This window comes from Myripristis murdjan, chromosome 24 (genome assembly GCF_902150065.1).
Source record: "Myripristis murdjan chromosome 24, fMyrMur1.1, whole genome shotgun sequence".
Classification (NCBI taxonomy): Eukaryota; Metazoa; Chordata; class Actinopteri; order Holocentriformes; family Holocentridae; genus Myripristis; species Myripristis murdjan.
Window position 1 is genome coordinate 22,558,852 of NC_044003.1, and position 143,135 is coordinate 22,701,986.

General features: G+C 42.2%; 5 protein-coding genes across 8 annotated transcripts; 2 read left to right on the forward strand and 3 right to left on the reverse strand.

The window, feature by feature from the left end:
- Positions 1-51,416: 51,416 nt before the first annotated feature.
- On the reverse strand, positions 51,417-65,763 carry LOC115355938 (poly(A) polymerase type 3). Of its 2 annotated transcripts, XM_030046871.1 has the most exons (22): positions 65,589-65,763; positions 64,704-64,874; positions 62,420-62,486; positions 62,221-62,302; positions 62,002-62,111; positions 61,855-61,908; positions 61,642-61,753; positions 61,363-61,452; positions 60,424-60,562; positions 60,153-60,225; positions 59,192-59,312; positions 58,485-58,569; positions 56,809-56,862; positions 56,460-56,579; positions 56,120-56,229; positions 55,860-55,972; positions 55,524-55,675; positions 54,995-55,199; positions 54,686-54,817; positions 54,372-54,527; positions 53,929-53,958; positions 51,417-53,573 (listed from the first exon to the last, which is right to left on the reverse strand). In XM_030046871.1, the coding sequence occupies exons 1-22, from the start codon at positions 65,594-65,596 to the stop codon at positions 53,478-53,480; spliced, it is 2,280 nt and encodes a 759-aa protein (XP_029902731.1). In that variant the 5' UTR covers positions 65,597-65,763; the 3' UTR covers positions 51,417-53,477. The 2 variants fall into 2 exon arrangements, with proteins under 2 accessions (XP_029902731.1, XP_029902732.1); XM_030046872.1 differs by lacking the exons at positions 51,417-53,573; positions 53,929-53,958; positions 54,372-54,527; ... (8 more) ...; positions 59,192-59,312; positions 60,153-60,225 and having other exon boundaries at positions 60,420-60,562; positions 65,589-65,761.
- Positions 65,764-65,877: 114 nt separating this feature from the next.
- agbl5 (AGBL carboxypeptidase 5) lies at positions 65,878-82,358 on the forward strand. Of its 3 annotated transcripts, none has more exons than XM_030046625.1 (17): positions 65,878-66,259; positions 68,315-68,605; positions 68,788-68,959; positions 69,205-69,371; positions 69,525-69,702; positions 69,932-70,110; positions 70,720-71,239; positions 71,619-71,788; positions 71,902-72,037; positions 72,238-72,455; positions 73,292-73,491; positions 74,746-74,922; positions 78,825-78,967; positions 79,112-79,164; positions 79,941-80,134; positions 80,990-81,120; positions 81,238-82,358. In XM_030046625.1, the coding sequence occupies exons 2-17, from the start codon at positions 68,391-68,393 to the stop codon at positions 81,283-81,285; spliced, it is 2,901 nt and encodes a 966-aa protein (XP_029902485.1). In that variant the 5' UTR covers positions 65,878-66,259; positions 68,315-68,390; the 3' UTR covers positions 81,286-82,358. The 3 variants fall into 3 exon arrangements, with proteins under 3 accessions (XP_029902485.1, XP_029902487.1, XP_029902486.1); XM_030046626.1 differs by lacking the exon at positions 65,878-66,259 and adding an exon at positions 66,870-66,890; XM_030046627.1 differs by lacking the exon at positions 74,746-74,922.
- An 87-nt stretch (positions 82,359-82,445) lies between these two features.
- On the reverse strand, positions 82,446-83,822 carry ost4 (oligosaccharyltransferase complex subunit 4 (non-catalytic)). The gene is made up of 3 exons (XM_030046629.1): positions 83,741-83,822; positions 83,071-83,220; positions 82,446-82,581 (listed from the first exon to the last, which is right to left on the reverse strand). The coding sequence occupies exons 1-2, from the start codon at positions 83,767-83,769 to the stop codon at positions 83,106-83,108; spliced, it is 144 nt and encodes a 47-aa protein (XP_029902489.1). The 5' UTR covers positions 83,770-83,822; the 3' UTR covers positions 82,446-82,581; positions 83,071-83,105.
- A 363-nt stretch (positions 83,823-84,185) lies between these two features.
- Positions 84,186-99,969, forward strand: selenoi (selenoprotein I). The gene is made up of 10 exons (XM_030046628.1): positions 84,186-84,371; positions 87,825-87,893; positions 89,412-89,520; positions 90,005-90,079; positions 92,237-92,499; positions 93,957-94,065; positions 94,235-94,283; positions 94,386-94,566; positions 95,924-96,103; positions 96,325-99,969. The coding sequence occupies exons 1-10, from the start codon at positions 84,315-84,317 to the stop codon at positions 96,430-96,432; spliced, it is 1,200 nt and encodes a 399-aa protein (XP_029902488.1). The 5' UTR covers positions 84,186-84,314; the 3' UTR covers positions 96,433-99,969.
- An 8,619-nt stretch (positions 99,970-108,588) lies between these two features.
- On the reverse strand, positions 108,589-119,329 carry LOC115356665 (hormonally up-regulated neu tumor-associated kinase). The gene is made up of 11 exons (XM_030047892.1): positions 119,069-119,329; positions 117,354-117,476; positions 116,311-116,480; positions 114,594-114,649; positions 113,984-114,122; positions 113,598-113,725; positions 111,526-111,661; positions 110,805-110,982; positions 110,552-110,635; positions 109,603-109,903; positions 108,589-109,385 (listed from the first exon to the last, which is right to left on the reverse strand). The coding sequence occupies exons 1-11, from the start codon at positions 119,327-119,329 to the stop codon at positions 108,589-108,591; spliced, it is 2,373 nt and encodes a 790-aa protein (XP_029903752.1).
- Between the last annotated feature and the right edge of the window lie 23,806 nt (positions 119,330-143,135).

Here is a 143,135-nt window from a genome sequence, read left to right on the forward strand (position 1 = left end):
ACATAAAAATTGGAGAAAGATTTTTGTATTAGAATTCTTTATTTATTGTTAATATACATACATTATGTTACTGTATGGAAATTAAGTTTTTTATGTCAATGTGACTTCAAATGTCTGGCACATTCTGAGGCCTATTTCATCCTGTTAAACTCCTCTGTATGCTACGAGTTCAGAAGCAACTAAATGTTTCGAATATTGAAATATTTTGAGACATTCCTAATGTGGTTTCTGTCAATAATTTCGTTCGGGCCAGTGGGATGTCTCAGACCTCACTAATAGCGTTCACTAAGCAGCGCGTCCCAACATTTCATTCCCTCTGTCTCTGTCTCGCTCCACTTTGACAAGTCTGCACAGCATCTGACATGTGTTTGAATTCAAAAGGCCAAGTGGAGAGTCCTCTTTTTCCATGCTCATCTATCCATTAAGTTTTTTTTTTCTTTTTCTTTATGCATCTCATTCCTGATTAGAAGTGTCGTTTGGCCATCATCACTCTGCAGCTCTGTTCTGCCCCACCGACTCTCTCACACACTACGCTACAGTAGCCGCTTAGTGGAATACATGACTGGGAATTAATCCGTAAAGTGGATGTGTGTCAGGGCAGTAAACTTTGAGTCATACAGGGCGCCGAGACAAAGAGTAAGATTGGTGCGAAATGTAAAACAGCAAAAGGGAGGTGTATGCCTATCGGTGGTCACTTCGAGAAAAACAAGGACGAAGAAGAAGAAGAAGAAGAAGAGCAGGAGAGAGAGAGAGAGAGAGAGAGAGAGAGAGAGAGAGAGAGAGAGAGAGAAAGACAGGGAGAGGAGAGAAGGACGTCACCATGCAATCTGCTCCCTCAGCACAGCTTCTCAGATGTGGTCTGGCACCTAGTTCACAAAGCCAACCAGATCCACACATTGCATTCATATATCTCTGGAAAAGGAGGGAAGGGGGTGGGGGCTGGTGGTGGTGCGGGTGTGATGTAGAATGAGGGGGAGAAGGAGAGGGAGAGAGAGAGAGAGAGAGAGAGAGAGAGAGAGAGAGAGAGAGAGAGAGAGCGGGTGACAGGGGAGGAGAAAGAAGAAAGGGAAGAGCAAGTCTTTTGTGTTTACTCACACCGAGTCCCTGCCAGAAACTTTAGACCACATAAGCGATTCACTTTTGTCATCTTTGCTGACCCAGTCTCATGTAAAAGATTGATGAGGGAGATGATGAACTAAAATAAACCAATCTCCCAGTCACTCACACAGACAGGCAGCCAGGGAAGCAAGCGAGCAGACAGGCCCTCTTCTGTGAGTAAACCCCCGGCCCAGATTCTCCCTTTATGTCGCTCCGGCCAGCTCGCCTCTTTTCTCACAGGGAAAAAGGCCCGGCTGGTCAATCAATAGCAGCTTGCTGCCCTCTTTTGTTAATGTCATAGCTGCACTAAACAGCTGGTGTTTTAATTCAAACAATGTCAGACTTATTCTTTAAAAAAAAACAAACAAAAAAAAAACATCTTTTTAGTCTGCAGAGAGTAAATGAAATCATAGAATTACAACTGAAAGAAACTGACCTCCCAAATGCTGATCGGAGCAACAGTCACTATCAAATTTTCATGTATTCTGATTGTGCAGATTACCTTAACAAAGGAAATAAAAATGATCAGTAGTACTGGTAAAAATGTGATTTTGAAAATATATAAAAGAACTCAAACTTTGGCACCTCCTTCCACTGGGGACAAAAAAAAACAAAAAACAAACAAAAAAAAACATCTTAACAAGTTATGTAGAGTCATTCAGTGTTGAGATCTCAAAAGGAAAGAAAGCAAAATAAGGCAGATCAGCCCACTAGTATCAAGAAAATGACATTTGATTCAAGAAAATTCTGGAGCCAAGCTGATTAGCACTGCAAACAGGAAAATCCACCAGTGGGATTACCTCATCCTGCATGTTGTGAGAAAAAAAAACAAAATTTGAAGACTGAATATGAGACTAAATGTCTTAAAAAGACAGTGGTATTTTGCAGAGAAGCACAATAATAAAATAATATGCATGTGTCAGGATTAACTATTTTAGTATAACTGTGTTTTTTTTCTCATTTGTATGTTCGCTGCATTGCTCGAACCGTATACAGAGCTACAGCTTTTATGAATCCATAAAATGATATCTTGTTTTAACGAGAAAAGAAATTCATTGCCGCCGTAATTGGTAAGTGCCCAAATCATTAAGCCCTAATGCGGGGCATTTCCTTTGGAGGTAGTTTCCATTTAAGAGACAAGTGTCTAATTGGTGAGTTGTTGAAAAGCACCACTACCTCCCCAGAGATCATTTCTGAAATCATATAGAGGATAATTCCCTTTCAATTAAATGCTACAGTATTCCAAGTTTGATTTAATTGAATGCGTTTATTCAAATCGTCGGGGTGAGGGTGGGGGAGGCAGCGCCATGATTCCATTAAGGGTGGTGTAATATTACGAGACCAGTGCGAAAATATCACTCTGTCTCAGGGAAATAGAGCAATATCAAAAATAGATTGCGTGAAAAACAGAACACTCCAAAGTAGACGGCAGCCAGCATGGGTGCAGATTGAATAAACAATGTTCTGTGCAGAAAGCATAATGCTGAATAAAGATGACCTGCTGATGCTGCTGTATTTGAATATTATTGGAATTAATTTGTCAGCCAATACTGAACGTTGACTATTTTGTCTGGAACCTGAATAGATCTCGTGCGGTTTTCTAGCAACACATCCATGGAACAGGACGGGGCGAAAATCACTTATTGTGGGTGAAGCCGCAGCTGGGATGGAGTCAGGGTCAGGACAATATGGGTGTCACTATTCCTGCAATGTTTTTTTTTTTTTTTTTTCCTTTTCTTTTTTGGAATCGGGGTGTTCCAAAAAGAAATTCAATTTTGTGCAATGAAATACAGGAATATAAGCTACAAGACAGACTAAGAGCTAGAGAGGCTCCATGCATTGTCAAAACATGAGTGCAGTTTCTAACAAGTGAATGGTAAAGATTTATGTCAGTCTCTTCATCTCACATTGTTTGTTCTGCACTCCTTCAGACAAAACCTCTCTCTCTCTCTCTCTCTCTCTCTCTCTCTCTCTCTCTCTCTCTCTCTCTCTGTCTCTCTCTCCCCCCCACCCCTCTCCCTGGCAGGTGTCACACCCACACTGTGGCCTCTGGGCTGCAGGAGCAGTGCAGCACGGTGAGAGATAAGGGCTGTATGGAGACAAGCGCACATCCTGCATGAGGTTAGGGCCCCACCAGCACTCCGCTGCACTGTCTGTGTGTGCATGTATGTGTGTGTGACCGCATCTCCTTCCCGTCTCCACGCCAACGAGGACAGAGCCTGCGGTCGGCAAGCGCAGGTGTGTCTGCAAGTGTGTGTGTGTTTGTGTGTGTGTGTGTGTGTGGGTGACGAAAGAGACCTGAGAAACTCCGTCGCACTCTGGTCTCATGGTCGTTTTGATAAGTCGAGGAGCAAACAAGGTCAGAGAGGGTAAGGCGGCCTGCCGTTATGACGGCGGTCTACAGATGTCATGATCTCACTGTATTCAACTGCTTTCAACTCCACTCGCTGAGGCATGTCTGCGGTTTGAGATGTCATCATTCAATACAAAGCTTTTCGTCTCTATTTTATTGTCAAATATCCTCACAGATCTTCTCGCCGTGCTGTTTGGCACTTAGCAGGGAGGTCTGTGAAACTTGTTGGTGGCCCCGGATTGAAATTCAAATCGGAGTCACAAACCCATTTGTCAAAGGCAGTGTGTCTTAACAGTTGAACTTTGACAGTTAAAATCCAAGTTTATCCACACTTTCTTCACACATCTAGGACTGCAATGCCCTCTCATGGCTGCACAAGTATACACCCACAGTGTGGTTTAAGGAGAAAGTGAAAGGAAGCCCGCCACAGACAGTGCAGGCAAGATATGGTGAAGGGTAGACGTGCTGAAGGGGAATATCACATGTTGTCAATTGTGTTTCCGGCTCTGTACTGTAAATTGCTCTCCCTTCATCCAAGCCTCACTGCGAGAAAGGGTTTCTCATGTGAGCATCATCAGTGGTGGTGCATGTGCATAAAAAAAAAAAAAAAAAGCCCATGTTTACCAGCTTTGTGTGAACTTATGAATTTATGCATGTGCACATGTGATAACAAATTTTCCAATATTCTTAAAGCTGTGATATTGCTCAAAAAAACTACTGAAGTTTATATGCACCCACGCATGCTAACACACGTGCAAACACAAGGACTCAGAGGTATACACACACACACACACACACACACACACACACAGTGGATGTCATCAACAGGCCGTCTCACAGGCCATCCCATCAAAGGAGCGACTATTTCTCCCCACTCCCAGGCTTTTTCTCTCTCTAAATCTGACACCGCTCTTATAATAAGCAGCCTTGCATATCAGCTCCTTGGAAAGAGATGCAACTGCTCAACTGAAGGGAAGAAGGAAGGGAGGGAGGGAGGGAGGGAGCAGGGAAGGAAGAGAGAGTGAGGGGAGGGGGGAAGAGAGAGGGAAGGAAGGGAGGTGGTGGTGTGGGGGGGGGGTAGAAATCGCGAAGACTTCTGTCACTTCATGAAAAATAGCTTCCCCTTTGGACGGAACTTCACAGGCCACAATCAAGCGGTGCCAAGACGCTGCAATCGTGGCAAATCAAGTCAGCATCTATTAATAATATTTCTGGGGCTGCTGCGGTGAGTGCGCGGCGTGTCCTCCCGCTGTCACAGCCCCGTGATGGAGCGCTGCCTTTATCTCAGCCCTGGCACGCTTCTGTCACCGTGATAAACAATTCACACACAAATATGAATAAGGATCCTCCCAGTAGGCCCCTGCACACCCTGCCTTTTCCCCTCATTTTCTAGATGGGGGGAATATAATCTACCGGCTTGGTCTCTCTTTCTCTGTTTCTACCTCTTTCTCTCTCTCTCTCTCTCTCTCCCCCCTCTCTCACTCTCTTTCCCTCCCTCTTTTTCTCCATCTATCTCTATCTCTCCTTTTCCTCTTTTTCTCACCCCCTCTTCCTCTTTCCTTCCCTCTCTTCTTTTTCTTTTCAATCTGTCTTTCAAAGATATGTAAATGACCCCGAGATGGGACCCCAGTGCGTAGGTGGTGTAGCGTGAATGTCAAAGCCCGGGCCTGTGAACCCTTGCGTGCACACACACACACACACACACACACACACACACACACACACACACACACTGTATAGATGCATGCATGCTCATTCACAGTCCTGATATCTTCTTGAGGACAGAGGCTCATGTGTGTATGCCAGGCAAAAGCATACACACTGCCTCTCATACACACACGCGCACGCGCACCCAGAGAGATTGACAGAGAGATACACGCGCACACTCTCCAGACACGTCTCACACACACGTGAAGGACACAGGTTTTCTGACTGTCAGGAAGCACAAGGACCTTGTCATACACCGTCACCTTACTGTCACATCTCAGCTTTATCACAACTACAGTAAAAAATGCTATCAGTTTTATTTTCTTGATCCGAGCTGTGGCACAGCACATGGAAAGTGATAATTAATGAATGAAGGTGTGTGTTTCATTTCACTGCCAACCAGCTGTGCTGACTTCAACGTTCTGCACTACTCCCCAATGTTATAATTATTACAGGATTATGTCTTTTGTTTTCATATACCTTATCGCACGTGGTATTTATTTAGCCTGCGGGGAAAGAACGTAGGCACTTAATTCAAGTACTACGCAATATCGTAAAAAAAAAAAAAAAAAAAAAAAAAAAAGCGTGAAACAAAACATTGCTGATTTCAGGAGATTTGGCAAAAAATAATGAAACATGTTACGGTTTCCCCCCATGAGCAGCAGCAGCTGAATTTGCGCAGAGAATAGCAACGAACCAAATCGCAGAGCAGTTTTACTTACTGCCTTGGCTACCTCTCAAGGTGAAAAAATGAAGTAAACAAACATTCATATAAAAAAATACACAAACATCAACAGATAGCTAGACAGACAAATCAGCATATCAGTAAATAACGAATACACCGACAGAGAGATAGATAAATAGATAAATAGATAGATAGATAGATGGCTCAAGGGTTTCTTCTTCGCTGGTGCGCAGTTCATTTCACACCTGGTCTGTTTGGTGTCTAATTGTCAGTGGCTGCTCCCTGCCAGCTCCGGGTTCTGCTGTGTCCGTGATGTAATTGCGTATTTCCGTAGTGAAACATCCAAAGAGGTCTAAATGAGATTTCACTCAGCAGGACCGAGTCGTGGTGGGCTGCTGATGATGAATGTATTGTAAGATTGATTAGCGCTATGAGGATGTGCGGCAGACATGGCCACCAGAGGTGTGTGTGTGTGTGTGTGTGTGTGTGTGTGTGTGTGTGTGTGTGTATGCGGTGTCGCTGGGCTATGTGTCACACGGTATGTGTTTCAAGTGTGTCTGTATTTTAACTTGCATGTGCAGGTGTGGGTGAGTCAACGTATATGTGGTTGAATGTATGTGTGATGTGTTCTCAGTGTGTGTGTAATGTACCTTGTCAGTGTGTGCTTAGGTGTGTGAGTGCACGTTTGTGGATCTGCGTGCGTGTGTGAGTGCGTTGGTAACTGAATGACGCAGAGAGTGTCATTTAAGTGAGAAATGAGACCTGGAAAAATCTGAGAGGTACATCAACAACAAACAGGAAAAATCAAAGATGTGTTATTATTTGATTTAAGGATGACTTGATATCGTCATTATTACTATTTTTGAGAGATTGGGAGCAAGAGCAATAACAAACATGAATATAATGTACACTGCAGTAAGTACATTTAATTTAGTATCCAGTTTTACTGGTTTGAAATTTGATGACTTTCCATTTACATACACAAACACGATATGCCACTTGTTCCCACTAATGCAGACTGCAGAGAGAAGACAGTGTGCACAGAAAAAGTGACGTGAAATCGTCATAATGTAAAAGGAATAATGGAACTATTTTTCAGCACAAAACATGTTCATCAGTAGCCAACTTCTGATCAGTCAGCTGATCAGTCAGTCAGACAGAGCCCCCTCGCTTCATATCACGATGCTGACTTACCTGCTGTTCGATATAGCTTTGCAACTGCATTGGAAAATACATATGTGGCAAAAAAATAAATAAAAAAAAATCAGCCTGTGAATATTTTAGTAACAATTAGACTGAGCTCGCAAAGTTTTTCTGTTTGTCCACTGTCAAAGAAGCTGTTCTCACGCTTGAGCAGTGCTCACTCACCCAGTGTTTGCATCACTAGGTGTGCTTGTAACTGCAGTGCCTAATGCAGGCTGATAAGAACATATTTTTACCAGCAGATATTTTAGTTGTAATTAGATTGTGCCTCCAAAGCACTAACATTTGGTATTTATTAAAGTTTGGGCAAAGCTAACCAATCATTTTGGCCAACAAGCTACTATTGTGATGAAAGACAGCTAACTTACTGGAGCGTAGCTGTATAATAGGATGGATTTGTTCTTTTCAACAAAACAGTAAATTTTGTTGATATCCCAAAAGACCTGGTAGACCTCCACAGCATAGTTTGTCTATGAGTAATCAGAATGGGATTTCACATTATCATCTCTGTGCAAGTCTCGGTTTGTCACAGGCTTTTCAGACATTATGTTTATACCTACATATATCATTTTATATTACTGCTGGGTTATTCAGTATCTCTGTTTTTAAGCTTTTCCAAGTCAAAGCAGTTGGTTGCTAACAGGTTGCTAAGGGCAAGCTAGCTGAACACCAACTACTAACGGGACTCTAATAATGCAGGCTCTTAATACTTTTCAGATCATTAAATGTTGATCAATCAGCCAACTAAACTGACATTATGACAGCAGTGGCGGATTTCCGTACAGGCGACATGGCCAACTGCCTTGGGTGGCAAATGGTTGGGGGCGCACCACATGCACTTGCCGCAGAACTACCGCTCTCTCTCTTGCTCTCCTCTTTCGCTCGTCGCCTTGTGTTCAGCAGTGGCAGTAGCACCTCCGCCCCTTCCTTCAAGAAGCGCAAAGTGGGGGTGGGAGGTGTTGTGGGGTGTAGGGGATCCACTTGATGAAGACCGAGATGGGGGGTGGACGGTACAGTTATATGGAAATAATGGACACATAGTGACTCCTATATAGCTGCAAAACCTGAGGTTATATTGGTTTATTTACTAATAAAATAAAAGTGACCATGTTTTGAGTCAGTTTAGTCTTTACTTTTGATTGACATGGGCTACTGGGGCCCTAGGGGGTTGGGCAAACACAAAAAGTTGCTTGGACAAGACAAAGGTCATTGTGTTTATACACAATTTCAAAATGAAGAGGACGAAGCCATCGGGTGCATTTTTCCATTGCACAAAAGAAAAGAGGATAAGCACAAGATTCAGGTATGTTATGTAGTTTATAGTACGCAGTGTATGGATTATAGACCTAGAATAAAGCTTGACCCTGCATCGAAAAGGGGACTGGCCATTGGTCCGAAGGCCCATTATTCTGAATCCGCAATAATCTGAAAAATGTCCTCTCTCTAAATTTTGTTAAGTTTAGGGCAGGGGTTTCCTCGGGTTAAGACAGCTTTAGATGTAAATTAATCTGCAGTTATTATTGTCTTTCAGTGCAACTTTTGTCATTCAGTCATGCCTGGACACAGTAACTTTCAAGTCTATGTGCCCAAAGATCAGAACTTGCTCACATTTTGATCCGATCAGCCAGATCACGATGCTGAGGCGGCCAGGCTCATGCTGCGTCTGGATCTCTGTGAGGCGTGGACAGCATGTGGGCACAAGCCGGACAATTTATCGATACATATAGTGGAATATGGCCACACGGGAATATATCCAATCACGTGTGGGAATATATCCGATCAGGCAGGTTGCACTGAAGTGTCAAGTCAGGACGCACATGTGTGGACACAGCTGAGTTCCAATCTGGCACATCCAGTCTCAAAAGCTGCATTGAAAAGACAAGTGTAACCACGACCTATATTATTAGACCGCCTTTTTCTGTGAGATGGGATGGCTTCTTATTATTCTTAAATTACTAATTGAAACAATCATTTTGCCTACTCCTCTTACTTGATTTTAGTTAGACAGGCAGCAGATACTCTTCAAAGCCAAACACTATGGTCTGTTTTCTGGTTTTGACTAAGACCGAGCTGAAAGTGGTGTTCCCGTGGCCTCAGGCGTGTTAGTGGCTTCCATAGAAAAATACCAGAAAAACATATTCACGATTATAGCAGCGCATCTTTTTCAATTGTGCCCCATGGAGGAACAGGCTTTTTGGCCCCCATGGCATCCGGTGACTTACAATACCACACTTGACCCTGGGTTCAAATAGGCATGCAGCCCAGAGCTGATCCGGAGGGCTTGATTACTGTGGATTGTCATGCCTCCAGTGATAGTAGCTGTATCTGAGAGGAGTTTTTTTTTTCCAAAATGAAGTAAATCAAAACATACCTGAGGTCCAGCATAATACATGTACCGACTGGGCAGATTTCATATGACAAAGTCAGCGATGACTTTGCATCAAGAAGGACAAGGAAGGCCATGTTGTAGAAAGGGGTGTGAAGAGGACTGGCACTGCCAAAAGTATACAACTGTATCTGCACCTGTCAGTAGTCTTCTGTTTGTTTACATTTGAATCTTTCATTGTTCTCTCATTATCTCTCAATTATTACTATTACTATTAGTAGCATTAGTATTATCATTGCAATTTATTATGTAATTCTGTTCTTTGCCATGTATATTGTAATAAACAGGGTTCCTGCTCCCCAGTGTTCAAACGTAAACTAACATTGTGTCTTATCTACTAACAACAAGCAAACCCAAGTGAGGTCCCTCTCTGTTTCGAATGAGACTGAGCCTCTCCACATGCAGTAAACACATAGAAAGCAACCAATTTGCACTGCAAGGGTTTCATTCCCCTGCAGTCATCATATTATGGTTCCAAAATTAATTTTATATCAATTTAAATGCTCTTCATGTGGGGCCTTTTAAGAGTATGTTTGCACCCAGTTTGAGCTCTGAAAGAAAGAAGCAACAAGAAACGGATACAAAGCGTGAGGGAAAGGTGGGATTTGGAGTTTGATGGTGTTGGTACTAAGAACAATAGGGTTTAGTGTCTCAAATATATTTTGACACTGCATATTCAGTGTTAAAACCTTGATGAAAAATGAACATTGAATAGATCCGCCATTAGGATGAGATGCTGTAAACCGATCCAACTGAATGCAGTTTGCATTTGGCCGATCAGCCCGCTGGTATAAAGAAAATGACACTTGGTTCAAGAGAGTCCTAGAAACAAGTTGATGGACGTTGGAAACAATGCCCATCAAGCTGTACACTTGTAAATGAGAATATCCTTCCCAAGGAAGTCTCAACATGGTGCATTAACTGTCATGTCATATTTCATCTAGAGGGAGGATGCTGATTTAATTTTGAGAGATGTAGCAGAAAAAAATAGTGATACACAAGTGCAATCACCTTGAAACAGGGAAGCACAACTACAACATGAAACAAGTCAGTTGTATTTTTTAAGTTAATGTCCCTTTTATTAACATCATAGCACAGACAGGTAGCTTTTTCAATTCATTTTGTTCAAGTGGCTATGGAATATGGTGTAAATTATCCATGAAATAACAATTTTATTTTAAAACTATCCATTGTAATATAGGAGAGAGATACATTATAAGATATTTAACTGAATAAATTTAGGATTCAAATTAACAACACTATAATTATCACATTACCTGCCAAATTATCACAGTGTTTACCATATGACCCATTTACCAAAAATAATGTTTAAAATGCCATCAGAAATTGGATTGTTCACATGGTGACAACATGACTGACATTGCTGTATAATGTAATTAAGTCATACAACATGTGAGTTTATATGCCAAAACAGTTTTGGTGTCTGGTACTCTTTTAAGTTCTACCAATTCTGAAGTAACTTCTTTTTTTCCTTTAGCAAACTTTTCCAAGAATTTTGAATTTCAGTGAGGTGTATTTTCCTTGCGAGCTCACTTTCCTTATTCTGCCTTGTTTCGAGATGTGGACCATTTCTAGAAAAATCCTGAGAAGAATAGCAGGAAAATCCCAAGACTCAAGTAAAAATGTGTTGTTTTAGGAAACTAAAAATGTACTTATGCACATATGTACTACATATGTGCTCTCTGAGGGCCTTATGTCCACAGGGTCCTGTGTTTCCCAGTTCTATATAGCATGTCATCTGAATCCGATGAAGCCTGAATTAATCTGTATTCGGGTTGTTAGGTAAAGGCTTAGGCTTAATGTGTGTTTACAGAAAATTGAACTGGAGAACACACGACCCTGGAAACCCAGGACCCTGGGAGCCTAGATATGCTCCTCATACAGACCAACATACAAAGTAACCAGCAATGGTCCAAAATAACTATTTACTAAAAGTGATTAATTTATACTTTTGCACTCCTCACTTCAAAAACATGCCTAAGCAAAATCACTTGGCCTGCCAAGTGTGTTTCCTGTAAAATGCAAAACAAGACATTTGCTTTGTTTGTAAAATAGTAAGTCAATCTCATTTATGTCAAGCACACTTGTGTTTCAATTAGTGGCCTGTTGTTTACATGAGATTAAACAATTAAAATAACTCCATGAAAGAAGTAAGCCAATGTCCCACTGTCGGGAAGATTACTTTTGAAATGTAGTCACTTTCAGATTACTTGTACTGTTTTACAAACAATAAGTAATACAACAATTTTAATAACAATTTTAATTACTTCATCAAAAGACTGTGAGTTACTACTTTTGATTATTTCTCACTACATGTATACCAAATGTTAATAAATATAATTTATCTATATACCGTATCAAGGAATGGGTATTTTATTTTATGTTAATTATTGTAAATTTTCTAATGGTGATACATTTTGCTCACAAGGTGAAGCTGCATGTTCCATGTACCGTAAACTCACTTGGACATGTTTTCTCAGCTTTGACTTTCAGTGCTGACAGTGAGCCTTTTTCTGATTTAAAAATGAAAGTATTGTTGAGCTTCCAGAAATAAAAGATGGTCTTGTCTGAGGACATTGTTGGTTGCTACACCCCCTGACATAGCCTGGCTAACACTCCAATGGCTTGCAGGTTCAGGGGCACTGCCCATTCATTTGATTGGTCCATTGATGCCCGCAGCTCCTCCCCTAACTCCCCAGTGCTATTGCAAATAGTCAGTAACAGTTTTTTAACAGTGGTTATGTTATATTTGAATATTACTGGGGACATTATGGCGTGTGTGTGTGAGTGTGTGTGTGTGTGTGTGTGGTGTGTGTGTGTGTGTGTGTGTGTGTGTGTGTGTGTGGTTGTGTGTGTGTGTGTGTGTGTGTGTGTGTGTGTGTGTGTGTGTGTGTGTGTGTGTGTGTATGTGTGTATACACATATGTTCAGATTTAACCTCTTCGTAATCACCAACATTTGGATTTGTAATTGTAATTTAATTGCAACATTTTTCTTAGTAACTGTAACTCATTACAATCACATCTATTTTGTACTTTAATTGCAAATCACTGCTACATGCCGCCAGCTGCGCCCCGACACCAAAATATCCCAAAACCTAAAAGTAACTATCGACCTGAGTAATCTGAGTAATCCATTACCCGCAACATTAGTAGAAGTAGGAGTAGCAGTAGCAGTAGAAGCCATAGCAGTGATAGAATTTTGATAGAAATGTGTCAGTATCATTGATACAATACAATACACAGTAATTAGGCATCTGTAGGTTTTGGGAGTCTGTGCTGAAATGGTCAGTTAGGTAAAACCCACGCCCACTCGGATAACCAATATGTGTACGTTTGAATGAACTGCTTGTATCTTTCAATGCAGGGAAACTGTCTTTGATGTGTCTTTGATTATATCACACCTGGATCTCATGCATCACAGCCAAACATGCAAAGGCAAACATTTCACTGCCAGACAAGGGTGCCATCAGTTAATCAAGTATGGTATAGTTTTGCATGTTAGACAGTAAATTCACATATTAAAATAGTTCTTTTTTAAGACTATTACATGGCACTTCCAATCTATCACATCACTGTGGACCATGCTTTTTCAAACCCACAATGCTTTGAGGACACGGTATGCACCATTATCTGCGAAGCACCAGCGTCACTTGCAGTATATTATATTACTGTTCTGATTTCAGATGAACAGTGTGCCAGTTATGGCTAGTCCTAAATTAAATCTGTCGATATTTCTGTCATATTCCCTGGTATTGTTTGAAAAAATTGTGGAAAATTTATGTATTCTTGCAGGGCATGTCTTTTGTTTTGCCACCACAAACTTGGTTGAGTGTTTATAAAAGCAAAGGAGTCGTCAGATTCCATTTAGGCCTGTCTGCAGAATGGTAAGACACAGGCCTGTGGGCTTTGGCATAGGATCACCCTACCTCCTTCATAAGAGGGAAATGTCTGTGCAACCCTTCCACTGGAACCAAGCCACCATGCAGAGAGCCAAAAACGCCACACGGACAATTCCCCTCACTCTGTTTTTAATGGCAGCACACAGAGGCAATAATCATAAAAAGCCAGGGTCTTTTTTTTTTTTTTTTTTTTTTTTTTTTTGAATGGTTTCTGACATTCGTCTCCTACAGTAACCACAGCCCCAGCGCTGGGCAATTTCCCCTCAACATGCAAAACTGTGGGGACAAAATGTGGGACCTGCCATTCTCCATGCATATTAAAGACACTTGTCATCAAGACGTCACCCAGGAGCTATGAGAACAAGAGGCACAGTTCCTCCGAGACAGACTCACTCACCATCAAAACCATGAAATTAGACCCGGGAAAATATCCTTGTGATGGGAAAAATGCTACACTTTAGTGCATTTTGCATATAAAAAAAAAAACTGAAACGGATGCATGTAAATTGTCCGTGCCACAAAGACAAATTGGTAATTCAGGTTTGGAATGAAAATGACACTAAAGTGCAAAAAGGAAATGGTGCAGCGTGAAAGGAATAAGGGTTGTTAAAATGTCACATTTGAGATTCTGTGCCTTTAGGAATCGAGATGTATTGTTAGAGGAAATGTGATAAACATGAGCCAAATGTACCGGTAGCAAATAGAGCTCCATGTATACCACGTTGTCTTAGTCAACGTGTTCAGAGCTACGCCCACAGAAAAGACACAAACTGATGAATGCACAATTTGTGGTTATATACTTCCTCACACTTTCCTCTTAATAACACTGAGTCATTTTTGCTGTAACAACAAAAAGGGAACGTGTACCCACACAGCGACATTTTCACGATTCAAAGTAAATGAAAACCAAATGTTGATTTATTCAATGTGTTGACAGCTCTTACTAACACTTATGCATATGTACTCACATCATTAGAGAGACACACAGCAATTTCCAAATGGGCCAAATCCACAGTGTTTCTCATTCCAAACCAAAATATTGTCACCTCATTTCATAGAGAGTACCTTGGACAAGCATTCAAAATCCACATCCAGCACTACTGATTTAACTAATGTGTCAACCATCTCTCAAAACGCCATGCATACTGACGAACACTTCACAACAGCAAAACAATGGGCTTGATTTGTTTATTTGTGGGCTGTATTAAGTGTGCAGGAGGAAGGCCAGGATGAATCGCTCCCCCCCTACTTGGACGCTGGTGCCCCCCTCGGTTTGTCCCTGGGCTCCTCAGGCCCAAGACCAGTGCCCTCCAGTATGACAAATGGCCTTAATGAAATTGGACAACTCAGCATACATGCATAAGAGGATGTTAAATATTGATAGTGAAGATCAACGTAGCGGTGCATATTCCACTCTTTAATATTTTAAGTGTCAGACAGGCCTATTGTCTATCTATTGGGGGGGTAAATCACTTTCTGTGTCCCTGGTTCTCTTTGAGACACACATGATGGCCGGGCAGCATTCACTCAGCTATGGATGAAAGCACTCAAGTCTGCGCTTTGCATATATGCTCCACAAAAGCGTGTTATGGCAGGACACCTTTTCATAAATTTTCATTCTGGCCAAGTGAGTTTACAACTGAGAATCGACTCGTTTGCGGGCTAATGAAAGCTATATATTTATTTGCAACGTAGGCACAGGCAATCAAAGGCCCATCCTGACAGAGCTCCATTTGAGCAAGGACAAAAGAATCACTTGAATCTGGCTTCACTGATTATAAAAATGATCATTTTGATCTCCAGTTGAAAGGATATTTCTTAAGATTTTGTATTAATTCATGCCCTTGTGATCTCTTTTTGTATCCCCCTAACCTCTAATGTATTAAACATTTTACATTCTCTCAAGTTATGCAAGACCGTGTAATATCAAACACTGTGGGCATGCCAACACTATCATATACACTGTACTTATCACAGCGGCAGCGCTTCTCCTTGAGGGCGTGTCGTCGCACCGCACTGTAGCAAAGGCAAAAGATCACATGAATAACCATTATTCAAATCGATTCAAATTAGGGGGGCACTCAAAGTAATCGGCTAATATCCTACAAAAAATCAATTCCACTCCCATTTGGACACAATTGAATGCGTCTGAAGAGGGCAATTATTAAACACACAGATCAGATCCATAATTGGTGGTGGTGGTGGTGGGGGGGGGGGTTACATTGTCATGAGGGCTAATGCACCTCCAGTGAGCCAAGAGCCATGGCAGACACTTAGCACTAGCTAGGTTGCATAGGGGGACTAGATAGAGCTGGCAGGGGATAGGCTGAGGAGCTGCCAGGAGGGTGGGACGGTGGCAGGGGAGTAGGGGTGGGGGAGTGGGCTGCTACCTGGGGACTTTGCCTAGCGGGGCCCATTCCCCTGCAACCTCCCCCTGAGCTCACCCCCCCATCCACCCCCCCACCCCCCACCCCGTCTTCTACATCCCCTGGAGGCTTGCTTCACTACGGGTCCCTGACACACCGGAGGGATGACCCTGGGAATCTCATTATGCATACAACCAAAGTGTGCCCCCCACCACCACCGCAACCACCACTACCGCCACCCTCAACCCCTACCTCCACCCCACCCCACCCCACCGCATTTGCATACAGAAGACAGACCAAATAAGGTAATAAATCAGCGGCCTATATTCAAATGGTTTGCAGGGAGATTGAAACCCCCTGCATACACTACCAAGAGTAAATTCACCCACATGCTGCGGAGCCAGATACCCATTCTCATCAGCGGCCACAGGCACTGTGTCCACCGGACACCTCGATATAAATATATATCCCCCTTCATTGCATCGCCCAGGGACGAACCACCTCAATATATCAATATACATATGCTTATATCTCATATGCCTTGGGCAAACTAACTGCCTTGGTTATCAGGCTGGGCTTTCATGGCACCCGAAGGTCACAGCTCATACTGAGAGAGAGGGACAATTTGAATATTGCACTTAATGTAGGTCTTTGGACACCACCTCCACCAATTCACTTTGTCTCATCAATAATGAAATTGCCATGAACATGGAAATCAAAGTAATTTCCTTAAGGTGGGATTAGAAAAGGGTTTAAATTTTCTTATTCCCAGCTCACTGGTAAGCAAAGATTTTTTTTTTCTTTTCGTTTCTTTTCTTTTTTTGGTGCTGGCCACAAAGCGATACTTTACTTTAAACTGAAGTGATTCATAGTAGATATGAAGGAAGTCTGTAACAGCATTGCACATGCTTGATACGGCTGATCATAAAAGCCTGGGAATGAATAAAGAGGAATGTCTGGCTGTTGTGCATGCTTGAATAGGACACAGTGAGATGGAATAATGAAATCAGATTCTAAACAAAATAAGATGTATTTGTGTGTGTGTGTGTGTGTGTGTGTGTGTGTGTGTGTGTGTGTGTGTGAGTGTGTGTGTGTGTTTAGGTGCATGTGTGTGCATGCATGCGTGCGTGTGTGCTGACTGGCACAATAAAAGCAGGCCTACTATGATTGCGTTATGATCTGGTGGAAAATGAATTCTGTTTAACAAGCCCCAGACACCCCACCCCCAGCCCCACCTACACACACTTACTTCCATTCCATTATTTTCAATAAAAAATTGGGAGAGAAAAGATGCATTTTAAGATACATGCAAATAGCTATCCATCAATCAATTTGTTGATCCCAAAACTACCATCAAAGGGGCAGAGGCTGTGAAGTATGCAATTCCCCATCAACAAATGGAGGATTGAAACTGAATCCTTCAAGCTTAATTAATGGGAAGTCTGCCACTATTACTTGGTTTGTTTAACGCGCCTCACACAGAGGGCAAGTTGTCCTTTTTTGAATCACTGCACCGAATTCCACTTGTTCAACATCACTGAACTGCTTTTCATGCAAAAAAAACAATCAATCTCATTTTTAATCCTTTCCTTTCATGGGTCGACATGTCATTATTTTGATCGCCCTGTACAATGGCTTCACACATTCATACTGCATCACGCAGGGTGTGTGGCGGTAATTATCACGAGGCACATAGCCCTATTTGTCGAATAACCACCTACAGTTATCTAAAACAAATACGGCAGTGACTGAGTGATTGCCTGAGTTCAGATGTGTCCACTGTGGTATGATACATACATGCTGATTAATTTCTAAAACTCTGATTTGATTGTGTACCCAACCAGAATGGTATATTGAAGGGGTAATTTCTGTTCCATCCAAAAGTTCAGTGTCGCACCAAATACCTCTGAAATCTAGATAGCCAATTACATCTTGGTAAACAGTGACTGAAAATCCTATTTTTACAGGAGCATCATTGCAAATGTGTAATAATAGCTAATAAGAAAAAGCACAGAAGTTTGTTGAAAAAATATCAAGCTCAAACTTTTTGTCGAGAACCAAAATGGAAATAAGTCAATGTAAATAATGGTTTAATAAAATCCCCTCCAGTGTAAATCCAATGTGAAATTCACCAAAATATGGGAAACTTTTCACCCTCTTGAGCTAATAACTGGTGACAGGAAGAGGGCTTAAACAAAAGATCAGTCAAGCGTTCATTTGAATATTCAAATCCTTTTTAATAAAACTCGGCTTGATTCATTTCTCAAAGATTTGCCAAAAACACTCGTTTTGCATTCGAGAGAACATCATTTGAATTTTATAAAAAGGGAGAGACAGAGAAAGAGAAAGAGACTATTGCATTCAGAGTGCACCGGCCCACACAGTTTGGTTTGAGGTCATTGTCCCAAACTCTGAGCGCTACCACAGATGTTCATACGTGGGTTCATGTATTGTAGAGCAAATGAAACTTGTCATCAGACCCGGTTTGTGCACACAAGTGTGGGACCAAGTGGGATCAAGACAACATGCAGGCACGCACGCAAATAAAAGAACACATCAAAACATTCGTGTGGGAGTTGTTGTCTTTGTGCTCTCGGTTTGTCCCCCAGATGTTTTAAACTATTTTTCTCAGCAGAATGTAAAGGGCAATATTGTCCATGTCCATCCTTGTTCTACTACTTTGGAGCCATACATGTATGTAGGGTTATTGCATTATAATCAAAGCATGCATAGATGGCTGTTCCCATGCTTAAATATGATCAGTTTCATTGGTAGTGAGATTGCAGAGGTTTATTGCCTTTTTTTTGGTTTTGTTTTGTCTCATTCTTGCTCTAATGTTCTGTTTTGTTTAACTTTAAAGGACACTGCATTGTATTTGATTTTACAAAAATATGCTAAATAAGTAATGTTGGTTTGGTTTTGGTCCATTTGGTCCGAAGCAATATAAAATTCAGAGAGTCAGGTCCACACCATGTGAGCGCCATTAAATGCTGAGCAACTTCACTAAAGAGAATACATAACCGTACCTTAACAAAACACAAGAGGGACGTTTAATGGGAAAAGATCAAGTGATAGCCATGACTGATTGATTGTTACAATGAATATCAAACTTTACACTTGAACAGCACAGTAGCAACGCTCCAGGCTGGGATGTTGTTGTTGTTGTTGTTTTTTTTTCCTCCCATTTTGCATGGTGTGAAAAGCGCTCCCTTTTGACTCCCCGTGTTCCCAAGGCCTCGGCGCTCATAAACAAAGTGATTTATTCAAACTTTCCATATCAGAATTCTGCTATCTAATTACTTCAGGGGGGACAGCATATTCCACTCGCCTATGAGTTATGGAGAACCTTCTTTATGAGTGAAGTTGATGGAGGATCAGGCGAAGAGCTCATCATAAATCCTCAATAATGCAAACGTTTGAGGAATATCTCAAAATAAAAATGCAAATGTGATTAAGAATGGGTTAGCCTGTGCTGATATGGCAGCTTGTATCATCTAAAGAGATGCAGAGCTCGAAAAAGAAAAAAAAAAAACAACCACCAACCAAGAAAAAAAGAAAAAAAAAAAGAAGTGCCACGCACTTAGGCACACAAATAAATAAATAACATTCACTAGCATGCATGCTACATGGTGGTATCTCCTTTACAGCGCACACCGCAAAAGCACACACGTACTCACATGCACAAACAACCACACACACATACACACACACACACACACACACACACACACACACTGACACAGCCTGTGCGCTTATGAAAATGAAAGTGTGCCCAACATTTTAATCTCACACCTACGTGGCCCCTAACGAGAAGGCATAAACTTTTAGTGGGGAGGATGAAGTGGAGGCTTGCAGATGCAAATGGAGCACGTGGAAAATGGCGGTGGTACAATGCAGAAGCTTGTTAGTGACTGAGAGGCGAACAGTGAGGACGATCGCGACACCTCGTCACTCGCCTTTTATCTCTCGTCACCGGCAGATGAAAAATCACTGTGAATCTGCCACATCCGTCTGCATTAACATAACAAAGCCTCCGAGGAGAGAGGAAGAGAGAGGTAGAGAAAGAGGAAGAGAGAGTGAGAGACAGAGAGGGAGAGAGAGAGAGAGAGAGGCCATATCAACTGGCCCTCTCAAATCTGCCCAAAGTCCAAGCAATGTGCCGAATTGACAAATTCTGCACGCTTTTTACCTATTATTTATTCCTTTTTGTTCTGTCTCCCTTTCGTACACACATGTGCATGCACACACACTCATACATAGAAACCCATTTTTACCTATTATGTATTCTCTTTCTTTCCCTCTCTTTCTCTTTCTCTCTCCCTCTCTCTCTCTCTCATGCACACACACACACACACACACACACACACACAGGCTACAGACACTGAGAACAGATGTTGAGCAGGCACCTAAAGAAGATCCTCCCCAATCTTAGCATCATCTCGCCACTCAGCCAGTCTTGTCAGCACAATAGATAGGACAGAATTACCGACGGGTCTCTCTTTCTTTAAAAGCTGTGAAAAAAAAAGAGAGGCAAAAAGAGGGACTCATCACCTCTCCATCTCGTTCTCTCTCTGTCTCTCTGTCTCCATTCCTCTTCTCTCCCACCTGCCCCCCCCCCCCCCCCCCCCCACCCCTCCATACAAAGCTCATCGGGTGGAAAGAGAAGGGAAAAGGGGGTGGTGGTGCTGGTGGTGGGGTGGCAGTGAAAGACATTATGCATATGAAAATGTCCTGAAAGAGGTGTGATTTATGTATGCATTAGATGCAGATTCCATTACGGGCCAGTGGGCTCAAGTGAGATCTTTCCAGGAACACCGAGGCGACCTGATCAAACTCACTCTCATTACTGGCCATACGGGCAGCAGGGAAAACTAGTGAAGGAGGAGAGAGAGAGAGAGAGAGAGAGAGAGAGAGAGAGGGAGAGAGAAAAGAGAGATAGAGGAGGCATATTTACAACCTGGACACACACACCTCACCCACAGGGAGAGAGTAAATTGCAATCTGCCCTCCAAGACCGCGGCGGATCACAGAAAGGCATTCACCTGAAAGACGAGCGGGGGAAAAAGAGAGGAGCAGGAGAAATAGATGGGGAAAAAAGTGTGAATATCTGTCTGTCTGCCTGGCTGTGTCTGTGGATAACTGTGGTCAACTGTGAACATGAGTTGAGTTGTGTCACAGTGTGTGTGTGTGTGTGCGTGTGTGTAGATGCAGGCATCCGTGTATGCCTCTGCGCTTGTCTAGCATCACCCAAAATGTATACAGCAGGTTTGCGTGCCTGTTTTGGCATCTAAAACAACTGCGCATTGTATACCATGTGCCCTGATCCGTATGCATTCTTTACAAAAAAATATATGCAAGTGCACGCCTGTAGGAGGGGTGAGGTGGTGGCGGCGGGGAGCGTTGTTTGGCTTGATAATCACGTGCCTGGTTGAGATAAGGAAAAAGTGTTTTGTGAAAAGAAAACATGGGCGGCAGTCCTCCATCCTGGGTGACCCCGACGCTGCAGCCCCTGTGATTGGGGTCAGCGTGGAGATTCCTCTCTGGCCAGCTAATGTGATTGCATCGGAGCAATCCCCTTAAACGCCATCAGCTCTGATCTGCATAGTAATTGGCTCGACTCTCCTTGGACGTGACCTTGGGGAGGGGCGCTGTCACTCTTGCCGCTCTCTCCTGTACCGGCAATCACATACACACACACGCACACACAAATGCGCGCATACACACACTCGTGTCCATGAAGCAGGCCCCATATGAGCAAGGTGAAGAACAGACACCCTACATGGCTCGCTGGATAGTGGCGGAAAATCAGGTGACAGGTGTTAATAAACTACCAGAGAATGGGTTGAATCGATGGTGAAAAAAGTACAAGATAATGAAAAACTTAGGCGCAGATGGCTGTTTGTTTGTTTAAAAAAAAAAAAAAAAAACATGATATCATGGCATTTTAGGAGAAATATGCTGAGTCGGCAGTTGACATGAGTTGTAAAAAGGTTACGGGCAAATGTCGCCACATCCATCCCATTGCAACGCTGAGGAAAGGCCCGTTAAAAATGGTAAAAAAAAAAAAAAAATAGCCTTATATGGCTTCTTTAAGAATGAATTAATCCTGTTTCATGATCAATAGTAATTCATATCTTCATCCAAGCATCTGAGATAAGGGTTAAGTCGCACAGCTGCAATTCCATTTTTCAAACACCCTGTAACCTTCTCTCTTTTTGTCCTTCTTGCATCAGCACTATTTGTCGAAGATCTTAAGGAAAGACAAAGAAGCAAATGTATATTTTATGAATGTGTGCCTCTGGTTTATCTTCCTTTGTGGGGCTTGTGTATACAATCGAAACCAGCTCTCGAAGAGAAAGCGCATTTCTTCTCCTGTCCCCCGATGTCAATGACAAGGTAAGTTGTGGCTTTGGCTGGCTTTTTGATATGCATTTCAAACAGAGAAACTTCACAACCATAGAGGCTAATTTGCAATGGAGATTTTTTTTATTATTATTATCATTCTCTCTGCTTCGGAAGCAAAACAGAGTGTCAAGCGAGTGACAAGTTTGTTTTCCTGTAATGATTTCCACAAACTTGAGGTCTGTTCTGTTTTGTTCCTTAGACAGTTTGACCTAGTTGGAGTGCGAGCACGTCCCCTCTCTCTTTCCCTCTCTCATGCATTGTTAAAGCCGTGGGCCCGTATTAGGCACTCCCAAGTCATCGCAAGTCAGAAAGAGCTAATACAAACTGCGCGTGGCTAATAGAAATGTGAGAATTTTTTAAGTCATTGCGGCATTAAAAGAAAAAAAAAAAAAAAAATGACACGTTCTCTGACTGAGTTTGAGCCAAACCCAATGAGAAGCTAATCAAGAGCGGGGGAAATTTTTTATCTAATTACCTGCGAGCACTGAAACAGGCTGGAATTCACCACAGGGGACGCGGTGACACTCCCTCAACTATAATGTCTGTGCAAGGCTGACATTAAACCGCCATCTATCCTGACTCCCAAGTAACCCTCTACATGGCCGCAGCAGCGTTGGATTATTCATTTGAAACATCAGCACTGAAACGGGCCCAGTGTCTGCGAGAAAAAGTTTCTGAGGCATCCTCAAATGGCTGAGGGGGAAGAGTGAGGCCCAGAGGATTTGACTGGAGCGCACCCAGCAATATTCAAGGAAAAAAAAAAATATATACGAAGAAGTGCTTTGTTAAAAGAGCGAGAGGCATCCCTTGGGCTGTCTCTTTGAATAAGCCGGGAGTAAAGCATCCACCGCCGCCGCCGCCGCCACCACCACCTCCCCACACCCTTCCCTTCCCTCCCTCCCTCCCTCCCTCCCTGCCTCCACTCCTCCACTCACTCACTCACTCTCTGTCTCTATACCCACCATCTCACCTCCTCCCCTTCTCCCTTCAGAGCGACAGAGGTATAATTGTGCCACAGGGTTTTAGGTGGTGTGACATATCTGTCACCTGGAGACGTGCTATACCGTGCTCTCTGGAGGAGCCGTGCCTTCCTGTTGGGTGTCGGAAAGAGAGAGAGAGAGGGAGAGAGAGAGAGAGAGGCTGTTTGCTGACTTTTTGTCACTGCGCTAATGCTTTGTAAACTTTCCCCCCCGCCAAAAGTTTTGCTACCCCGCACCCCGGACGAGAGGTGGAGGGGAGGCCACATGTGCGCTCCATGCCTGGGCTCCATTTGGAGGTCATTAAATTTAATATACAGTCAGAGTGAGTGGCAGATATGTTTAATTTATTTTCATCAAGGATCCACGGTCAAAGGACATTACAGTCTTTCAATACACGCTTGACAATGTGGCCACGGTTGTTGTCCGTCCTGACAAAACAATATGGCTGGAAGTGAAAGTCCCATTTTTTACATAAATTATGAAATGTGGTCCTGGGCCGTCTCTCGCTCAAATAAGTCCTTCGCTCTCTTTCTCCTCACCCTCTCACTTTACAACCAAATCAAGAATTCCGTTGGCATTGAAATATATTGAATTTGACAACTCCAAGAAAGACTTACTGGAGGATAGCGTTTTATTTTGGGTGACCTAATTGTACGCTCCCCATGGCTGCTCCTTGTGCGGTATCTCACTCACTCCTGAAACAGCTTCATTTCTACATTCAAATTATTCATCATCGTCTGGATTTATTTCTTCCTTTCTTCACTTTTCATACCTTTGGTGTTCTCTGCGGGGATTTGAGACGAGGAAAAAAAAAGTGCTTCTTTGTTTTTTTTTCACAAGCTATTGTTGAAACACCTTAAGTCTCTGGTGTACGGGAGAAACTGAAGTGATAGACAGGGCTGCCCTATTTACAGCCAGATTAAAAAGAATCACACAGGAAGACAGTGTTAAATGATGATTGTCTATGACATTTAACAATTGATTAAAGAAAGATAAGTTTTAATAGGTGTTGGTGGTGGTGTGTGTGTGTGTGTGTGTGTGTGTGTGTGTGTATGTGTGTGTATGTGTGTGCGTGTGTATGTATGCGGAAGTGGAAATATAATTATTTGTGCCAAATTCTGACGCTTGCAAGGATGAAATGATGAATTTAACATACAACATCTAAACCTTATGCATGATCAAAAGAGTCAAGGTATTGAAGCAAATGATGATTTTTAACTTGTACAAACACAGAGCTACACACACACACACACACACACACACACACACACACACACAAACATAGCATTATATTTATTGTATGGGTATTAAAGTGTAACAGTTTCGGTAATAAGTGGAAAGCACTTCAAGTCAGATTTTTGGGATTTTTTTTGTTTTGTTTGTTTGAGTACCTTCAGAAGTTGAGGGTTTTGAAGCATGTAATTTTGAGTTTCTTCTCACACATTAAGAGGTGTGAATACAAAGATGTGTCATTTAAAATACACCACATTCATGTTTTCATTCATTCACATAAACACAACGACACACTTGAGTGCATTTTCAGTGAAGTACTCTGCTGCTTGATTAATTTTCTATAGCGTGCCTTAGTCAAACTTGTAAAAAACAAAAAAACAAAAAAAGAACTCGCTGAACTAACAGCACCTCTGCTTGAGTGAGAATATTTTTTTTTTTACATGTTTCCGTAGCAGAGCTATGGATTCCATCTTCAAGAATACCACATAATGTAGCAAAAATATATGTATTAGTGATGTCAGTCAACATTGTCAAAGGTCATGTCAGTCAAGCCCTCAGAATGCTAATTACATGCCTGAAATGTGAATGTTAGAATGGAGAGTGGAGGCATGAATACTTGACAAGACTCTAGATAGAAACATTTGGTAGGCAGGTAGACACTTTGGCTGACAGGGAGACAGACAGGCGGAGAGACAGACAGACAGACACACAGAGAGAGAGAGAGAGAGAGAGAGAGAGAGAGAGAGAGAAAGACAGTCATTGGCAGAGTTAGTCATCTCGCTCTAACTCCACAACTTGCAGAACAGGAGGACAAAAGTGACAGACAGTGTCACAGAGGATGTTTATGGTTTCAGAAATAGAGCAATGACAAAGAGACGATCAGTTGGAGGGCTGTTATTGTCTAGGCCAGCACTTTTCAAAGTGTGAGTCAGGATTCCAAGGTAAATCTTAAGGAAAAAAAAAAAAAAAAAAAGAGGTGGGCGCCTAAATTATTTTGCAGACATGTTTGTCAAAAATTTACCGGGTGTGGTGCTGACAAAATGTTTGCAGTGTACTTGGTAGCCTGAATGATGTGTCCTCAGCTAGTGAGTGTTAGTGTAATAACATGGTCCGTTTTTTGTAAAGGAGCATATACGGCTCAATCGTTTTCGCTTTTCTGCACAATTAGACTAAAACAAAGACAGACCATGTACATGTGACCGATAAATTTGATCCTGGTTGATATTTTTACTGTTTGCCAGCTAATAAATGCATGAAAAAAAAAAAAAAAGGCGAAATTGAGCATGCATCAAAACATTCCCGACCAAAACTTTCATAACAAACCGAGGGAAGCACAAATCCCACACTGCCATCAAAGAAACAAAACAAGTTTTCCAGTGCAAGGCAACAATCGACAAATACAACTTCATCTGAGACTTTAATGACTTGAATTGTATTGTGCTGTAAATAGTCCCTCTCCACAGGGCACTGCATTGGCCTGCGGACGGTTCCCGGCATGTCTGTGAAGTGTGGCGGTGCCCTGTGGGGACGGGAACGCGTGCACACCAGCCCCACCAGCATCCCCCTCGCAACAGCTGCCATGCTGCAGGAGGCAGCCGTACCCCTCGCTGATCAAATCTTGTCCGTCACATTTCCCCTAATTAACGGGCATCTGCTTCCCCCATTTTCCTTACATGGCTACACACTCTCCCTCTCTAGTTGCAATCATCTGATCGTTATGACCTTTAACCCCTCCAGCTCATCTGCTTCAGCGCCCGCCCGGCTGCACCGCCTGCCCTCCTTCCTGCTTACCTGCCTGCCACACAGCCAGCCACGGGAGACGCAAAGGGCCACACAAAAGGAAACAAACAAATAAGGTTGTGTGCTCTTCTGGGACACAGACGGCACATTGTACTGCTTTACAGTGGTAATTATTTCAGCCCACCTCCTTGTAGAATTCTATTTTTACTTACTTCTGCAGGATTTTCTACATAATTCATTCATGGGGTTGAATATGTGTGCAAGCAGCCATGTAAAAAGTGAAACTGGTGATGCTACCTGTGTAGATCTGTGACTCCATGTGACCGCATTTCTTTGAAAAACCTTCCTGTGTAACAGCAGACTGAGGCTAATGAATGATATCCCCACATAACTCACACTCATTTCTGAGAAACAGAAACGAAACGCAAAACCAGAAACGGTTTGGGCAAACCCAGAGCTGTATGGCACATGTAGCATCCTGTTATGAAAGAAGGCTTCATTATCTGTTTGCACCTCAGAATTCAAATTTAGCATGCTTCTGATCCAATAAAAACATACTAACAACTATATCTATGATATATTTTTGGGTCCTGAACTCTAGTTTAAGGAAGACTTAGCTTAATGACATTCATGTCACTGAGCGGAATAACATAATTAAACTATATGGTATAAGCCAGGATTAACATAAGTCACTTAAACCTCACAGCCAACCACCACAGTTTCCCTGTGAGTAAGTGTCTTTTTGTGCTCTAAGATGGAGACAGGAGGATTTGTGTGGTATGGAAGGGACAGGGTAAGGGGATGGTGGGATGATGTGTGTGTATGCGCGTGTATGTGTGCGTGTGTGTGTGTGTGCGTGTGTGTGTATGTGTGAGTGCATTCCGTCATTCACAACATAAGAGCACCTGAACAGGCACCAGCTGGCAATGTGAGACATGCACTCTAATTTAAAATGCATCTCATTAAAAGCAGTCCATAGCCTGTCACTACAGTATTTCTCTGTGTAAAGACACAATCTGGAATTAATGCTTCTCTCCAAATCTCAAGAAAGAGCATATATATATATATATATATATATATATATATGTGTGTGTGTGTGTGTGTGTGTGTGTGTGTGTGTGTGTATATATATATATATGTGTGTGTGTGTGTGTGTGTGTGTGTGTGTGTGTGTGTATATGTGTGTGTGTGTGTGTGTGTATATATATATATATGTATATATATGTGTGTGTGTGTGTGTGTGTGTGTACATATATATACACACACACATATATACACACATACATATATATGTATATATGTACATATTAATATGTGCATATATACATACATATATATGTACATACATGATATATGTGTATATATGTGTGTGTGTGTGTGTGTTTGTGCATGTTCAGTAGGTTTATGTCGGTTTCGCTGCTGAAGTTTGACCTTCAATTATGTGCATTTCTATGGCGCAGAGATTGAAGGCTTTTGTTTGTTTGTTGCTATTGTTTAAAACCCATTTCCCATTTGTAAGGAGAAATATACTTAAGAGAAGTGTTTATTCATTTGTAGAGATGGCTCCACTGCCAAGGAGAGGAGACTTGATGGAAGCTCAGATTCATTAAAACTTAATTAATATGCATCATTATGTAAATGAGGGTGCAGTTAATGAGTTTTTAAAAGAAGCATTCCTTAATTAGTTCACTTTTAATGGCATCATCATTTATCTTTTTCTTCTTTGAAGCAGAATGATGCACTAGATGCAGGCAGTTCTAAAATGCTAATCTACGTTTTATCATCTTATTTTTCTGATTTCCATGTGATAGCAGCGATATCTCGAATCTTGTCGCTAATGAGGGACGTTTACACGTTTTAATATCAGTTATTTCAATTCAAGACACAGTAAAATTTTGGAGAAGGGAGGATTCACAACAACACACAGAACGCTTATCACATATCCTTAAAAAAATGATAATTAAAAATGTATTGACTATGAGAAGTAAAATCCATCCCCTTAGGCCACTTACGAATGCAGTCTTTTTTTCCCCCCCATCCCGTTTGGGAAAAAATATTTCAACAGTTCCATTTCCCAGAGAACAACACAAGGAGGGTGTCAGAAGACTTGACAAAACCAGGACACTTCTGACAGTGTCACACTTCTGGATAATTGGTGCCTGGCACTTCCTGTAAAAAGCTAGCAAACTTCCTCCTTTAGAGAGGTCCCAAAAAGTTTCTTCACAGTGTTGCACCTTACCTAACACCATACCATCTTACTCATTGTTATGCATCTCACACGTCTGTTTTAACCGTAACATAAACTGTAAAGGACGTGTTTTTGTCAGATATCATTTGGCATCAAATCCCTAAATGCACATGTGAAAATCTGCAAGTCGGTAAGGTATTAAAGTTTTGTCTTAAACAGCTCACCTCAGGAAAAATCTCATCCTGAGCATTTGCCTGTGTGACATTAATCTTTTTTACAGTGCCGGACAGACTCAAGTAAACTTTTTAAATAAATAAATAAAAACTAGGAGGACTTGATTTGTCTATCAATGCGAGTGAGGTGCACTTTTCAAGCTTCTCAAGTGACATAATGCAGCAAGCAGATGCCAACAAAGTGTTTCTTCTCTGTGTGTAAACCCACATCTGTCTTCTTATCTAAAGACACACGATGTGATCTGTAGGACCCTGGTCTGGCTCAGTGATCGGCCCCACCCTCCCCGTTCCCCTCCCGCCCTATCATCTTCTCCTCTGATGAACATTTTGATTGTTCCGCCTCAGAAAGAATCAGTTGCATCATTTCAGATGGCATCAGCACTGGGCGGTACAAGCCTTTCGCATTAACAATAAATATATCATGCATGAATATGGCCCTCTCCTGTGAATTGATAAGTGGATATGAATAGGAAAATGGACTATATTGGAGAGATAAAATGGCATGGTGTGCCTCCAAGTCCAAACATGACCACCAGAGTCTTGTCTTGTCGAAAATTTACATAAAATGCTCCGACAATTCTCAACACTCACCTTATATGTTGTCATATCGGTCTACATGAAATGCATGACAATAATCTGACTGCTTTACTACATGAAGTTAGTTTAACTTACATGTGATTTTTAGTGACGGAGTCCACTCAAACTGTCACTCACTATGCATTATTATTTTTATTATTACTATTATTATTATTATTATTTAAAATGCCTTTGTTTGGCTATTATTATCTCTCTGCTTCGTCTCATAGATGAAATGCAGCGGTTTCTCTCATTATTTAGATGTGCATTCCTGTGGAATCAATTCTCATAGACACATATAAATTATTGTTTAACGAGAAGCTGTATCCTATAAATTATTCAAAGCACCTGGGATTACAATACGAGATCAAATGATAGGAAAGAAAGAGCACTCTGCTGGAGGCAGCCCGCACACGAGCCATCACATCCCCAGTTTGATGTTCCACACAATCTGCTTATGCAGGAATAATTGGGGAGTAACAGACACCATGTGTACAGATACTCCGGCCCTGCCTTTGTACGCCATATTTGGAAAGAGGTAATTGGGCCGCTGGACATGGTCACCAATGTCACCTCAACTCGCATACGTGTTTGTCCTTTGCTCAAGGAAAGTTGCCAATTGTGCTCTTGAATAATGAGAAAAAAATACCGGCTTATTTATTTTTCCTGCTGGAATCTTTTCAAAAATTTGTGATGAAAAGATTGAAAGTTAGAGTGGTGCTACTTGTTTACCGCCATCACGCCGCTGACATATGGAGGAGCAAACTGTAATAATTTTTTTCATGGCCACTTTTCCCATCCTGCTGAATTTAAACCGTAGGTTTCAGGTAAGAATACCGATACAGTAGAATTTATAGCTGTGTTACTGTGCCCTGATGTGTTGTAAAAAAGGACACTCCAGTAGATAAGGAGAAAGCCGTTGTGTGGCGTGTGACTGATGGAGAAAGGGGATTTAAATTGAGTCCTCAGTCATAAAATAAATAATGTGTATGCCACCAAAGTGAGGGACAGATAGAACGATAGAGAGAGAGGAGGGGGCATGGTGAGACGACAGAGATGACGACAATAACCCGCTCTCATAGGAACCAGGGGGGTTGTAGGCCATCAGAGGGAGGGCATTGTGGGACTGTTACAAACATGAGGGATGCAGGTGTGTTGAGGGGTGAGTGTGGTTTTGCTGAGTGTGTGTGGGTGCACTGGGATGAGGGCTACTGAGAGGGGGGCACATAATTGCCCCCACAGATGGGTGAAGGCGTGTAAAGAGACAAGAAGCGGGTGTGAGGAGAGGAGGGGCTGCATGTGTGCCCTGTGTACTATGTAGATCTATTTTGCACCGCAGAAACTTCCAACCAAGTGAGCTAACGCCGAGCAGCGATGAACACATCCAATGTGAAAGTGAAACCATAAACACTGTCATGGTGAAATATTCAAACTTCAGCCAGTAACAGAGAAGAAGTTGAGGAGATACAGCTAAGAAATGTGCGCATGTGTCCAAAACAAGCACAAGGTGCAAGTATAAGTGCAAGATGTAAATGATGTTTCTCCAAGTGCGGTAAGTTTAACAGGTGCTGCAATACCCACAACAGGACTACTTTTTCTTTCCTCATGAATCCAAAACTCACCTCTCAAAAAAAATAAAATAAAAATACTGAAAAAAAAAAGAAAAAGAAACAGACAAAGAGACTAGAAAACCCAAGGAGGAAGAGGGATTAAGATGAAGGAAGGACGGGCCGTGGGGAAGGAGAGAGAGAAAGAGACAAAGATAGAGGGAAACAGATAGAGGGAGTGAGAGAGTGAAGATAGAGTGGGAGGGAAACAGGAAGAGGGAGATCATAGAGAGGGAAAAGGCAGAGACAGAAAGAGAGAGAAAGATCATAAGAGATAGAGATGCATTTGCACACGAGAGAGAGAGAGAGAGAGTCAGAGAGGGAAAGGGAGAGGGAGTGAGAGACCGTAGGGGACTGTCCCCATTCCTCCACCCCACGCTGAGAGCTCCTCTCCGCGACCGTGCCACTTCCGATCAGCCACACAGACGAGCCTCAGCCCCCCTGACAGAGCTACTGAAACTGGTGGTGCCAGCTAAAGGCTGGATCCCCACAGAATACACTGACAAGAGAGAGAGACAGACAGAAAGAGAGAGGGAGAGAGAGAGAGAGAGAGAGAGAGAGAGAGAGAGAGAGAGAGAGAGAGAGAAGTTTGGGCTCTCAGTAGGCGTGTTACTCTCTCTCTTATTCATTTCAATTACAAGGGGCTTGTATTCCTGCAGGGCAAGGCCGTGTCGTGTGATCCACTGTAATGCAGCAAGGACGACATGAAGAATACACGCTGATGCTCCATTATCTGCATATTATATAGAGCCGGTTACATTAGTGGCTACAGCAGGAGAGGAGCAGGGCCGAAAGAGTCTGCTGAGAGGTGAATGAAGGTAGTTCAAAATGACAACGATGAGAGTATAGAAATCTGCGTGGGCATCATTACATAAATAGAACCGTATTAGATCAGTGCATCTTGATTGCCTGAAAATGTTGCATTGGATGTGATGTGCATACTTTTGATTTCAAGTATGGTAAAAAAAAAAAAAAAGAACCATGTAGTCGTAGATTGCCTAGTTCACGTTCTATAAATATTTGAATCCACAATAGAATCCTATTTCATATCACAAAACATTTGATTCATATATGGTTAGGAGTTAACTGAAATCACATGGTCGCAAACACTTTAGGTGCACTTGTTTTGCGAAACATGTTTGTTGTTACACGCATCATGGACTACTACTGCTGGGAAACACACACACACACACACACGCACACACTGAAGTGCGCACACACAACATGCACACATGCATACACACACTGTCATCAAATTGTCATCTTTCTATTCCACAAGTGCAACAATAATTTATATATTTATTAAATTAATCATTTATATATTATATATATTTCTATAAAGTCTATAAATAAATAAATAAATAAACATATGGTATAAATACATACTATAGATAGATAGATAGATAGATAGATACACATATATCTGTGTGTGTGTGTGTATGTGTGTGTATACATATGTATTGAGAGAGAGAGAGAGAGAGAGAGAGAGGGAGAGAGAATCTTCTACCTGGCTTCTTTTACTTTCCCTAATCTTTAGTTCAATTTCAGAGAAATATGAATGTTTTGTAGTGCTACTTACTTTTCAGTGAAGGCTCTCTTTGTGCAGGCAGAGAATGTGTTTTATTTGTATTTATGCATATGAATAGCATACGCTGAATGCCAATGATTAGATGGCTTAAGTTCCCCTTCAGAGTTCATATCCTCCATAAAACTGTCCAATTATCTGTTCATGAGCTCAGAGGAGGATGTGGGTGCATGTGCGTCTGAAAGCATGCCCAACAGTGCCACCTAGCCTTTGAATCCAGGGGAGAAGCTGTGTCTAATATCTATCTCTGTTTCTCCATTAACATTCCCTAATCTGTATGAGTCATTAGCAAATCCTTATTTAGTAACTTATCCCACTGTATTGCATTTAATTTAAAGTTTTGTCCAGTTTTTATATCTTGCACCTGACAGGTGTTTTGTAACTTTCCTGTATGCAAGTCATAATCATTACTTTTTTTTTTTTTTTTTTTTTTGGAATAGTTGAAGTGATATAGACAATTTCCCTTCCACACAAAACAAGAAAGCAAGCAGACACTCTATTGTGAAAATTGTCGTGAAATTCCAACACGGCATATAATATGCATACCTTGTCAGTGGTGCAATATAATACCTCACCGCAAGCGAGTGAGTAATTTTTCGCTGTGTGAGTCTCAGTCTGAGCAGGGGAGTTATTCTCTGCCTGATAACTGCCAAAATAACAGCAGATAATTAGGCCCTTTAGAGCACTGGGTGTCTCTTAACAAAGGCACCTGCGTTTCCTGTGGTGTTTGCCGTGCACCCCGAGTGATTGTCATTTTTAATCTAGCACTCCCGCTGAGACTTCTTCGGCAGCAGCCCAGTCTGTAGGGTGCCAAAGGTACCTTCGTTGGGAGGCATGTGAGTGTGTTTGTGTGTGCGCATGTGTGTCCATGCATGCATATATGTTAACATGTTGGGTGTGACTATATGCAGCCAGGTCTGCTTTGATGCATGTGTGCATATGAAAGCTCACATGTATGATAAAACTGCTCCTACATATGTGTACACATGTGTGTGTGTGTGTGTGTGTGTGGAGGGGGGTGACATATGTTTATGGATATGTATGAAGCTCAAATATTATTGGTTGTTTAGGTCTGAAGTTCCCCTCATAACAATGCCATAATTGCCACAAGTTAAACTGGTTGACAATAAAGTGACATCATGCTAGAGGTTAAAATTATCAATCAAAAGTGACTCCTCCAACAGTCACACTTTGTTTTGTATTGACCAACATGACTTACAGACTCATCGGCGCCCCTAAACTTCAGCAGCAAATGTTTGCAAATGTAAAGGAATGATTTTCAATTCGTCTGAATGAAGCAATTTGTTTTCTGCATCCTCCCTCATCTGTGCCGCCTCTGACTGCACTGACAAGAGACAGATACCCCCCAACCCCCTTCTCCTTCTCCTCCCCCTCCTTCCTCTCTCTCTTACTCCACTCTCTTTCTCCCTTGTTCTCCCTCTCTCTCCCTCTCTCTTCTCCTTCTCTTTCTCCCTCTCTCTTCCCCAATAAAGAAACAAACAGAGAGCCAAATAAACCCGTTGCAATTCTTCTCCAGTGCAGCCATCCACATCCTGGACTGTGCCAGGTTAGGGAAATCATTGAAATGGTTTACCCCCACCCCCCACCCCCCACCACCCCGACTCCCATCCCACCCCCACCACACACACACACACACACACTCTCTCTCTCTCTCTCTCTCTCTCTCTCTCTCTTCTTCTTCTCCTCCCTCTCCTCCTACTCTCCCTACTCTCCCCCCTTCTCTTCTCCTCTACAAAATGAGATGCCCGTGTCTGATCGCCTGAGCCAATTTGCAGACCCATGTGGCACCCTTCCCTTCAGACCTGGGCATTGTGCCTCTCGCTCCCTGGCAAAGAGGCGAGGAATTATTTTTATCCCCCAAACGCTCGGATATGCACCAATGATTTCAAATGCCTGCCTCGCACATTGTCAGGGATGATTTTGGCCAGGTGCCAAACCTATTATATTGATCTCTCTTTCTCTGTATTTCAATAGCCACAGACAATGCAGATTTACTGCAGAACATATTAGGGAAATAAAAATCAGTCTCAGGCACTAAACTCGCTGAAACTGACGGCATGCTTGTGAATGTGTTTGTGTGTGTGACTGTATCTGTGCATGCACGTGCTAAAGGCTGTTTTCTAAATTTTTGTCAAAGACAATCATGGCCTCATACACAGGCCTGTCTCTATGGTAGCCATGTATCCATTAGTTTACCTAATATGCAGTCCCTTCTGCAAAGATCTAACCAAATGTCTAATTACATACTGACATATTCTCATCATGTCATTGAGTATCATAACAGTTGAGCCATGATTTTTTTTTTTTTTCCCCGCTTATTGCTTTGGCATCAAGATCTTGTTCCTTGGAGTGCTTTGCTGGCATGTCGGCTCTGGCTTTAGTTGGAAATGATCAGACCTCCGATGTTTGCCGAGGCACACACGGGAATATTCAAATGTTGAAACTGGCAGGGAACGGGCTGTCAGCTAATGAGCGTGTCTATGAGAAAATGATTTGGTTGTTTCCTGAGAGGGAAATCACAGAGAATGGCTAAATGGGAGCTCTCCGAAGAGACGCGGCAGAGGCTCAGGGTACCGCGATGAGACTGTGTTGGGAGGCCGGTGGATTGGATGAGCAGTGTCTGTCTGCCTCGGTGCCAATGTCATTAGTGCTGAGGACTGAGAACGACCACCATGTCCCTTTTGATTGCCATTAGAGCCTGGAGCCAAACAAAGAATCAAACAAAAGGCCCCGAATACACTTGGAGTGGAGGTCATGCCAACCACAGGGAGATTTCAATAGCAAAGCTTTTGGTGTCCTTTAGACCAGTGATTCTCAACCTGTTTGGGACTATGGCACACGTTCACAGGACAAAACAAATTGAATCAATGATGCACAGCAAATTTATTGATCACACGCAGTTCAGAATGTTATGTCAAGTATGATGACCATGTAAAGAGGGATTTGAGGGACCAAACAAAGCTCAATTAGATGACAAAGCAATCCTAATTTAATTTCAGTGAAATTTCTTTTGTCATATTTTTGCTTGCCATAGATTATCTCCACATTTGAGCAAAATGTCAAGGGAGCATCTTAACTCAAGATGCGGGGGCTCAGCAGTTCAAAATATAACATGTTTAACGCAAGCAGTTTGTAGCCGCCACAGTCTAAACAATATTCTGTACATGAGAAATGCAGGTTCTTAAGCACAACAGCAGCCTCAGCATCTGAATCAAATGTTTATTATGTAAGGAGTCTGATGTGATTATCTCTCATGCCGACCTGGCAATATGTGGTCAGTCACAGGAAAACAAACCTCTGCATTATTGTCTTTGGGTTTTTTTTTTTTTTTTTAGTTAGATTTATCGTATAAATTGACTGCTGCTGCGAAATGAATTGTCAAAACTTTGCACAAGCACTTCACAACTCGAAAGACCAAGCCAGTCAGCTCACTTTCAGCTCTCATATCTGTATTTTAATTGAGCTCATCATGACAGAGATGAATGCACAGGACACCGTATTCATGTTACATAGCCTGTTAACCAGAGTCTACCAGGTCATTTAGCTGCAAATATTTGATGAAAAATTATTAAATGTGTACCTCTTAGGTGATATAAAGATACTGGGTATACCACATCTTCCACAAAAACATATGATACCTATATGTCTAGTTTTCATATAAAAATATATTTAAATAGATAGATAGATAGATAGATAGATAGATAGATAGATAGATAGAAGAAGACGTGACACAAGGACAATTTGACTGCCGATTTGCTTAACAGGTGCATGTTACTCGTGCACAGTTAAATGGAAATGCAGGTTTTTCCACGTGTTTTTGCCCAAGGTGATCATGGCTTCCATTTTGCACCGCAGTGTGTGTTTGCTCTGAGCACCTAGATAATTTAACATCTTCTTGTGTAAGGGACGCCAGCCACAGACAGAGTAGAGAGGTCATCTTAATCTTACAATGGCAGCCATTTAAATTACTTAAGGGTAGGCAAAGTAAAAGAAAACTTGATGAGGGTTTTCATAGATCTCTAAAAACTGTTGACAAGGTTAGGAATCACAAAGCAGCAACGTCATACTTTGGCCTTGAAGTGCTTCTCTTTTGTTTAGACAGACATGCTGTGGTAATTGAGGTCAAAATGTTTTGAAACTTGCAGGAACCATACAATGTGTTGGCTTTAAGAAGAAGATGAAGAAAAAGAAAATACCGGGTTAAGATAGATATTAGCTTTCATCTAACCTAGAGCTGCCAAATTCTCCACGCTGAGCCACATTATATTTGTGAATGTATACGGAGATTACAAAGTATATATGATGTCGATTTTGTAGTCCTTAACCATGTTTCAGTGTCTTTTGATGCGGTCCCTTGTATCTTTTCCTCTGCAGGATTTCTGTGCCGATCCCAGAAGGCTCCTCTGGCTGGTGTCCCATCAGAACTCGTCTCTTGAATGAGAGAAAGCTCGATGGTGCTCAGATGGAGAGAGTATTGTCAGAGGAGCTGCATGTGACTAATCAGGTCTGGGCTCGGATCCCTGACTCCCAAACCATATTCTGCTGATTCAAAAGGCCACTGAGACTCCACTGTAATGGAAAAGCATGATGGGGCCTTCAGAGAAAGTCAAGAAATATTATGCCTGATATTGCTTTGGTTGATGTCCAACACAATATGTGGTTATATATCAACAGAGCTGTTGAAAGTCATCATGGGATTCATTATATAATGCAGATGTACAATTGACTGATCCACACTGATACCAATAATCAGCAACAAATCATGTTGTGGATCAAACAAATGGATGAAACACACACAGCCTTATCTAACCAATGGTCTCTGTTGCTGTTGTTTGTGCCTCCTGCCATATGCTACCCATCTCCCTCTCCCTCTCTCCCTCTCTGGTCATCTTCTGCCTTGCTCCGTGCCTCCACACACATAAAATGGAGGGCAGCGGTGAGGTTCCAATTCAGAACTCATTTGTGGTGCTGCCGGCCCCCTACCCGCTCAGCAGTTGCCGAGGGGACCCAGGGGAGCCCTATCACAGCTCTATATGCAAATGTCCTTGCACCTGGGCAACAGCGCGGGCATGCTGGGACTGGGAGCTTATTTATGCAAATCTCAGAGAGACAGTCACAGCACAACACAGAGCCGGCCACAGACACTGGTGGCCATATCTCCCCGCCAGCTCAACAACAAGTTGGGGAAACGTGCTCTGGTAAACATGAAAGCTGTGGCCAGAGACGGAGAGATGAGAAAGAGAGAGAGAGGCAGAGTCGGGTAGAGTTGGAAAAATGTCGAAGGAGTTAGCGTAAACAAAATGGATGATTCTTGCAGGTGAATATATGTAGGGATTCAGCGGACCTGACAGGACATGAAGTATGATGTGCATGGGTATGAGGAGCGCTAATTAAAGGGAGGCTGTACAGGCATGTGCATGGTACATACAGTACCTCTACAATGTAATTGGGAGAAGCAATTATTGTACACAAGCTTGATTTTTAAAACATTTAGTTTTTGATGAGGTCAACTACCAGCCTTTACGTACACATGTATAGCCCACTTGTGCACGGGCGAACACACGCGTACACGCGCACGCACGCCACAAAGGTGTTTGTCTACTATCACAACACTGCCGACAACAGGCAATAACGCTGAATGTGTTAAAGCGCTCTGTGGTGAAGGAGAACAAAACCAATCTTTGTGTCTCAGCTGGCCCTGCCTCCCAACTGGGCCATACCACTGTGTGAGACATCACACAGGAAAACACTCCCTCGCTGCATACAACAGGCTGCATTAATGTGCAAATGTATGCAAGAAATTTTCAGAAAAGCAGAAATTACTGAGCCAAATGAGGTAGCTGCACTCGGATTGTTGGGATTATGAATAATTACCACACATTTTACTGGAACTTTTCTCAATATCCCGTGAAACAATGCCTTCAGTGGTATGAAGGAATAAAAATCAAATGTGCTATGAACTTGTTTTGCTCTGGCTGGAGGTGCAGGCAGTGGAGAACTAGTGGACAAGAGAAGCAACCATATCCCTTAGTCTGCCCTAAACTTTATGGATGATGTGTGATCTTTCAACCATATTCCACCTCCTCTAAATTATCTCACACCAAAAAAATCACACCTGGTCTCATGTGCAGCAGCTGCACTGGTATGTGCAGCTGATTCAAGCATGTAACCAGGGGGCATTAATGACTTTCAACATTTTGAGTGCCATTTGAGATGCATAAAAACTCTGCTACTCCTGTCTCAGTGTTTTCAATGAAGCATTATAGTGCAACAGTTATGGGCATTTGTTAGAAATAGAAATAGAAACACAAAAAATACTGACATATTCCAGCACAAACTCCAGGCTATCCTCCCCAAATTATATAGTAATATGTCTGTGCAGGTGAATAACTAAGATGAACCCACACAGACAAAAAGAAATGGTTAGAAATAGACATTTCTCAAAAAAAAAAAAAAAAAAAAAAAAAAAATCATCAACGTGGAAAGAACTCAATTAAAAAAAATCATTCATTCATTTTATTTCATTCAATATAAATTAAACCATTTTATCATTATGAAATGATATGATGTGATATGATATATTTTTCATGCAGAGAAAGTTTTAGTGCTGCACTAGTGGCTCACAAGTAATTAAATACCACCAGCATCTATATGGAGTCCCAGTTCATGGCAAATCAGATAGGCCTCCAAAAAACGTGAGTTACCCTTTTAATCGGAGTACTAGTTGTTGCAGTCCAGGGTGTTTTCACAGTAATTAGACCAGTGGCTGACATGCTGTGCCATAAACAGCAGTGGCCGTGGAGGAAGGGGGTCTCACAGCGCTGTAATTCACCCCCCAGAATGATGCACCAGCCTGGGGGCTGACTGGCAGCTTTGATGCTCTGATCACCAGGATGCTGCCTCTCACCTTCTGCTTCAAAACCAAGAAGATAGAGAAGAGGGAAGAGACAGAAAAAAAAAAAAAAAAACGAGTGTACGACTTGTGATTTGATTAAGAGCAGTAACGGACGTGGATATGACGTAAGTTGTTAGAGAAGGGGGAAAAAAATCTAGATGAGTCCATCATAAAAAGCAGATGAAAGGCGTCTTTGGTGATGTGGACCAAGAAAGGAGAAATGTCAGAGAAGAAAATTACTTAAAGAAAGAGAGAGAGAGAGAAAGGGGAGGGGAGCAAGGGAGGCCCAGGATGGCTGTTGTTATTGTGTTTGATGTAGTGCTTGACAAGAGAGAGGGAGAGAGTTTAGAAATCCTTGTGTAGTGTGAGGCAGAGGAGGAGAGGGTTCATTTAAATGCATGCTCACTCAGGGCCCATACGGAGTGGGTGTCTGCTGAGAATTCATCATGGCCTCGCTGATAAAGCCCCGGCCTCTTAGTGAGGGGAAAGGAGAGACGGATCACTCTCTTGAGGTGAGATTGCCTCGTGGATGGACACTTGTTATGTAGAAATACACAACACTGACGGATATTACCATGGCACTTTCAGACCGGATAGACATCATTCCGTCCTCCATCCATCCATTCCGCGATTTTCCCTAGGTTGAATATCAGGCACTCTGGAGACCATAAATTGTAGGCTGCATCAGTGATTAAAGCTTCAGCACAATTAGAGGGAAGTTTGGAGACAATTTTATGCATTTCTTATTTCCTTGCAAAGCATACACTCTATTTAAATGGTCCTGGAATATATATATAATAATATGAAAATGTGTTGAAAACTTACAAGTGTTAAAGATGAGTGGCTAGTTATAGACCCTAACCCTATCATGTCATTTTTAGTTATTGTGTGCTATGTAGGATTTTAACATCAATAAATCATCGCCACATCAATTGTAATACATTTATATTGCAATCATAAACCAACAAGATCATCAGCAAGAAGACTGGCCTCATCTACCTACCAGCATAGGAAATCTTAACAGGAAATCTGCCTCACAGCATAAAGGGAGACAAAACAATAAAATAACTGGAAGAAACAGGAAGTGGGCTGCTGTTCTTCTAGCTCAAAAAAATCTCACAATAAAAGCCTCAGCAGTTTTATTCTCTGCAGTAAAAAGAAAACAAACATGTGGAAGTGACACCAAGGAGGAAGCGACAGGGTTTATGGGAAATGTGGTCTTAATTTTAAGAAACAGCAGTGCTGTCAATACCGCTGATGTGAGTCTACTAGTTGTCTTGAACGTAGTCTCATTTGTTTTCAGTATTTATAGATATCTATATTTGGCAAATACAGAGGCACTGCCTGCGTATCCCCCCCTTCTTGGGTTCTCAGTGAAAACCAGCTTAGGGGTTACCACTCAGTTAGGGCATAAACAGGTTTTGAATCAAACACATGATGCCTTCTAGGCTGCCACCTGGCAGAGCTGCTGACTTATTCAAAGGCATAAAGAGGCATAATGCAATGTTTCTTCTCTTGTCAGTGAGCAAATAAAATTAGTAGCATCAGCCCACTCTAAATGTACAGCGCAGTGTCTTTCACCGGACTGTGCCTTTTGTGCACAGGCATATTCAGACACAGCGATTTATCTGTTCTCACAGATTTAGATTTAACTCAGGAAACATTCATATAAACCACCTTAATTTCACAACACGTCATTCACCTTTGAGGGGCAATTAACACAGATCTGCAAACACAAACAGACAGGAGAACAATGGGTGCTGAGTGTGTGTGTGTGTGGTACGTGTGTGTCTGTTAGCATTGTAGGCTGTATTTTTTATTTGCTTCTTTAAAGAGGACGACTGTAATTACAAACCTTGACTTTAAATTCCAATTTATTTGATGCACAGGTTTTTCATAATGGCATCCCTTCAACATGTCTAACAAGATAAAAGATAGCGACATAATTTATATTTAAATTTAGGTTACTGTGTCAGACAGGGAGCTTATTCCACAACTTTAACAGCTGATTTATCTGCCTGAATTACATCTGTGTTTAATGTAGCCATACACACTGGATTTATTGTTTATTGTGGGTATTATCTTGGTGCATTGGTTGACTTTACTTCATCAGTTCTTGACAGCAGATTCTTTGCAAATGTGCAAAGTAGAAGCAAAGGTAGAACTTGGTTCTTATAGCTGCAGTTTGTGTCTACAGAGAGGAGGAAAGTACATTATGCCTGCACCATGGTGGTTATATAATGCCACTGCAGGTGACGTTGTCTTTGAGCTGAATCAGCATGCACACCATGCTCTTTTTTTTTACTTGCTTGCTTGTTCTGACAATTAGCTTTCCACCTCCATCATCTCCTTGGACAGACCTGCATGCATCTGCCCCTCTGCAGAAGGCTCCTGCTGCTCATGACAGCATATTAAGAACCAAAACAACTCAATTCCTTCGTTCTCTGATTCTCTCTCCTCCTCTGCCTCTCCTCTCTCTCTCTCTCTCTCCCTCTCTCTCTCTCTGTCACACACACACACCCTGTTAAATAAATCAAAACTAATCAAAACATGATCTTCCATCTGCTTCCACTCCAATCGCTTTAAAAGTTTGAATGTTTTTCTTTTTCCTTTTTTTCTTTCTTTCTTTTTTTTTTTTTATCTCTGATGTGATAGACAGGGAAAGTTTTTTGGAGTGCAGGGGGGTGTGGGCTGGCGTGGCGGTGGCGGCGGCAGTGGTGGTGAAATAGGCAGCAATTAGCGTGCTGCTAATGAACTCCCTCTCATTATCAGTGAATCAACAGGCCTGTGCTAATTACGGTTAGCAGGACAGACTCCTCTCTCCCACTGCGACGGGCTTCAAGGTCCCTCCGGAGCTGCAACACACCGGATGGTCTGCCAGCAGCCACAGGTGCGAAGCACTCACTGCCAATGTTAAAAACAGAACATAACACATGCACACACACACACACACACACACACATACACACATATGCAGGCACACTTATGCTCTCCTGGTGAGATACACACTGGACGTGCAAAAAACACAATAAAATACATTCACACACAAACACACATGCACTGACAAACCCACCCACACACACACATACACACACACCAGTGCTCTCTCTGTCATCTTGTGGTCACCTCGTCCCAGATGGCCCCCTCACACAGCCTTTTTTTACACACTTGCTTGAAATTAAAGCGGTATTAGCCCAATATTTGAGAGAGGTGATGGTGCAACCACATTATTGGCGCTTTACGGGTGGAGGAACTCACCTGGACTTTGCCGGTTGCAAGCTTTTTTTTTTTTTTTTTTTTTAATAAGCATCTTGTTGCTCTTTTTGGTGTGCCACTGATATTCTCAGTCGGAATGAAGCCCACTTTTGAGTTGTGTAACTTTTTGGAAATGACATAATACTGCAAAACCTGTCATCTATCTTGCAACCACTTCCTAATAATATACCCCCACCCAGCTCCACAAACAAGTGCTTTACAATAGGCACAGCAAGATCCATTAATCACATGCCACTTGTAAGCCCGCAGTGGACCGTGCCTATCAAACACAGCAAATACTTATTGAAAAGTATAGCTTCTAACTGCACTGATAAAGGGGCTGGAACTAAAGGCTTTTTACAAAGTCAGTGAGGCGAGCAAACACCAAAAAAAAAAAAAAAAAAAAAAGATTCTCAGTGTCAGCCCACAGCATGAGCCATAAGATGGGACCTGGGTGTGTGGAATTACAACCCCCCCCCCCTCCTCCCCACCGCCCCCCAACATAGCCACCACCACCGCCGCCCCACCACCATCCATAACTTAAGCAGAGATCAGTGGCTAACACTCTTAATCCCAAGGGGGTGCTTTCTGAGCTGTAATTTAAAAATAGCGTTTTAATAACACACCACTGCTACAGTACATTAATCTCAGAATTAATTATCTACCCCACCCCCAGCCTATTTGCTTGAAAAAGGCTCTTTGCTGCATTTCTTCTGTTTTAGTTCTATTTATTCCATGAGTGAGCGGATAAAGAGATGCATGTGGAGTGTCTTGTATGGAGCGCAGTAATTATGCAGTTGCTAGTATATTACCACTGTGTATATGAAAACCAGTGAATGAATTAGAGCTGTAGGTTGTCATCAGCATAAACGGTCAGTAAGGTGAGAGATTCTTAAACGGCTCGCGGTACGGCTCATACTGTGCAACTTAAGCGAGTAACAATTCAATTAAGCCATACATTAAATAAAAAAAAAAATTAAAAAAACGGGAGCGTAATCTAAATATATTGAAGCAAACAGCTGCGATATTGAAGAATAACGGCACGTTCGTTTACATTTTATGCAAGAAAATGTTTTTAATCAAACGTCACTCCCAGCGATAGAAATTCAATTCCGAAGAGAAATTAAAGAGCATAATGTGACTGCAAACCAGGCCTAAAGGCACCACAAATATTCAAAAACAATATTAAACTGTGATAAATAAAATATGAACCTTCTTTGGCAATATAGCATTCAAGCGTCAGGGGGGACGTGGGCACTTTAAATGCAAGTTAATGAAACACAAGAATCATGTTTAAAGGCATAGCAATCATTGAGCATTTTCTCAAAAGGTGATGATAGTGGTGGTGAGCCCCTCTGGCAGAAGTTGCAGCCTGACAAGAGATCAAGTTGAACATTGACAGTGATTATTAGTACATGAGCTGGGGAGCTTTATGAAAAAAAAGAAAAGAAAAAAAACCCTCCTCTTATTCTGTTTTCCTCTTCCTGATTGACTGACTGACCTCTATTGTCATAGCTCCTGAGCTGACAGTGATCTCCATACATACATACATCACTTTGTATGCTCTCGGATGCATGGCAGTGACGCGCATGAACTCTGCATGAGCCGGGTGCCCCCGGGTCTGTGTATCACAGATAACCTTTACAAGGAAGTGTAGTTCACAACGCTCCCCGCCCCCCCAACCCTCCCACCCCGCTATCACATGAAAGGATCTGGATGTGGTTAAATTCAGAAACAGGAGAGACGGGCTACGCTTGGCATGCATGATTGATGTTGAGTTTTAACATTAGGCTTCATAAGGTGTAATAGAGGAGAGAGCATGAAGTGAGCGATTGTATGTGAGTAGAGGAGGGATAGAAACTATTTGACACCTCTGTTTTTTTTTTTTTTGTGGTTACCTACTGGCCTCTTTTTTTTCCGTAATGAATATCTGAGCATGGCTGGAAGAAACAAAGATGCGCCATTCATTTGTATTATGCAATGGTGTGGTAACTCCGTCCATCTCTATCCCTGTCTGACTGCCTGTCTGCCCCACTGTCTGTTTATTTGGATGTCTCTGTCTGCCTTACTTTTTCTCCGCCTGTCTCTGTTTTTTGGCTCTCTGTCTTCATGGCTCTCAAAGAAATCACACACGCACACACACACATAGACGATTCCTTGCAGACTTTCTGTTTCAATTAACGTTTGATTGAGTTATGAAATATACAAGTCTTGGAACCAAACCATGACAAAATGACATACATTTTCCTTGTTTGTGACATGACTCTACTCAGATTTCTGTGTCTCCTACATGACATCCTATTAATTTTGTTTATATCGAGGCAGGTGGTTGTCAGTAAAAGTCATTTTGTCAATCAATTTTTTTCGGACTGACTATTTTTCAAATGAAAAAATAAGTTGCTAATTTTGTCAGTGCTCTTTCTAGACACTGCAGGTTTAATTGCTAATTGTTAACTGGGAATGAATGCATTTGCATATTAATTAGTTAGCCCATTTGCATTTTTAATTTGCTGCCTTCAAAGGGGGTGAGATAAAAGGTCGCACAATTCTGAATAATTTAAATAATTTATGCTCCATTGGTGAAAAGAAGCTGAACAGAAGTGTTCTGCGGATATTAACCCCTGAGAGCTTTTACCGAATAAAGCACTCCAAAAATTGTTTTAACAAATCTAATTAAACGGAAAAAGGTCTGAACACACAACCACCCAGAGCACTAGGAGCTAGAGTGTGTCCTCGGGAACTAAAAAAAAAACGCTCAGGAGAGAGTGATAGAGGGAGTATGGATATGGAGGACGAGACTTCCAGCCCTCCATCCGGATATGAAGGCCTCTCTTAGTCTTTTCATCATTCAGATTGATCAAATACCCCTACAGGAATGCTGATGGAGTCGGTACTTGCTTGTAATAGTAATTCTCTCTGAAGTTAAGCTGCTCTTCGCAATGTGTCGTACTCCATAAGCAATCAAAGAGATGCATGTTCTGTGGTGGATCCTTGAAAGTTACCCGTGACTTGCTGAATTTCAACTAGACATTCAATTCTTCATGGTAAATAATCATCATCATGATCACGAGTAAATCCATCAGATCATCAGAGGGATAGACAGGGACACCCAAATAACAGAGAAAGGAACAAAAAATGCATTGTATTTGTAGCTGCGTGTCCCCCGCTCTAACTTATTTTCCTCTATACCAACTGCTGAAGTGTCCATTTAAAAAAAAAAAAAAAAAAAAAAAAAAAAGAATAGAAAAAAAAAACTTCTTTTCCATTTTTGGGTGCAAGGAGCTGATATTTTCTCTCCCACATCTTCAACCAGGTCCCGACTGCATTGTGAGACTGTCTCCTCGCCTTTGTCCCAGTGATCTTAATTACAGGCCCTGGGCCCTGAGCAGAGAGGCCCATTTAAATCAGAACACATCCAGCTTCCATTATGGGCTTGGCATTTGGTCTTTGTGCCCATGCTCTTAAATTACATGCTGCCAATCCTAGTGGGCACGGGCAAGATGAGGAGCGGAGGATGGGTGAGAGATGAGGTGAAAGGGGGATGAGAGAAAGGAGAGGGTGGGGGGGGGGCTGAGAGAAACAGAGGAGGGGGCCACTGTCTACTCTATGTGCTTGTCGACAGATCGACCCCCCACCCCACCACTACTCCCCTCTTTATCACCAGATAACTTATGTAAAGTAGCAGATGAAACCCATTCCTATTCACGTCGGCCTGATTGTCAGAATAAGCTTGCATTCCTTTGAAAAGTGATTGACCGCCTGAAAGGGTACAAATTAGGGGCCTGTTCGTCTTTTCTTCTCCGGTCGCGGGGCTTATTTGCGGCAGATTCACCCAGGCCCAAAATTAAGTGAACTCAGGCAGGGATGAATGGGAGAGCTCTGATTGAATAATTGATTTCCTTTGTGCGGCCTGTGTTTAAGAGGGATAACTAGACATCCTTTGGAGTGTAATGATTGTAATTACTACGATGACTGGTCATGTCAAATATGACACAGGAAAGGACTGTTATTAACCTTTATTATCCACATCGAAAAAAGGAAAAAAAAAAAAAAAAACACAACTAACCCAATATCCTCTTCTCTCTCCCGTCTGCGCATGGGTTTCACCTCTGGTAGAGGCATGGCTGGCGTAGGTTGAATGCATGGATGAACTCATTCCCTGTCTTCTACTCCTGGCCCATGAAAGGTAGATGGGTAATTGACTGTGCAATCGGAGTCACTGATGTGTCAATGACTCACACTGCTAGTGAGCCTTGGGGTAACTCTCAAAGTACAATACATTATAGCTCCAGAATTTAAGTGCAGTAGATAGGAGTTATAGCCTCATTCATGATATCTGTCAGATTCCCATATGCCTTGACCTCTCAAGCAGTGGGGCCTGAATTGCACTTTAATGCACTTGACTCATTTGAGGGCCTCAGTGAAACAGACACTCATCACATAGTGATCAGACACAGTCTGCTGAAGTTGCTAGACGTGTGATCCATATGAATCACAGATACCACCAATGTAAGCATTGGGATACTGAACCAAGTTCCTGTGCAAACAGCATGGGAAGTCCCGGCTTCAACTACAAATGCAGAGACGACTGGCTGTGGCAGCTCTGAGCAAGCCCAAGTCCTTGGCTCTGCACATTTCTAAGTTGAAATGTTATTTTCAAACCTTAATTTTGCCCAGGGTAGTTTGATTGAGCATTTATTCAGTGCCTTGTTTCATAAATGTGCACAAGTTCACATCCAGGGGTTGCCCACAGGACCACAGACTTCTAAGATTTGTATCATTGGCCGCTGAGTGGTGTCACTGGCAGAGTCAAGGGTTAAGTGCAGAGACTGGAAATGGCAACCCTCTTACAGCTATCTCCTCCCCACTACCAGCCCAAGCTTCAGTCTCCAAACACTTATCCATTTCCCTATTTCCATTTCTTTATCCTCATTTCTATCCCTATTCAAAGCCACAATCCCATGCCTTACACAAGTCTCAGCCCAGTCCCAAACCCAGCCAGCTCCAGGCAAAACTGCTTCACTATCCCAACATTAGTACTGTTCCTCCCTTACCTCTCAACAAACACCCCAGGTCTTGGTGCCCTTCGGGTGAACCTCAAGAGTCAGAGCTGCCAGCCATGCCAGCTGTGGAGACAACTGCGGACTTCATTTGCATGTGAAGGCCTTAATTAGCTACCACAAGCATTTGTACAGGGGGAGTGTGACCAGTGAGCGTGAGGTGGTAAGAGCCCAGAGAAGTGGGATGGGATTGCAGTCTAGGTGCCACAGCCTGGAGCAGAAGGTTGTGGCACAAGGCACTGAGGGGAAGGAAACTGGGCAAACCCAAATGAGGTGTGTCAAACCCAATGCTAGACCAAATTGTTTACACCAATGAGTTGAAAGCATATTTTTTTTTATAAATATATTTGACATCATACCCGTGCTCACAAATCATTTCTTCTCACAAAAAAAAAACACCAAAACAAGCACAGAAATGTTTGGGGGTAAACGTAGCCTAAATGGCCTCAAGATGTTGCTGTCCTTTATTTGCATTTACTTACATCTTCAGTCCGAATGTGAACCACTCAAAGCCTTGGAAATCTTGACCACATACCGTGCAGCAAAAAGCAGCTGGCCCAAGATGGGTTTTGATGCAACGGCCCCCTCCTTATACACACAACAGCTCTGCTCTTTGCTTTCATGTAGCTGCCTCTTGCACGCACAAACCACATTTCAAAATAAGTGATATATGAATCTAACAAAACCAAACAAGCACAATAAATAGCACTTAAGGATACAGTATTGTGACTTTGTATATTAGGATTCTCACATATAATCCACATACCACTCGAATCTTTGTCTCTACATGTGGCTTGAGACACATAGAAACTGGTGCATGTGCAGCAGCATAAAAGCTGGACTTTGGCATGAGGCATGAGAAGTTAGTTTTAAGAATAAACATGAAATTTTGCATGCCTGTTTTTTAATACATATATCAGTATGTTATGAACTCAAGGAGCAAGGATTTGAATGGGTCACATTCAAGTTCAAGTTGATTTGGAGCCCTTAATCACAGTTACATTCTCGAAGGGCTTTACAGGTCCACAGTTTACAAAAAAGAAAAACGACACCCCCTCACTGACACAGCAAACTCATGATGCAAGTAAATGCGAATGACTGGCAGCAACATGTGGCAGGTGTGTGTTCTATGGTAACCTGTGTGACATGGGTAAGCTCTCACTGGCCATTTGGCCCTGAAGAGGATCTATTGTTTTCGGGTGGAGGATAATGTGGCCGGGCGAGGATCAACACCAATACATTTGGAGATGATTCCCTCTGGTCTTTTTGAGACAGAACCAAAACCTTCAGCATGCTGTAAATGACAGACAAGAGCATGCTTTTTAATCTTATTTAATTAAGAACATGAGTCACATAGGCTATCAAAACACCTATTTAAACAACAGCACCTACTACTAATAAAAAAAAAATATATTATCCTCAATCCAGTGTGGCACAAAAACAAAACTGATGAAAAAGAAAATTCTGAATTTCCTAAATTAAGACACAAATCATAGTCTGGAGTTGGTTGCGACTCTGCCATCTTGCTATTTGTGTTCCTTAATGACTTTCTAATTCCTCATCAGTGGGTAGCTAGCCTCCGCGCCAGGAAGACAGAGAGGGCAGTGGCAGGGTGCCATCGTGGAACAGGTGCTCATCCATGTAGTGCTTATGGTGTCCGTAGGCCTCAATTACACCCTTTAGGTTGTCTTTTAATTGGGTGCATTTTAGTGCTTGCAAAGTCCCTTACATTTTGCTGCGGGAGAAGGAAGAACACACGTTATGGGGAAGGTCAAAAATCATACGCATTTATTGACAGCAGCGCTTCTGCCATTAACTTAACCACTAGCTAGCCCTGTTGCCCTGTTTTAATTAATTTCTCTATGTGTAACACACTTTGTAAACAGCTCTGTGAAAAGTGTTGCAAAAGTAATGTTTATTATTATTATCATTGTTGCTAGTATTATTATATACCCTATATATGCATATTTTTGCCTGGTATCGGCCTGATGCTTAGTACCTGTATTGTACTAATTAAACTATTCCCACAAATGAAAAATAGCCTCTGGCTCCGAAATTTGACCATAACTGATCTTTTTCGTAGCCAAAATGTCTTGACAGTTGACAGCCTTTTCCCACTGCATTATACCCAATCCTTGCAAAACAGAACTGACACACAAGCATCCCAGTCGGACTGTCTGTCCGCCATGACACTTCTTCCCCGACACACCGGTCAGATCACTCAGAGCAACAGAACGGCAGACATCTATCGACCCCCCCTCTCCTCTCGCCCAGGAAGGAGACAACACTTTCATATCAATGCCCTGTTATCTCACAATGTGGCATCTTCCCCTTTGAAGGTACAGTAGCATTGTTGCAGTTACTCAGTCTACCTTTTATCACTTTTTGGGCAAGGCAGAGAAGAGGGGGAGATGAAGGAGGAGGTTTCTTTTCAACTTTTTAACCCACCAAAGTGGAGAGAGGCAGGATGTTGACAGGTGTGGAAAAAGGGGGACGGCTGGGTCAAACTAGGGAACTTCTAAGCCTTCAGTTGAAAAGGTACTGAAAGTCTCTGAGAACAGAATCGTCCTTGTTACCGCGGTTTCTTCTTAGGCTCACTGGCAGCAGAATTATCAACACTCTTGTACCTATCAAATTGTTGAAAGCTACTTTCCGTGGGTATCTGTCCATCTGATGTGACTCTATGTCTGCACATGAGGTTGCCATATGCTCTGAGCAACGTGCTTTGACCGAGGGTTACTGTTAGTTCACACAAAGCTACATAAGGCTTGCTTATTTGCACTGGTACCGCTCCTCTACCAAAAGGTCTTGAGACAGAAGCCAGATAGATTTCCTTCTTGTCCTAAATTACCAACCAGCTGTAAACTACAAGTCCCATTCCACAGCAGGAGGATCACTCCTCCCATTAGCCTTGGCGTGCTGCCGACTACGACTGTGAGGTTGGTGGTAGTCAAGGGCCCCAGTTGGGACGAGACCCTCTGTCACTCATGGCGACACATGTCATAAACTCATTGTCTTGCCATCAATCGGGGGACCTAAGCACCTCCATAGCAGATGGAAACCCAGCAGGAAGGTGGGGGGCCATGCCCTGAGCCTCTGCCCCACACAGAGTGCACTTGGTATGGGTAAGAGGGGCCAGAACTCTGGGGGAGCCCCATACCCTAGACTGGACCTCCCATGGATGCACCTCTGGATGAACTGCTAATGTTGTCCATGATTAATGAGCAGGGAATGTCAGTGCGCCATCACTGCTATTGAAGAAGATAGGCTTGAGTTTGTTTTGGACATCTAGCATTGCGCAAAATAAAAACATACAAAAAATAAAAAGTTATGTTTCCTATTGCAAGTTGTACATCTGTTTTCCCTATGCAGTCTCTCTCCTATTTTGACAATCACTTTGAAGCTATGGTGCCATAACTACATTTTCTCAGTAAATATATATGGGTCCAAAGTCAAAGTTAGCATAGATATGAAGATAAACATCCTTCTACCCATATTTAAGAGTGAAAACAGCAATAAACATGGTCTGGAAGGGATAAAGGTGTCTTGCCTTCCCCGAATATAGATATGTAATGATATTCATAAAGAGACCACCTACTGGGGGCACAGGAAAGGCTGTTCCTTAGCAACAACATACACGCTCTTACAAGCTACGTCTTGGGAAATTTTGACCGGATTGGGATGCAAACAACAGAAAACCTTTAACTAGGCCATGTTATCAGTCTGCTCCCTGGGCTGAATATCTGGGTGTCTCGTCTGACAGAAATCCCCCCAGCTGATGATACATATTTCAGAGATTTCATCTGGCTTTTATTTCAAATGACTCTGAACAATTCTGCTGCTCTGTTGTATGGAAATATGCAACTTTAATACATGGTGAAATGTCCTTATTTGAAGAATGAAGATTCTAGTACATTTCTTTGCAATATCGTAGACCTTTTATTTGTGAAAATGTACAATACCTCATCCTTACAAATAAGCCTAAGAAAAGTTGAACTGAAAAGGAGCATTGTAAGAACAAGAGAATACTTCATTGAAAAAGTGATCTATACAGTTAGATTTATGCACCATAAGATGAGTGGTCTTAGTTCAGCTTCACTTTAACACATTCTACGTTTTTAGCACAAACAATTCAAAGTCAAAAATGTTGAGATACATCAACAAAATATTTAGAAGTGAAAACTCCGTACACCTTTAGACTTTCAATACAATGAATAAAAGTAAGCTTGTGACTAAACCAAGCTATAGTCTCAACCTCTTATATAGTCCTTCAGTTCCAAATGTTATGTGACCAAGCAACCAAATGAAAAAAAAAAAAAAAAGTTTTTGTTCACAAAACTTATATATCACATTTTTTTTTCTGTAATACAAATCACATCATTAATGCCACATTCAAAAATCCACCAAAGCTAAAGCTCAAGTCTGATATTCCACACAAAAGTATTCTTTTTAAATTCTCTTTTTCATAATGTACAAGACAGGACACAAAGTTACTGTACAATGGATGTGTACTTGAAAGGTCATGGACCGGTCAACACTACTAATTCCTTCTTCTGCCAGCACTCAGCAACCATTTGAAATAATCAGAGTATTGATGAGACTATGATTACAGGGTCTTCCTGTTGATGGGGAACCTGTAACAGGCCAGAAGCATCAAAGATGTCTGTTGCCTGGTTGATGTCATTAATCTGTGATGACCTGCCGCTAGTGTGCATGGTGGAATTATTTTACTCGTTTGTTAGAGAACAGAGTCAAAGAAGTACTTGATGAAGAAAACAAAAAACAAACAAAAACATCAACAAACTAAATGATGAAGGTGACAATCTACTCAAACCACAAGAAAATGTGAAACTAGCTGGAACATGCTTAGCATAACATGTAAAACAAACTATCTTGCTAAACACTCATCTACCTTCCTTTTATGATGCTTTTCAAAACACCGTGGTACAGGTCTGTAGGACAGCAAGACGTAAAACTAGACAGCAGATACTAAAAAGCACGAGGTCCATCTTACTGTCTGGTCCTGGAGTCTGTGCTATTTTGTCTCCACAGATGTGAGCACCATTTTGGTCAGTTGTTTACTCGAACCTGAGCTAGTTCCATTAATAGTGTTAGACATGGTGAGATTTTTGGTGCACTCAAACCTTGAGTTTACTCGCTACCTTCCCCTTCATCCAAAAAGATACACAAATGAACAAACATAAAAAGTTTAAAAAAAAAAAAAAAAATTATACTGAACACTTACCAATGTTTGTTTTTATCCTGTCATGAATTATATTTTATGGATTACAGTAAATTACCTAAAAGCATTATTGTGCAGAGTTCACAGAGGTCAGTTGACAAAATAGTATCCGGTTTTAGTGCTTTATAGTGCTTTCAGGAAAGTTACCTCATAACAGCAACATGTATGTCTCAGAATCATCGAAGATCAATCAGTCATTATCAGATCATCCTCACAAAGAAATCACAACATCGTTAAGCAGAACATTGTCGCCATTATCTGGTCTCCAAATCAATACAATGAGAAGGGAGAACTGAGCAATCAAAAACACAAACTCACACTGGGGTGCACTCCTACCACATGACATCAACACAGGGGCACCATCATTCTTCCTTTCCTCGAAGAGCCAGCCATTTGTGAAGGAAGGGATTACTAAAAATAACAATGCTTCTTTAACGCTCATCTGGCGCCAGATTTGGATTTTCATCAAGTGAATTGGTCTTTGAACAGTGTATTTGCTTAACTTCTACCCCGCTGCGGTTGAGGCAGAGACCAGCAGAAAGTCTTCATTGCCCTCTTGTGGTGACTGCTGTGTTTCATACAGAGAGGGCATTCATCCAGCCCTCGCTTCCTGTGACAGTCAGTCTGCCTTACAAAGGGGCCATCCGTGAATACCACCGTGTATATGTGAGGACGTCTATTAAAGAAGGGGGAGAGACTAAGAGGGGTGACACGATTAATTAACGTGGCTCTCTCCTTCTACCTGCTCAGGCGAAGCTTGATGGAGTTCTTCACCAAGGCAATGGGGCTTTTGGGGACAACAGGCACATCAGACAGGTCGGCAGTGGACACCCCCTGAGAAGGCAGGCACATGCAAACAGTGAGATTAGAAACAAAACACAAGTAACTTTAAATCAGTAATTACCTGAACTATGGATAAGTTGCCACATGGGCCTCAGACTTATTTCTATTGAGCTGTAACTTCATGACACTGCAAGATGTTTTAGCAGGGATTTAGTCGCACAGCAACGCTTTATTTAACAGCTTAAGAATGCCTGCTTAATGCTGGTTACTTATTGTGTCAAGTGAGTAAAGGGTAAAATTATACCCCTTTTAAAAGAAACAAATCAAAAGATTTCACTTAAGCACTACCTAATATGTGGTAGAACGTAATACAAAAGCAGTGTAGCCCATAACGTGCTATTAGTACCTTAAGTTGTTCCCCATTGTTCTCAGTCAACTGAAAAAAAAAAAAAAAAAAAAAATGAAAAAAATGTAATTAAATCCACAGTAAAATTCGGTAACAATCACATTCATGGAAAAAAATGTGAGACAGAACATGACTGAGTCCTAACTGGATCCAAACTCAGTATGGACATTAATTTTCCATTGTAAGAATAATTTCATCAAGTGTTGCCGGAGCTCAGATTCTGTGAGGAGAGCAGACTTTTGATTTGCAGAGGCTAAATGTAGCAGAACCATCACGTACTATGTAGGACAAATCAAGCTCAGCTTACATTTTCATGTATTGCAAGTTACTGCTATTTAGCTATTACTTAAGTATTTGTCTGTGGGGTTGACTGATTCTTAGGCTGACACAGGAGACTTGGTGACTCAGCATCACACAACTTCTTCCAGCCTAGTTTACTGTACCTGATCGCCTTTTAACTTGTTGGCTGGTGCATCCGACTGAGGAGAGTCCGGTCTCTTCGTGGCTGGAGGACTCACGGAGTGAGGCGGGCTGTTACTGGTGGGGGAACCCGTAATGGACCCCTCATTGCATGTGATGTTAGCATCTCCGGACGAGTCCTGTGGTTAACCAAGAAATAGATTTTAGAGATACAGTCCTCAGTTTTTAAACAGGCTTTCACTGACATCTTATGGCGGGTACAACTTCTGCTATCTACAGAGGAAACAATCTATTTGTCTTGGCATCACAGAACTATTTCAAGCCTAGTTTACTGGACCTGATCAGCTCTGAACTTCTTGGCTGGCTCATCCAACAGGGGAGAGCATGGTCTCTTGGTGGATGACTGTCCCACGGTGTGAGGCGGTGTCTTGCTATCAACACATGTGCTGTTTTCCTCTGGGCTCAAGTCCTGCAGTCAACAATAAAACAGCTTTAATAGATGATAAAGTTTCTAAAGAGCCCTCAATTTGTATCAGCTTCTGACTTGACATCTAATGGCAGGAACTGCTTCTGTAAGACAGCGCTGACATCAGATGCATCCAAATAAAATATAAAACACTGGGTTAGCAAAACAGAATTACCAAACCTTGTCAGATCTTGACTTCTTGGTTGGTGTCTCTGAGGTGGGAGAGCCTTGTCTCTTCGTGGCAGGGGGGCCCATGGTGGGAGGGGGCGTCTGGCTAGGCGGCACTGTGGCAGTGATAGAGCGTTGGCGGGTCACTGTAGGCTTGGCTCCTTCCGCCTCTCCTGTGGCCTCTATGTGGGAGACAGTGGCAGGTCCAGGACTGGCCCTGGTTGTGATTTGAGAAGACAGGGGATAAATGAATTTAGGCATTTAGTTTAAAGTTAAAAAAAAAAAAAAAAAAAAGTGAATAACACTGGTTATATAAATGGCAAATAGTGTGAGTCCAAAACCCATCTGTATCATTGACGTATCCTTTAAACAGCCACAGAAACTTACATACAGCATCTAACATATTTTATCTTGTCAAACAGAGGAAGTCTCTTGGGAAGTTTCCACATTTTGCTCTTATCTGCAGGACATCTGAAGAACTCCTGACAAGGTATAACAACAATGCAGCAGCAATAAAGACTACGTTTGTAGGTACACTTACCCAACAGGGCTATGAGGATGACCCAGTGTGCAACCCTTATTTGGGGTGGAAGAGGGCACGGCCGTAGGAGAGGGAACAGACATGCTGTTGTCGCTGTCAATAGACAGGTCAAGATTGCTGTCATTCATCTGGCGAAGCCCGTCAGTGGAATGCTGCAGAACACAAGGGGCGGGGACAGAACAGGTCATTCAAAAAACTGTTTAAACAAGGCTTATTTAATCATATTTGACACATCATATGTCACAAAGTAGATGGGACATATAAAAGCTAAGTGATATCAGTACAAGCAGCATCTCTGACATATTTAAGATGATGATGATGCAAGACACTACAAACCTTTCTGCGTTTGAGATTAGGCAGCAGCTGGTGAAGCTGTTTCTTCTTCACGTGCATGGCGGAGAGTTTCATCTCCTGCTCAAACATCTTGCTGCTAATTGCCTGTCTGTAGACTGCAGCCATATAAAATTCAAAGGGGAGGGAGAGATAGAGGAAGACAGATGTGCGATTTACAATCTATTAAAACAACACCATTACTCCACTTTATGCCAGTGTGTCAATATAATTCTAAGAAATAAAGAAATGAAGTCCCTACTCACCAGTGTCAGTGAAAGACTGGATGTCGAAGGTAAGGTCTATGTTCCGGGTTTCAGACCCCTCTATCTTCTTAAAGACAATACCAATCACCCACATTGTGCTGTGCTCCTCTCTATGACAGACAGAAAGGGAGTTCATTGACTTGTCAGTGTAAAATGTACCGTTTCTTTGTTACTGCAACCTAATAATCCCTATGTACTAATTCAACAAGAGTGAATATGAAGCATGATGAGAACAACAAAAAAGTAAAAATGGGCAAATAGAAAATGTAAATCTCTGTTATAAATGAATACAAGTTACAAGAGCCCACACTCAAGATAAACCCCCGTCCCATGTCCTCACTTGTCGTTGGCTTCCTTTGGGCCTGGGAAGGACTGTGGATTGACATGGGCCAGAGTAATGAACTCATTTTTCTCTAGATTTCCCACCAGGATCCTGATCTTCGACTCTACTAGGCCAACCCTGACGGAACAGACAAAACATCATTTTCACCCGGAGAAATCCACTGATAAATAGTCGGATATAAAATATTAAATTGTTCTCACACTACGACAGCGGCGCCGCCACAAAGAAGCAGACTCACCCAAAGATATGAGATTATCTACAAAGGCGTCTCCATTCGTTCCAGTTTCACTCACACTTGGCTACTGCTGCTAACTTGTTTTCTTTTTTCTTTGTTCTGGGTACTCACCATTCGAGGTGCTGCTTCTCTGTTGGAGCGCCTGCTAGCAACACAATGTAATGCCTTGGAACATAAGAGACAGAACAATGGGAACAGGGGTCACAGCACTGTACTTCACTACACAAGTTAACTGGAGCCTCACTTTATCCACTATCCACTACTATCAATGTGCCAAATCTGCCTTTATCTATGGACTTCAGTGTGAATTCATTTTTGACCAACAGTCAAAGCAGGCCAAGCTACAGAACAATAATCACTGTGCATAAGGAGATGGGAATCTGAGTTATGTTTTTGACCTACAGTCTAATTTTTCTTTCTGATGTCCATTACAAAGTTAAAACACTATGACTCTAACAATGCCAAAAGACAAGAGCTACAATGGTTGTTTCAAAATGTCACTACTTCCTCTACAGACCCACTACATTTGTGTACTGAATGCCAAGACAAGGACAAGTAATTAACATCACAAGCTCTACACAGCTGCTCAGTCTCTAATGTGCTTTCGCCTAAGCTTTTAACCAGATCTTTTGCCAAATCAAGGATGCTGCTTGTGCTGACCTTCCCGTCACTAAGGAATTATGTCAATCAAAAAGAAAAAAAAAAAAAAAAAAAAAAAAAGAACAAAAAAAGATGTGGATATTCAGGCCACATTGGGGAAAAAAGAAAAAATACTGAGCCCGGAACACACAACAGATTTATTCAAATAACACAATACAATGAATCAAATGCAAAACGACATAAGCTCCAGGCTGGTCTAAAAAGACAGTTAAACGAAGGCTGTTCAGGAGGAAGAATTTGAAGCGAGGTATATTAAGGGCTCCAAACTTTAAGTCCAACTCCCGAACAAAGCTGGTAGAGACTATCCACTTGATCTTTGGTTCAATGAAGAGGCTTCAGTCTATATTCTGAATCACTAGCAATGAAATGTAAAAGCAGCTCCGCAGATTCATTGGACAACTGGCATTCTCAAGTAACCTTTATCAAGGAACATATACTGTAGATATTACATTCTGAAATTCAAAATAGTTAAGATTCCACTGCTTTAAGCTTACAAAGTACAAAGGGCCTCATTGAAGTAGTTTCCTTTGATTGTGAATTACCAAATAAACCCAGTGCTGATTTATTGGCCTGTAACAGACAATCTATAAATACAGATATGACAAAACAAATGAAATGAAGTCTATAAAATCAGACTAAGAAGAAATACATGGTGCAAAGTGTGAACTAAATCACTTTATTTGTAATTGGATACAGGATAAGGTACAGGGGAAATCAGGGAACTTTAATATTTAATAGTAATTGTTACAACCAAGTACCTACCTATTGTTTATCAAGAAAATACAAAACAAAAGATAAATAAAGTTGTGCTTACATCTGAGGCACAATTAAAGTGTTAGAATGATAATGGGTTTCAGGCTCCGCTTGAAGTTAACATTACGTAAGCATTAACGATCCTTTGAGAATCAAAGAAGCGACTTTGGCAAGAAAGCTTTGGAATTTTTATCAGGAGACTGAGATATATACTCAAAACATCATATTCAACAAATAGAAACATAAAATGGAAGAAAAATTGACATATATTAGGAAACAGGGTGCATGTGTGTGTATTCTGGAGATGGGAATCTTTATTGAAATATCTGAATCTCACCATGTGTGTCCAATAGAATAGGCAGCTTAATACATACTTGTATTTCTGAAAGAAGTTTGGTGCTTCAAATAGTTTGGACCACTCTGCTTTATTCTGCAATATTTCATCAGTGATGGCAAGGCCTGTGAAGGAGGAAGGGAAAACTTGTTTAACTGAGTTGAACAAAATCCCAACTTCATTTACAGACTAGCACAAATATCCTCATTGTTATGAGCTACTCATGGTTTCCGCCACATCACGGTCAGTTAATCTTAACGACACCGCAGTAAATGAACTTGGAATACCTGCTACAAATTTAATCAACAGTGACTACAGGATTTTGCATTACAGCAAACAGGAATGTGCTGAAGTAGGTTTACAACCACTACATTATTGTAAAGTAAACTGGCCATAAAGTTACCGTTAGCCGTTAGGAGAGGAACTATTTTTTTCAGGCACTATGCATAATTTTATCAAGATATAATTGATGTGAATTGGTGTCTATTAGGTTACAGGTCATACGTATTATTTCAGGCAAGGACTTGGAAAATAAAGGCAGTGAACTTTTCCCCAGCAACCAGAGGGAACTGTGATGCTAAATGCAGGTAACTGGGCGAACTTAAGTCTGTGACCGGGGGTACATTTGTAGCTGCAATTACATGAGGGTAAGGCTACTGAAAACTACGTAATACCAAAGAGAAATATCTATTTAACCATGAGGCGGGTCATGAGCCCTTGGTGCTTATCAGCTGAGTGACAACAGACCCTGTTTGAACTCATCCACCATGATGGCTCGTGTGGAGGCAGACACGTTGTAGGTGGAGTTCTGCTGGGGGTACGCCGGGGTGATGATGGGCATTAGATGGTAACGGTCACTTGGAGTAACCTGGAATCACAATAGAATAACACCTCGTCAGCTTGCAGGGTCATCAGGAAATATGACGATTAATATCAAAGACGAACTCAACAGCTCAAGACACCGAGTATATAACCTAAAACGTGTTATCTTACATTGTTTTTTCCAAGTAGTTGGTGTAATTATGATGTTGTGCAACTGCCGTCTTATTTGTAAAATTAACCACTGCTTTTTAGAACATAAGATAAAGATTTCATATATACCGCAGAATAAATCTTTTTACTTGCTACACCGGCAGTGCACGTACAGCGTAAGGTTGTGTGATAAGTCAGAGGTAAAACAATATGGTGAGAACTCATTTTGGGATTGGGTGGGATTGTGTCTTCAGTTTCTGGACCAAACACAGTGCTGTGAAATCTAAACTTTTTCACCAAGTCTGTGTGATATGTTAACATCTGCAGACTACAGTAAGTTATGTAAGGGATAAAGTTACTAAGCAACTGCCAGCTGGTACTGGCAATATAAATACAGACTGGGTGATCAAAAGAAATGCTGACACGGTCATCAAAGCTAGAATAATTTCCTGTAAAATGATTGTAAAAAATCAACACTTCGACATTTCTATGTAAAAGAGCCACACACCCCATGCATAAAAAATATAAATAGATTAGTCTATTTTTATCTTTGTAGAGTGGATCTCCGCTATGCATATGCACCACTTACATGCTGCTCTCACGCCTGGTGGAGCCAGTTTCATTGATTATAGAGGAAGCGTGGTGTTGCAGCATCTGCTTCATATGTATTATGTGTTCAGTGTAGCCAAGGCATTTCACTAGCCTCATAATAATGATAAGTTCTGCTTCTCCTTACCCTGGGGTCCCAGACTGGTAGGTTGAGATTACAGTCCTCTGGCTGCTTTAGCAGAACTGGGTTTGGCCATTCCCTGTCACAAGAAAAAAAAAGACAGGTCAAAAATGGCACTTTACTCAACATTTATCTTTATCTTCATTTTTACAAAAGAATCACCAGCAATTACATGTTAGAGAGTGGAATTAGATTCAAGTCGCTTGGAGGAAAAAATGCCCATCTGCTTTTAATGAGCTCTATTCTTTTGATTTAACATTGAGATGGGACCACTCACCACTTAGAGAAGACCAGGAAAAATTTGTGCACAAGGGTGGACGCTACAGCATTGGGGTAGAGCTGGCATGTCCTTGCTACCAACATGGCCCAGGAAACACCACCAAGGAAGCCCAGGATGTTAGAGTAAATGTTATGGCCTGGGGGAGGGTAGGTACACAAAAGAGTGGAAAAAAACAGGTTACTGTTTAATGCACAATCTGATCCAACTTTGAAAAACACCTGCTATAATATGCTCATAAAAATTCAATGCTCATTCATGTTCTATAAATATGCTACAGCTCAGTGTAGAATTAGTTAGTATTTTGAAAACCTCAGTGTTGACTACTGGACACATGGATTTGTAAATCCTATTACTGCTGTTTCAAAGACAATCTTCTGCTTGCAAAAGGCATAAAACTGGGGAAAGTATATATAAAAGTGTGGTTTAACAACATAAAACAATTAAAGCAAGTACAGCTACACAGTCAAGTAAACCTGTGACTTTTGTTTGTTTTGTTTGTAACACATATTAGACTGTGGTTGCCTGGAAGCTAATGAAGGCAAGCCAAACAAAGTCACCACGGCAACAAGAGGCCCTGAAAAAACACGAGTACTGGTTGGAAAAAAAAAAGAGAAAGAAAGCAATGACACGGAGGTTTCTTTTTTGCTCAAACTAATCCTGTTTTGAGTGTAGGCCAACACAGGTCAGTTTGGACACTGTTTACATGTCATTAAGGTCAGTCTCTGACAGGACAAGAACACAATCATTCCTCTCAACTATTCTCAACAATCTTTTGAGTGACTAATTTAGCAGAGAGCTAACTAACCTGGCATAGTTCTGCACAAAAAGAAACTAACACAAAAAAAAAAAAAAAAAAAAAAAAAAAAAAAAATTGGCTGATACTCGCCTTACCTTTTCATTTAAAAGGTAGGACAGGAACAAAAAGATTGAACTCACGTTTAGCCCACAGCTTGATGGCTCTCAAAGTGAGCCTGAAGTTCTCAATGTTGGGCACAAGGTGAAGAATCTCATCTGTAACTCTGCAGCCTGCAAGTTTATATATATGTACACAGACAGAGAGAGAGAGAGAGAGAGAGAGAGAAAGGCACAACAAAAAAAGGTAAACCACAAATACATAGATCTATACTTCGTCCTGCATCAAAGACACAAAACTGACTTCTTAGAAGTTTCAGACTTCTATGTAGCCACTCTGCTTAATTATATGGTGACACTAACCATTAAGACTCCTTATGCAGCGGATGTCCAAGTTCTTCAGCAGTGCATCATCCCGAAGATCCAGATTTTCAGGGATGATTTGCAATGCTAACCGGGCAAACAGTATATCAATCTAAACAAAACAAAACAAAAAATTCAACTTTTTGTTCTACTGAAGGCACAGACGTTATCATTAGTTTTTTTCCCCCCTACTTAATTCAATCGTCAAAGTACCTCAATTCCATCAAAGGACAGTTTGATGACAGGGACAAATGCCTCCTCTACAGCCTAGAGACAGTGTGAACAACAACGTCAATCACTTGCACTAGGAAGGAAAATTTCCTTTGAATTGTATGCAATGAATGAATTTATCTTCCTCACCCGGAGGTCTTTAACCTCCTCTTGCTCTTTCAGTTTCTCATAGAAAGAGGAGAAAAAGTCTGATCTCTCAACATGCCGGGGTGCTACACAGAGGGCATCAATATCAGCACCTGTCAGGGGAAAAAAAATTTAAATCAGTGGAAAATTCATATACTAACATGAAAAAACAACACTTTAGCATCCTCCTCTTTTCAGGTGAATTAAGAAACTACAATGTACCTTTAGTGTGCACCCCTAAGCGATAGGAGCCAAAAGTGAAGATCTTGCCTCCAACCTCTTCTGTTACTGATGCAGGTAAATTCTAAAATTAATTTTTAAGAAAGTTATAAAGTTATATATGCACAGTAAAATGTTATCATATGCACATTCACTTCTTAAAACAGATAGATACAGAGGCTTTGATCATACACATTCCTACCTTTTGTTCACTGATTTCTTTAATCCACTCTTTTACCAGTGTGTTTAATTTACCCAGAACCATTATCCTAAAAAAACAATAAAACAAAACAAATAATTAAAATAAAGGACATATGAAAAAAATCTGTAATTGCAGCAAAGAAAACCACCACCTGTACCACATGATTAACACTCTTGGATGTTTTTCTTCAATTGTTCTTGGGTCACAAAACTGCACTGAAACTTTTTGGCTGCATGTCACCCATCTGTATTAATTACTTGAGATGAATTCTTTGAAGAGAAATGCTTATTGAGCAATCCAACCCTGTTGGTTTAGACACCGATACGAAGCTAGGACACTTATTGGACATGACATGACACATAAAACAGTGTAGTTTCAGTCTGCAGTTCTATTCCACAACTAAAAAATATAAAATTTCCCTGCCATGACTGAGACTTATTTTTACATTAGTCTCAACCTCGGCCTACCTTTGGCCTCAGCAGTATCAAAATAATGCAGCTCAATTGTGGGAGAAAGAAAAAAAAATACTCCGTTACCATTTCTTTACAGTTACAAAGAAAACTTATTTGGTTTACAATTTGGCACTGCGTACCTTGTGCCCAAAGGCCAGATTTCATACTCTCTATGTATGATTCAGATGCTGCAGTGATAAGGGATTTTCTTGTTATTGACTCCCTGAATATGATCTGGAGAGATGTTTGGAGTAACCTACATATCATTTTTCATGCCCTGTTAACCAATGCCATGTCCACATTAAGCCAGGTAAATCAGAAAACACTTTACCCCGTCCATCCCAACTACACTGCACTAGCATTTTCACATGTTCCCTTGTTCTGCTAGTTCAGCTCTATCAGTTTATCTTACACCAAATAATTTCAAGTGACCATTACTTAAAAGAACCATTTTTCATAACCCTAACCCTAACCCTATAATTTATAACATTTTGACAACATGGTGTTTATGTTGTCAACTCATATAAATGGACGCTTTCTTCCTTGGTAACTATGCAGAGGAAAATTCAGGATGGTTTCTTCAGCATTTCTTCAGCATTAATTTCTCTAGAGTTTACACCATGGACCACATGATATCGCAGGTCAGAGATTTATACGACAGATTTTCAAAGCTCTAACTCCCGTGAAAGGTCAGTGAACGCAGCAGCCTCTTGAAGCAATCTAAGTAAACAAACCCAGATGTAGCCTGTCGTAGTGAATGCTAAATAAAACTTATAAAACAGTTTCCAACAGTTTTTGAATGGATGGCTGTGCTGTGAGTTTCCTGTTATCGAAAAGGACATTTATAATGGTCTGCTGATGGCAAGCAAGAGACCACTGAGAGGTGAGTGAGTTTTGATGGTTTCTCCTAAACCAAGTTAGCAGTAATGTTGCGGTTACAGGCTCAAGCTACATGATCAGCATCAACCAGAAACAGACAGAAGACAAAACAAACGAAAACAGCCATCTCACCTTGAGTGTACACTATCCCGACATTTTCTTTTCAAAATGTAAAATGAAGTAAAGCAAAAGTGAACACTGAGATATACTCATGTAAAGTAGAAATTCCTAAAAAGACGTTGGCCTACGGCCACTATGTACCTAGTTAGTATGCACCATTGGTTAATTGTAAATGAATAATTACAAGCCTTTATATGTGTTCACAAGAGAATTTCACTCAACAGAGACGCCAGCTGCTGCGTCACTTTTGTTTTCAGAAAGCTCAGGTTTCCCCATCCACACGGACTCACCAAGCTGGTGTTTTCAGATTACTTACTTTCATGGGCGGAAACACTGGCTTAGCGTGTACAAAAGGACATAACAGAGGAAAAAAAGGCCTTTTCAAATTTATCTAACTTAGTGTGGACATGTTGTAAGTGCAGAAGTTTGGATTTCAGTTTAACTCATGAGTTACCAGACTAAGATGACTTGCTGTAATGTAAACTTGGTTCAGTTACAACTTTTTAAAACAAAATATTTTTCCATCAACACCAAAAAACCTGATTACATTGTTAGAACAAAGGAAAACAAACACAAGAAGGTTCATTCAAGATGTTTTATGATCCACAGATAGATCCTGTCAGCCCAGTGATTTGTTTACTTTTGAAAATCTAACTTAAGAATGCCTGTCCCAGATTTAATAATTAGGGAATAGGAATAAGTTGTTTGAACTCGCTAATATTGTGTCAGTAGTGGTATTTCTCAAAATAAATAAATAAATAATTTCAAGAACGTGAAATACAGAAATAGACAAAAAAAAAAAAAAAAAAAATCATAGAAAAACACCATCATACCTGTGCTGCAGTTCCAGATCCTCCTCAAAAACGCCATAGGGTTTCATGGTCTCTATCAGCCTCTGGGTCTGAACCAAGTCAGCCTCTTTAGGCAGCGCCAAGCTGATGGCAGAGGTGATCCCATAGTGTCTGGTGGTCTGCTGGGCTATGGGAGCTTGGTTGGTGAATGGACTGAAAAGGGAGAATTGCAAGTTACTAAGTGCATGTTATTATAATTAAATGATTCGTGTTAGTGCCCAAACGCGATGTTTATTACAAAGCTAATAAAAAGGTAGTGGACTGTATGTGAGTGACTTAAAATATCCTTTAAAATAACCTATTATATAGTGACAGCTGGCTTTAAACCATCTTGGTCTGCTACCCAAGTTAACTTAAAATCGTTAACACCATCCATGCAATTCATCATCGCTCCCGTGTATGAAGTCCCAACCGCTTATTTGCTAACATGCAAAGGTGTAACGAAGTATAAATTAGTTAACGTTCAGTATTAAGAGTTCAAGATGTAATGTGCCTAAAGTAAATCAGCAAATAAGCCGTAGCTAGCAACTAACTAACATTTGGCAACTATGCTAGCTAGCTGGTACTAGCCGCTAGGCACTTAGCTAACAGTTGACACGGCGTGCTCAGCTGCGCTGTGGTAAACACAAGCTAAATATCAGTGCAGGAATGGCCCCTTTCCCGTTGGTTTTGAATATTCTCGAGACTGTTGTTAAAAGGCTGTTTGTCTTAACAGTGAACGTGCTTAAATGTATTTCATGATGGCTAAATAAAAAAGCTAATGTAAGCTCGCTCTTGCTCGCGAGGACTGAGTTGAAGAGGCCCTGTAACGTTACCAGTCCAGCTCGTCGCCTTAACTCTCGAAAGAAGCTACACGAAGGCACTTACAACGGCATCGCGACAGGAGTCAACCGGTCCGCTTGCTTCTTATCATTTCGTCTGCCTTTTCTCTCAGCAAAATGTCGCTTAATCCCTGTAATGCGCCTTCAGGCGGGAGAATCTGCACCTTTGTGTCCCCTTAACATGGCGCGCGTGTACACTCTGCCGTCACGTTCGGATGGAAGCCAATCAGGGAACGTCAACGGCAGTTTGTTTGGGTTTTAATGCTGCATTCACGGTACTTCAGAAGAATCGGGTGACCTTTCGTTGACAACCTGAATGCCTTCGTGTGTCTAGCCCCCACCCACAATTATCTTCAGTGATGAATTTGAATTCAACCATAGACGAAAGGTCTATCCAGTCTGTTTGGCCTTCGTAATGATTATTATATTCATCGTGTGAACATAACTGACATAAGTTGCTTTGTATTGCTTTTTATGGTTGAAATCGGTGGTTTCTTCGTGTACTGATACACGAAACTCTGACGCCAGGCGCGAAATTCTGGATCCAGTAAATGCCATTTTACTTGATATGTACGAGGAAGTTGAAGAGAACCGTTGTCCAGTGCAGTTCGTGTTTTTACGGGAAATCCGATGTTTTTGAACGCGACATAAAGAGCTATGGTTTAAAGACTGGGAAGGACGCTAAAAAGAAAATGGACATCGATCGACTGTAGCCCAGTAAGACCGATTATTTGTCACCATATTTGTAAGACATCGATGCAGCTAACACGTAGTGGCAAATCTAGCGACGAACATGCATCGATTTGCTGAATACTATGTTTCTCCAAGCATCAGCTGCTAGCTCGATGGCTAACCTAGCAACGTTTGCTAACTTATAGCATAGCGTTTTGACATTGACCACCAGCTGAAGGCTAGCAAAGTGGCGTCTGTTAGCAAACGGTACCATATGAATCAGATCAGAATCACGGATCTTCTTTCATGAGCTAAATGTTATGCTGACAGCATTATCACAGTCTTGCTAGACCTGTCGATTGCTTGGCCAGCCATCGAAATTAATGGACGTTATTGCTTGTGTTAACGTTCGTGGATTCCATAGCAACAGCAACGAATTTTACAAGGCGTGTGATGGATTGCTAATATCAGATCGTGGAGCACGAAAAAAGGTGGAGATTTAATATTGTTTTTTACAGTATGTGCAAGTAATTTCCGGGAGAGTTGTGCTGCTGCTTGTGTTGTAGGCGGGTCTGAAGGCTGCCTCGGGATGTCGCTGTTATTATTTGTTTTGACTGGCATGTCAAACGTCGGCGACCGATGTCAAGCATTGCAGGCGGGGAAATCGGTTCTTTGGGTAATTAATTCGAATCTTTCAATTAGTCGATTAGACAGCGATCGCATGAGCAACAGGCAAATAGCTAAGTAAAACTCACAGTATCTGCCCAAATGGTCAGCCATTGCTAACTTAGTATTGTGTCTGTTTAGTTGTATGATGGCAAGTGGGAGATACTGGCTCTAGGTAAACTGCTAACTCACTGAGCAAACAAATTACTCACATTTTTGATCATATGGTGGTAGTCTACACGGCTGAATAATGTGTTCAAATCCAAATAGAAGAAGTTGATTCAGCATTTGAGCTACTTAAACATTTGCAACTGAACAGTCAAATGACTGTACAAACAAATCACTCCTGTCCTGTCCTGTCCTTAGGCAGATAAAAATCACTTTGATGTTGAATCAAACATGTAGGCTATGCTGTAAGAGTCCCCGGGCACTGCATGCTGGCTGCCCATTGCTCCTAATAGTTAGGATGGGTCACAATTCAGAGAAGGAATTTCCCTTCGGGCATCAATAAAGATTAACCCTTACCCTAACCCTTAACGCTTACTCAAATCATTATTAATGCCTGTTTTGTGTTTACAGCTACACTTAAGTATGAAAAACTGTACATTTGTAATTTTGATTCAGTTCCCTCAGGGTGAGCCATATCTGTTTCCCCCTGTATTTTTATTTATTTATTTATTTTTTTTTAGCAAGAAATAGGCTAAACCACTTGATTTTCCACAAATACTGGTTTTGCATATACTTGAGGAGCAAAGCGTTGCATCAGAACCTGTTTTTTTTACCAACTACTGTGTGTGTGTGTGTGTGTGTGTGTGTGTGTTTGTGTGTGTGTTTGTGTGTGTGTTTGTCTGTGCCTGTTCAAGCACTATGGTAGCATTAAAATGTCAAAATTAAATCCTTCACCAGTCATCAACAATGTTGTTCCATTGGTTAAAGGCCCAGACACACCAAACCAACATCAAAGAAGTAGCGATGACAAAGGCAGACTATTGCGTCACTTCACATTGCCGGTGTTGGGGCCAAAAGGTTGCAGTTGAATACACCACAAAGACTCCAGCCAGCAGCCAACTAACACTTATGTTGTGCACCCACATGAGAGGAGATAACTCTCCATACCAGCAGTAGCATACTCCTAGTGGAGAATATGTCTAATGAGAAGCTGCAAATGGCACTGGCATGCACTGATTTGCTAACAGCCAATCAGAGTGATCCCTCTCAGAGGTAAGCTCTGCCGGCGATTCAACACATGCAATTGGCCAGAAAGCCTCTGACAGGGGTTCGACTAGTGCCAACAGTGCAGGACACTCCGCACGGCCAACCATTGGCTTGGTGTGTCACAGCTTTAAGACACTGAATGGCTAGTTATTGAGTCATTGTAAGTCACTCTGGATAACATCAGCTAAATGTATATGTGGTTGTCTGCTTCTGTCACAGGCTGTCTCTGTCAGACTGGCTGGCATTTAGCGAAGGAACTTTGGGGAAAGAGGTGGAAAGGCCACAGCTCAGAGTCATGGAGGCCCGGTTTGGCAACATGGTGTTCAGCTCCAGCTTCGACTCAGGGAACCTGGCACGTGTGGAGAAGGTCGACAGGAGCAATTTGTGTCCTCCTGTTGATGCGCCCTCTGCTGGGAGTGCCCCGTCAGGGCCCAGCATCACCCCTGACTACGAGTTCAATGTATGGACACAGCCAGATTGTGCTGGAACAGAAAATGAAAATGGAAACAGGTACCTTTGTAGCTCTCTTTCTCTTTAGGCCATTTTACACTGTTGCTGGTAAAAACATATGGTGTTAGAAAATGGCATGAGGAACGGTGCCTCAAAGATACATCTGTGTTAACTTGGTGTGCAAAGCCTGTACGTACAGCTCCATTACTCACAGTGTCCCACACGCTGTGTTTGTGCATTAGGTCATGGTTCTACTTCAGCGTGCGGGGTGCAGTGCCCGGGAAGATACTGAAGATCAATGTGATGAACATGAACAAACAGAGTAAGCTCTACAGCCAGGGCATGGCTCCCCTGGTACGCACACTACCTGGCAAAACCCGCTGGGAGAGGGTCCGGGACAGACCCACCTTTGAGGTACATACACAGTCGATTTCAGAATGGATTTTTCATTACTGATAATGAAACTTTAAGACAAACCATTTGAAAATACAAACAAAACAGATGGAAAAAGGCTACTCTGTTATGATACTTCCAGAATTTAGGAATATATTAGAGTGGATTTATTCCTCTGGATGATACATTGAGTGACAACAGTTGATACTGCATACCTCCTTTTTTTCTTCCCTTGCCTCCTCTTTTTGTGTTACATTGTCATCCAGATGGTGGATAACCAGTTCATCCTGTCGTTCACCCACCGGTTGTTGGAGGTGCGAGGGGCGACCACCTTCTTCTCCTTCTGCTACCCTTTCTCCTACAGCGAGAGCCAGGAGATGCTGCAACAGCTGGACCAGAGTTATCCCAACGCTGCTCAGCTCAGTCCTAGCAGGTGGAGTGCAACACACACACACACACACACACACACACACAAAGTGCATGCTACTTGGTTCCATTTTGTTTATAAAATTATATTAACTTGGTCTCTCTCATTTTCATTCCCTTTCCATCTTTCTGCATTCCATCTTTGTGCATTCTGCCCCAGTCCTCCAGGCAGTGTGTATTACCACAGGGAGCTTCTGTGCCACTCTCTGGATGGGAACAGGGTAGACCTGCTTACTGTGACCAACTGCGGTGGGATGCAGGAGGAGAGAGAGCCTCGCCTGTCCAAGCTGTTCCCCGACACCAACACCCCCCGACCACACCGCTTCTCCAGCAAAAGGGTGCATACAAATTACCCAGTTCCCGACTCTCTACACTCTCTCCTGGCACTTGTCCTAGTTCACCAAGTATTCTCTTTCATAATGATTGATGCCTTTATGGCTTTTAATGACAGTGTTTTGATAGTCAGGCTGGGAAGCACTCAGAGCATTGATCAAGATAATGATATAGAATCATCTTGCAGTGCGGTTCATAAAGCTGACTACAGGCTTTTTTTTTTTGTGTTTGCAGGTGTTTTTCCTCAGTAGCCGAGTGCACCCTGGGGAGACTCCCTCAGCCTTTGTGTTTAATGGCTTCCTCAACTTCATCTTGAGAAAAGACGACCCGCGAGCTCACGCACTTAGAAACATGTTTGTCTTCAAGCTCATTCCAATGCTCAACCCAGATGGGGTGGTCCGTGGGCACTATAGGTATGACGTGTGCACGTGTGGACTATCTTAGCAACAAACTGTAAATATCCTCTGGCTCTGGGATCAGATAGTGTCTGTATATTCCAGATTATATGACCTCCAGATTATATACAAGGTTCCATTCCAATTAGGTCAGTGTCTGTACACTTAAATGGAATAGAACCTTAATTAATGTCATTAATAACACCTTTATCTGCCTGCTATTTCACGTGAAAATGGCTGCTGTGAAAAGGTCTGTTGCAGCCAGAGAGTTTACAAAGATATCACTCTTTTTCCATTTTACTTTTTGGAAAAAATAGGCACAATAACTTCACATATTCACAATAAATCAGATGCTCCCTAGGCAGTCAGAGTGAAAATGTCAGTCGTGACTGTTGTCAGTAGACTACCCTAGGAAACTGAGCTTAAACATAGCACAGAGCTTGCTGAAGTCATATCAAGTTCAGATTCAAATGTGTATGTGCATTGTGTACTACAATTTCAGTGTTTCTTAGCAGCGCTGGCTGTGCAGAGACATTATCAGTTACAGTGAGGGAATGTGTGGTGTGATCAGTGTGATCGTCTCCTGAAGCTGTTATCGCTGCAGCAGTGTGTCTCTCTGTCATGCAGGACTGATTCCAGGGGTGTCAACTTGAACAGACAGTACTTGAACCCCAGTCCTGAGCTGCACCCTTCCATCTATGCAGCCAAAACACTGTTGCTCTACCACCACACGCACAACCGCCTGCACAACACAGTGCAGAGCAGCCCCATACACACATCAACCATTCCCCTCAACTCCAAACCCACCAATCAGCACCAAGGTCTCCCACTCACTGCCATGGAAGTCAGCCTGAACCAACGAAACACAGAGAAGGATGCTGATCCCGCCCAGCCGGATGTTCCAATGGTAACAGAGGAGAACGCCTGGACCACCTCGGAAATGGGGAAGGGCGACCAGAACAGTTCGTCAAGCTCCTCAGAGACGGTGGCCCCAGCTACTGTAGAGGAGTCAGTCACACAAGAGGAGGAGCAGGAGCCCGTCCCGCCCCAAGAGGGAGGCGTGGCCTATTATGTGGACTTGCATGGCCATGCCTCCAAACGGGGATGCTTCATGTACGGAAACAGCCTTTCTGACGAGAGCCAGCAGGTTAATATTAGTTTATTTATTTACCACCCGTCAACCCCCAGTGATTCGATTCAGTGTCTTTAGTCGAAATGTTATATCCATTAAATATATGCGTGCCATAATGTGAGACTACTTTTCCCTTTTGAAATGTGAGAAAACAGACAAGACAATTATGTATACATTATTTATTCAACCAAATATTGACAAAAAAGTTGAAATTCATAGTATGATGAATAATTTGATCTGAACCTCCTATCGATTCAGTCTGAAGTCAGAGTGATTCATGTTATTTAAATTTTTTTAAGAGATCAATGGAGCTGATGCCGCAGAATTTATAATTGATGCAATGAAGGAACTACAGCCCTATCCCAACAAATTTCTGTGCCTCCTCTCTCTGCAGGTAGAGAACATGTTGTACCCAAGGCTTATCGCCGTGAACTCTGCCCACTTTGATTTCCTGGGCTGTAACTTCTCCGAGAAGAACATGTATGCCAGAGACAAAAGGGATGGCCAATCTAAAGAGGGCAGCGGACGGGTGGCCATTCACAAAGCTATAGGGCTGCTGCACAGGTCAGAGATTGGTGGTTACATACCAGAGTTTAAACAAGTACTTGTTCAGTTATTAAATGTATATGGCTTGGCTTGGCTTATAATCATGCATGTGTTGTTGGCCTCCCACACAGCTACACTTTGGAGTGCAACTACAACACAGGAAGAACAATGAACACCATTCCACCTGCCTGCCACGACAATGGACGGGCAACACCCCCGCCACCCCCATCATTCCCCCCAAAATATACTCCAGAAATATTTGAACAGGTAGGAGCACAATTTGTAATAAAGTCGTTTGTTTTCAAGGGTTCTGTCTCACTTTGTTGGAAGTGTGATTTTTTTCAGTCTTAGTTTCAGGATCAGTCTTAGTTTCAGGTGCTTTTGACTGACATTTATTTCTATATACGCCCATACTTTTTTTCCGTTCCATTTGAACTGAACTTACCTGAAGTTTGCCTGTGCGTCAGGTGGGACGCGCGGTGGCCATCTCGGCCCTGGACATGGCGGAGTGTAACCCCTGGCCACGGCTGGTGCTGTCAGAGCACAGCTGCCTGACGAACCTCCGTGCTTGGATCCTCAAGCACGTCCGCAACACCAAAGGCCTGTCCACGCACATCCACGCTCATGCTCCGCCGCGGATAACCCACAGCTGCAGCAAGGCCTCACCTCCAAAGAGCTTCAACAAGTGAGTGTACACACAGAAAAATGCTTTTTAAGTAAAGTTTTTTTTTGTTTTGTTTTGTTTTTTTGTAAAGCAGTGCAGGGTTGTCCATCTGGGCATTACAAACACACTGAGCTTTAGATTTAAAAATTGGGCCTGGGGCAGCCTAGTGATCAGAGATTATGATGTAACTGAACTAAAGCCTCATCAACTGTTGAAGTATCCATGAGCAACACACTGTTGGGATGTGTTGTATAAGCTACTGGATGCCTGGACTTTCTTTGTAATCAATACACTTTCTATCTATCTATCTATCTATCTATCTATCTGAAGCCCAGCTCATTTATTATAAATTGCCTAGGATAAGAGTGTAAGCTGAATACAGCTATAAAAAATCCAGTTTTTCTCTTGAAAGGATGACACAGCATTTTTTCTCAGGTATTGAACCTCTCTTTATAGACATGAACAGCCACAAGCGACCACTTCTGCCCTCTTCTTTGCACTAGAGCCTGACTGAGGCTTGCCGATGATAGTGGCAGATATTGGTTCATTCCAGATATATCAATACTATTGTATATGTTGGCCAATATGCAAAGAAACAAGGTACATAAGATCATTTAAAGATATTATTAACTTGTCCAGCAGACTGTGTTAAATAATTATATTCATTATTCAACTGTGATCTATCAAGCCTCCAGTGTTTATTACAGCTATTGGATTAACAATTTATGTATAAAAAAGTCCAGCATATACTTACTGGGAGTTTTTACTCCCAAACACTGGTCTTGGTATTTGCCTCACTAACGGCCTGGCTCTAGCATTTGCAAATGACCTCGCTGAATGTGCTGTGTGTGCGGCAGCTCTCTGTCCAGCTCGGCGTCGGAGAACACCCTGAGTCGTGTCCGCTCCAACAGCCACAGTAGCAGCAGCCAGACGCCGTCGCCCAAGATTCACACCTCGCCCAGCTTCACTTTCGGCTGCCCTCCGGCCCGAACGCACGCACAGCACAACACACACACTGGCGTCCGTGGAGGCAACAAGACACTTGGCCCAGTCAGGGGTAAGACGATCTCTCCTCCATCTGCCTGTTTTCTCTGTCTGGTCTTTGCATTTTCTATCCCTTCTCTCCACGGGTGTTCCTCCAGTCTCTCTGTCTCCGCATCACACCCTCTGTCACTGTCTTTTTTTCTCTCTCTCTCTTGCGATCCATCTGTGTTCCTGTTAATTGGCATTGCTATGAAGACTGATGACTGCTTATGTTGGCATTCTTTAGTGAAGCCAGGCCCTGTGGTGAAGCGAGAAGGCTGTATCCATATCTGGCCTGGAATAGACACTTTCCACAGTAGTCATTTTGACATGAAAACCCAGGGTAAACACAGGCGTTACTGATGACATTAATTAAGGTTCTGTTCTGCTTTGGCCTAACAGAGCCAGGGCCCTGCTGCTGTGGCTTGGGAAAGCTCTGGTAGATTTAAATGGAATGGAACTTAAACCTAAATGAATGTCTTGTAACACCTGGGTCTGCCCTGCGTTTTCATGTCAAAATGGCTGCAGTGAAAAAGGTCTGTTGGTTTGATTTTTAGAGACTAACAAATGGGTTCATATCCTGGTTGGCTCTAGCCTCTATCCTCAGCATGACCCCTGCATAACCCTCACATGGCCCCAGGACCTCCACCACTGCTGTCTCTGCATGCTCTTTGTCACCACCACAGTGGGCCCTACCCTGACTGAGGACAACTGAAAAGCTATGGTGTAGGACTTACTAATGTAACTGAATCGATATGGAATCAGATCAAATTGAAATTGGTATTGAATTTGTTGAACCTTGAGAAGCTGGATCGAATGAGGAAATCAGTACCATTACTCAGACATTACAATACATTTCCATACAAAGGGCAAGGAAATAAGATAAGATAAGATAAGATAAGATATTCCTTTATTAGTCCCACAGTGGGGAAATTTCAAGCATTACAGCAGCAATGTAAATAAAAGAAAAAATAAAAGCAATATAGCGAAAAATATTGCAGTATTCAGCGTTATCTATGTTTTTGTTTTTTGTTAGTGCAGGTCTACGGCATCTCCATAGCAGTTTTATTTCAACAGTGGACCTTCTAAAATGTGATCCCATAGTCACCCACAACATTCAGTCTTTCTCAGTACACTGACTGCTAGCTCTGTATCACTAGGCTTATAGTCAGGTGTAGGGCAACTGTTGTGTGTGTATGTGTGAGATTGTGCACACTTGCACGTGCCCCGCATGTGTCTGAGCTGGTGTGTGTGTGTGTGTGTTTGTGTGTGTGTCTCTCTCTCTCAGATGGTAAGCCTCAGGAGAAGAGACGCACCCCCCACCACCGCTCCGTCCTCCGATCTCCCAGCAACAGCCACACACCCGCCCGCCCCCCACTCTCACCCCCTTCCTCCTCCTCGTCCTCGTCCTCCTCAGTGTGCGCAGCGGGCTCCTGTCCGCTCCCGGCCTCCGTCAGCATGACAGGTCTGTACTCCCTGCAGCCCCCCAGCCTCTCCACCCTGCTCCCCTCCCTGCAGGCGCTGCCTCGCCCCGGCCTGCTCTCCAAACTGAGCCCCCTGCTGCTCCAGAGCCTGCCGCCCCCGCAGGCCACCAACTCTCCAACTGGGTCCAGCCAGGACTGAATATGACCTACCGTTTGTGTGTGTGTGTGTGTGTGTGTGTGTGTGTGTGTGTGTGTGTGTGTGTGTGTGTGTGTGTGTGTGTGTATATGTGTGTGTATATGTGTGTGTGTCTGTGTGTGTGTGCACAGGTGCAATGAGGAAGTGCTTTAAATGGCTTGGACTGCCAGCAGAGTGGGATTTGCCACATCCAACAGTTACAGAGCAGACAGATAGTCAGTTAAGCAAAACCACTTACTTGATTGTACCCCAATCGTCCCGATGTGGCATACCCCACCCCGCCTGGAGCTCCAATTGGGATAAAACCAACAAGCGCTAACTACTGTCCAGTCTGATGTGAATGTGCAGCTGAAAGATAATTGGTGCTAGACATAACTATTTTTACATTCCTCTTTTTTCCTTTTGCCTTTTCACATATCTGTGTAATTACATATCTACAGTATCTATTCTGCACCTTAGGGTAAAAAAAAAAAACAAAAAAACAAAAAACAGTAAAAACATTGCTGACATTTTATCACACACTGGGTAATGCACACTTATAGAGGTTTATGGTTTCATTCTCTGTAAATAAAACAGACTGGGCTTCATAGCCTCCACTGTCCCAGCAGCGTACAGTAATACTAGAAATACTATACTAATGGAATACACTCAGAACAAGCCTTCTTTTCTGTTTGTAGCCAAGTAATAAGCTAAGAAGAATCACTAAGTTGCTGTGTAGATACTCAATAACCAGGAGTGTGAGTATTTAGAAATTCTTCAGTTTTCATTACTTTATAAAGGGAATGTTTTCTTGTGTTTTTCCTCAGTATTTCTGTTCCGGATCATTTTCCTGTTAGCTTGACTGATGTGGTTTTTCTTTTGATCTGTTCCACTTTCATTTTCTTCAGTTCTCTGGACAGATGAGTGATCTCTTTCATTCCGCACTATGTGTACTTCATTTCTCTTTTTGAGAAAAGGATTTTCAGAATCAGAATACCGTGGTGTCTGTTTCTGTAATATATTGTAAAGCACCTTCTTGTATTATGTTGTTGTTTTTTTTTTATGTTTTAATTTTACATGTTAATATGTAACAGTGCAGGCGAAGGCTGGCTACACCCTCCCACTGCATTCAAATTTATATGTTGTTACACTTCAAAGAGTAGGACTGAGCATACTCTGCACTAGATTTACGTTGTAGACTGAGTTTTAAAAGAGACTTCATTTTATTTTTGTATGCGAGTCTGTGATTCATGTCTGATGGTTTCATAGTTGTGAAACTCATGTCATTCCAATGTTGGTCCAATCCTGGCCTGTGGGATTTTGAAGGAGCCAATGAAAACATTATGTGAAGAAACATTATGTGGACCATCACCGGCTTTAATTCTTCTAAAGATGGGTTAACCTTAGAGTTGCGGTGGAAAGGGCTGAAATTTGTTGTTTGCCAAAAAGCGATATAATCTGCAATAATTAGTTTGGATCAGTATTTTGACCACGTCAGTGTTTGGGATTATTTATAAGTGTTCATAATTTACAGGAAAACGAAATGAAAGAAAACTCCAATGTCTCATTAGTTGTAAATATAGTTCTGAGTTGTTGTTGTTTTTTTTTCCTTTATTTTTTTCTCTTACATATTAAGCATCTGAATAAGCTGTCAGTTTCCTCATTTAAAGTGTTTGTATTCATTATTTATTCAAGCACATCCATTTGTGTTTCCTGGTGTAAATTGGATGTATACCAGTGGAAGCTGGACTTTTTAGAAGTATTGCTGAGCCACACAGTTCATCATGGCAGGTATATAGTAGGCTATAGGTGCTTAAAACTGATATATTATGTGGGTAGCAAAGATGAGAAACTTATATCTCTTTATGGTTATTGAACCTCCGCTGAACTACATGTAAGCTTTGTGGAATGTGATCATATGTGAGATTATAGTGTTTTGTCTTTAACACAGTTCACGTGGTGTCATCCCAGTAATTGATGATACTCTCCAGAGATTTGATTGGCTAAAGCCGAAAATGGTGTGTGTTTTAGGACCTGGAGAGGGTTGTATGACCAGTAGATAGACTAGCACTTTCTGGGATAAACATAGCATTCACATATATCTGGCTCATGAGAGACGTTTTAGAGCGAGCACATTCTAAATGGCCTTTCCATTCTGTAGCTGTTGTCTGTTCCAGTGCTGTTCGTCAGTGTAGCTATGGTGTGCCTTGCTGTGTTCTTTGTCGTAAGCAGTAGGTGCTCGAGTCTCCAGCCGTTCTCTTTGCTAGAGCAACTGGATTCCAGTGTGATCCGGTGGTGGCGTCCCTCCCTTGCCTCCTCATCTGCTCTGGCCTTGAGCCGGAGAAATGTATCCTCACAAGAGGCTGTGGAGAAGGACAAAAACACTGAGCGGCTGTGACTGAAACTTCATTGCCAGTTTAGTGGGCATTTTGAGTATACAATGTCCCTAACTTTGATAGAATACTATCAAGGTTAGGGACATTTAAAGGACTCAGTTTTGGCATGTAATACACAGTATATGACTCCAGATAATAATATTTGGATTATGGAGTAAAGGGGCATTAAGTAATTTATGACTTTAAAGGGTACACAATGCGAAATTTGCCACGGGTCAGTTGAAGTGAGGACCTTGAGGACCAGCTGACAAAAAACATGGAATAAGCACATAATCAGTGAGTCAGTCAAAGAATGACAACCATGTAGGCTCAACCATCAGATTATGTGCTTATTTTATGTTTTATGTCAGTTCAGTCAACCCTCTGGAGTTTGCATAGCGCACCTTTAATTGACCAAGGAACTGCAGCTTCAGAAGATCATTGGCCTGTAACTGACAGTAATATAAGTCGCATTTTCAAAACTTTCAAAAACTATTTTGCAATATAGTACTGCTTTGGCATTTGATTTAGTCTCATAATGTCGTCCTCCACCTCTGAGTAGGTGAAGAACAGAAAGCACGGGCCTCGAGAGAGTTTTTAAAAACCTCATTTTTCAGCACATGGTGAAGTAATCACTGAATCTTTGGTATTGATCAACAGTTCTATCAGCCCCCACTGTAAACATGGCAGCAGTCTTACTTAATGCACCTTTAAAATTACTACATTATTAATTATAATGTAGGTCTGGGCTCACGTCTTACGATGTCGTTGGAGCTTTCAGTTTGAGCTTTCAGTTCAGAACCAATGCCCCAGAAACTATGGAGAGTATAGTCTTAACCTGCTTTCGCACTGTGAACTTTGATATCCTGTTTCCATACTGTTTGAGTCCTGAAGCTGTTTGCTCCGCTCAGAATGACGCGAAGCGCTTTAGGCAGACACACAGTGCATACTCACATTCTCACTAGGTCTTTCTGCATTATATTCCTTATGAGATTGTGCCGTTTCCTTCAACGTGGTGCTAACCTTCTATACCTGACTACGGTTAAGTGTTTGTAACATCCTTACCGATATCATCCTCTTGAGTGTCCTGCTGTCTTTTACCCCTTCTCTGTTTAACCTCTGGAATAAAAGCTATCCCTTTGTGGAGAAACTGTGTGTGGCTCTTCTACTCTCCCTTGACTCTGTGTCAAATTAGTGTGTATCTGTTCAGACACTCCCAGATAGTCATCTCTGTCTCTCTGTGTTACAGTCCCAACAAAGTTTCTTTTTTTTTTTTTTTTGTCGACCTGGATTGGGTGTGTGCATTTGAAAGATGTATTATTCACCTCTCATCTGCTGTCTCTTCTGTCTTCCCTCGGCCCCACGTTGTGATGTCCCTCACTCTGGTTGACAGGCCTCAGCTGCCCAGACTTTCAGGCTGGTGGACCCAGTTCACTGGGTCGATCTAAGAGGCCTTTCCCCATGCGGCCTGCGCGAGGTGGGAGAGTGGGACGGTCTCTTACCTTCACTCATCACCCTACAGAGGCATCCACAGAGGTTAGCTCACCTGGCTGACTCAGTCACAACAAGGAGCAAACCACCTCCAGCTCATGCATTACTGTTTTTTTGGGGGGTTTTTTTGTGCCATATACCGTATAAACTGCTTTTCAAAGTTTCACCAAGTGTTTCCATGTGTCGCAGACTGCTAGAAATATGGGGCCCGATCACATCCTTTCCTCCATCGAATTCAGCAAGTGAGTGGCATATCTTGAGTGTGCTTATGTGTTTATACGTACAGAGACCAATTCATGCCACACTGAAATTCAGTAATGACAGCAACGCGGTGGGAGATAGAATGAACATTTGACATGAAAGCAGTGCAAACAATGAGGAGGCATTTGCACTTGCCACGTTGAAATGCAGTCCACTCAGCCACATTGCATTCCACAGGCTTTAAATGTGTCAAAACTAAATACTAGGCACATCACTGTTTTTTCTTTTCTCTAAATCCTGTAGTTGTCTTTATTGCATGTCAATCAAAATAATGCAGCAGTTGAGACAAAATGGAATATAATAACATCCAAACACAGTCCAAACACAGTCTTCTGCCGAGCTGGGGGCATGGTTGAGCAATCTGCTTTGCAGCAAATTCTGCTGCAGGTGGAATCCACATTTCTCCATGCAAAATAATGAAGCAGTGTAAATGCCTCCTAAGAACTTATCTTTCAGTGTGACATGAATTCCTCTCTATAGTTCTGGGTCTGTTTTTTTTTTTTTTTTTTATCCCACTGGAGATGCTGTGATGCAAAGAAAATGAGCAGTGTGGTCCATATTCTGCAACAAGGAGAAAAATTGGAAAATAAGATGAAATTAAAGTGGGAGAACAGTGCACAATGAGGAATAGAATTAGGAATGGCATTACACATCTGCATTGCATCAGCTGAAGATTGTATATTATGGCCTTAAACCTTCTCCACGCCTTGATGAGTGGTGAAAACCGTACATACTAACCTGTCTGTTGCCTACCCAGGTGTGAGCTGCAGCCTCGGATAAGCCGCATTCCCATCCGTAGGGTGGGGTCAACTGAAACACCACCCACAAGTGACACTAACACCTCCCCCTCTAGTCATAACCCCACCATTTCTGGAGTCAAGGAGGAATCAGCCACCATGAGGGTGTGGAAACTTATCAAACCTGGCCTCCGCCGACACCTGTCACTGTCAGGCATGTACACACAACTCACATTAGTTACCGACAAAAATACTCAGTGAGAAAGGTTTGTTTTTTGGCCAGTGAGTTATCGAATGTGAGAAAGCAAAAGACTGCCAGTTTCAGATTTCTTACCTTCTCTGGTCTTCTCTGTAAACCATGTTAAAACAATCACAGCTGACACAAGGAATCTTAAGCTCACATACAGCAGAGTCAGCTGTATTTAGGTGCATTGTGAATTTATGCTCCAGCAGCAGATGTGCTGCATATAACGACATAAAAGCATGACTGCACCTCTTGGGATGGATCTCAAACTGTAATTCTTTATTCATAGGATGCCACAAATGGCACATGACACATTTACATATTTCTAACTCTTTGTTTTTCAAGCAAGTTAATGAATCTTTTTTTTAGCAAGTAAAAGTACAAAATGAAATCTGGCTTCCCTTCTTTTGATGTGTCATGAGTATACATGGTGCGCTTTTCTCTCTCTTTTTTTCTTTCTAACCTTTGTTTTCCCAGGGTAGTACTCTGAGCACGTATGCTTTTTTTCAGCCACGCCCCACTATACATTCATACAATTCCACACATTGACACCTGGGAGCTGCCCAGGACAACCACAGTCCTCACTGCTGGCCACTGAATAGCTCCACTGAGCGGTTGGTTTTGCATACGTTGCTCAAGGGCACATCAGCCGTGGGTATTGAGGGAAGCAATGTAGCTGAAATACTGATCTGTATATAGGTGTCACAACACAAAAGAGTATGTGGAATTATTTCCTGTATTTAGTTTATTTCCAATAGTATGCATCTGATTGCTTTAGACTGCACCTAGACACAGTTCACCTTTAAGTCTGTATTCACTCTGCAGGTTTATCTGGAAAAGAAGGCCCCATACAGCTAGCCTCCAAAGCACTGATGAAGGGCACAGACAGGAGTTTTCTATATAGAGGAGATGCTATCATGGAAACTGCGCCAGAGACAGAGGAAAAAACACAACAGGTGATGACACATATGCACAAATGCGATTTCAAACAGCATCTCAGCTCAAATGTAAACTCACAGATTGTCCATCAAATGACTTGGACCTCACTTGGCTGTATTTTGTTGTCTTCCAAGGATGAGGGAAATCCAGTGATCTCGCTGTCTGAACCTGTGAATGGATGAGACAGCGACCCTGTGTGGAGAGGCTGAGGAACCGCATCTGTCCTTTCAGATTCACTGATGCCTATATGCCTGCTTTTGGCTGCTTACTACCAGGCAAAATGACCATATCATGATTAAAACCGTTTAAAACTAAAAAAACAAATATCAAGAAAATGAGGACAGGATGTTGCTGTAACAAGAGGCAACTTTAAGAGCATGGTACATGTGCAATGGGGTTTTTTTAACTTTTATTTATCCAGGCAGGGCTTCCTGAATATGCTTTGTTTGAGCAGAGTCCTGCTTTAAATTTTTATCTGTCAGCTACCCAGTGCAGTCTGTCTTCTACAGCTCCACTGGAGCAGCTGGGGGTGAAGTAAGTGCCTTGCTCCACACCACCACAGTGGTACCTGTTTAGGGTAGGTAGGAGGCACACATTCACTTTCCCTATCCAGAATATCCAGACTGATCAACAGACTTGAAATATAGGGCCCTCCTGGTCGCAAGCCTTTAACATTATGGCTACAGTCACCAACATTGTACCTCTTGTTTGTGCTCTTGTAAGTTTTGAAGTTCCCTCTTTGGAAGTTGTTTCAAATGCACTGTGACCTATACTGTTTTGCACTGTTAAGTACCTATTATTCCGGATGGACACTCACACCGAGAGCACAGACCTTTACTCATAGCGGTAAGCACGGCAGCACCTTCAAAACTTTGTCTTTTTAAACTGTGACATTTTCTTTTTAAAGTGTGGCATTTAAAAAAAAAGGGAGTGAATTGTTTATTTCCTGTGTTTCCTCCAGTGTGGCAAGAAATTTTGTTTATCAAATTATATACCTCCACTTTCCCTATCACACATTCCTTTGAAGCTTTATGGCTCAAGAGCACACTTATCATAGTAATAGATCCTTTATAATAAGACAAATACTATTTTATGTAAGGAAAAGTGTGTTGCAAGCTTCTTCTTGTGCCCATTTTAATGTGATACTCATATCTTCAACACAATGACAAGTGGACCAGTCTTTACCAAATTAATGATCTTGTGACTGACATAATTATGTGTTTGAACTTGAAATAAATTTTCTGATGTGACTGTATCCAAGTTTTGTATGATGTAACCCAAAAATAATCCATTTAGCATGTTCGCATAAGATCATTACATAAGGAATTCACTGACATCAGTGTAAATAGCATTCATACATAATTTTATTACAAAAAACACACTTGTGCAGGCCTAACAACATGGAAATTCATCTCTTGTAGAGCGATGGGAGAAGGGGAATGTTGTCTCCAGCATGGTCGCATTAGTTCTCATCTCACCTGAGGGGGGAAATGTAAACAGAAGGTACAGGTTAACATTATATACCATGCAAACAATTATTCTAGTGATATTGTATGCCATTTCAACTGTGTCAAGTCACCAACAAATAATGTGCGACTACCACATTTTAACTACTGTCAGACAGAGTGTGAACTCATCAGTTGTGGATATTTATGAAGCCTAAAGACCAAAAACACCATTGGAAGCAAAAGAAGAAGGTGTGTGTGTTAAAGGTGATGGAAGAACCAAAACATGCATGGACAAAACTACAGTAGGATTTTGGTTCTTTTGTGTCCTGATGTTTCTGGGTCTCACTGTGACTTAGTTTGGGGCCAAGACTGGATAACACCAAGAACCCCTCAACTTGAGCAACCAAGAAACCAGAAATAGTGATGACTGATGCACCATCTTGGATAACCTCCACTCACTTCTAACACGAGGACTTTAAATCAACCATTTAGAGTAGTGTGCAGCAACAATGCTCTCACCTCTCCACACATACTGACGGGTGAAGTAGGAAGCTCTACTCCTGCTTCTTGGGGTTGTTGACAGCAACATAGTGGTATAACACAACCAGCAAGAACAACGACACGCCAAGCATGTTGGCGAATATCGCCAGCTGCACGTCTGTCACCATTCTGCAAGACATGAAGAGACAAACATTAGTGCAAGTGATAAGCTGCCCGACGATCTAAAATATTAAAATTGATTGATTGAGTTCTATAAGTGGTTATAAACTCTGCAGCCAAACTGAGCTGTATTTGTGCCTGTGCCGTTGCTTATGTACCAGAATATCACGCTTCCTGTCAATAAATAAATGTTAAGCACAGTGTCGCTACATCATTGACAAGTCTCTCCATTGGACTCAATGTGAATGGCTATCAGACTGTGACAGCATTGATTTTTACTGAACCCACAGCTGGTGCCAAGTAACCCATTATCGCATAAAAAGAGAAATACAATTCTATAGGCAAAAAAAATCTGCTACAGCGATGCTAGCTTGCTTTAGGTCGTAGCCTGTATCAGCATCTGCACTGAAATAACGTACAATGGCTAAAATAGATACATTCATAAGCATACGTTGGCTAACAATGCCGGTGTTACGCTAGCTAGCAGGCTACTCATTAAACCGCGACTTAACAGTAACGTTAACTTAACCGAAACACTTGTAACGGTAGATTTCCCATCTGAACAAAATCACACACAAAACCATGCTCAATGCAAAGTGGCCGAGCAAACGCTAACACTTACATTATTCCCTTGACTATGTGTGTTTTCTGCCTCGGTCAGAGCTGTTTCAGCTGCAGACTGTAGATCTGTCACTTCCGCCCGTGATGAAGGCCACGTCACGTTATTTCCAAAAGACTACATAAATAGTTTTAACAGAGCAGACAGGGAGCGCCCTGCCCGAGAGCAAAACAAAATACATTTAAAAGTGCATAAATGAATCATAACCTCTTACAAATAAATGAATAGTTTTGAGCAACGCAGCGCATTCTCATGTTTTCATGTCGTCGTCCTCCTCGCCACGGGGGGCGCTAGCGGGCTTCGGCCAGCAGGGTGTTTGCGTCCCGTAGGAGTGGCCCAAATGTTTCGACATCACCTCACCCGGCGTGAGCGACAGCGGCCAAGGCTAGATGGTATTTCGACTCTGCTGCTAACCGTGGGGATTTCCAATTACAGAGGGGACGGATACCCAGTTATCTCAGCGTAGAGCCAGACGACACCAACCATGGCTCTTTACGAATATGTCACTCAGGAACAGCTGGCGGGCTTCGACAAATACAAGGTATGATTGATAGGTAGCCTGCTGGCTAGCTGTTGTACAGCTTAGAGAGAGAGAGTGTGTGTGTGCAGCGGCAGCTAGCTGTCACGATCCGTGGGACAGTACCCTGCGGAAGCACAGCTGCGTCGAGCTAGACAGAAACAGCCAGAACCGTACCGGATGCGAATCACAGTGACCTTCAAAATAAAAGAATAAAATGTGCTACTATCTATGGCTATTACACCGTATAACATGTTTTCTAAGATAGCACTCCTCCTCTTTCTGCTGTATGCCTGTGGTAACATGTTTGTGAAGTTTGCGCTACCCGTACACATTCACCATGTGTATAGATTTGTGATTGTAACTGACATGAAATGAGGTTTGGAGTTTCCATAGTCATGCTGCGTGGGGACCTTTGGGAAATAATAGCAAAACCAATAATGCAACTCGCTGTATAATGAGTTTTTCAAACATTAGTTTTGCTTTTACTTGGGTAAGTCGCAAAGGGTGGCAGTGATGAATGGTTTTAATTTTTGACCGGAAGTGGTATTGATCGTGAATGTTTTACTTTACTAGCGCGAAGAAGCTAATGGTTAGCTAGCGACTCCTTCTTTTATAGCCAAATGTTGAGCGAGGCTGCGGCGCTGTCATACATTTTGACGGATACCTGTCTCGCTTTAGTGGAGGTAGACTCAAATAAAGTTAGCTAATGTCAGGAGAGCGAGAAAGCAGGGGGTTCAGGGAGGGTGCTGCGGAGGTTAGGCAGGGTAACAGCACTCAGCACGGGAAGCAGTAGTAATGAGTGATGCCGCACATGACAACAAATGAGAGATTGAAACTGTGGAGTTGCCTCTGAGGCACAATTGCTCCCTATTCCCCCACGGGATAGTGTTGAATACTATCACCTACACACACTCTTTGGTTTTAATCCCAGTTATCAGACAGGCAAAACACACTGGGTGTCTATACTAGAGATATGTGTCACTGTATCACCACAAATATATCTGTCCTCTTGTCTCTGGCTTTGGAAGGCTGCAGAAAAACGTCCGGATATTTCAGGGACATTTCAATTTTGATACCAATTTAAGGAGCATGACGTGACTCGAATGCTGTACATGCACTGACACATAAATACTGTACACACCTCATTCCTGAAATGTTCAGATAATAGACATCTGTGTATTCGTATAATTTTGTAGTGTATGGACTAGGGCTGCACGATATGGTCCAAACTTCATACCTCAGTATTTATGGCAAACAGTATACAATATTGCTATGGGTTCACACTTACTTGAAATTTACAGTGAACAGTGAAAATTAAGCATTCTTCAAAAAACAGTGTAATAATACCAGATGTATTTAGAAAATGTAGTTACTTAACAAAATGTTTTGTTGACCCGAACAGACCGATGACTGCATTTGGCTGCATTAGAAAAAAAAATGAAATCAAACTCTACTTCAACAATATTTTAAGTGTAATAAGTAATAAATAAAGTAATAAATACTAACTGCATGTAGAACATGCTGTTACTTGACTTTTTTTTTTCCGTCTTAGAATAACCCCAACCCTAAATTTGATACCATTCATATCGTTTCCTTTTGAGGTATGAATATCGCACATGCTCCTATCTAGGCAACCGTATGATAATATATCGTTCAACCCTTGACCCCAAAATGACACAGGCCATGTGAAACTCCACGGTATTCTCCTCCAGTTTTTGCTGAGACTTAATCTGTTTATCAGATTTTTATCGAGTAACTGAAAAAATGATTTTCTGTTCAAGGGCCCCAACTTGTAACTAAACTAGTCAAGTGTCTCTGTGAACACACTCTTTTAATAAGAGGCAATATGAGAATCCATTTTTTTTTTTTTTTTGCACACACACATATCCCCATTCATTTAATGAATGTGCTTGTTTTCCTGCATTTCCGCCTAACTTTTGGCTTTCTCTTTGTCTTAAACTGCCAAGAGCTCTCTGTGAGGACAAGACACAAGACCGGGCCTTTTTTTACACTTCTTCCTTAGCACCTCCTCTCTTGATTACTGCATGAAACTGACCCCTTGAGCCATTTATCATGAGAGGCCTTGCAATAATTGCTTTTAAAGTGCAGAACTCCATGTGCTAGCTCCTGAGCCTTGAGCATGAGTGGCTGCAGCAGGGTGGAGGAGGAGGAGGAGGAGGAGGAGGAGGAGGAGGAGGAGGAGGAGGAGGAGGAGGAGGAGGGGGGCCACAACAGTGAATGGGAGGATTGTAGCGCTATGTGAGGTGGCTGTTGTATGGTTCAAGTTGCATGCACGCATGTTATGCCAAACAAATGTGGTCTCACACACATCCACCCACGTATTTGCCTTCAGTCGGAAAGCAGCAAAGTTGAAAAGGCCATGAGTTGATACATTATTCTACAAATTCTCTCGCTCTCTTTTTCATTCTGTCATTGCTTTTCCTGCTGCCCTCATCCTTTGTCATCACTAAGGCTGTGCTGCCAGCTCCCCGGGTGTGAAAGTACTGTGTGTCTGTGTGAGTGCTTGTGCATGTGTTTTCATTTGTGCATGTGTGTGGAGTGTTTTTGTGCAAACTGGGGCTGTGCAATTATGCTTACAGTGATGACTCTAGATGTTTTTGAGATCACAATGACAAGGATAATCTTGATGATTTGGCACAGAAAATGGCGCACTTTTGGTGTATTGACATCATGACCGCATCCATCTGCAGTGTGTACGGTGAATGAAATGATCTCATATTGTAGATATGCCGTGGCTCTGCGACTCTGAACTGTGAAATCTGACATCTTAAACAACTAAAACACAACTGATTGTGCAGATCAAATGCAAGTTCATGTTTAAGAACCAACACTATTTATTAGCATTAGCCTGTGTCCTTGATTTGTTGTTGTAGTACTACAAGGTCTAAGGGCGTGTTCACACCAGGCATGTTGACGTTGTTTGAACTCTGGACTATTACCTGATTTTGCTCAGTTCACTGGGTCAGTTTACGTGGTGTCAGATGACACCAGATAAACTCTCATAGATGCCTGAAAATTGGCATCTGATAGGCAGTAGTTCCTTGCGTGCCCAGTGTGGAGGAAGCATGTTTCAGTATGTTTGGGTTATAATAATTAAAACCCAAATTGTTTTTGCTTAAATGATCATAACCTGATGTCCCTCTGAAAGTCTTTCACACTAGCATAACAAAATGAACCAAATATTCATATTCAGCTGTTTCATTATGTGATCTTAACTGGTGTGAACATTGGAGAATATAAATTACAGCAAACAACACAGACGAGTCCATTATGGAGTGTTTTTTGTTTCAAAGCTGAGCTCTGGTTCATTTGTAATGAATCTGAACAGAGCAAATACAAAAATGCAACAAGGTCAACTTTTGCACTGTGGTTCAGACTAGAAAAAAAAGTAGAAGAGTAAGAAAAACAACTGTCGGTGTGACTGTGCTCATTAAATTGTACCTCTCTTTGCAGTACAGTGCAGTGGATTCGAACCCGCTGTCTGTCTACGTCATGCACCCCTTCTGGAACTCTGTGGTGAAGGTGAGAAAGACTCCTCAGCTGCTGCTGTTGATAGTGTGTGTGTGTGTGTGTGTGTGTGTGTGTGTGTGTGTGCGTGCGCGTGCGTGTGCTGTATGATAATGACAGCTACATCATTAATGAGGTTTCCAGCCATCTCTTCAGATACTGTAACAAGGCTCAGTCACAGCCACCTCTAACACATCTCCTTATTTCTTTCTGTCTCTCTCTGTATTGAAGTCACACTTGAATCTTTGTGCTTCTTTCTCTTTTTTTATTTCTCACCTGTTTTGAACAGAGGCAAAAAGTTTTTGGCCGTAAGCTTTCATCAGTGTCATTGTCAGTGGAAGTGGAATCAAGGTTTTTAAAGATTAACACGTTCAGAGTTCCTCATTATGACAGTCACCTGGGATCACTTCTCCCCTCTCTCACCAATCAGCAGTGACAGTAAGGCCGTACCGAGTGTGTCGTCACACTGCAAAACATCACACATCAGTCACTGGGCTGTACACAACATGTGAAAACACACCAGTGAATAAATTATTCATATACTGTATGCAAAAGTCATCTCATTATACATATAACTCATCAGTAAAATAATTTACAGTGATCTACAATAATATAAATAGATATTGAGAAAGTCTTTCAATAAAGAAAGAATAAAGAAAGAATAAAAGAATAAAAATTACTGTCATGGACTGAGGACGTCAGGTAAACACCATTCATAAATTAGTACCTGACAGAAATAACTGAGCAAAGGCATGGGTTTAACATGCATCACAATCACAATACTCTACTGAGGAAATACTGTGATTTTTTTTTTTTTTTTTTTTTTAACAAAAAATTATTGATATGGACTGAGAGGATTAGGCATATGCGCTGCTCATAAATCAGTGCATGACGGTAATTAATGAACACGATAAGATGTAAGTTCAACTTCTAAAAAGAGCATCAGGGTACATTCTTCATTCAGTCCTCATGGGTGTCATTTCTGTAATGTGTGGATCCAATAACATTTTCTTCTCACTGCATTTGATACTGCCTCTGTGCTCGTCTGACTCTTTAGTTCATGAGAAGTTTGTCTCACGTAATCTTTTTTACATGGATAAAACAGGAGCTAAATGACGTGGCTTGAATTTCAAGTAATGCAGGATTTTATTCTAGATTTTCTGAGTATTCCTTTCCACTATTAATGACACTGATGAAGGCTAACAGCCCAAAATGTTTAGTTTCTGTTCAAACCGTGAGAAATAAAAAAGAGAAAAAGTATGATGATTTGAGAGCAGTTTCAGCAAGTTTCTCTCTCTTTCTCCGATTGTAGCATTGTGTTCTGAACCATGGTAATACACTGCTTTTTATAAAGACAGTCACACAAAGTTGTGTCTGATAATATGCATAAAGGGTACTGATTAGACTTTAATGACTTGGTCTAATTGTTTAATTAAAATCATTAATATGATGAGCAGACTTGATTTAAGAGCCATCATACATGTTTACTGACTTTCTCTTTGTGTCTCTATTTCTCTCTCCCTCTCTTCCCAGTTTCTACCTACATGGCTGGCTCCAAACCTCATTACATTCACAGGCTTCATGTTCCTTGTGTTGAACTTCCTCATGTTGGCCTTCTACGACTTTGATTTCTCCGCTTCTGGTGGGTTCACTGCAATTCACTTTTTTTTTTTTTTTTTTTTTTTTTGACCTTTTCTTAAGGGGTGTTGAGCAGTCAGTGGTCCCTCTTGTTTCCCCAATAAATTAAAGATTAGGAAAGGGAATGTGTTTTAAAATGTGAGCAAACAAACTGTCCTGCTTTCACTTGTCCCCATCTGCCTGAAAGAGTGGTAGAAAAACAAAGGAGTGCGGTGTGTAAGTGTGTTCATCAGTTTGTTCAAGAAAGGCAAAGTCCATCAATAAAATGATGACACATGTTTTTGGTGAAGTCATCACATACACACACATGGTATGGTTCATTTGGAAAGTAGGCTACTTAGTGATACATTTACCAGTGAGGTGTTGCACACACACTCAGTTTTAGATGAGATTAAACTTTAATGTGGAGGATTATTAAGTAAAGTGAGAAAAGTGGAAATTGATTCACCTAATCTGTGGATTTTTGGGGTTCATTATTTGTGTTTCAGCTGCAGGGCATGTACACGTACCCAGTTGGGTGTGGGTTGCTGCGGGGCTCTTCAACTTCTTGGCCTACACGCTCGGTGAGTTTCAAACCCTGCAAACTGCATTGTTCTTTTTTCTTTTTTTTCCCCCGTTTGTACCATGTGATGTAGTGCAGCACATTTTTTGGAGAGCCTCAGGGGGGAAAGTTTCTAATGGAACCTTTGCACAGTGACTTTATTCAGATTTAAGAAGCAAGCCTGAGGCTGTCAAATGTCAGCCAGAGCCCCGGTGTTTGAGAGCGATGAAGCAGTGGAATTTGAATGCCATCAGCAAGGACAAGTACAAAATACTGTGTGTGACATCTTAGGCATCTGGATAGCTGACTCTCCGGATCAAATAAACCACTTCCGGGTGTTGCACGATGATATGCAATCCCTGTGTCAATAAGGGTTGAATGTGTTTTGCATCAGATAAGTTTTCATCCCTGCTTGTTTTCACTATCTTAGTATTTGCAAGAATGATGTGCTGTTTCACCTGAAAATATGAACAAATGGCCATGGTTTAAAGTGAGGCTGCCCCATAGTTTTCCTGAAGACCATTCCGCATTATCTGTCAGATATAATCAGTAACACATTGTCAATCCTTTACCTAGCATCTGCATGGGAACAGCCGATAGCAGAGCAGATCGGTGGTACCCACATGCACTGAACAGGAAGTAATGGATTTCTCTCACTAGAGCAAAGAAACTTGGATCAGAGAGAGAAAAATGACACAGAAGAATACATTTTATCCTCTTGGCAGGCAGCTTGACAGGCAAAGTTTAGTCTTGGCTCTGTGCTGTTTGGGTTTCTGTGCTGTCTGTCTGTGAGGAAGGCAAATACCATTGAGTTCTCAAGCAAAACACTGGGACATAGACTGCTTTCCCTGTGTGCTTAAGATTAACAAAAAATGTGTCTGCATCTCAATTTAAAGGATTCAGCATGTAGCCATCTTTAGGATGATGTTAGGCAAGTGACAGCACAGAATTTGAATTGTGACGTGTTATTCCTGCCTCTAAAACAGTGTGGGCTGTATTATGTAGTCTGCTGTTCTGCCATAGAAAACAGTGAAATTGAGAGTCGAGTTGACCGGGACAGCAGCCAGGATGTTTTTATCAGTATCAGGCTGCATTTTGTAGTTTTGAATGGGTTCCTCTCACAACGAGAGATCAAGATAGCCAGGGTATTTTGGCATCAGCTGGCTAACAACCAAAGCATACAAATAGTAGGTGTAACAAATAGCCATGTCACGTGGACATATCCAAATCAGACAGTGTAACAGGAAATAAGATGAAACTATTGATCCCCTTGGGAAGTGAGGACATTGCAGCAGCAAAAGGAATATGAGCCTGCTGGGGAAAAGATAGAGAATGCCATAACACAGAAGTAAAATGTAAAAATGAAGCAATTGAATAGTAGAAAATAAGCAAACAATAAGAGTTTACAGCTCTGCAGTCTAGTTTACTGCTGAAATATGTTTAATTGAGTAATAGCAAAAATCTAAGAAATGGTTGACTCACAAGTGAAGATAATGTCATTGCCTCCTCGTCCTCATATCAGTTTAAAACTGAAGCTTACACGTCAGTATAACACACAGTGAGGTAGCCAGCACAGCTGTGTTGCAGCCTTCTCTACAGGGCTGGATTCAATTAATCGAAAACTGATTTTGAGCCGATCTTCATAATAACAATGTGATTATCAATTCATTTCATCCCTGAATTGATCTTTTAATGTTTTGTTCCAAATCCATAGACTTGCACTATAGTGTGTTGACTGCTGCAGTGTGTTGGTCATGGTGAATAAAAAGGATGTTAATGTAACTGCTTTTGGGTCAAAAATGCAAATTTAACCATTAATATTTTAATACTGCACCAGGATAGAGGGTTCTTTGCACAATTTACAGCATTAAGTCTCTGAAAATCTCATTGATATTCAAGCAGAATTGGTACTATAACTGAAATATCCCAAATGAATTGATATTGAATGGAATCAAATTAATTCAGAAATCAAATCAGTATGAGAAATGATGCAGTGATACCTAGCTGAACTTGTCCACAATAACTAGAATGAATGAAGGCTGTTTTTTTTTATAAAGAGTTTCAAAAAGTGCAATATAGTGTACATGTTTGTGTGTTCCTAAATATACTCTCAAATATTCTTGCACTTCCTAACCTGTCTCTCTGTTGTTATTTGTTTGATTAATGTTTGTTTGTATAGATGGCGTGGATGGTAAGCAGGCGCGTCGCACCAACTCGTCCACGCCACTGGGGGAGCTCTTTGACCACGGCCTGGACAGTTGGGCCTGCGTGTTCTTCGTGGCCACGGTCTACTCCATATTCGGGCGCGGAGAGAGCGGCGTGGGCGTGCTCACGCTCTACTACATCCTGTGGGTGGTGCTGTTCTCTTTCATCCTGTCCCACTGGGAGAAATACAACACTGGAATCCTGTTCCTGCCCTGGGGGTATGATGTCAGCCAAGTGGTAAGGACACACACACACACACACACACACACACACACACAGGGGCTGTCACCTTTGTCGACTCTATTATTCAGTGTGTGCTTAGATTTGCCTATAAATATTAAGCTGTTTTGACTGCCTGCTTTCTGTGTTGTCATGTTGGTTAAATCCATTTGAAACACTTGTGCTACTGAGCGTGGATTTAAACGAGAACTGTTGAGACTGAGACTCAACTGATGAAAAATATAGAATCAGTACATACAGAGTCAATATGGCTCCTATCATCAGACCAACTTACTGATCAATTATGTGCTTATTTTTTTTTTTTTTTTGTCAGTTGAGCCTTAAGTGTCTTCATTTTCTGGATTTGAATTATTGCAGCTTTAACAAGAACACTGAAATGAAATAGAGGCTTCCAAACAACTCGACCATGGCCTCATTTGTGTACGGTAATGATATCAGGGTCTCAGGGTAATTTGACAATAGCTGCATTTATATGGACCCTAATATTCCACTAATAATCAGAATTATAGCCCAGTAAGGATAAAAATGCCTCATGTAACCACCTTAATCATAAGAGACTGGCCCGATCGGAGGGAATTTTCAGCCAGATTGAAAAGGGTGGCATAAACCTTTGATAATCTATTCAGTGGGGAAACAATAATATGCCTAATAACCATGTAAGTGCTTAATCTGATCGTTTCTCCCTGGTTGGAATAAATAAATTATTTCTGCGCATGTTTGCTCCACGTGGGGGTAACATTTGGTGACGTAAGAGTTTCCTGGAGGGACACAAACATGGTGGTAACAAAACACAACTGGACTGTGGCTGATAAGGCTCCAACCACCAGTTGTTCAAACAAGTCTTTGAAAAGATGAACGAAGCTGGAATCCACTTATTCAGCAACCAGATCAAAAACCGCCGGAAAGGTTTGAAGGCTGCACGTTACAAGGCTAAAAGTAGAAACGGCAAAAATGTTTCCGACCCAGCCATTTTACAGTGGGAGAGCGACCATTGGCAAACATGACTCAGCCTATATTATCTTTATAGTTCCATCAGATTAGACCCTTCCAAGCAGGCAAAACCATGTAAAAAAGTTATGTAGTTAAATGCTTTGGGACATGTAAAGCTACATCTTACTGGATCACTTTGTTTAGCATCTGTGTAAACTGTTAAGCTGATCTTAACTAGAATGATTTAAATCGGGCCATGTGACCGTAGACACTGATACATGCAACATCTTTAAATGATTCTTCATCAAATAACTTATTTTTTGTCATTAAATATCTCTCTCTAGCTCTGTCTCTCTCTGTCTCTGTCTCTCTCTCTCTCACACATACACACGCAATACTCTTACCCATACACAACAATAAAGACAATCCACATCCCAGACACACAAACACACACAGACCAGCATGTGAAATAAAATGTAATGTAAAGCCAGAAAATGACCATGTGTCCCATCTTTTGCCGCCAGACCATCTCCATTGTTTACATCATCACTGCCGTGGTTGGTGTGGAAACGTGGTACCAGCCAATCCTGTTGCACTTCCTCTACAGAGACCTCTTCACCGTCATGATCTTGGGTGAGCTTTGATTGGTCACTCAATCCTCGTGACCTCCCAGTGATCATTTTAAACAAGCCTCTTATTGGAACTTTGTATGTGAATACACCGTGTTAGTGATCCATTCTGTCGTTAACGTGAGCGAGGCTGCCCCGCTCCTCTAACAGCTTTTGATTTTTTTTTTTTTTAGCCTGTTCCTTCGCAGTGACCTTACCCATGAGCCTGTACAATGTTCTGAAGTAAGTTTTCTATTTGCATTTGAGATAATCATGACACAGTAAAGTCTTGTCTAAACGCACACAGTGCTCTGACCACTGTCTCGGCTCTGTGTGGCTGTGCAGGGCTCACCGCAGCAACACTCTGAAGCACAGCAGCATGTACGAGGCTTTCCTGCCCCTCTTCTCCCCGGTCCTGCTCTTCGTCCTCTCCACAATCTGGGTCATCTACTCTCCATCCAACATCCTAGAGCTGCAGCCCAGGATCTTCTACCTCATGGTTGGGACGGCCTTCGCTAATGTCACTGTGAGTCTCTCCTCCTCTTGCCTGTGGACAACTTAGAGACAGAAAACGAGTAAATCTTTTGTGACTGAAATGTCATAATATCTTGCTGGTCTCGTGTGATGTATGTATACCATTGCTGCTTTAAGGCCTGCATCCATAAATGAGACAAGCCTCTAGATCAGTGGTTCTCAATCTTTTTGGCTCGTGGCCCCTTAAAACGAACCAGTGCCTGCTCACAAACTATTGTCACAGTGACCAGTCCACCTAAAACATGACTGCCTTTTCTGGTTCTTTCCATTGTCAGAGGAGGCATTGTGTTTTAAAGCTACTTAATATTTCACAAGAGAACAGAGTAAAAGTAATATTTTGTCTTTCCCCTGTGTCTTAATTGTCTTGGGGACCAAAAATCAATTATCCAACCCCCTGGGAATGAAGGTATTTCAGATACCTGAAATTTTGGATAATTGAAACATGCATAAAAACGCACTAAACCTTTTGGGGAAAGAAATTTAATTTAACAAACTATATCAACTGTATCATTAATGTGTTCCCAAACACTGTGGTGGTACAAATGGCCGCAACATCAAAGAAATCACTTGTTGTGGTTATTGTGGCTGCAGTGCACACACACATACACATGCAGGAGCAAGCAGACCATGAGCAAGATATCTCAAAAAGTTTTGAATGTATTTACATGAAACTTTGTAGAAAGGTTGGTCCCGAGCTAAGGAAGTGTTGATTAAATTTTCATGCCAATCGGCCAAAAGATACAACAAGGACAAGCAGAAAAGCGGCTATGACTTTGTTCACCTGGGCGCCAAGTTTGGTTAAGTGCCATAGACTCCAATTTCAAAACTCTGCTATAGAAATACTATTTCAGTAATGTCTAATGAAATAACATAATGGTCATACCTTTGTGATTTCAAAGCCCTTATTTAAAAAACTTCAACTCAGTTTAATTGTCATGGTTTTCATGATATAAAATAAAATGAATGGAGGCGAATGGCTGCTCTGCTGAGTGTCTCACGTCCGTCTAGTTGCTGCAGACGTAACACAACCAGTGTAGGTGCTTCAACTGATTTTAATGCATGTGAGTCAGATTCGACCAGCTGACGAAACTGAGCTGTATCACAGTAATGGGTGAGGCACATAGTCAGGTGCACTGCACAGCCGTAAAGGAGAACATTTTAGATCGTTTGTCCACACCAGAGCCAGTGTGTTGATGTACAAACTCTTTATTTCTGTAATATGTTTTTTTTTTTTTTTTTTTTTCTGCCTGGTGGTTATGGGCTGGCAACTGCCACCACTGAATGACAAGTGAGAAAAGTTGTACCTTGTATTTAGTAGTATTTAGTTTATGTTTTTGTTTTTCTTGCAGTGTAAGCTGATTGTGTGTCAGATGAGCAACACACGCTGCCAAGCACTAAGCTTGTTATTGGCGCCCATGGCAATTGTAGTGTTGTTAGCTGTGACTGGGGTGGTTGCCAACGAGACACTACTGCTGTACCTGTGGACAGCCGCCGTCATACTGGCACACATACACTACGGTGTATCAGTGGTGAGACAACACACACACACACACACACACACACACACACACACACACACACACACACACAACATGTAGTGCCTCTTTCAAATGAAAATTAAATGTATTTCCAACTTTGACAGAGCTATATGCATTGGCGCATTTCAAAACTCTGAAATCACTTGAAATGCACACGCATGCATTTGAGCGGGGTGTAAAATTACATTCCCTTCTTCTCTTCACTCCGCTAGGTGCATCAGCTCAGCAGCCACTTCAACATCTTTGCTTTCTCCCTGAAAAAGCCCAGCAGTGACTGACAGGAGGAGGAGCGAATTGGCTTGAAAGGAGCGGAGGTTTAGGCTCCTCCCTCTGAGGCTAACCGACACTTCACCGTCACCACAGCAACCACATCCCCTCGCCTCCATCAACGAGGACACTTCAAGAGGAGTGGACTGTGGACCCGTTTCCCACTGTCCCCAAAACACAAACACACACATACACACACAGTGACCCTCAAAACGAAGAACATTCCTTACCAACCAAACTCTGGTCTTGGCGATGGGGAGAGACCAGGGGCTCTGGCTTCCGTCATTGGTGGTTGTCTAATTTGGTTGAGCCAGTGAGGTGCGTTTGTTTCCTAAGGAAATGTGCTTCAGTCGTGACGAGGGAGCCCAGCCTAGCCACACACACGCACATACACTCATATACGCACACATGTACATATATTATTCTGCTTTCAGGCAGATACTCTGTATCTAGTGGCACATATTTCAAATACAAACATAGCCACATACACAAACACATGAATACAAACATACTCACAGTTGCACTCACATAGTATTATGAATGTACAGTATACGATTGCCTTTTGGAAACGCCATTTCAGTTGAATTCAGTTGAACAGGAGGGGCCTCCTGTGGCTCTGTCCCACACCTGATCAAACCTCTAAGTCCCGCCACAGGTAGATCTGGCTCACATGTTCACAACTAGGTGCAGGCTTTGAAGGTTCAGTCTCAGATCACCTTTTATAATCGGATGATTTGCTCCTGGAAAGCGCCACAGCATATTTAACAAGTCTTTCGATATACATACATTTTCTCATTTAAGGGGTTTGGGGCATTTTATTTTGAAAACAAATGAGTCTTGACGATTTAGAAGATGAATATGATTACTCCTGTAAAACATTGTTTAATTTCCCACTTATTATTATTAATCCCACACTGCGGTGACAGTTGTCATGAGTTAACAGCGGGAGATACTGACTCATCAGGGCCAGAATTGACCAGGGTAACCTCTGACCTTTTGAACTCTTGACCTTCAACTTTGACCTCTGTCTCAGCACTGACCTCCAGGCTCTCCCTACCCTCTGAGGTGTCGTGTCAACATGCTAATTCGTTCATTCATTACTTTTGTCTTTTTCTTTTTTTTTTTTTTTTAAACATACATATCTTTATTTTTGTTTATCTGCTACCGGGGCAAGTGTGTGTGGTTTAGCTGCGCAGTGCTTGAATGAAGAGTGCGCCCAAAAGCCGTCAGCGGAGCGGACTCACTCTGAGGGAACAAGCCGTCGCACGGGACACCGCAAATGCCAAAACCCCCTGCCTGGCATCACGCTCTCCTACTCATAAATCTTACTGTCACATCTTTTATACTGTCTGTCAGATGCCTGTGCTCTCTTTGCTTTTTTTTTTTTCTCAGTTCGTCAAACACTGTTCTCATTTTTTTGTGATTGTTGAACACTGTTTCTGTGGCAATTTCAGACTGTAGTGTGGATCAGGGTCTCAGCAACATTGTTTTTTCCCTACGGGGCCTCACAAGTCCCTTTTGGCCCTGCTGTGGAAAAAACACTAGTCTCTTAGTTTGCAAGGATCGGCTTCCTCAACTCCCCTTTCGGCTCTCCTGTATCTGTTGGCTGAAGACAGCAGACTTACAGAGAGCAGAGTTGAATGTTACAGGTACACTCTGGAGCTTGATTTGGGCCTTGATATTTGAGGTTGGTGTCATTCGAACCTAAATTATCTGTCCAGTCCTGTACTGAGGCCCACTTAGTGAGCCCAAACCTTACTAAACGCTGGAATGTCTGTTAATTATTACATGTCATTAACAGCAGTACTTTAAACACCATCCAGTCCACACCCCTCAAAAATTAAGCCCATCAGTCCAGTTGGGTTTGGGGCATAGACATCAAGCTCTAGTAGACTCTTCACTTTTACCTGTCATCATATGGAACAGGTGAGCACAGAACTGCCCAGTCAGCCAAATAACAATAAGGTTAAAAAAAAAAAAAAAAAAATGATGCTTTGAAGTAAAAATGTCAAAATGAACCTGAATGTTGGTTCTTGAGATTGTGTTGGTCTTGCATATTAATGTCGTCTGTGAACCAGAAGTTGTGAGTCAGCATTTGATTTTTGGGAGCTATCTGGCTGAGTGTGCAGTCCTGAGAATTTTTTTTTTTTTTTTCAGATCGCTAAAGGTAGAAATCAAGCGAGTAAAGATGAAACATACACAGGAGCCTCATTCACAAAATGGCCTTTGATTTTCCGCTTCATTGTGCTTATGTATTATTTGCATAAATGACTGCCTGAGTCTAAAATTGCATGTATCAGTTTGACATACCAGTTACTGGGAAGTCATTCAGTGGGAACCTCCATGTGGTGTCCCAACAAACCCTGTCTTATTGAGGTACAGATGTTGATACAAGATCCAACATTTTACTGCCGTAATACCCCACAAAGTGAGCCAGTTTTGGTATGCACACCGCACACTTCCTCCCTCGAGCTTGCAATACCTCAGCACTGCAACCGGGAGACTCTTGTATGCCAAATCTGTTACCTGGCACAGAGCTGGGAACTCCTTTGCCAGGTTGGTGGGGTTTATAAATCACTCTTTTCTGGCCAGTTCATAAGCATAAGCACATTGTAATAACTGAATTTGAATATTTAGACCATTTTCTCAATGAGGCCCCACATCTGCGAGTTCAGAGACCATAGGAATAGTTGCTTGTGATGCCACAACAACTGAAGAACTGTGACTGAGATTTTTGCCACCAAAACAGTTTTCCTGCTCAAGTGAACTGTTTTCATGGTGGATGTATGCACTGTATGAGTATGTGCGGATCCATGTATGCATGTCTCGTAATGTATGTGAGTATACTCTGTATGTGTGGATATCTGTCTAAATACATATACTTCTTCATTTTATTACTTTTTTTTTTTTTTTTTTTTTTTTTTTAACATGAACCACGAGCGGGATTGTGAGGTCAGATATAGGCTGACCTCTCGACTCTGACATGGGGTTCAGATGGGACTGGTGAACTGGTGGACCAGGGGAAAATACCAATCAGCAGCCATCACCATCTGCAAGTTATATTTCATTGTAAAACTGTAGGGAGCAGCTCTTATATCTAAAATGTGAAGGCATGGAAGGAGTTTCACATTTCCCCTGCCTGTTGCCTGATTGGGATGTTCCCCAGGTCTTTTCTCTGGGATGGGTTGGAGAGGGGACCACAAATGGTGCACTACAGACAATGTTCAGTTAATCAAGGGATTTCGTATTCTAACAAGAAAAAAAAAAGTCTACAAAATTGGATGAGGAAAAGTTAATTCATTGATTTCATCAAAACATTTTTTCCCATTAAAATAACATTCTAGGTCGCAGATGTTAATTTAATGGGCATTTCTTGTAGTGTGGTCCTCGCCTTCGCTCACGACAACGCAGAAACGCAGTCTTAATCACCCTGGATCAATGAACCAAGCTGTTCAATCTGTGACTTCGTGTTGTATAATGCCGCCCTGGAACAGACACCAGGGCTTCCATGTGGCTAATTGCAATGTTTTATTTAACTGGTGACAGATAGCTCTGTCAAGAAACAAATAAAGGTAAATTTCTTTAACCGCTTTCTGTGTGGCAGACAGAGGTTTGAACCAGTTCTTGTTGATGAGGGTTGACAGAAGCATGCAATTCCTTTAAACCAACAGAGAGCAGCCAGACACTTTGTGGCACATTCACAACATATATTGGATTATAAGTCACTTCTCAGAGAATTACATGTCACAGCAAAAGTCACCAAATAAGAATCCTTATGCTATAGTCCTGTCATCTGTATTTAAAAAAAAAGGGTGAGGCTCCTGAGTAATAGGGTGTCTGTAGGTCCCTGAAAAATCTTAAAAGTCATAACATGGTCTTGACTTTGAATTTATAAAGTCTTCATTACATAAATATGACATAATTTCATTTTTGGCTGCATTGCATTGTAAACAAATGAAAGCATACTCTAGGCTCCATTTAGGTTTCCGCAGTGTGCCACCTGAGTCTATAGAGTCAACAATTCTGGTGTTATGTGTGTTCACCTACCGCTGAACTTAGTGATGCCTCTATATGTACTTGTTATACTTACCTGCAGAGAGAAAACAAAATCCTTGTATGCACCTGTGCCAAGGTGTGTTTCAGAAAAAAAACAAAAAGTAACTGTTAGATTTGTTGCAATACTTCCCTAAAGGAAGCTGTTATTACAGTTGATAAAATAATTGGGTTAATAGCTGACCATGTTCCTACCTGAAACTTAAATCCACACTGGACCAAATTTATAGTTATGACTTTTAAACTTACCTGCAATTCTAACTTGAATGTAAAAAAGATGGTTTGTCCAAATATCAGTCATTTTGTTTGAAATTGTCTTACAAAGGCCTTTAAAAGCATTAAATGTAACTCGCTGACACCTGTAGATACCGTCATGCCATGTGGCAAGGTGGCCTCACACCTCACACCTCGCACCTTTCAGCTGAAGGATGCAAACCCCCAGCATCTGCTTTGCTGCGGAGGCCCTGAGGAGTTCAGTGACCTCCCTGTGACTGTCACCTCATCAGCAGGGACCAGTGCATTACAGCAGGCCTCCAGCAGATGGAGCTGTGGATCAATTCATTTTGTGGTCTGCATGATTTTCTACTGGTTGCTTTGTAATTTAGGAATTACACAGGAAGCCTCAACACCAGTATGAGATTCAACATTATCCTCCCCACCCCACCCCACCTCAAAAAAAAAAAAAAAAAGCAGTTCATCAGATAGCACCGTTGTCATGGTTTTGTCCACAGCCTGCATTAAAACTCAACACCTGTGCCTTCCCTCTGACTCATGCAGTTCTGCTGTTACATAGACTTCATTAGAAATTTATTGTCTCCTCACCCGCCAGTTAGGCCGGCAGCAAATGTTTTTGTGTGTTTTTGTTTTTACTGTCTTTGGGCTCACAGCAACTCTTGAGTCGAGGCCCGTGGCGATATGCAAGAATTGTTGGAAGTACTGCTGCCTCTGATGTTGGCAGATACTTCAATTGGGTAAAATCCAAGAAAACTCACAAATTAATTGCCAGTGAGTGTCAAAGAGGAAATTGTGTGAAACGTTTGCCTTAGATAAGTGTTTGTGTATCATCGAGACAAGATGTTTGAATGTGCATGCACAGTTTGCCTGTCGTGCACTATAGGCCTTCTATTATGTGTGCTCATGTGCATAATGTCAAGTGCTGAGTTCTGCCTGTCAAAACAACTGGCAGCAGATCAGCGGAGCCACTTGTTAGAATCCTATTCATCCAGAAATATGACTCTCGTCAAGCAATGATTCATTCTATCAGTTTAGTCAGAGGATGCCAGATGTTTGTCTTTCCATTAAACGTGACACATTTCATTGTCTGGGAATGGCCATATGTAGCAGGGTCCAAAATGTTTAAATCAGACAGCCATTACTTAAGGCCATGGCACACTTTTAGGCAGTCAGTGTTTATGTGAGATCCAAGGTGTTTAATGTAGATGTTACTTTTTTCATGTATTTACAGAAGTCCATGAAAAAAAAATGCTAAAATCCTTCTACTCAGGGAAGTCAGAAGCCTTTTAATCAAAACCTCTCCAGGAAAGCCTCGATCACACAGCAGGTTTGCCCAAATCGGTGTCCGGCACCACGACTGCTCTGCCTGTGACCATTTATAGTCTTCAGATTAATTCATATAACCTTTTAAACAAACCATATTTACTTGAAGGACATTATTCCCATCTGAAAAAAATCTTGAAATCAGAGTAATACAGGTCCTTTAGAGCAGGAGTGCTGTTCTGTGATCAGTGCTCAGACCACTTTGTCCTCTTAACAAATAATCTCACAGACAGAACTTAACGCTGCTTGATAAAATAACAAGCTTTGTTGCCTGGACTAACTCCCCTGTTTTCAGATAACCTTTCCTCTCTCTACTGTGAAGGTTAAGCGAGATTAAGGCGATATCCTGGCTCTCTGGTCAGGGTGTCTTTTAGTGAATTAGCTGGTGTTGATCCTAAACTGACAGTTAATCAGAGGTGCCATCAATTAAACAGTGTTCGGCTCAGGTTGCTGCCCTGCAGTGCTGGACGTTTTGTGCGTCGCTGACCCCCGTGACTCATACACACACTGTCATGACGGGCAGCCGGAGCTGAATTATCTCCCACACCACCCTGGACCGCTCCCCTGCGAGGTGACACTCAATTATGGATGACCATCATTAGAAACCAGACACGCCGGAACACAGGCTTGCCCAGACTGACACACACGCACGCACACACACAAGGGCACTCGCAGAAATGCTGTGATGGGCACGGCGATTATTCTCAGAGACACCCAAGACTATTGAAGTGCTAATGGAGTAACACCATCCATTTCATTCCATACCCACTGCACCTCTAACCCCTGTGGCCCTGAGGTGGCCACCAGTATGAATTTTCCATATCAATATCGGTATCAGTGAGGCTTTGTAAGTATAAGGCAATGCCCAAAAAACATCATTTGGAATACAGGTCCTGAAATATTTCTGTTTGGTGTACCTGTTCGAAGAGGTGGGGGTCAATCGTTCAGAGCTCTATAGGTTCTTTTGTCTTGGCCTTTAATCCTGCATCTGTTCAATGGAAGGGCTAACACAAAGGATCTCTCATCAGTCATTAATGCAGGGATTAAGCTGCAATGCATCAAAATGCCAGTGCACAGTCATGCATCCACAATGTGCCAGTGTGTGCACACACAGACACATACACTCACCACAGGGTTCATCTTCCGCAGTGGAATCTGGGCACGTCAGTTTTCACCACGCTTCATCGCTGCCTCTCCATCCACATCTCTGTTGTCTGTCCTGTCTTATTCATTACATGTCTGCACTGCCATCAAGTCAGATTGCTCTTGGATTTTCAGTGGCTGTCAATTTTTTATGTACAGGAACTTTTCAGAATTGAGGATTGATTTAGCAGGTTACTGTATCTACTTTCATTTGGACCCTGACCTATCCTCTGTAAGACACTGGTATGTGGTAGGTGATTTAAAAGGGTGACTAGCTCAACACAAACATAATGAACATTCATCTTATAGGCAGAGCTGTGGTTCAGTCCAATTCCAAGCAGACATGTCCAGGCTTGTCAGGTGTCTTTGCTAATGCCAGCACTCCCAGATGAATGCACAGCTGACTAACTCTCACCTTGCAAGCAAGCTAATCAATGACCACAACTGGCCGTCTCTATAGCGTCAAAGCCGACGGGGCGCGACAGCCGCTGAAACTTTAATGCAGCTTAGTCTATATCCTGCCTTATTAGTAACTGAAAGCTGCAGGAATGGAACCAAGTTTGTCCTGAGGGGAAGACATCAATACCAAAAGGTCAAAGGTGAGCATGCCTTTCAGGTCAAGGTTTACTTTACTGCATACCAGGAGAGAGAGCAGGTGGAGGGATGTGTGGAGGTGTAAAAAAACAAAAAAAACAAACAAACAGGTGAAATTCTGCGAATTATTGCCACCTCCCTAGATAGCTTTCATAAATTCAGCCTCTTATAGTTTCAAGACCTTATGAATTCTATGGTGCCTGTGACACATGAACTGACACTGACCCCAGCAGCCATGAGAGGTACCAAGAACCTGTCTTATCCTTCTCTCATGATGGCATTGGCTCATGTGTTGCCTTTCAGCGCTGTAAGACAGATGGGTCAGTCCGGGCCACCCGTTGAAACAAGAAAATAGTGATGGTACATTTGTGTTATGCAACTTTCTCTCTGTCTTTTGTTCTCTCGGAAACATAAAGCAACACGCCACATATGTCACCCTATGCTTGCTGTTTTAATAACCCCGATGTGCTCCTCAAACAGATAAGACAGATAAGTGTACTGAGGTGGACATTGATTCTGCAAAGTAATAAAGCGAGGCGCAGACAGACTCATCAGTCAGACAGTGGCGATGGAGATGACTGAACCACAAAGACTCTGAGGATTTATGGTCCTAAATCCTACGACCAACAAAGCCAGGGAACGTATCTATCTCAAAGAAACACCCACCTCAGACACCCGTCCAGTTATTGTCTTCTGAGGGACGAGGTCACAGGGCAGACTAAAGAGAACGAGAAAAAGCTGTGAAGCAACAGCATCACAGTGAAAAAGATGTAGAATTAAACTTTACTGTAGTTCATGCCTTACTTTGAGAATATGCTAGGTGTAACTGACCTGTTTTTCACTGCTGCCATCAAAAGGCACATTCAATGGAAAAGTGAGAGATCAATGCGCCCACTAATTTATTTGCAGCATGCCATTTTGGGCTCAAAAGAGATCTTTGTCAGGCAACTTCTTCAGGCAGCTTTTGAGATTGAAACATTGTCATTTTGCCATTAAATTATTGTGTGGATCTCCCTCTTTTCCTTTCCATGAACTTTCTGCACCTGTAGTAAGATTTGGTGGATGTGCACACTTCTCCTCTCATTGCCATCAAAAGGCATAAATTGTAATATGGCAAACGTGATTGAGACATTTTGTTGCAATATACAGTCAGAGTTAGTTTTTGAGAAAGAGATGACCAATGATGAAAACATGGGAACGGGTCTAGAAGCGTGTTACCATTACACACACCTGCTTTTCCACTAGAACACATGTTCACTCGAGCATGGATGTAAAAGCCACGTTCAGTCTCAGGTGTAGCTGCGGATACTTCTGTATATCGAACATCCATAATTAACCTGTTTTCCACACATTATTTGCTTATGTAACACATGCACCCTGTTCACCTCACCTCCAAGCATGGGTTGGAACAGCGAGTATGTCAGCATTTTTAAAACTAAGCCTAACTGGGTCGGAGGCTTTTTGCTGGTGGGTCTCCCACATGAGCAGTAATGAGCATGGGTTCTAGGGTGACACTGAAATTACCTAAATTGGTGTCTCAGGTGAAAAAGTGTAAGAACCCTGCAGTGCCCTTCCCCTACAGTTCTTCATTAGGCTTGCTTAAAGAGAAAATTCACCCTAAAGCAACAATTCTTTACCAAAACCTACACACAATGTAGATGATGGAAATTGTTTTGAAGCCATCATTGACATTATAATTATTATTATAATAATATAATATATATGTATATTTTTAACCTGGAACTGTTTTTAGTTGAACTACACAGTGCTGTGCAGCCAAGATACACTCCTCGTATCACTCCACCACAGTTTGAAGAGTTTGGCCAGGGCCAATTTGATGTTTTGGAGGAAATGTATTTGTCTGAGCCTGAACACAGAAAGAATGAACAGCCAATGTTTTGGTTGGCAGACACGAGATGTGTTTTTTTTTTTTATTATTATTTATTTATTTATTGTCTTTATATTCAATAGGCCAAATTTATTCTGTTCCATGGTTGAGCAGGGTGGCGCTGAGGAAGCGGTGTAGTGCAAGGCGTTCTGTCTAATTTTATTGTAAATTGGAGACAGAAAATATGCAGAGAGGTTACAAAGTCATAGGGTGGAATTTTGTTTCACAAAGTAAGTTATCACAGTTTTGTTTTTTTTGTTTTTTTGTGTGTGTCTTTTTTTGTTTAGACCATTTGTATTTGTGAATTACATCTGATCAGTAACAGTATCAGAGTTTGGTGGTTCATATCACTGTTAAGTAGCTGAAAGGGTAACTGTAGTTTGGGGGGGGTGTGCACCTCGGTAGATTCAATCTGTCTTCATCGGACATACACAGAATAAGCGCGTGCGTACACACACACACACACACACACACACACACACACATACGCACACACACAAATGTAGGGAGTATATCAGGTGCCACTACAGCCTCTGAATTATTCAGTGGCCCCTGAGTGCCATGAGGCAGCAACCAGATTCCTCTACCTCTTCGCAGCACATCTCATTAATGATCCAGGCATGAGATAATCGAGGAAAGAAGAGGGCAGCGAGAGCATGATGGCCCTGCAGCTGTTAGTCAGAGATTTGAGGACGAGATCAATTAAACCTTAAATTTTGGGGGGCGGCGGGTTTGGGACTTTACAGTGCACATCACAAGTCTTGAAGCCACCATGTATGGCACCATGGGGTCCAATGGTGAACCGGCTTTGTACCAGCACTACCAAGTCTAGAAAAAGACAGAGACATACATATGTGCAGTGTGGGTGTAGTGCAGTTCATTAACATTATAAATAAACAGACTAATAATTTCATCGCTGTCATGGGAAAACCTTGTTTCCAGTTCTGGTGATTTTCATGTTTTAATTTGAGTATTTACATGCTCCTCTAGGGGTTCAACAACCTTCTGTGTTAGGAAACCTTCACAAAACTAACTGTAAAAGCTGAAAAATGTACAGTTGTCAACCTAGAGACAAGACTGTTTTCCTTAGTGTCTGAAAAGTTGACATAATGGAGATACAAGGTTTTGGTTGGTCAGCAGTGATTTGTCTCTGTTACACACTAAACTGACTTGTTTTAGTCATAAAGCCATTTTGGTACTCGTCCCTATTAAAGCAAGTTCAGGAGTCAGCTTATCAGCCAACCCAGTTTGTTTTAGCTTTTGCTAGCTAAAGGACAGTAGAAAAGGAATACATACCAGTGTTGGAGAGGTACTGACTTAAGAATCAATAAATTAAATTAAATAATAATTCTTGCCTCATGGCTATGAGTGTGCAACTGCCTTCCTTCACACTAACATCTGCTGTAGCTAGCCAGCAGACCCATTTGGCAAAGCAAGCAAAGTTCATGTTAGTATGACTAGCCACCAGTAACAGAGCTTCAACCAGAAACATTTGCTACTGCACTAATCAGATGAGTTTACAGGCCATAAATTGTATGATAAGCCTCTGTAAACAGAGTAACTGAGGGAGGGTATGCACTGTTTTTTTTTTTTTTTTTTTTTTTTTTTTTTTTATACTGAACTCATGTATGACCAGCATCAAGACAATCACAGGACACATGAAAATGGGGGCTTGTTTCAGTGTGAGTACAAAAATGTATTTAAGAACAGCGAATGCAAATGGAGCCGCAATTTAAGGTTGATCCAGCGGTTTACACGGTGATGGAGAGACTAAAAGACATCAAGATTCAAGAGGGGAAACAACTGTAAAAATACAGCCAGCTACGGAAGGCCACAATCACTGATCCCTCATTACTATAGTCCAGTAATTTTAGGCCAAAACTGGGGTCAACCTAGGACAAATTGCTTTTAATTCACTGTTATAGTAACCTTTTAATTCAAGGTTACTATATATATAGTAACTTTTTAATTCACTGTTTAAATGTCTCTTCTGGCATTTATTCCTTATATTCCTTATTAGTGCATATCAAATCAGATAATGTGTGATATGCATGTGTAAACAGAATAATCCAAAGAACTTGCAATTGACTTTTTTTCTTGTCTTTGTGTGTGTAATCAACTTGTGAATTTTTATAGTGATATCTGCAAGTAACATTTTGTAAAGTAAACTTTCCCCTGTGTGTTAAAAACAGTGTTTTTTGGTAATATGTGGTCATAAATAGGTGATTTGCAAAACTTTCCACCAATGGGATTCCTTGGGACTTTTTTCCCCTCACTCAGGACATACTGAGGATACAAAATCAGTTGAGTTTGCTTCTCTTGCAATTTGTCCTAGGTTTTTTCATAAAATGACTGGACTGTATGCTCTCAGTCAAAAGTTCCCATTTTTATTTTTGGCACTATAGCATGTAACTGTGTTTTGCTTGTGAAGGAGTCCTGTGGGTGTATGATGTATCTGAGGAATCATAACAGCATAAAATTTTAGCTCAGCCTTATAAAATACTTTGACCCCGCCCCCACCCCCACCTCCAACGAGGTACCCTTTACTAGTCGCCTTTTACCCCTGGCCCTAAAATATCTTTGCACACTCCTGTGTACTGCTGCTTTGTCTATTTGAGCGGTGAAGCCAGTATCTCCTGTCTTTCTGCTCCTCACATTATTAACTGTGGTGTCATTCTTCCATTCCATTCACCCTGATACTTTTCAATACTTCAGTGTAGCCATATTGTCTTGTCCCTCTTCTTCCCCTACTTTCTGTCTTTATGTCAGTAGTGAATACAGGCCAATGTTTCTACCTTACCTTTAGCTCCTTTGTCACTAATCTCAGTCACGTCCTACAGTGTGTTCACCCTCACCATCTACTGTCTCCCCTCTGTCTGTAGTCCATGCCATAGACTCTTATACCCACTGTCACCGCGTACTCTGTCTGAGTCATTCAAACCAGAGTACTGTATCCTGTCCTCCCCGCTCTCTATCAGTAGTCCATGCTGTGTAGCTGGTTCTTCCTGTCTGTTTTCCCTTGCAGGGCCGCAGGGAGCAGCGGGAGGTTCAGGTCCGCCACCCTACGCTGGAGGGTTGAACGTAACTGGACAGAGTTCCTCTTCATCGCACTCATACCTCCTCCTGCCATCCCTCTCTCCCCTCCTCCTCCTCCTCCTCCTCTTCCTCCAGACTGCTCTCTTCTCTTCCCCCTCTCCTGCCTGAGGCTCTTGATGACGTGGGCGTTTTGTCTCTGGGAGGGGAAGGCGGGAGGCTTGGACCCGTTCACCAGGAGCCCCGGTGGCCCCGGTCGGGTCAGTCCCACCCAGGTCATTTTCCTAGCTCCTCCGCCCTTAAGCCCCATGTGCACATTGCGCAAGCGGGGCAAGGGGGCCGAGGGAGACATCTGGGCCGTCTCCATGGTGCCCAGGTGGTCTCGCTCCGAAGAATGTGTGGTGTGCGTGTCGGCCTCCAGGAGCATCCTAGGAGAGATGCCGTTTTTCTCGGAGGAATAGAAAGCCTGCAGCTTCTCCAGGCGCTCGTTGATGCTCAGGTGATGAGGGTAGTCGTCCTGGTGATGGCTGTCATGGTAACAGTCCAATCCAGGGTCCGCCGCCCCGTCAGATTGCGTCGTCCTGAGCAGGTGTGTGTGTCGGATGGGTCTGGCCATGCTGCTTTCTCTGATTGGCTCAGCGGTTATGGGGACTTGGCAAGGGGCGGAGTCACATAGCTGGGTGGCAGAGCTTTTGGGAGGAGAGAGGTGCACCAGCTCCCTGTCTCCAAACACAGATACTGAAATACACACACACACACACACACACACACACACACACAGATATAATGTGTGGTGCTATACAAGTCGCTATACTAAACTGACTTCCATACAGATGAAACATAGTATTTGTGCGTTACATGTGTATGTGTTTTTGATTGTACTGGTTCCGGTGTGTATGCAGGCATATTTGAAAGTGTGCGTCTTTGTTTTTCTGTGTGTTCTGCAGATCCTCACCCTCAGGAAACAGCGCCTCCTTGGTGTCTAGCGTGATGGCAGTCTCCTCATCCGTGATCCCGTCCTCTGTAGACAGAGGAGCAGGGGAGGGCGAGGGGAGGCGAGGGGGGACGGAGGGGGAGGCTGAGCGAGGGAGCTGGGGAAGGGAGGGAGAGGGGGGCCGGTTCTCCTCATCCTCACTATGGTCCTTTCTGGTGGCGTCCTCTGGCCTCTTCCTGTTGTTCTGACACTCTGTCGCCTGCGGTTGGCTCTTCAAAGGCTTGCTGGACTGCTTAGGGTTTTTTTCAGTGGTTGGCTCATTCTAAAACAAACAGTCATTGAATGTCAGAGGCCCTAAAAATGTATTTTACAATCACAAAAGTGTAAGGATTACTGTTATCACCTCATAACGCCTGAAACAGTGAGTTGCCTGAGCCTACCTAAAAGCATAGCTTTCTCTTCTTGAACACTTGACTGGATGCTTTGTGCAAGGACAACGGGTTGCTTTAATATGCAGGTTAGTCTCTATTAGGTACACTGCTAGTTATAAGTTACTTAGCATTAAAAGGGTGCTCTGTGCTTTGAATCCATTCATTATCAGCAATACAGAGGGATAAATTCAATGCATAGGACATCATAGTCACAGTGCAATGTACTTGCAGCCTAAATGCACCAATGATGTGATAATTCATTCTCTCATCTGAAATGCATTAATTCCCATCAGTATGAATAGAGCGTGAACAAGGTACATAACTGTTGGGAGCAGCTTCATTATCCTTTTTTTTCACAGTCTAATTCTAAAACCAGATTTACAGCATTAACAGAGGCTGTATGTACGTGTAGTACCTAAAGCCTATTAGATTTACCTGTAGGTTTGCTGATGGAAAGTAGCAAACATTTATTCATATGAAGACAAATCAATGAATTGAACTACTGGTGTTTTGGTGCTGTCGACTCTGCCCTACATTACCTGCTCCTGAGTCTTTGATCCAGTGTTGTTCCTCTCTCTCCATGTGTTCTTACTGAGAAGACTCCACTCACTGCTCTCTAGTTTCTGCCAAGTCAACAGTTATTTTTAGCAGCGTGAACCATGCAGCAGAACCTTTGCATATTTTTTGGCTTGTGAACATATTTATGTGCGTACAGTCACATTTGAGCGCAAGCATTATTACCGACACCTGGAAAACTGGTGTGTGCATGCGTATGAGCTCATTTCTGTGAACCTTGCTGGCTTTGGCTCCTTTCTGGCTCCTGTTGATCTTGCTGAGCAGCAGGTGATAGGAGGCCATGATGGCAGAGGGCCGGTTGGTGGTGAGTGTGTGTATGATGTCAGAGAGCGAGTGGCCCAGGTTTTCTGTCATGTAAGCCACTACAGACGAGTTGAGCTCCTCAGGACGCAACCTGGGAGATGGAGAGAGAGAGAGAGAGAGAAAGAGAGAGAGAGAGAGAGAGAAAGAGAAAAAGAGAGCGAGAGAGAGACACAGACAAATAAAAGAGTGTGTCAGAAGTGAGCCAGAATTCTGCTTTCGAAAGCGGCTGTATTGTTTAGATGGCAAAAGAATGACTGATGATTGACAGGTGATGGTTTAATGATTTTCAACTGTGAGAAGTCCAGAGCTGAAACAGCTCTTAATTCATGTTTAATTCATGTGGATTTCAGGCAACACATTACTGCCAAGAGGAGCCATATCAAGTTGCATCCTTCCTTTCTCTGTCAAGAGTGGTAAAAGCCATTTGGGCCCGCTATAATATACAAAGCCATTATACTGCTAACCACAAAAATTCTCATTTTGTTAGAAAATTCCTCATAATTTCCCTCTTGGTTCTCCTTCCCACATTTACAAGTCACTGTAATGTTTCATCCAGAACTTTAATCTCTGAGTGTTTGTGTGTCTCTCTGTGTTGGTGCAGTGTGTGGTGTGTTAGGGCAAGTTTAGTCTCTACCTGTTCTTATGAGAGAGTGTGTTCAGTGGTTTCTTGGCATATCCCTCGTTGATCCACCTCTCCTCCATGGCGGCTCTGATGCTGGGTCTCTTTGCTGGGTCTGGCTGCAGGAGAGACAGCACAAAGCCCACTGCACCTGCAGGAGGGTGACACCAGCATGGGGCCATTATTGGATGGGGCAGCAGGGAGCCATTTTCTTCAGAGGAAACTTCAGTTTTGTTGCATTTTAATATTTGGCTTATTTAGGTTCTCCCATAGGGCTTGTGAACAAAACTCACATGCAGACAGTTTTGTAAATCTGTCATCACGCAGGTCATCCTTATAACTTTATTTATGCACAATGAACTTCTTTGTGATGCTTTTCCATAATTTACCTTTTCTGGTGTTTGTACAAGTTAAGGATCCTTAAAGAGCTTAATATGAGCTTCAGTCCTGACTGTAGCTTGAATCGTTTTCCAAAAGTAGATGTTAACATTTCACATTCCCACTCTTTACAAACTACACCACAGTTTGAGCAGGACTGAGACCTGCATTTTCTTGGTGGTTTCTGGATTATCCTGATGTGGTTATTCAATACCACCGAGGTTTGTGTGCCATTTCTCTCACATTCCCAAATAAAAACTAAAGGAGTAAACCTACCCAAGAAAAAATATATAGCTCCAAACACACACACTGCATTTGTATCATTTATTTATTTATTTATTTTCTGTATTCAGTATATCTCATTGTATTCTAAAAGCCTGACCAGGGACAAAGACTGCAAATTAGCTGAAGCTAGACATCACATTTTCCCTTTTTTGTGGCAATGTTGTATGTATCGCCCCTGTCAAATAAATATTAAATTAAATAAATAAATAAAACATGCTTGGGATGAGTCAGATCCACAATTTCACTTGTTGTGGCTTCAACTCCAATGCGTCAGAGAAGATGGTCCAGTACTGTGAGGCAAGGGGTTTTCTCTTTCGGAAAACCTATTTAATTTGTCTGCCTGTGACTTAAGAGCTGTGCTGGAAGCAGGAGACAGCCAAGCACGCTGGTAGTTTGACTCCTGATGGGCATTCCTGATAAACTTTAAAGTCTGGGGGAGCAGACAACTTCAACCAGAATACCAGGATAGCTGTCTCAGTCACCGTCCTGACAGCCAAGACTGCTCAGTTCCAGCTGTCGCTATCAGTTGCTCCTCTTTCAGACGGGGCCAGGGCCAGAGTCAGCTCAATTTGTTTGCATTAGCGAAAGCCAAATGCAGCATTCAGTGATTTGAATGTATAAAACACAACATGAAAAACATGATTAAATATAAAAGAGGAGAGGAAATCAAAAAACTCTAGTGGTTTAGAAAAGAACGATTACCTAAAAAAAAAAACTACTAAACACAACGTGGCATGCTTATATTAAGATTTACAATCAAGCACCACACTGGTAGGAAATAAGTCGGATTTTCATGTGTCATCCTTGACCATTTTTTTTTTAAGTGCACCGTGCGTCAGCAACTTAGACAAAACCTGCGCAGGAAAGACTGAATGTTAATATTAATGCCTCAGACGCCAGTACAGTGCGCACATCGGTACAGTGGCTAATGTGATCTATGCCATTTGAGCATCAGAACAGTATTTGTTTCCCTCACAGAAACAGGAGCTGTGTTTGTTTGTGGTGACATGGCGCCATCGCTGATTGTAATAGAGCGACTATGTGTGAGAAAGAAAAAGAGAGAGAGAAAAAAGAGAAAGAAATCGGCACAGAGAAAAATGACTAAGGCTTTGTTTGAATAGTCTTTTTTTTTTTTTTTGGCCGACTGCAAAAATGTGATTGTTGCATTCTGTTCAGAGTTTTTAGCTGCTGCATCCATCATTCAAATTCTGTCATTTTTTCCTTTGTTTTGCTGTGATTTTGAAGCCTAGCTGTGTTTTTTTCTTTTTCTTGTTTTCCGCAGATTCTTGTGGATTATATCACTTAACCGTACTTTGCCAAAACAATTTGACTTTTGCTGTAAACTGTCTGGTTTTCCTGCGCACAAAAAGGGCACAGCAGTAACACGAGCTTTGTTTTACCGAGGAGAGACGTCACGGAGTTACCTTTGCTGACGTCACTGGGGATGCTGCTGATCTCTCCGTTGACCATCTTCTGGTGCAGCTGCTTGATGTTGAACGGCTCAACAGTGAAGGGCAAGGTCCCGGTCAGCATGGCAAACATGCTCACACCCCTGCACACACACACACACACACACACATACACACACATGCGGAGAACTGCAATTAATTTCAAGCTGCATATATAGGACCATACAATGCCACACACACACAGAAGAAAAACATTACATGCCAACACTTAGCCCACAGTGTGCCCTACTCCCCATAAGAAAACACAATATTTTACAGTAAAAGGCAATAATGCAACGGGCCAGACAGCACGGCCCCGTCAGCAGTCACACTGAGACTTTACATTTCTTCGTGACACTCACACGGACCAGACGTCCACTTTGGGTCCGTACTTCCTGTGAGCGAGCAGCTCAGGGGCGGCGTAGGCGGGGCTTCCACACTGGGTGTTGAGAAGCTCCAGAGACAAAGACTCTACCTTCAGAGTGTTGCTCAGGCCAAAGTCTGTGTGAAACAAAGAATGATTGTTGCTTTACATTTACTTTTTTTTTTTTTTTTTTTTTAGCCATTCTTAAAAATTCCTCAAGCAATAATTGCAACCTGACATGACATTTGTGTTAAGCTCCTGTCCTACAGTCTGCACCAGTTTGACTGCAATTGCACATCCTGTCACAAAGCTGGTCAGTTTGATCACTACACAGTGCAAATACAGATAAATTATTTTATGATGCAATATGATCACTCTCTCACTTTTCTAGAGTCAGGCCTTGGATTAGGCTCTGCAAAGACTGAAAATGTCAGTGGAAGTTCAAGACAACTCAACTTGAGTAGATGATAATAAATGCACATCATTGGGTGAAGGATTCCTTTAATTTCACTGCTACTACTCTATTATCGATAGACAGTGTAACGGTCTTGGTGAATACAGGGCTGCCTGTCAGACATGCAGACATATTGTGAAGACTGTCAACATACCTACAATCTTTATGTTGTTGTGCTCATCTAGGAGGAAGTTTTCAATCTTCAGATCTCTGCAGGAAGAGATAAGGGAGGGGTATGGGGTAAGGATGGAGAAACAAAAGTAACCTTTTCTTTGGTTAATAAGTGAGATTCATTTCAGTATTTTGCAATACTTTTTCCTTATTTTGGAAGATTTTGCTTGGACACAGACTTTGATGTATTTAGGAGCTAATGCAATGAGTGTCAAGCTTTTCAAGAGCTTGATATTTATGAAGAACCAGATGGAATGAGACTCTGCACAAATCTACTTATACAGTCTTTTTTGGATCTGAGTTTGGTTAGGACTTGGGTCTCGAAATATTGAAAAATTGTTTTATTTGCCATTTTTCACTGTAAAAATGTTTTGCCGGTTTGGCTCATTGGTTTGGCGTGGGCTAACAAATAGCTGTACGCCTCAAGTTCACCTCTGGTTTGAATAGAAACAGAACAGAAAGAACAGCCAAGTTGAGCCTTATGTCTTACTCTCTATCTTACTCTGTCTTACTCTCTCGGGATTCACCTGGAAAAGTTGCCTCGATTCCCTGAAAATATCCCAACATTCTCACCAGCAACCATGCTGCCTGCGCTAAAACTACCCAGCTAAATGAAAAGCTGCGGTTAGGAGGGAGTGATCCCCTATAAACTACGGCCTGGGAATCAGCCTTGTTCCTTTCATCTGCCTTCATCTAACCAACAGACACCCCAGGTCACAAAAAAAAAAGAAAAAAAAAAGAAAAAGAAAGAAACAGGGAACGCTCACATAACCCAATAAGTTCAAAGACAGACAGAAATAGAGGGAAAGGGTAAGAAAGAGCGAGAGAGAGCAGACCTCGTAATAAAGGAGAAAATGTATGCGGTAAACCTACAGAATGTGGGTGGCAGGAGGTGCATTTAAGTGCAAATTTTCCATTTATTTCCAGTTTAATCGTCTCTGTGTGGTACTGTGGCAAAACTGGTCTGAGAACGTGTGTGTGTGTGTGTGTGTGTGTGTGTGTGTGTGTGCGCGTGGGCGTGTGTGTGCGTGACGGTGCCTGTGCTCGTGTGACAGAGAGAGGTGCTATTGAAGGGTTGAGAGCGATGTCGTTGGGGGACTTCATTAGAGAGGAAGTCCATGATGTTGTGATGATGTGTGAATCATGGCGCCGGCGCAGAATGATGAGGTCATTGCCTGGTAATCACATTCCCACCTTGAAAGGAGCCAAGGTCTTAAACCAAGGCGCAAGAGAGTGTGTGTGCGTGCCTGTGTGCATGTGTGTATGTGTCGGGACTCTAACACCTACATACTGAAATGCCACTAAAATAACACACTCTCAATTCCCACACAGCACTAGGCACACACTGTGTTAAATATTGGCTTTGTCACAGTGTTTCCTGCCATGTAGGCTGTTAATGCCCTGCAAACTGCCCTGTGTGTGAGAGAGAGTGTGTGTGTGTGTGTATGTGTAGGAGGAGGAGAATGTGTGTGTGTGTATATGTGCATTGCTTTAAGCCTGTTTCTTTTTGCATGTGTGTGTTTTTATGGGATAAATGTGTCAATGAAGAGAAGATAGGACACAAAGAGGACTTTTGTAGTTCACCTTAGTATTTCGCTGTGCTTTTTCTTTTCTTTTCTTTTTTAAATTAGACAATCCTTGACTTGATGTGTGCGCCTGGTTGCGTGTTCTTGCGTCTGCAGGTGTGTTTTGGGTCTCACCTGTGCACGATGCCATGTTTGTGCAGGTGCTCCACTGCGGAGAGGATCTGTCGGATGTAGCGCCGCACCTCCCTCTCCTCCAGCCGCTTCCTCTCACAGATCCTGTCCATCAGGTCTCCTCCGGCACAGAGCTCCATGGCCATGTAGTAGCTGTTCTCTGTCTCCAGAGTCTGGCACCAAACACACGGTATGGGTGTGTGTGTGTGTGTGTCTGTGTGTGAAACTCTCCTGGGCTTTGCTGACATTATTGAACTAAGTAGCAAGCTAACTGTACCTAGCTGTTATGCTTCCATTTGCGTCTGCTTGTCTCTCTGCCCGTCTGTCTCTGTGTATATAATTTTCTGTGAATGTGCATGTGTGTGTGTGTGTGTGTGTGTACCGGCTGCGTTTGTATGTCAGTCCATGATGTAGCAACACCTTCTAAACACATGCTACACACACAAAAAGCAGCTTGTGATAGGCCTACATTTGAATTACTGTCATGTCTTAAAGGAGCAATTCACTCAAAATACAAAAAATAAAAAAAAAAAGCAGAAAGAACAGTTTCTCACGAACCCCAAATGCAATCTATCCATCCAGATTGTTTGGGGCTGGATGACTGATCTTTCATGGAACTCAACAGTAACAGCTTTTTCCAAAAACAATGACATGGAAGCCTGATATAAACCACAGCCCATGGAGGTGAAACGTTTTGTTGGGAACTATGTCCTGCTGAAGAGCAACAGCAAACCGAATCTTTCCACCTCCAACTGCCTCCAAGTACAAATTCAGAGCCAACAGATACAGTCTACTGATGCTCTTTGTGACAGACTGGAAGTCTTGCCATATCAGTGGGAAAATGGGAAAATATCTTCTTTTTTGCATTTTGGGTAAACTGATCCTTTAATTGTCTGGAAAATGTGTGTTCTGCATGTATAAAGAGAAAAGTTGTTTTGCTGCAACAGTCAGTTCATGTCTGTATTTGTGCTGGATCATCTACCTGTGCATGTGTGTGGACATGAGCACACAGCACGTCTTCCTGGGAGTGTGTGTTTGCTGTTTACCTCCAGCAGGACGACAATGTGAGGGTGTCGGACCATCTGATGGATCCGAGGCTCTCTCTTCATGTTCTTCAGCACGTATGAGTCCTGCCGTGCCTTCTTCTTGTCGATCACCTTTATGGCCACCTGGAGTCGTAGTGGAAAAATAAGTTTGTGACCGCTGGGTCTCTGCTGTAAATTGGAGGTCTTAGGTATGAATGTTTTTGAATGAAAGTGCGGCACAAATGTCTGCTGAAATAAACCTTCACTTGATAAAATGAGAAAAAAGACACAGTTTCTTGTTATCACCACACTGTCTCATATTTGATGGAGAAAGTCAATTTTTACTTTTACTGAAACAAACAACAGATTTTTACTTTTACTGAAACAAACAACAGATCTATCTATCTGCTTGTTATTTTCACTATTTTGAGAACAACAGGCCTGTTGCAGATCACTTTATCAACTGTTTGTTTCCCCTCAACACTAAGATGATGACAGAAAAACAACAGTGCATGACTTAAGCAGTGAGTCAAGCACACCCTATGTTTTTAGTTCCAATTTAAAAATAAATAAATAAATAAATGATTCAGCTGATTGCAATTGGTCTGATTCATGCAGCCAGTTAGGTAAACATCTGGGGGTGAATGAGTGACACACAGGTCGTTTTAACAGCAAATTGTGGGCAGGACACAATCAATTTCCATCCCATTAACACTATGTAGAACAGAGTATGTTATTAGAATGACGTTCTACCATACTTTGTCCATGTGTGTGTACATCAGCTGCACACTGTGTCCCTATGGAAGGTTACAAAGGTTAAGAGGAGCAAACACCCTCTGAGGTGAGTTTTGCAGTTCCTACGGCAACTGGGTTGGATACATATGAGCTGGGGGGTCAGGGACTCGGTTACTCATAGAACAACACATCCCCATATACATAAACACACCTAAACACACAATGCCTCATGATATAATCAGTACAGGCCAAAAAAAAAAGTCTTGGTTTAGACTCTCATCATAAACTGCGGTGAGCCAAAAACTTTAAAAGTTGATGTTGGCTTTTACCTCTGGCTATCTTTTCCTACCTTCCTTCAAAGAATCCCACTTTTCATATTTCAAATAGTTGAAACCATGTTTTGTCTCCTCGTGTTTGAACACTCACAGGAGCATGGAGAAAAATAATACTGTGCATACTTTCTCTGGAAATGGATTTGCTTTATTACACACAAGATAAACCGCACCATAAACCATAACTGTGACGATGCATTTTACTGTTATGTTGTATTTGGTTGTGCTATAGTTGTGCACGACCAATTTGCACTTTTTTCTTTTTCTTTTTTTTTTTTTTAACTACAATAGCAACAGCACTCTAAATCTGCTGAAAGTTCCGCGCATGCAAAATATGTTTTAGAGTCAGGGATTAAGAAATAAACTAATTACAGATGAGTCTGTGTGTTTGTGAACACATAACAAGAATAATAATGGTCCCCTGCACTTTTCAAATTCAAGGGTGTATGATTATCAGCTACAAGAGTACAAGGCACAAATCATAACCATGTAATCATAATCGCGTGTGCGTGTCATGTTTTCCTATGATGGTGCACCGCCTCTCCCTCAAAGCCAGCCAACAGTTTAATGCATGCAACTTCAATATACAGCCTAGATATTTTTAACTCTAAATATCAAACCAGCTTGGAACGGGACAGTGAGGAAACACAGACTTTGGGTGCACCTGACCTTTTCCCCCGTGCCGATGTGCAGCCCCTCCATCACCTTGGCAAAAGAGCCCTTGTTGATCATTTTCCCCACCAGGTAGGATCCCACCCGCTTGGAGTGGGGGAAGCTCCGCAGCAGCTCCCTGGGGACTTTCAGGCAAGGGAGAGGCGGCCGCTCTCTGCCCGGCCCTGAGGCTTCCCACTGGGCCGCGCCGCGCTCTCCTTCGCCCCCTCCCTCCACCACCATGCCCTCCAGAGCTGGCTTCACTGCAGCAGCTGGCATCCTGGAAGGAGCCTGGGCCCCATGTGGCCGGCGCTCACACACACGGTCAAACCCAAAGACGGGACAGTCCACATACAACGCAGGTGCCCACACACTGACGCACATAAACACACACAGGCAAAGGGATAGGGCACGCTTCTGGGAGCGAGGGCGCTGCGTAACGACAGAGGGGGAAGCCCAGAGCTTTCTTCAACAGCAGGTGCGCCTCGATCAGACAAAGATCCCCGGCTGCTGGAGTTTTACTTCATCCTTAAAATAGTTCCTTCATTCCCGACTGGCCAAGTTAGGACTCCTTTTCTCTGTTCTGTTTGTCTTACAGTTCATCCGGTGAAGGCGCCGCGACACGGATCTGTTTCAGCGCTGGCTCTCCCTCTCTCTCTCTCTCTCTCTCTCTCTCTCTCTACAGGTTAGTGGATGATTAACCGCTGTGTTCCTAGGGTCAGCTCCACTGATGAGAAGGACACTGTACACCCTAATTACCCCCACCTCTGTCCCGCACACACAAACACACACGCACACCTGCACATACAGAGTTATACAGTAACAATTCAAACTAAATGCCCCCCCCCCCCCCCCCCCCCCCCCCCCTCCCATTCCTTCCCTAAAATCCTGTTTGCCTTTCACTGTGTCGCTGGAAGTTTCGTTTTCGCAGTGGCACCCAGCTGTTGTCCTGGTTTCTGAAGCCTTAACTGTGCAAGGGAAACTACAAACAAAATAGACCAGATTTGCCAGCATACAGTTACTGTAAAGTCAAGTTAAAATATGAAATGTATCAGGATGTCAATCAACATATTCATGTATACATGTGTAATAAAAACATAATGTATTAGTAATGGAATGGTCATATGCAGAAAACATGCTTTTTACCTTTTATAACAGACAGACAAGAGTTACCTATATTTCCCTTATAGATATGGCAAGAAAGCGCCAGGGATGTATGTGAAACACAACCTGAAGCCCTGAAAGCCTAAAAACCATCCTTTAATACAATGGATCCTTTAACCCACTATATGGACCTATGCTTTTATGATTCTCTATGGATTTGAACTTCTTATATTTTTTCTTCAGATGAACCTGCCGTTGAATTTTCTGTCACCGTCAGCTTTCCAGGAATTAAGCAAAAACACAAATGTTTGACTGCCACATGATTACACTTTCATTTCACTCAGTATATTTATAAAGTAAGCCTTGAATGGCTTTCACTGGCTTCACTTTAATTATTGATCCCACTAGGAGGGTCTGCCTTTGTTTAGCCCCTCCACTGGAAGGATGGAGGTCAAAGGTCAGGGTCAACTGCAGCACGGCAGCCCTGTGAATGGCAGGAATTCAATGTCTTGCTCCGGGACAAGAGGGTGAAAGCTTGCTGATTTGGGAGTTTAATACCAGTTCCAGTTGAAACCCCCTATGATGGTTCCTGTTTCTGTTTTATTATATATATATGAACAATATCAATTCAAGTAAAACCATTAAAAAAACGAAAATCAGAGCTTAAGTTAAAAGGTTTTCAAGGTGAAGTTTTATGCTGAAGTTGGCTGCCACTGAAGTCTGCTTTTCTGCTACTGTGTATGTGTGTGTGTGTGTGTGTGTGTGCACGTCCAGGTCAGATTGCACAGTGTTGCTGTTCAATTCTTCTTCACTCAGCTGATGAAAAGAGGGATAGAGCGGTATATCCGCCTTGCAACCTGATACACACACATACACACACAGAAACAGACATCCACTCATACACACACACACTCTCTCTCAAATATACACACACAAACCACCTTACACAACCTTTAACTCAGTGGCTGCGGCTGCCCATTGAAGGGTCTAGAGTTACCTTATTTGGTTTTTAGCATATTGATACTGTGTAATTTGAATTCAGAGCAAGTAAAAATACTTGCAGACTTAGAGCTACAGTAGAGCAGTTTTCCTCAAATGCAGGCGCCATTACACTTGGTGAAATCACAATCAAAACACTTCATCAGCCTTTTTTTTTTTTTTTAACTCCAGCAGATTGCATGCCACCATGAAAAAAATGTACTTTTATGAGACACCATCAGTGCCTCTATGAAACACTGACTGACCCAAATCCCAACCACCTATAAAAAAAAAAAAGCACACACACTTACAGTGGTGTCACAGTTTTCCAGAATATTCTGACATGAGAGGAAAAACAGGGAAGGAGTCTATTAATAGTTACACATCGGTAGAATCCAAAATGTTTTGAAAACAATAACCAACCACCTTTAAAAAAGTTCATAACTGATCCCATCTGATGTTTCAATATCTCTTTCCATTGTCCTCCTCCCTCTCTTTCTCACACCCGTCCAACTATTTGCCTGCGTGACATGCATATGTGTGTATTTCTGCTTATATGCATGTGTGTGTATGTGTGTGCCCATCCTCCAGGAGCCCTGCACTTCATAAAAAGGTCTTAAGACCCTGGCGTGTGTGTGGGAGGTGGTGTTAACACACCCTCCCTAATGTCATGGATAAGTGTCAAGCTGCATCTGGCTGTGGCAGAGGGACAGAGGAGGGAGAGGGAGAGGGAGGCACTGAGGGATGAGGGATGCAAGGAGAGTTAAAAGAGGACAGACAATGATGGGGTGGGGGAGGGTGGTGGGGTGGCTGAAAAAGAGAGAAACCGAGCTTCACAACTGAAAAACAAATCTGAATTAATAAGACCTCCAGAGCCTTGTTATATAACCTCAACTCTGCCATGTTTAACTGTTTTGGAAGAGGGTTTTCTATGTGTGTGTGTGTGTGTGTGTGTGTGTGTGTGTGTGTATGTGTACAGTTGACCACATGACTGTGTGTGTTTGTATGTATGCACGCACATGCAAGCTGCATATAAATGCACTGCAGTATAAGCTTGCCAGTATGTGTTGTGAAGCTTGTGTGTGTGCGTGTGTGTGTTTGTGCGTGCATATATGTGTGTTGCGTCGGTGCCCTGGAATGCTGGCTCGCCTGTAGGACTTGGCGAGCTTCTCGGCGGTCAAATTAAATGAGAGGAGAAACCCCCTTCTGCTTCCTGCCTGTAATAAATGGATCCCCAGCAACCATTAAGGCATATTTTAACACCAAATAACTCCCCAAAACCACACTAGAACAGACACACTCACCCCCCCCTTCCCCTTCTCACTCTCTCACAGTTTCTCTCACTCTCTCTGTCTTCCTGTCTCCTTCTCCCTTTCTCCTCTCTACAAAGAGAGAAAGAGAGAGAGATGTTGAATTACAGCTGGATGGAGGGAAGATCTTGCCGGTGGACTCCAGTGCCACAGCATGATGTACTTCACAGTCATCCTTTGTAGCCTGTTAGAGTTTTTCATGAGGGTTATAATTCTTGACAGCCTCTTGGTGAGTGAGCAGCACTGACACTCTGAAATGAAACCCTACATCGTCCCCGCTGCAAGTGTTTTAAAGCAGTTTTTCGTCGTTGTTGTTGTTGTCGTCGTCAGGAAAATGCTTATACCGAGCTTTCTAAATTGCATCCAGACATTTTACAGTGTTGTTCTAAAAATGATGGAAGTCAAATTGCTTATTATACAGTAACCATGTTTCCCTGCAGCCTGGTACTGCTAACAGGACTGACTGAGCATCGGTCCAAATGAGGAAACCTCCCACATGAGCACACTAAAACCATTAGTGGATACTAAAATTATTTCAGTGCTCAAGGACATCATTAAGATTTGTAACTGGTGAAAGACAATCCTCTTGACCAATCAAGGATTATGTCACTGGTTTTGGGCATGCTAAGAGTTTTTGCAGACATTACTGTAATTAAAGGCTTCAGTAAATTGTGCCCTTAGTACTTAAACTGCGCTGAAATGTTGATCCAGTAGGAACACTTGGATTTCCCTTTTGAAAATCCATTCCACAGGCCAATCGTAGCTTTACACCTCTATGCAAATACTTGATTACACAAGAAATCTACTTGTGGAGGCATTTAGTTTGCAAGCTTGTCCAGAGTAGTTTGCAATGAGTAACCAGACAAACTGCAAAAAAAAAAAAAAAAAAAAAACCTTCACATGTCATTCAGTTTCATTCAGTCTCTCATTCATTCATTCTTAAAATGAGAAAATCAGCCCGTGGGATGAGATCATCCCACTTCTTCCCAATGCAGTGTCACAGCTTTTTTCTCAGGGAACAAGTATAAATATGTTGAAACAAGGCAAAATAAGGCAGTTCAGCCCACTAGAGTCAATAAAATGACACTTGGCTCAGGGGCATTCTGCAAACAAGTTGATTGCACCGGAAAAAAGTGGGATTATCTCATCATGCTGGCAGATTGTTTGACTTGTGTTTGGAAAAACAATATTTTAAGACAGACTATGAAAAAAAGAAGTCCAGCTGTTGGTATTCCTACATCTTTTGAATGTAGGGCGAGCAAATCAATGTGCTTCTTTTCGGGGAATGTCTGTGGAGAATAATTTTTCAGATCATCTGACTCTAGTGTTTTACAGAGAGGCCAAACTAAATTTTAATGATTTGTTTGCTACATTCAAGAGAGTGTAATGTTATATTCTGATTTGATGACTCTGAGTCTATACGGATTTGTTCCCCAGACCTCATGTTGAGAAAAACTGTCCTAGAGAGAGGTTACAACTCCTGACGAGGTGATGCGTCAGCTTAAAACATGCAACACTGAGAGTTTGTGTTATATGCTTCAACCTGCTGGACTAAAGTGGTTCCCATGATGACACCATCTAATTAAAGTCCTATGTTTGTACACTAAAATACAACATGACAGCATCACATCCAGCCTAGATAGCCACTGTTCTCACTAGTGTCCACCTCTTGCACGGCTTCCAGAGACCCTGTCACTGTCTGCCCTCCAGTGGAAACAAAAGGTTGCTGCAGGGCCAACAGGAGACACAGATGACTCCAGTTGTTTGGCAAAATCATCAAGAGATCCTGAGGCAGCAGACTCTCAAGAGGTTTTGGTATCAGCCCCTCAGAGTGTCCAGAACAGTAGCCTCAGCAGACCAGCATGAAATGTAGCCACAAGAAATGTCAAGAAAAATCTTCTTGTTCTTGTTGTGTTTTTGCAAGGTTTCACTTCACTTACGTCCCTGCTCAATGCAACAGGTTCTGGGAAATGTAGGCAATGAGCAGAAGCAGAACATTAAAAGCCAGGAAAAAGGGGAATGGGATGGAAAAAAGTGAGGGTCAACACCTAAACAGTGACACATTGACAAAAATAACAATAATAAAGCATCATAAGAGCCCTTAGAGCAGCAAAAAGGAAACAGCAGTGGGTGATTAATAAGAGGAAGCACCACTACAATTCATATGCTTTACATTCTGTTTGCTTGATGTTTGAGGCAAAACAAAACAAAACACTAAGGCTGAGTTCTTGCCATTGGTCCTTCATGTGATGATGTCACGGTCTGCTCCTGCGTTATCACTGTTCAAGGTTTGAGACGGCGCGCTGACGCCCTTCGACGTCTTCATCAGCGGCTGCAGCCTCCTGTGTGTGTCATCATCAGTCAGTGCCACCCACCGTCTCCTCACCATGTCATCAGTCAGCGCAGCACAGCAGTGGGTTCTCTGGTTAGCGTGTCAGTCAGCGCCTGGTGCTGCGGTCTGAGCCTCTCTTGTTCTGTGGTCTCTGTTTCTATGATGCTGATTGGAAGCGGTTCTAAACAGACAAACAACATGTTGAAGTCTAAAATTTTCATCTGGGTCTCTTCCAAGTAATAAACCATGACGAAGAAATAAGTCCCAGGGAAACCTTGACTGCTCCCCACACGGGCGTCCCAGTGAAATCAGAACACATTGATTAGCGCTGAATTGAATCAGCGATGATGTCAAATTGCTTGTTTTCTGGAAAGACCAGGCACTGAAAAAACACCCCAAAACACCAGCACTGTGCTTTAAATGAAGACCACCACACCTCCCTGCCTGCATGATTGTAGCAGAAAGCAGGACCAGGGGACATTCTGAGGGAGCAGGAAGAGAAATAACACACTACTTTTGGCTTAAATCATATAGTATGTACAGTATATCCCCATTTTTATAGTAAGTTTAAGGCATGTTGAAGGAATCACCCCGTAATTACCTCAAGTGCAAGATTAGACTGAAGCTTTTTGTGTGCATTCTGAACACCAGTCTATAGTTGAAGCGAGTTGTGATGCTATGTATGTCATTTAACCTGCTGAGCAACTTTACACTGACTAAACGTTTTAAAGCGGGTCTAACTGGCTATAGGATTCTTGGCTAAAACTGGGCTGCAGAGTTTAAAAGTGACAGTTTAGCTGATGTCAGCGTCTTAGACCACAGCTTCGGAGATATATGACAAAAAGCATAAAGCATTACGTCGTAAATATGAACTTCTCTGATGCATATGCTTGATATTTACAGCTGTTTATGCATAATCTCAATGCATCTTAATTTACTGCTGAACCGGGCTGCACAAACAAGATTTGAAGGGGCAAACAACCAAACACCACACTGTCGCGAGCTAGCTAACTAATGAATTTAGTCTATATGATTGACTGATGGGTGGATGTCATGATATTATTGGTTGAAACTGGTTGGTTCGTGCCAACGCAAGCTTGGGTCACAATTTGTTTTAAATGAAGAAAAAAGGATTGTATTTTGTTATAAGAATACAAAGTTTGTTTGTTTGTTTGTTTGTTTTTTTCTTTTTTGCATTTGTTGGCATATATCATTAAATAGATGCACAGCATGTGTCATTTCAAATAACTATGTGACTTTTCAGCGAAGAGCAGTGAGGAAAGTCATTGGAGCTGTCTTAAATTACCCATGCTTTAACTCTTCCCACCTATATGTGTATTTTCTCCTCTGCCATGACGACAGTCGACAGCCAGTGACAAAGAAGAGCTCATTGGAACCGCCTGAGGTTACAGGTACTCATGCTTTCCGATTAATGGGAAATAAGGAGTACGGCTCCGATGACCTCCTCCTCCTCACTGTCTGCCAACTGTCCTCACAGACCTCAGCTGATTTTTATTGTATTTATTTTATTTAACCTTTATTTAACCAGAAAAGTCTCACTGAGATCAAAACTGTCTTTTACAAGAGCGTCCTGTCTAAGACAGGCAGCAGTACAAATAAGTAAATATTTCAAATGCTGTTTTTATGCACTTAACCAAATAGTAATCCATGACTGTAGCTGAGTCAGATTGCTGTTTGAAGTTAGACCCACATAACCAAGGCCATGTTAGGCCATGTATGAGTAAGATGGTGTATGTAAATGATAACTGTTAATGCTACTGTGGCATCACCGTGCTTTAACTGAGTCAATCCACTCATAATGACACATCTGTAAAATGTTTATGTTTGAAACACAGACTTAATTGTAACATACGCATAGTGGACAACATGCATGAGAGGATCAAAATGAATTTGTTTTGATGGCTGATTAATTCTGATTTTTGAAGTACAAATAAAGTAAATTTCCATTTTTACCATAATTATTTTAGTTTGGTTTCAGGCTAATCTCCCATGTATCAAGAATAACACGCTGTTGTTTTTCTGGCTTTTGTGAAGCCGTCCATCTCTGTCTGGGTTTCATGCATACTGACTTCTTGTGTGAGCTTTCACTGGCTTTAACATGTTTTTGTGTTGCTTTACAAGGCCACTGTGCAGGGGTATACTAGCCTATAGGATGCAACTCAAACACACACACACACACACACACACACACACACACACACACACGCACACACACACTCACATTTAAAAAAAGCCTGTCTTTCCCTGAGTCTCGGTCCAACCAACACACTCTGCTAATCCCACACAATCCTGTCCAAGCCTGAAATGGGAGTTTGTGTCACGGGTGGCTTAGAGGTTTTCTACTGTCAACAAAACACTGACGGAGAGAAAGAGAGAGAGAGAGAGAGAGAGGGAGAGAGAAGGGGTCTGAGTAAAAGTGCAGAAAGAAAGGGATGAAAAAGAGCCCACCCCTTGGAGCTGAGAGGCTGAAAACGGAGCAGTGTAATAGCAAAGAGAGCACTCCCACCATCACTAATCTGGACCGTGTGTGTGCGTGCGTGTGCGTGTACCAACGTGCATGGTGCTGTATTTGTGTTTGAGTGTGGACGTGCGCGCGTGTGTGTGGTTTTGCCATGTGTGTGCGTGTGTGTGTGTGTGTGTGTGTTGGAGCCGCCTGCTGCGCCGCTCCCAAATTGAAATGTGAAAGAAACGTGTTGGAAGGTGATGACAAGAGTGAAGTGAACCAGTCGTTTCCTGAAGGGCCGGGCCAGATGTGTCACACACAGAGCCTCAGAAATCTGCAGCACATTTCTATTTAATAACCAGGATATTTAACCAGGGGAGGTGGGAAGACGGGGGCAGGAACTGAGCGCTTGCACGTGTGTGTGTTTGGACATGTGTGCATGTTATACCATATGTTTGTTGGGCAAATGCATGGGAGTAGTGTGTGTGTCTGCATGTGTGTGTGTGTGTGTTTGGGGTAGATGGGGTGGTTCATTACTTTAACTGGAGGTTTTGAAACAGCAGTGCTACAGACTCAGAAAGTGAGGAGGGCAAGGAGGAGGAAGAAAGAAGCCTGACAGCCTGATGGCCACATCTCCAATCACAACTCAGGACACACACACACACACACACACACACACACACACACAGCGTCTATTCCATACTGTACTCAGCTGCTGACCACAATGCCCACCACTTCCTCCAAAAGCAAGCCTTGGCGCCTAGAATAACAAAGAAAATATTCAGCTCTGCACTGTCTGATGTCTTAATATTTCCAACTCCTCTGTTCTCATATAGGCATGATTCATGGATTATAACTTAGAAATACAATCAGATCCTATTCCAGTGATCCTCGCAGCCAGTTCAATAACTGGGGGAAGAAAGTGCACGGGGATACGGGGCAGTGGTAGTGGTAGCTGGTGTATATTCTGCTCGGGCTAGCATAACGTTTGCTTTTGTGGTGATTTTGGCAATTTCGGTGTATACTTAAAGTATCAAGAAAAAGAAAGGAATTTCTCACACAGGATTTAAAGGTGCAACACGTAAAACTGGATCAGGTCAGCTGAAGTGAGACTCAACAAATCACATGCTCATTCAACCCCAGTCACCAGAATAAAATGTTGCTTTTTTCACATTTCTGCAAAACCAAAAACCGACATTTTTGAATCAAAAATATGTTGCATATCAACATTTAAACTTAGAGCCAATGTGGTGGAGCCTGCGTCCATGTCATATGACTGTTAACATTCATGCAAATGCTAGATAACACTGGCTACTTTAGTCACGTTGGATGCTTTTTTTAAAATTTCGTTAGCCACTAAAACTCCTTGGTTGAGGTTTAGTTAGGAAAACATCTTGGTTAAGATTTGGAAACGGTTCGTCATCGTGGTTAAGGTTAGGAAAAAGCCATGGTTAATGTTGCAACACAGCTAACATTTGCTAAAATTAGCAAGTGAACGCTAAAAACGAACATGGCTCTTGCTTGACACAAGACTTGAACCCTGGTCTGCAGAAGCAAAGTCCTCCTTACACGATTTCACTCGGTTTATACTTCATCGTGAAACTTGAAAACATGTCATCTCAATGTTTCCTTGGTTGGCAGAAAAAAAAAATCCAGGCAACTGGGCTGGCTTATTCCATATTTTTGTTAGTTGAGTCTTTATGTCCCTCACTTCAATCGACCCTTGCCAATTTTGAATAATGCACCTTTAAAGCTTTTATTTGCTTGGCTTTTCCATTGTTTTGCATATACATACAACTACACTGCTGACAGCGAGAACTTAATTAATCAATTCTGCATTCAAGACTTTATTTTCAATGATACACTTATTTTCTTTGTCACTGAGAATGAAATCGGTCAAACAATATCTCACAGCATCTTTGGGTTTGGATCATCTCGGTCCAATAGCAACACAAAGAACAAAGATCCTCTTGGCGCCTGTTTAGCTGGAAACCCATTGAAAACTCTCCCCTTGACAATTTGTTTACATTGATCCTGTTTCAGCTGTCATGTTGCAGGCAAGTTTTACGACACGGGTTTGATTACATCTTGTGTTTTTACCTCATTAAAAAAACAAATGTGCTGAGAACTTGACCTTTCCCATCTGATGCCGCGTGTAAATGTAATATGTGGAGGAATTTTTTTTTTTTTTTTTTTTTTTTTTATTTACCCAAGACCCTGAAATCAGTTTCACAATCAGCTGCAACAGGATGGAGTGAATGGACGCATTGTGCGTGCTGGAGAAGAAGAGGTCTAGTTGGTTTGGGCAGGAGGAAGCTGCTATTTACACAAAAGGTGTTAGACCAGCATGTACATTTTATAGCCTGGTTTGTGTGTGCGCATGTGTGTGCGAGCGAGTGTTAAGTTGCGTAGGTGTGTGTGTGTGAACATAATCGCCCATGATATACAACATTATGGCCGTTCCTTAATAGTGGTGTTTTAAGAACAGCCATTAATGCAGCTTGTAAAATATTCCCAACACCACGCCAAACACTCAGTTCAATTTTACCTCACTCACTCTCTAGCTCTCTCCGTGTCTCTCTCTCCCTCACCTCATTTGTGGGAGAATTTATTTAACTCGTTAAAAACAATTCTCTCAATATTCCCAGCTGAGTGACCAGGCTTCCGTTTTTGTTTTTTTTTTTTTGTTTTTACTCTCATTCTTTTTTTCCTGTTCCCTCTCGCTTACTTTCTTTTTTTCCCCCCTTCTTCTTCTCTTAAACTAACCTGTATAATGTTGTCAGAACTGCTTGAGAATGAAGTGCTAAGTGTTGCTTTTTATGGGGAGGAAACAGACTGGAACAGCGGGTGTGTGTTTTCTGATGCCTACTAGACACACACACACACACACACACACACACACACACACACACACACACACACACACACATATGCGCACAGAGAAAACCTCAGGCTGAACATGTTATGAATTACAACCTGTTCACTGATGAGATAGCCCTAAAGCTTTTACCTGGGAGATCATTAGTGACTATTTTTCGGTATGTGTACGTGCGTGTGTGTTTGAGTGTGTGCGTGTGTGTTTGTGCGTGTGTTTGCACGGGAATGGGTTGACAATGTCATTAAGGCACCTTGGTGAAAATCTGTTCTCAATTGTTGTGGTGATTTCTGCTGTTTTAATTTGGACAGTAAAGGCGCTGGCAGCTCTACCCGCCGTGATGCCGTGACGACTTAGCAATGTTAACTTCATTCCCATGCACACAAACCCCACGTCCTCTGCACACACACACTTTTTTTTTTTTTTTTATACTTTATTGTATTGTGTCCATGAAAGCGCAGCTCATAATTTGCTTTCCAAAATTGTGATGTATCCTCTCAGGCACTGAGTGAAAAGTCTTTGTTTTAAAGGGCGTGAATAATGTGTGGAAAATTACTCAAACTGTCTTTCAGAGCGTAGAAAAGCAGAACCCGGTGGCCTGTTCTCTGTCTCTCCTCCTCCATCTTGCAATAAAGCTGTTAGCAAGAGGAGCGTACAAGCACAGAGAAGCTACACAACAACAAGAAGCACAGTCAAACCCCACTTCTCTACACCTTTGAAATCTGAAGTGACCACTTTACTGCCTGGTGTGACAAGCAGCAACATGAGCAAATGTGTGAATTTCTATGTTTAGATGCTTTTTTTTTTTTTAAAACTGTAAATCAAATCAGAGACTACTTTTTCCCCCATGTGCATGTTTTGGCCATGTATCTCAGCACATGTTAACAGTGAAATCATTTCACAAGTGCAAATCTCCATTTTGAAGGGGTTTGACTTTGAGAGGTCCACAGCGTCTCCCTCCCTGTCTTTCTGTCTCTCCATCCTCCCCGTCCCCCGTCCCGACCTGCCCTCTGCCATGCAGCTGACAGCTGGCGGCGAGTGCCTCTGACTCTGCCTGAGAATGAGCTATGTTCAAATGAGATTACGTGAAACTGACACGATCCCCGTGGGCAAACTGGGTGGCTGCAGCAGCAAATAGAAATAGGATACACCTAAATATAAAGGGAATACAACTAGAATAGAGCAAAGGGGAGTTATGTAAACTAGGAACCTACTAAAGCTGTACTAGCCAACCTCATCCTCAGGGATATCTGTTTGATTTGTTAGTATTTCATTAGTGATGCTATCATCCACTCACTGTTACTTGCTGTGCTGGACACTGGCTGGTTGGCTCCTGTGTTAACTATTAGCCTCCAGCCACTGTTTAAATATCCCCAAATTAGCTCACTTTCAAAATAACAGATTAAATCCACGCAAAGTTTTACTGCAGTTTCACAGATGTCATCCAAAAACATACTACATATATGATAACTGAGTGCCCAAGCACAATATTTCTGAGTTTGTTTATGATTCGTAAAGTGAATATATGATGTTTACACACTCCATCATCATGTGTCCATTTCCTTTTCAGACACTGACACTGCAGCTAAAGCTTCTTTGAGTTGATTAAGCCAGTTATTTTATTTATTTATTCTTTTTTTTTTTCCACAGCAGGTTAATCAGGGGGATATCTAAATAACAGCAGAAGCCTGACAGTTAACATTGGGGCCAGACGAAGAGAGGAGGCCAGCATCACCACTTACTGGATAGGCTAAGCAAAACAATATCATATATTTCAAATTGGGTAAACTATTATTTTAAATACCCAGAAATAGCATAACATGATGTCAAACTGTACACAGCACACTCGTGTTTACCAACCCAGCTAGAATGAGATCTAAGATGGGCTAATCCAGCTCTCACCTGAGAGAGCCCTCATTGCTTTGGAGGTTTTTAAATTTTCTTATTTGTTGTATCTATGACATTTAGGTGAGGGGTACAGATTTGCAGACCTACTTCATGATGTAGGCTAATGCTACTTTTATTTTAAAAAATAAAATAAATTATTGCCTAGTGCAGGCTTTAAACTGCATGGATCAAAATATACTCAATATCTAAATTATTAAGACTATAGCATGAATAAAATAGTCAAAATACAAACAAGCAAGCAAACAAACCAAAAAAAAGAAAAAAGGTTAAGGGTGAAGATTGAAGATGTGAAGCGTAGGATAAAGTGATAGAATAGAGGATGCATAAAAGAGAACATCTGTTTTTGACCAATCACAACCACCAGAACTTTTTTTTTTGCTGATGTGGGAAAAAACAGCTCACATATCATCATGCTGCAGGGTTAACTAATACTAATAGTTCTGGTGCTGGCGGTGAGGTGGGGGGGCAGAGAGGAGCCGTGGGGTTGAAACGGAAACCAGATGGACCGTTGGATGGCACCGAGCTCCTTCACCTCCACCAACAGGAAATGGAATTACAGGCCATTATTCACACAGCTCCCAGCTTTAAATCTAGACTTACGGGGCTATGATATCTTTGTTTTGACTCGAGGAAAACGTCCATGTGTTCCTGTGTGTGTGTGAGTGTGTGTGATTAGGTATGTGGGGTGTTGGCTATTAAAGGCAGCTAATAAAGTCTGTTCTCTTTCATTACTGCGTGTTAAAATGGCCCAGCAAAATTAGTTTGTGAGTTTTTGTATGCGTGTGTGTAGGTGTAGGTGTGTGTGACTTGTGTCTGCGTTAACTAGGTAACATTTTGTGTTCTGAGACAGTATGTGCTGGAGTGCTTGTGTGTGTGTATGTGAGCGCTTATTCATTAAGCATGTGTTATGTTGTTAATAGCACACCTCGTTGGCCAGGCAAAATGAGGTCGTTAAACTGGTGTACAACTGAGCTTGTGTACTATGACTTAACAAAGACAGGCCTATATATATATATATATATATATATTTTTTTTTTTTTTTTTGTGAGTGATAATATTAGCTTCTTTCACCTCCAAACAATTGTGTTGTCACATGTTGTTAACCAGATATATTAGATATTCCGCCTTTATGTTAATTTAATTCCCTTTTTTTGACAAATCCAGCCTGATTCCTGTGAATCAGTTATGGCCTCCATGGTTACAAGTTCTGGTTGTTATGATGAACTGTTGGTTGAAACCTAAATCAGCTCATCATCATGCCTCTGATGGCTGTGCATGGCAAGTGCAGCAATGAGTTTTCATGAATCAAATCACCCTGAAGTCAAAATTATACCTGCTACCTTGGCAAACCCCAAATCTGTCTTTATATCACTAGAGTTAATTTGGTCTGGCATGTAAACACAGACTGTGATCTGTAGTAGCAGGTATGTGGTAGGCGGGACTAGTTTTCACCCTGCCAATCACCAAAGGCCGAGATGATGATGTGTTTCCTGTGGGTTCACACAGCTGCAATCTCAGATGTGGCTGTTTTAGCAGCTCCTAACTCCACACTTCACCGCGGGATACACTTTATTGGTAACACACACACACACACACACACACACACACACACACACACACACACACACATACACACGTACACATACACTGCACCCCTCCCAGTCATGCCTGGCAACTTTGTAGTTTCTCACAGCTACGTTCCCTGGAATCATAAAAGCCAAGGCCAAAAAAATCCAACCTGGCCTCAACAACGGATACCTGCGACAAGCCTCGATCGTTCAGGACAGGGAGACAGGGTGTGGAAAGAAAACGTCCGCTGTGTGGAAAAGGGGAAAGTAAAGGAAGAAAAGGAAGACAATGAGAAGGAACAGAAGTGATGATACGGTGTGAGTGTGAAAGATGTGTGAGCGACACTCTTGGGTACAGAGAAGGCAAGAAAAGGGAAAGAGTCATTGATAAGTGAAAATAGCAGGTGTGTCTTGGATCCTTCACCTCCTCAGTTTACAGTCAAATGCCGTTTCCCTCCACGCCTCATCTGGCATGCTGGAAAATAGTGTTGACTCAGCTGACGGGCTTGGGGTTAATGATCAGCCAATAACCAAGCACCCTCTTTAAATATTCAGTTTGCTGTTAATATTGGAAAAAAAAGGCCTGTTATTATTTTTTTATGCTATTCAGTTTCCATTCTACAGAGCGTTTTTAAAGGTGCACTATGCAAAAGTAATGAGGGTTGAAAAAAGTAAGACACAACTGACAAAAAGACGAAATAAGCATGAAATGTGATGGGTGAGCCTGCACGGTTTTAATATTCACTGATCAATGTTAGTTGAGTCTAAACAGTCCCCATTTCTTTTGACCCTCTGCAATGTTGTATAGTGCACCTTTAAGGTTATTTAAAATTTTTAGAGCAAATTGGAAAACAATAAAAATGGTTTACTCCACGTGAACTGGCCCATGCATTCACCACCTGATGCAAATTACTATTTAACTGTTAGTATTTTTCTCAGTGGATCAGGATCACACCCGCAGTATGTAAAACTGCATATTTTTCTTGTCCACATACTTCCCATTTGCAACAATTGCCCAGTACAAATCATCTGAGCAGGCTAAGCTCATGTTACTCCATAGAAACCAAGGACAATCATGCAAAGATGGTTTGAGATGCTTGTGTACCAAGTATGAGACCAACCATAATGAGTCAAAACTTTTACCATCTGTTAATGAGGGCGGATGGGAGTTTGCCTCTAATTTAGTGCAACTTTTATGTCTGTTTTTAATGAGTCGTATACCATGTGCGCCAATGTCATATGTTCTCTCGGGTCTTTCCCAACGTGCCTGCCTACCCGTCTTCCAGTGCTAATGTGCTAATCTGCTGTTTAGTCCAACCAGATGGGCTTCTCCCCCCCGCACTGGGGAAGATGGGGGAGCAGAGAGGCGGGGAGGGAGAGGAAGTTACCTGCAGAGATCTCCCCTCATTAAAAATCCCTCTGCCTGAATTATACACCCCTCACTCAACCCCACCCTCTCCTTGCTCTCCTTCTCCTATACCCCATTCCCAGGACGACCAGGCAAACCTTTATGAGGCAATGACACCCCAAGTCTCTCTCGCTCTATCTCTCTCCCTCGCTCTGTGCCTGTGCAGTTATTTACTTCCTCTGAGCGAAGCGCTCGTTCAGATCCTCCATGAGCCAACCTCTGACAGTTAGCGTGAATGGAGTAGTCATACTTTGGCGCCGACATCAGAGGCAGGTTGGCATGTGCTGAGTTCACATAAAAGTAACACATTCCTCGCTCTAGATGAGAATAAAATGAGAGCAAGAGATGAAAGCGAGTGAGATCTGAGACCTAGATTGATATAAATGTGCAAAAACACAGTATCTAAAGGAAAGATGGAATAAAGCATATGAAATCCAATCATAAAGACCACACAACAACAGGATTACACATGTGTATGCTATGCAGTGCTCACACGCACATGCTAACAGCTTTCACGCCGATGCCCTCTGAACGTCTATCAAGTTCGGGCCATCATGCATGAGCACATTCAACAAGCAAAGGGAGGGGCAGGAGGAGAGCGGGCGAGATGGAGGGGGGCGTAAAAACCTTCCCTTGAAGGGCAAATGAGAGAGGACTGTTTAAAGGCCTGATTAAAATTCTTATGTTTTATTGCTCCTTTCTTCACTGTTGACAAAAAAGAGACAAAAAAGGGAGTGAAAGAAAAAAGAGGAGGGGAAGGGGAGGAGGAAGGCGAGAGGAGAGCAATGCCGTGAGCCAGGGCTGAGTCTGAATAGACCGTTTAACAACGGAAACTCCGCTTAAATAAAACTCCAGAAAGCTTGTTCAGAAATCCCCTCATATCATAAGAGAGAAAGACAGAAACAAAGCAGGAGGGAGGGAGGGAAGAACTGCTGCGAGCCTTCATATCAAATCATGAACTCATGGAGGAACATGTGAGCCAGGTTAACAGTGGCCATCTCGCGCACACACAGACTCCATCTTTCATCACAAGACAATGATCTCTTTTCCTGAACTGTCTACACACACACACTCACACACACTCAAAACCAAAACCGCAGGACTAAAAATGGACTTGTCATAGCCTATTAGGAGTAAATTTGCTGTGTCCACAGAGTTGTTTTTCTCTTCTTTCCCTTTTCAACCCCTTTCTCTGTGTCTCACCAAATGCTCACCGTTGGTTGCATTCATACCTCTCAGTGCCTTGTCTTCTGCAGGAATATCTAGCACTAGACACGAAGGAGAGTAGCCTCGATGCAAGCTCATTTATTAATGCCAGTGTTTAGACAAAGAAGTCAAAATGTGGATGTAAGCCTATTTGTCAAAATGTTGCCATTAATAAATCATCTTGAACTAAGGCTACACATGTGATTACTACTTTATGTGCAGCTTTCATGGCTGGACCACAACAGCGGGGCCAGCCCTATAAAAGCTCAATTGGACCTACTAACGCAAATGTCCATCACTGACTCACCGACTGAGTGATGAAGTTACACCACCGGTCAGCCAGGTGTTGGATTTTCCTCATTGGTCATTGCTCTTTCAAATGAATCAGCGCAGACAGTTTTCTATACCGTCCTCAGGGGGCTGACAGCGGTTCCACTCATAGACTTCAGCTCATTCCAAATTTATTGCACGCGAAGAACAGAATATTTTGCCGCTCTTGTATACTGAAGACGAAAGACTTCTATATTCATCAACCACAACCATTTTGTCAATCCATCAACTGTAGCTCATTCAAAATGGACTGCACACTAACAACGGAGTATGACTAATCCCTGTAACAAACTGGCAAAATCTTTTCGCACATTGACCATACAAACACGGTCCAGCCATATACCATGTTTTGATCCGGTCCTGTTAGCGCCTCTCCAACACTGGTGTGCACCCAAATATGTAGCTCTTTCCGTCAGCTGCATGGTCATCTGATCCGTAGATCACATTAGACCTGTTTTCCAAAATGCTTCTTCTTCTTCTTCTTCTTCTTCTTCTTCTTCTTCTTCTTCTTCTTCTTCTTCTTCTTCTTCGCACACAGGTCCTCTTGCATGCAAAATGACACCCACTGCAGTGTGGAGCCAATGCCCCTGATTTTGGTGCCTCGGCAATCAATCAAACAGAAAAAACTAAAAAAAAAAAAAAAAATCTGAAACAAATCAGTGTTACATCCCACAGATCATTTTGACTACTGCACTTAAACCAAATTCACCATTTGTAGAGTAGGATTGGCTTTTATTGTTTCCCACATCATCAAAGCTGTTTTCCAATTTCAATTATGGGGAGACAAGTTGGACTTTTGGTTTTTGCATCTCATATGGTAACTTAATTACAAATGCTGTGGACAAGCTGTTATTATTGTAATTGTGGTTTCAAGGGGAGAATGCATTTTAAATTACAGTGGAGGAATGGTACTATAATGATTTTTGAAGACTTCTGCTACTATCAGCAATGCATTGTGATGAAAACCCTGCTGTGACCCACACAGGTTTGTCAGTTCATTGATATTGCCATCAAAAATTATTTAAAAATACATATTTTTTCCTCACTAATTTATATAACGAGCGACATACAAGTTTTGTTGCTGAGTGACCCAAAGGGGCTGCTGCTTCTCGCCTGGGGAGGAAATATCTTGACTGCCTCGGTGAGCCTGAGGTAGCTATCCATCTGCTCCACAAAGTTTTGGAGCTGAGTGCTCCATTAGGTCAGGGTTTCCAAAACATTTTCAAACCAGGACGCAAATAAAAAATTTCTTTTTATGCCCCTGGGGCCAAGACTCATGAAAACATATTACAACTCAGCAAAAGGGAGGCATGCATCATGCCCCATTTTAGGCTGTGGACTACGGTTAACAGTCCAAGCTCTAAATCATGGGTCTGAGTGTGTCCCAGGCTTCAAACCCAAGTTCAATATAATATAGTCTATCCACAATAAAACACATATCAGCCCGTCTATCTGCCTGTCTATCTGTCCATCGGCCTCTTCAAACAGGCTCGTGTGGAGCATTAGCTTCTGACCCAAAGGCCTGTGGACAGCCGCAGAATGCATGACTGCTCCTCCGCAGTATTTACAAGACTCCTCACCAGTCCTCAGCACACTCACCACCCTGATTTATGAAATAATTACAGTATCTGTTTCCCCACTGTGCCTCTGTCCAGAGAGTTTGAATTACAGGCAGCACGCCGTGAGGGAACTAAGATAAATTAATAGAGCCAACCATGGAGGGAGAGAGAGAGAAGGACACACACAGAGGGAGGTGAGAGAGAGAGAGAGATGGAAAAAGACGGGGAGAAAGGGACAAAAGGAGAGTGACAGGACAGTACAGTGGAAAGAGTAAGGAAACAATGTCATTAGGACGCTAGTGATTATGCTGGCCCTGGGCATCACTAATTCTCCAGATATTGAGGTTCCAGCATTTAAACTCTTTCCTACTTCCTGCCAGGCTAGTAAACACACATTCATCCCCTGACAGCCCCAGAGACTGCCTGTTGTAATTACCTGCTCCGCTCAGAGCCCATTATGAAAGGGAAACAAACTGTCATACACTCCATTTACTGTTCCTACCATCCCCAGGAATACAAGGGTGTTTTTTAATGCAACCTATAAATGCTGTTCAAACAGCTACATGGCCAAAAGATGTGGACACTGATACTCAGTGACAGTAATGCCCGCCACTAATCTGGGTATGTCAAACTGGAGGACTTTTTCTTGGCTCGGCAGTGTGAGGAACCTCTGAAACTGGCCTTTCACGGCTCTACACAGTCGGGACGGATTTAGAGGACAAATGCTTGATTCTGACCCGGGATGCTGTGGCGTGTGTGTTTGTGTGTGTGTGTGCTTGTCTGACAGACACTGTTCCACCCAGCAAACCTTACACTCATTATTTTGATCCACATGGCTGACAAACAACAACAGTTTGGCTTTATATCATTAATAAACAAATGTCAACAACGACCAAGCTACGCTCAAGCCATCTAGAATCCAGCATCACTATGATCCATCATCCTTTGTAAACAATGAACGGTGCCACAGTGGAAACATGTTGATCCCTATTGTAGTCTGATGGCATTGACCAGGGAAAAGTTTCATTTCTCAGTGGTAAATATGTATCATCTGGTGTCCTCTCCCTGAGATGAATTTCAACTGGGGGTTTTGCTGCCTTGTATTATGACAAAATGCTCAAACAAGCAATGGGTTATGAGCAATGCATTTTATGTTACAAGCAACAGCAACAGCAGCTTGTTTGGAGTAAACAGAAGAACTGGGTTGTTATCATGAGCAGCAAAAGCCACCATGATCGAACAAAGAAAAGAGCTGCACATATATTCAAACTTAGTCATCAGAAAATCCGAGACAAAAGACATTGTACTAGCCGAGTGTCGTAGTCAAGAACACCAAAACTGAGACCACCTCATGACCAAGATTTTGAGAGTTGCAAGTGAGGTTAACACCAAGACAAGAATGAATCAGAGCCGATTAAGATTATCATAGATTTTAAGAGGCAGATTAACTAGACTACAGAGCAATCACACCCAGACAGTCTAATGGGCTGTCATTATTCAATATCATTATTTTAAATCAGGAAACTGTTTGGACACAGTAAATGAAATGATCATAATGTATTGATTTTCTACTTGTATATACATACACATGTAAGTAAAACTGTGTACTTGTACTTGTGTATACCATCCACTCCCATATTCAGTGGACACAGCAACACTCATGGCTCCAGCACGCCCATGTTGTTATGATCTTGTGCACCATGCAGAATAAAATGGCCCTCAGACATGCATGGAAATGAAGATTTTGTATTATAAAATTTCCTGATTGAGTCTTGTAGTCACTCAAAATTTGGCTTTTAGGCAGAGACTTATCTTGAGCACTACAAACCGATACACAGTTTGATTGCCAAGTGAGCTCTGGAAAGTGTAATGCACAAACGCCGTTCTGCAGGCAAAGTGGCATTTTCTTTGTGAACACAAGTTTTTTTGTGCCCATTTCTTCTCAAGTGCATATTTTGGCACCTCCCCTTGGCCTTGACTGTGCCTAAGTGGAAGGGCCAGCACACCAGGGGGTGTCTCAGTAACAATCAAGCAGTTCAGAAAAATATTGGTGTCATGAATTACCAGGATTTGTATTTGTGTTGCTTACTTGACCAGAGCATGTCAAAACTTCACAGAGCAGTAGGTGCAAAGCTTTACTAGGGACCGTGTGTGTGAACATGGATCATATTCAAAAGCCCACCAACCCTTTCTGTGGATGACATCTTGGGCAGTGTGACTTTGATATATTTTCCTCAAGCAGAGAAAAAATGAAATATGGTCATAGTCAGTTTCTTAAACTACCCCTGTGGTTCAACTTCTGTTTGGATTATTAATGTCAATGAATCATTTCCAATGATTCTCCCTGAACCAGAACAATACGGTAACTGAATATATTATCTCCTTCCAAGCTAATGTCATTTAAGGTGCTGTATATTTCCCCATCAGCTCCTTCTTGGTAGACATGTTTGTGTTGAATCTGCTCCATACTCTTCTCTTACATCACCACAGTATCAGAGGTGATTTGATTGCCCATGATTGAAGCCAGGTCCGTCACACCTGCTAATAATGTATTCGTCCCCATTTCCAACTGTGCCACAGGTGCGCCGTAATTTCGTGGCCAGAGGTCATGAATTTACCAAAAATCAGTAGAAATGTGCATTCCTGCTACGTACCTTTGACTACAATTTGTGCCCTGAGCCACTGCTTCACAGAAATACAGCCCAATTCTTATTTCTCCCTGTAGGGAAGTTCTCTTCTTGTTTTCCCCTCTCCTCTGGGAGGTCAGACGTTCAGGTCGGCTACAGATCACTGCCTGCGGAGTTGGGAGAGATTATGTGTCTTAATCAAGGACATTTCCGCAGGGTCGATTTCTGCTGACACGAGCCTGAACCGAGGACCTGGAATCGAAGAGCGGGCTCCCCATTAACTAGCCCCCCCGCCGTCGTGCGGTAAAAAATAATCTTTCAAAAAAGTTATCCCATCTCCATGCAACAACAACAATAAACAAACAAACAATTAAGAAACACCCTGGTGTGGCGGTGTGATGTCAGCAGGCGTGGTCAGCGTGGTCCAGCTGCATCCTCCTCAGTCGGGCGTGAGCAACATCCTCGCTGCCTCATAAACAAATAATAAAATCCTCACATGGGCCATGTGTGGTGTGTGCATGTGTGTGTGTGTGTGTGTGTGTCTGCTTGTGTGCCTGCATGTGTATCTGCGTGTGCATGTGTCTGCATCTGAGGCAGCACTCATGTGAGAGATGAAAGGCCTGGCCAGCAATTTATCTACCAGCTGATAGTGACTATAGCTATGCACAAAGACACAGACACATACGTATAATTGCAAACATACACACAAACACGTACACACACTAACACGTCAGCAGAAAGCGTGTTGTTTCCTGCAGTAATTAGAGGGTTTGAATGAAAGACTGCCAGTGTATCAGCTGGTGTGTGGGTAGCAGATCCCTTGCCATAACCAATGTGCCTTCTATTCGTTTTTTTTTTTTTTTTTTTTTTTTTTTTTAATCTCCTATTTTTACAAAAGCCCTTCTAGGGACAGGTGTTGCAAATTAGCATCTGCTACAAACACTATATGACACTTGCATTGGATAGATGTTTTCAGTTTGTCTATGTACATTGTGTCAGTCCCAATCAAATAAAACATAAATGAAGAAATAAAGAAATAAATAATAGCATGAACTCAAGATCTTATAAATTTCCAGTGGATGAATGGATGGAAGAATGAAAGGATTTATGGATGGATGTGAAAAAGAATTCAAAAGGAAACCAATCTCCATCTTGTCCTCTATTCTCTGCTGCTCAGTTGTATCATACTAGTTAATATTCTGTTCTATAAACTTCAGTCGAAACCAAACTAGTACATTTGTCAGCTTTTTTCTAATGCCATTATGTGTGCCATTCTTTTGCGCCTGCTTCCCATCCGCGATCTGCTGTGAGCAGTCAATATCTTGGGACTTTATTTGGAGCCGCAATGACACGTGGCATTTTTGCAAGGACAAAAAAAAAAAAAAGTCCCTCAGTTCTGAATATATGGCGAAACCCTATAGTTGTGCATTCAAATCCAGCTGAAAATGGCTGTGTGAGCCCCCCACCCCCCCTCTCCTCTCTAACTCTCTACCAACTAGGCTATAATATGTTTGGACAGAGCAGGATGCCAGGCAGTGCCCGTTAAAGGCTCTAATGTGGCAGTGGTTTCATGGTGGTTGGCACAGATCAGCAGGAAGAGGGCAAAGAGAGGGATATAAAAAAAGAGAGAATGATGGAGGGAAAGAGAGGAAGGAGAAGGGTGGGTGGGGGGATTTAAGAGGGAGAAAAGGCGAGGGATCTGGGAGCGAGCAGGGGAAAAGAGCGAGCTAAAGAAAGCGGGCTATAGTTACACAGGCGCACCACAGGCATCAAACAGTGGTGGATATATGAATTCTCTGTCTCTCTCTCTCTTTCTCTCTTGCTTTTTCTCTCTCTGTGTCCTTAGTTCATCCCTCTCTTTGCTCCCTGGGATCCCTCTTTCTCTGTCCCTACGTCTCTCTCCCCCTCTCTCTCTCTGGGTCAGCGGCCCATTCACAGTGTGGTCCCGGGGCGATCAGAGTGGACCCTGCCCTCTCTCATTCTTTCACTCGCTTTCATCCCGTCTTTTCTTTTCTTTTCACCATGGAGAGGGGGGAATCAAAACAGTCATACTTCCCCTCAACTCATCTTTTATTAATCAGACCTCAGCAGTGTGTCAGGGGAAGAGTGACGCACAGGAGTCTGCGCGCACCGTGCCGCGCACCGATGTGTGAGCGCCGGCGCGGGTGCGCGAGCAGACACACAAATAAAGACCGGTCACGAACACGCGACTGACCGCTGACAAATGCCTTAGGGTGTTTCATATTTCCTCCGCTGCAAAACAGACCATCGCAAAAACACCAGAATCCTCGGTTTGCGCTTGAGTATGTGTCAAAGAGAGTGAGAGAGGGAGAATTAGAGCGACAGATGACTTGAGCGAGGCGCGTTCTTCATGCACTACACGACCTCCTCTGCTCTGTCATTCATAAAGCCTCTT

What these genes read in the sequence shown, in the direction of transcription:
- LOC115355938 (XM_030046871.1), bottom strand. An exon ending in CTTAGGGGTGCACACTAAAG is followed by an intron (nt 62,112 to 62,220) that starts GTACATTGTAGT and finishes TTCCCCTGACAG; the next exon opens with GTGCTGATATTGATGCCCTC. An exon ending in TTCCTGGTCTTCTCTAAGTG is followed by an intron (nt 60,226 to 60,423) that starts GTGAGTGGTCCC and finishes TTCTTGTGACAG; the next exon opens with GGAATGGCCAAACCCAGTTC.
- LOC115356665 (XM_030047892.1), bottom strand. Translation starts at nt 119,329, where the DNA reads ATGCCAGCTGCTGCAGTGAAGCCAGCTCTGGAGGGCATGGTGGTGGAG. An exon ending in ACACTCTCTCATAAGAACAG is followed by an intron (nt 110,983 to 111,525) that starts GTAGAGACTAAA and finishes TCCATCTCCCAG; the next exon opens with GTTGCGTCCTGAGGAGCTCA. An exon ending in GGAGGCGCTGTTTCCTGAGG is followed by an intron (nt 109,386 to 109,602) that starts GTGAGGATCTGC and finishes TGTGTATTTCAG; the next exon opens with TATCTGTGTTTGGAGACAGG.
- ost4 (XM_030046629.1), bottom strand. Translation starts at nt 83,769, where the DNA reads ATGGGAAATCTACCGTTACAAGTGTTTCG. An exon ending in CTACCGTTACAAGTGTTTCG is followed by an intron (nt 83,221 to 83,740) that starts GTTAAGTTAACG and finishes CATGTCTTGCAG; the next exon opens with AATGGTGACAGACGTGCAGC.
- agbl5 (XM_030046625.1), top strand. Translation starts at nt 68,391, where the DNA reads ATGGAGGCCCGGTTTGGCAACATGGTGTTCAGCTCCAGCTTCGACTCA. An exon ending in GAAAATGAAAATGGAAACAG is followed by an intron (nt 68,606 to 68,787) that starts GTACCTTTGTAG and finishes TTTGTGCATTAG; the next exon opens with GTCATGGTTCTACTTCAGCG. An exon ending in CTACAGAGGCATCCACAGAG is followed by an intron (nt 78,968 to 79,111) that starts GTTAGCTCACCT and finishes CATGTGTCGCAG; the next exon opens with ACTGCTAGAAATATGGGGCC.